At 45.0% G+C, this 144,179-nt stretch overlaps 1 protein-coding gene and 1 non-coding gene across 3 annotated transcripts; both read left to right on the top strand.

Moving 5' to 3' along the window:
• The first annotated feature begins 37,696 nt into the window (after positions 1–37,696).
• Positions 37,697–120,037, top strand: Mfhas1 (multifunctional ROCO family signaling regulator 1). 2 transcript variants are annotated; one of them, XR_009055680.1, is made up of 4 exons: positions 37,697–40,695; positions 104,600–104,726; positions 111,982–112,091; positions 117,403–120,037. XR_009055680.1 is itself a non-coding variant. In XM_057752571.1 (3 exons), the coding sequence occupies exons 1-3, from the start codon at positions 37,710–37,712 to the stop codon at positions 117,434–117,436; spliced, it is 3,147 nt and encodes a 1,048-aa protein (XP_057608554.1). In that variant the 5' UTR covers positions 37,697–37,709; the 3' UTR covers positions 117,437–120,037. The 2 variants fall into 2 exon arrangements, 1 of the variants encoding a protein (XP_057608554.1); XM_057752571.1 differs by lacking the exon at positions 111,982–112,091.
• Positions 120,038–129,523: 9,486 nt separating this feature from the next.
• Positions 129,524–129,706, top strand: LOC130863286 (U2 spliceosomal RNA). The gene has a single exon (XR_009055715.1). It is a non-coding gene; the product is annotated as a U2 spliceosomal RNA (small nuclear RNA).
• Positions 129,707–144,179: the final 14,473 nt, after the last annotated feature.

Here is a 144,179-nt window from a genome sequence, read left to right as displayed (position 1 = left end):
GGAAGATAACTTTCCCGTGGGTTTCTTCTGTGCGGCCCTATCTGGTTTGCTCCTTGGAATCTCCACCATTCAGCAAGCAGATACAGAAACAAACTGGAAGGCCCCTCGGGACAGACTTGCGTGGCCAGTGAACACTTTGGCTTCCGTCCTGTTGACTAGATCTCAGACTGCAGGAGTTGCTTTCTCTTCGGTGTAAGAAAATAGGTGGCAGATGTGAATAAGAGGAAGTTTCATGCTTTGATAGGATCGCACTTTCAGACTGGGTTCAGTTCCTTATGAGTGGGACGGCATAGGAGCTGGAGCAGGGCCAGCCAATCAGATCGAGTATGCCGTCAGGAAGCAAAGAGAGGAGAATGTTGGTGCCCATTTGGTTTTCTCATCAAGTCCATGAGATGGTGTTGCCATGTTTAGAGTGGGTCTCCTCAGTTAAGTCTCTCTACAACACTCTCAGGCATGCACTAAAACATGTCTCACTGATGCCCTGTTGTTTATTAATCCAACCAATTGAGGTCCCCTCCCTTATCCTCACACCAAAACACATCACTTTAAACTGCACTGTTCTACTTCTGACTTCTGAGTCATGACCATCTTATAATGCAAAATGCATCCATTCGAATTTCAACAGTCCCTGTAGTCTTAGATTCTCAACATTGTTTGATAGTTAGAGTTCAGGCTGGGTGTAGTGGTGCATGCCTTTAACGGCAGCACTCAGGAGGCAAAAGCAGGCAGGTCTCTGTGAGTTCAAGGCCAACCTGGTCTGCACAGGGGGATTCAAGACAGCCAGAACTACATAGTAAGACCCTGTCTCAAATGAAAAAAAAATGTTAGCATTCAAAGTCTCTTTTGAGACTCAGAACAAACCATTACCTATAAGCTACCATAACACAAAGGAAAAAACACACATTTCTAACCTATGGTGGCATAGAAGAAACATTCCCATTTCAAAAGGAAGGAGTGGGGAACTGGTGGGGAATGCCTGGACCAAAACAAGACTGAAACACAGCAGGGGAAACATTAAACCTTCCGACTCAGTGTGCAGCATGCTGGCGTCAGCTGTGCTTCAGGGGCCTTGGGTAGTCTCACTCTTCAAGTTCTGCCACTTGCGACACACATAGCTGTCTCTTGGGCCAGCTCCTCTTGGTGCCGACAGCTTTCCTCTGCAAATAACTGAGAGTTCTGCTTAGGTCCAGGATCCCGGAGCCTCCACTGCAACTCAGGCATCGCCTTCACAGCCTTTTTACAATCGCATCTAGATGAGGATAGGGGTTCTCGAGAAAAACAAAACTGATAGACAGAACCTCTACCTATCTATCCATCCATCCATCTATTGCCTATCTATATGAGAGTGGCTTCAGGCTGTGGTCTGGCTAGTCCAGCAATGCTGCCTCTTGGTGGAGAGTCTAAGAATCCAGTAGTTGTTCAGTCCATGAGGCTGGATGTCTCGGCTGGTCTTCAGTATATTTAGAATCCCGAAGAAGCAGGCTCTAACCCCAGTGAAGAAATGCCTTTGTAGTAGACTAGATGAACTTGCCAATAAGAGTGAGGACAAGCATGTAAAAAGCAAAATCTTCCTTCTTCCAGGTCCCTTTACATAGGCTGGCATGAAAGATGTGGCCAGATTTAAGACGGGGCTTCCCGTCTCGAATGAGCCAATCAAGAAAAGTTCCTCACAGGTATGCCCTGCAGCTAGGGGTTTAGTTTGCCCGCCCCCCATCACAGTTTTCATGGCCTCTGTGCTCATGGTAGATGAATCTGGAAAATTCCTTCTCTAATTCATTGTACTTTAGCCCCATTATTAGTTCAGGTTTCCTGTTCTCATACGACTTTGTACTTTTATAAATTAGAGCCTTCATTGCATGGAGCTTTTCCCCTGGAGTACATATTCAATTGGAAGTGTCTGTAACAAAAGATGGATCAACAGGAGAAACGTTTGCAAATGTAAACAACTTTATACAACATGAGAGCCTTCATAAGGAAATGAAAACTTTAAGAAATGAAGAAATGAATGTGCTTACATTTTTTTTTACAATGCAAAGTTTGATTGAAAGGTAGCTCGCATGGCAATTTGTGATATGAGAAAGGAGGCATGACCTAAAGAAGATAAACTAGAGGGGTGGGATTTAACAAGGCTTGTTGGTTCAAATTCTTCTCAGAGTGTTCAGAGCTAAATATGTTCATTTCCTCTGAGAACAAGAGGGTACCTCTGAAGTGAGTTATACAATCTGCTTCAAGGAGAACAGTGAGTGTAAGTTAGATTGGCATTCCTGCTTCTGCCATTTTTCAGATTTCTTCAGCTTAAAATATTTTTGGGCTATCCTGAGCTCCACATGCAGACACTTGAGCACTTTGCATCGAAAGAGCCCAGATCCTAGAACGTGAGGAAAACAGAAAAGAGTAACAGACACCACCACCTCTGGCCTTTAAGCCAGTCCACTTAGATCCCTGTGTGTCTTGGGACGTGATTAACCCAGTAGCAGAAATGGGAGCCTCCACCCAGAAGGTAAGGAGACTCCAGAGGCAGGGAATAAGAAATGCTGGTAGGTTTCATAATCTGCTATTGTCCGTGCACGTTGTAGATATTTATTAAAGAAAGTAGGTGTGCAGATTTCCTCATCCAAAACACTAGGCCTTAGGCTGGATCTTGGTGGTGGAGCTTGTGTTTGACATGTCTAAGGCTCCAGAATCCAATCTCCAGCACATGAAGGAGAAGAAATGAAAGAAGAGGAGGAGGAAGAGCCTAAATATATAGTTAATATTCTGATACTATAGATTTGAATCTATTGTCTCTCTTGCTAATACAGACTTCTGGGTTTTTTGCTAGAGAATGTCTCTAACAAGCAAACTTATTGTGCCTTGTGACCCAGATTTATCCAATCTTTCAAGCAAGAATATATAGGCTAGATGTGTAGCTCAGTGGTATATTGCTTATATAATATGCATGAGACCCTGGGCTCAGTGTTCAGTACTACACAGGAAAATTATACACATATGTGTACATAGATTCCTTGATTTTTGGAAAATGGTTATTCAATTAATATTCTTCGTTTTTGAAGATTGCAATAACTAAATGTACTCCAGATCCTCAGATTGCTATTATCAATCACACTTCATGTTTGCAACTGGGCTCCCATTAGCCCGGGGAAAGAATGTTCAAGAAACTTGCTATGTGAAATTGAAATTGTGTTCCCAACCCACCATCTTGTGTTCTGGCCAAACCTGTTCAGTGATGTTTTCTACCTTTTGCTAACAGCTGGGCTGGGTGATGATAGCAGAGAGGAAGCAGGGGGGTGGGGGTGGGTGTGGGGGGAGGGTTGGAGATAAACAGAAGAGGGGGCATCCAGGAGTGGGAATAGAATGGTGTGCTTTGTTCTCTCCTCCTACCTCCTCAGGCCATCTTAACCCTGTTAAATCTGGAAACACAAAGCTCATGACAATGCACCAATTCAATAGGCATTTGTTTATTTAGGCTTAGCATGTTCTGGTTGCTGTGCAAAGCCTGTTCCACCGAACCAGAGTGTTGAGCTGTGGAAGCCATTGAAGTATCATTTAGTAAACAATATATAACGAATATTGGAACAACTATTGACTTGCTTTAAAATGAGAATCCTATTACACACACACACACACACACACACACACACCTGAGAAAGAGTTCACAGGACAGTGTGCATGTACACAGCATAGCATAATATGACCCCTAGCTTTGACTATCTGTGTGTGGTGTGTATGTGTATGATATGTGTAAATGGGTGTGAAAGCCAGTGGTTGATATCAAGAGTCTTCCTTAATCACTTGCCACCCTATTAGTTTTAATTAGTTCTTTGACAGTTATACAATGTGTTTTTCTTCACCATTTTTTTTTTTTGATACAGTGTCTCTCACTGGCTGTATATCTTGAGAACTCAGCTTGACTGGCTGGCTAGCAGGCTCCAGGGACCTCCTGTCTCAGCCTCCCTAATGACAGTTAGTCCTGGTATTACAGACACGTGGATGCCTGCCCAGCTTCTGAGTGCTGGTGATCAAATTCAAGTCCTTATGCTTGTGTGGCAACCGCTTTACCAAGTGAGCCATCTCTCAAGCCCCGTTTGATTATTTATAAGCCACAAATAACAATAAAAAATAGATACTCAGATGCGCAAAGAAGTTAGCAAGGTTTAGAGCCCAGGAAATTCTAACTTGCACAGGACTGTGCCAAGACTCTGAACTTAATTTTTCATAAAAAAAAAAAAAGACTCCCAAACACTGTTCGGTAGAAAACATGAAACATTCCCTATTAAATGCATGACCTGAATAAGTTATTGGTATGGCATGTGATAAGCATATTTTTCTACCACACTCACAGAAGCCCTGTGTGGTGATCTCTTCCCACATCAACCATCCCTGCCAATCTTGGGTTTTCTATACCTTATCCCCTAGTGACATTCTCCATATTCTATTAATCTCCATGTTGCTTAACCTTTGTCTTCAACTTGATTAGATTGGGAAAGACCTTATCAGCCGGGCAGTTGTGGCGAACACCTTTATTTCCAGCTCTCAGGAGGCAGAGGCAGGCACATCTCTAAGTTTGTGACCAGCTTGGTCTACAAAGCAAGTTCCAAGACAGTCAGGACTATTACACAGAAAAACCCTGTCTTGAAAAAACAAAATCAAAAGACTATCCATGAGACGCCCTGTGGATAGGTCTATGAGGACGTTTCCAGAGAGCATTAGCTGGAGGAAGACTGGCTCGGAATGCAGACAGCACCATTCCACAGACTGGATCTCAGACTTGAATAAAAAGCAGAGAGCTAGAGCCACTGTTTTCCTTTCTCTGGTTCCTGTTCGGCCCAGATGTGAGCAAGCAGCCTGTGCTGCTGTCTCCATGCCATCCATGGCTGGATGGACTCAATGCTCAAACCATTAGTCCAGAAATGTCTTTTCTCCCTCCACTTGGTCCTTGTCAGATATTGGTTACAACCCTGAGAAAAGATGCTAATCTAGTTTCTCTGCTGTCTCTACCCCCCCCCCTTCCTGTTCATTTTCCAGTAAAAAGTTAGAGACCAAGATACTATATACACTTGTTTTTAGAGCAGAGTTTGTCTTTCTCCTTCTTGTTCATCGCTTTCTCCTAGGCCTGTCTAGTCTCAGGTTCTTGGCCACTTTAACAGTTTCAGGTATGGGTTTGATCTCATGGAGTGGGCTTTAAATCCAATCAAAACATGATTTGGTTACTCCCATAATATTTGTGCCGATGTTGTTCTAGGATATCTTGAAGGTAGGTTGCCACTGCAGGACACAACATTTGTAGTTGAGTGATATTGAAGATTACTTTTCTCCTCTGGAAGAAAGTCTGTCTTCCAGTGCCAGGAATGTTAGCCAACAGGGGTAAAACTTCAACTGGACAATGTCCAGAGAGTGAGAGACTTTGATGCACTCAGTCTTCATCAAATGCCCTCCACTCAGGGCTCAGGGATCTATGTGACAGATGAGGTAGAAAGATTGTATGAGCCGGAGGTGATGTATTCCTTCAAGGAAGCTGTCTTCCAGTACTAATGTACATGTGAATTCATAGAGACTGTGGCAACATGAACAGGACCGGCACAGGTTCAAGCCAGATGGGTTCCCAGCACCAAGGGGGGGCTCTCCAATAGAGTGTCACTGAGTGTATCAGCCACAGTCTAGGGCAAGCCCTACGACAAACCATGATTGGTCAACACAAAATGAACTCTGGTATTTTTTTCAGACTTTTTTTTTAATTTATTTATTTATTATGTATGCAATATTCTGTCTGTGTCTATGCCTGCAGGCCAGAAGAGGGCACCAGACCCCATTACAGATAGATTGGATGTGAGCCACCATGTGGTTGCTGGGAATTGAACTCAGGACCTTTGGTAGAGCAGGCAATGCTCTTAACCTCTGAGCCATCTCTCCAGCCCCTTTTTCAGACTTTTTATTTTGCTTGGATTTTTTTGTCTTATTGGTCTTTTTGCCTATTGGATTTTCATTTTTGTTAGTTTTTTTTCTTTTGATCATTGCGTGCTTATTTGTTTTTTGTCTTTATTTTTGAAAGAGAGAGAGAGAGAGAGACAAAGAATATAAAGTTTATTGGGTAAGGAGATTGTTGGCATCTGGGAAGATGAGGTCTGCCGAACGTTCAGTATTTGGCAGGGGTGGGGGATCAAGTGATATTTTGATAAAGATGTAGCGCTATAAGAAACAGTCAGAGAGCCACCACTGCTTCCTATCTGCATTACGTCACTGTTCCAAGATCAGGAAAACTCGTGCCAGACTCGTGTGTCTGTCTGACTGCAGAGCTGAATGATAGACAGCAGAACAAAGCACACGGCAAGGTGCCCGTCCAAAGAGCTATTTCTATTCGTGCTGAGAAATAAGGAAAATTCATCTTCCAGCTTCTAATACTTCCAAGATCTCTCAATGAAATGTTAGAGTAAAATCTATTATACGGTATGTAATTTTTTTTAAAAAAAAATCAGTTATTATAGTGTTTAAAAAGGGACTGAATGTACTTCTAAAGATGCAGGGGGAAAAGAGATAAAATGAAACTAAGAGCAGAAGATTGGAAAAATGATGGGTGAAGATATGCAAATTATAGACGTGAAAGTAGAAAGACGTATGTTCCGGGTCACTCTGTGTCAGCATGCCTGATAGAGAAAGCAGAGCTCAGACTCCGTTGACTCTGACTGCTGCAAGCAGGCCTCCTGCCTCCCAAACACTGTTTCCTTCTACCATGGCAGTCCTCTCCATTCTAAAGGGTCAGCCGACTCTCAAGAATATCAGTCTGTTATTTCTGCACTATTCCCTATTGGTGCTATGGTTTGGATGCTGAATGGCCCCGAAAGACCCAAGCATGAAAGGGTTGGCACGGTGGTTCTCTTGGGAAGTGATGGCCACTTTGAGAGGCAGGGCCTCGTGGAAGGTAAACCTTGGTGACAAGCACTTGGTGGAGGGGACTGTGGGACTCCAGGATCTTCCTCTCCCTTTTGCTCTCTGGCTATTAGAGGAGGATTTTGTTTATCATAATAGGCCACCTTGCTACAGACCCAAAGCAAAAAAGTCTGATTACAGACTAGAACCTCCAAATCCATGGGGCCAAATTACACTTTTCTTTGGAAGTTCCTTATCTTGTATATTTTATTATAGCAATGAGAAGCTAGCACAGTTAGTTTGCCAGGTAGGTCACTGGATGGCAAAACACGTGACCATGGCATTAATTCACTGACTACTGATTTGTTTCATTCTTTCAAGTAAGACTCTGCGAAAGGAAGAGAGAAGACAAATGGACCCAGATCTTACACAGAAACAGACGGTTGTTATTTTAGCAAGAGCAGGCAGATGATGAGTATATATGAGTATGAACTATAATTGTGGTAAATGATACTAAGAAAATAAACACAGTGCACTGATAGGAAAGATTGATAGGTGGCGGTACCCGCCTTTAATCCCAGCACTGGAGAGGTGGGGCAGCTGGGTCTCTGAATTCAAGGCCAGCGTGGTCTACAGAGCAAGTTCCAGGCAAGTTAGAGCACAATGAAGTCCTGTCTTAGACAGAGACAGAGAGACAGACACAGAGAAAGGTTATATTTTGTTTGTGTTTTAACAAATCAAGCTTACCTGAAGATCAGAGTGCAGAGCTAAAATACTAGAGGCCAGCACATACTTTTAATCCCAGCACTTGGGAGACAGAGGCAGCTGGATCTCTCTGAGTTCAAGGCCACCCTGGGCTACAGTAGATTAATTCAGTCTCAAAGAGAAACAGATCCAGGCGGTGGTGACTCACACCTTTAATCTCAGCACTTGGGAGGTGGAGGCAGGAAATGATACAGCCCGTGGAGAGAGGAATATAAAAGTCTGAGGAGACAGGAGCTCATGGCCGTCTGAGCATGCAGTCTGAGGATTCAGGAGAGGTAAAAGGTCTCTCTAGTGCCTGATTGCACTGCATCTCTGATATTTTAGCTTTCACCCCCTAATATTGACTCCAGGTTTTTATTATTAAGGCCAATTAAAATTCAGGCGTATCTCTGTGAGTTCGAGACCAGCCTGGTCTACAAGAGCTAGTTCCAGGACAGGCTCCAAAACCACAGAGAAACCCTGTCTCGAAAAACCAAAAAAAAAAAAAAAAATTCGTGCTACAAAAGGGAATGGCTATGAGGGAGATGTTTACATCTAACGTGCTGGATTACAGCTAATAAAGAGTTATTTTTCACAGATGCAGCTTTGTTTAGAAATGCCTTGCCTTGCTTGAATTACCCAGAACTATCATTCAGGCCTGAAGAGCTGTAGCAAGGGGCAGCTCCAAAGCCTAGCCTGGAGCCGCCATTTCCCTCTCTCAACAACACACTCCAACGTCCTCTGTGTCCTACCTGTCTCTTCCTTCTCCCCACAGTAAAACCTGACTGCTCTTCCTACTGTCTTTATGAGCCATCACAGTGTACACATCAGTGTTCTGACTGATGATGTCAACGGTCCCAAGCATGCAGAGAAGAGGGTTGAGAACCAAGTCTCTATGAATCCATGCTCCAAGGTCAGTCTTGCCCAATGTCTACAGGTGATGATGAAGTGCAGTTGTGTTGGCAAATTTGAAATCGCTGGTGACCACAGAGCTGGGAATTGTACAGCGAATCACCCAGGCAGGTGAGATGATGGTGGAACAGTCAGGTTTGGTGTGCAAATCAAAGATGTGGAAAGTGAAGAGTATTCTGCTCCCATTTTTAGTTCAGTTTTCTTGCTCTGGTGGCTTTGGCTGATGTCACCAACTAGGAGAAGTAGGATAAAGAAATAAATAAGAGAAAAAAAATTGGATTATATTTCTAGAGGCATATTTATATGTACACACATACATACATGCAACAACATGCTTCAAAGACAGACAGACAGACAAATAGAGAGATAGATAGATAGACAGACAGATAGATGATAGATAGATAGATAGATAGATCGATCGATAGATAGATAGATAGATGATAGATAATACATTGAGTTCCCAGAATCACTGGAAAAATCTATAAAAAGTTATATGCCTAAGACCTTCCTCTAGAAATTAGATGGTTTTTGATGGTCTCAGGCATGAATCTGGTTTTAAAGTCTCTAGGTGATACCAAAATTACCCAGAGGGATTTGCCATGGTTCCACTGACTAGCTTCCATTATTTTTTACCCCTAACTTTGCCCCATGGAGTGGGCAGGCTGCCTCCCCAAGCTCATTTAAAGCTCTGGATTTTGTTATCTTTGAGTTTTATACTTTGGTTCCTCTTTCCCAAACATTTACTAGGCATAGGAATTAGCTGGGAACATTGTTAAAAATGCAGATTCTGGGTGTATATCAGAGACTGGGGTGGGGGGTGGAAGGTGGAGAGTTGCACAACAGGTATCAAGTTTCCATTTCTGAATGGTAAAAAAGAGTCCTGGAAAGGGGCTACATTATTATGTGAGCACACTGGATCTACTTATCTGTATACTGAAACATAGCTATTATGGATAGATTCTAAATTGTATGCATTTTATTATGATCTTTTAAAAATGTAGATTCAGTAGGTCTGGGCATAGCCCAGGATTCTACATTTCTTTTAAATGGCCGGGTGATTCTGATGCTGTTGTCCAGGGGACCACTTTGGAAGCCAGGATGGTTAAGATGCGCATGAACATTCTCCATCACCATCTCTGGAACCCTGATCTTAAAAGGTGAGATTGGGTCCAGCCAGGGGTGAGTGAGTCCTCTCTGAGAGCAAAATTTTCTGTTTGCTTTAATTCCAAAGGTGATGCGGGTATATGGATCATTTACAGATGTGTATCACTGCTCCTGAAATTTCACTTCTTGTCCAAGGTTCAAAGTTTTTGTGTGTTCTGCAGCTCTGTAGAGCACAGATCAGTCTACCAGGACTAGAAAAGATCTCTGTTGGAAGAGGGGGTGTACTCCAGGATCTAATCAACCAGGGCTCATTTTGACAGACTGTGGGTTCATGATTGGAGCAGCTGTGATACTATCTACCTCACTAGATCAGGATTCTACAGTCTACACATCTGGCCATACACTTCCCAAGCCCCCTGTCCTGCGATCAAACCATCCCTCATCCTGCACAGGTCAGAACAGCAGCCAGCCAGTCCATGTTTATTCATGGCAAGTCTCTGAAGTCCCAGAGTAGCCCAAAGACACACTAGACTTTAGATCTTATATCTTGAAGATTTACTATTATGTTTGCCCTTTTATGGGTGGAAAAACAGAAGCTTGGCAGAACTGAGTGACTTCCTGAAAGACAGAATAGAGCCTATTGATGACAGAGCCAGAATTTGAAACTAGCTTTGTCTGGGAAGGTTGTCCAGGATCTTCTCACTATGGAGACAATGTTCCAATGGGCTTGGAACCAGGGCCAGCAGTGGACCACTGCCCAGGAACACAGATTAGCATTTAAATTGTGTCAATGATGCCTGGAAGGAGCCCTTCATTTAAAGCACGATTCTTCAGTGCCCACTCTCCCTAGCAAGTCATTCTGCAGAAGGAGTCACATAAAGAATAACTTGTACTAAGGTATAAATGAGGCCTATACTTTCTAAGAAGTAATAGGATTTGTTTAAGAGCAATTCGTTAACTTAAATGAGTTCATGGTTGCTAGAAAGTGTAAGAGAGGACCAACGAGATGACTTGGTGGGTAAGAGCTCTTGTCTCCAAACCTAATCATCTGAGGTCAATTTTCAGGTTTTATGTGGTGGAAGGAGAGAAACAGGAAGAGGAAAGAGGATAAGCTATCCCCTGACTTCTACACACGTGAGCACCTCCTCCCTCATACAACATAAGTCAATTCAATTTTAAAACAATATTAGAAGAAAGGAAGTATGAGAAAAATTCACGGGCTGTGTTATGAGTGCGGACATTTCTTTTTCTTGAGAACTTTTCTTTTAGATTCATTTAGACCCTTAGGAGGGAAAGGGATCGTAGACCACCTGGTCTCCTTTTCCCTTGTTTCCAGATCAGTGATTCTCAACTTTGAGTCATGAGCCCTCCATGAGTCATAACAGTAGCAAAGTGACAGCTATGACGTGGCAACAAGAATAATTCTATGGTTGGAGGTCACCACAACATGGGGAACTGTATCAAGGAGATGCAACATTAGGAAGGTTGAAAACCACTGTTCTAGATGAATTTCCATCAAGCAACTTTAAGTACAAGCATGGTTGGATATAAGTTCCCACAAGAGCTTCATACATCCTTTTATCATCTGCCTTCCTCACTTACCTTGTACTAAAGAGGAATTGGTGATGTGATTATTAACACATACTAGTACAAACATCTACCTATTTATCCAGTCGGCATCAAAACACTTGTTTATTAAATTCTGACTGAATGCTGTGGTCCCAGAGTAGTGAATGAAGTGTGAATAAAGTTAGTACGTAGGTGCGGTGGGAGGTTATTGCTTATTTGCTCTTTGGTTTGCTTGCTCCTTCTGAAATAGTTTCGCCTTTTCTGAAAGTGCTGATAGGGACACTCAGGGGTTAATTCAACTCACAGTCCTGTGCTGATAGTGACCCTCAGGGGTTAATTTAACTTGCATCCTGCTGTGTCCTCATCTCTTTCTCTGCATTAACCCACTGCACTGCCCTCTCCACTTCCTCTCAGAACTTCCAAGGTTGCTGCCTCAGCATCCAGAGGAGGCTCCTCAGGTTTCCTGACAGCTTCCCTGGACCACGAGGTCAGGGTGGTCTGATTGTTGTTTTCCCACCCTGAAGAGAGTATGATGGGATTCACAGCCTGCTTTTTTTTTTTTTTAAACTGTTGATGTGTGAAGAGTGGGGAATCTCTCTCCTTCCACCCAACCGCCAGCAACCGCTCATTCTCACCATCCACACAGAGGTCATAACATTAATGACTGGACTTGGAAGTTCTTTGCCCTGAGAGCTTTACTCAGAGGTGAATTCTCTCAGTCATTTATCCTCTGGTGTCTTACATGGAGGAGAAGGGCCTTTGTTCTCTATGGAGCCATATGAAATCTGGAAAAAGACTTTGGACTCCACTTAAGGCCAACATGAGTTAAGTAAATTGGGTCAGGTCTGGTCATTCAGCTGCTTAGTCGCAAAGTTGAACTGGTAGATCAAATCTTCACTGGGCTTTTCTGTTGTCTGTACTTCCTGCCTTGAAAATGATCTTAACTGGTTTTATATATGCTGACTTGTTAACACCACCGCAATTAGAATTAGTTTCTTAATTCATCTGAATTATGGCCTATCATCATTAACTAGTTGTTTGGGTAAGCTAAGAAGACATTCATCATTTAAACAAGAATGTCTCAATTCTATTTAGAACCATTTATTGCACTTCCAGGAATTCATCTAGAGGAAGCATTTCAAAAGGAAAAAAAATGCTAGTCATGCAGAAATGTTTATAAATAGCTTTATTTAGATAGCAGAAAGCAAGAATGAAGAACAATTTGGCAGTGATTAAACAGGTCTCGATTCAAATAGAATAATACACAATCACTCCGAAAATACATGAGGAGACATTCAAGAAGCAAGCAAGTGAATATTATGCTTCCTAATTGTATGCTATATAGCCTGGGAATTGTTTTTAATGTTACATTATCTCACTTGTTTTCACAACAGCCCTGCAAAATTAAAGCACCTTTCTCCACTTACTGTGTGTCTCGGGTCATTCATGCAATATTCATCACATTGACCACAGTGATTTGAACCACAGGCAAAGTAATCATGGTTGGAAATATAAGTTCCAAGATAGCTGCTCCATTAAAACTAGTGTTTGGCTGTATGCATACATACATATGCCTGTGGGGTTTTTTTCTTGTCAAATTCCTTTAATCCCTGAGTATTTCCAAGATAAGTTATCTTAATCATAGAAGCTATGTCCTTTAACTAAATACTTAGTAAGAATTAAATATCAGAATCTTGGGATTATCTATGGCACACGTTCATTTTGAATTAAATATTAGAATCTTGGGATTCTCTAGGGAATGGGTTCACTTTGAATTAAATATCAGAATCTTGGAATTATCTATGGCATAGGTTCACTATGAATTAAATATCAGAATCCTATGATTCTCTATGGCATGGGTTCACTTTGAATTAAATATCAGAATGCTATGATCATCTACGACATGGGTTCACTTTGCTTTGTGTAGGCTCACAGGCATCATATTAGGGTCTGCATTCCTCTGTGGAGAAGAATACTAGAGGCGGCCAAATAAGTGATTTTGTCATCTGCCCTCCCCACCATGTTACCAGTCCCAACATTGTCTCAGACCCAAAGGATCCTATCCGCACTCTTCTTGGGTGACATTCACTTGGGTAGCCAATAAAGAGTTCCTCTCTAAAAAGCAAGGCCGTGAGCCTCTGGTCAGAGTTTTAGGAGGATTTCAGGACAGTCTCCTGTAGTAGTCAGAGTGATCCAATTGAGGTAGGTGTAATAAGACTCTGAACCTGTCCTCAGAGTCATGTGACAAATCAGCCATCCTCGATATTTTGTTGTTTCTTATTATTCTATTTGAACCTCTATGTCTTTTCTAGAATAAAAGCATTCTGCTATCGGAATGCTGTTTCCAATGTGAATATCTCTAATGCTGGGACCACTGGAGCATAAAGCAGGATCATGTGTCTCCTTGTCAACATAGATGTCTGTGCTCGTGAATGCCGTGCCTCCTCTCTTATAGCACAAGCAACTTCTGCTCAGAGCTGATCTGAAAAGGAATCCCTCTTGGTTACAACTATGAACAGAGGGGCTGACAGCTGGAAATAATATTCAGATATGACTGGATGCCTGAAGATACAGAGTGTGTGTATGTGTGTGTGTGTGTGTGCATGTGTCTTAGCCAGCCAAGTGTGATGGTGCACACTTATAATCCTAGCACTCAGAAAGCTGAGGCAGAAGGATTTTGAGTTTAGGCCAAGCTACAAAACAAGGCCCTGTCTCACAAAATAGAAGACAACACACACGGCGAGGGGGCAGGGAGAGTGGGGTAAGAGGGTGAGGGGGAGACTATCTCAGGTCTTATAGATGGAGAAAACTTTCAAGAATCCCTGTTTAGCCAGGCGGTGGTGGCGCACGCCTTTAATCCCAGCACTTGGGAGGCAGAGGCAGGCGGATCTCTGTGAGTTCAAGACCAGCCTGGTCTACAAGAGCTAGTTCCAGGACAGGCTCCAAAACCACAGAGAAACCCTGTCTCGAAAAACCAAAAAAAAAAAAAAAAAGAAAAAAAAGAATCCCTGTTTAACACTGTTCCAATCAGCTCTCTGTGCTCAAACCCTTTCTTGACTAAGCAAGCTTTATTGGAAAAATAAAAACCAAACAAACAAAAAAAACACCTCTTTTTTTTTTCTTTGAGGAATTCTGGCATTAGTCCCACTGGACAACTCATGCCACTACACAAGAACCGGCCTTCCAGCAGCTCCTTTTGAGACTAAAGAGGAAGCAGGCCAAGGCTAAAAACACTGTTGTACAGCTTTCTGTGCTCTCCTGACTCAGCATGGAGTTCCTCCTGCAGCCTCTCACTACTGACATTTGCATGCGCTTGCTCTGGAAAAAGCCTCAGTTAAGGATGGGAATCACCGATAAACACCCCAAATATCCTGTCTTCAAGTCGACCAACTCACTCTTCACCTCCTGAGATTTCCCCAGCTGTCCATAAGGAAAACTTGCTTGGTAATCCCTAGACCCCCTTCCTTGGTTTCTCTACTCTCTTTTGCTCTCAGTTGCCATAGCCAAATAAACAGTTTGTTTCAACTCAGCCTATCAGGATGTAATTTTAAAGGGTGCTAAAAGGAAACACTGAGTTCCTCCCCTGAAAATGAGTCCTAAAAGTTCCTAAAGCAGGGTTATTGGATGCACACAACCAGAAGGCAAGGAAGTTGGTGGATGAAGCAGCTCAGTGAAACCTGAGGCCTGACCTATAGGAACCATCACAACAGATTGCTCTAATGGACATGGCAAAGTGGAAACAGACATCTGGTCTACCACACTACTAGACTAGACTGCTGAAAGGCACTGCAACATGCCCACAGGATGTTTGGGGACTCAATGAATTTCTTGATTTTTCTATAATTTATATATTTGATTTTCAACCAGAAAAAATTAGACATGTATTTACATATATAAAATGTAGGAATTATGCTTTTAAATAAAATGGTTCTTTTTCATGTAGTATATTTTGTTCAAAATTTCCCCCTCATCAAACTCCTCCTAGATCCTCCCCACCTCCCCACACCAACTCCACACCCTTTCTTTCTCTCTTTCTTTAAAAAACTAACAAAAACAACAATAAGAAAAAAATTAAGAAACACACACAACCCCCAACCCCACAGAAACACAGACACAGAAACCAAAATGTATAAACAAAAGATCATTGTGGTAGTCTGAATGTAATTGGCCCCCTAATTTCAGGGAGAGTGGTATTATTAGGAGGAGTGGCTTTGTTGGCGTGGGTACGGCCTTGTTTGAGGAAGTCTATTACCGTGAGGGTAGGCTTTGAGGTTCCCTTTGCTCAAGATACCGCCCAGTGTCTCAGTCAACTTCCTATTCCCTGTAAGCCAAGACGTAACCAGCACCACATCTGCCTGCCCCACCATGCTCCAGCCATGATGACGAAAATGGTAAGAGAGCCACCCAAATTGTCTCCTCACAGCAACGAAAACCCTAACTAAGACAATCATAAGCTGAATGAGGTTCTGATCTAAGAGGCTTGCTTATGGCCCAATCTTATGAAGTATCTTTTCAATGGAGGTGCCTTCCTCTCTCATGACTCTAGCTTGTGTAAAGGTGTGCTGCGTTTGTTTGTGCTACATTTGTTTAATTACGTAAAGGTGTGTTGCTGTTTGATTTTCTCTGCCTAAGGATTGGTCTAATAAAAAGCTGAACAGCCAATTAAAAGCTAGGCAGTAGAGAAATAGGTGGGGATGGCAGGCAGAGACAATAAATAGGAGGATAAATCTAGGCTCTAGGGAAGAGAGAGAAGAGAATGAGGGAGATAAAGTGGGAAACTCTCAGGACCAACTAGCTGGCCAGACACAAGGTAAGCAGCGAAGTAGGACATACAGAATGAAAGAAAGGAAAAGAAAGATAAAAAGTCCCAAGGCAAAAAGTGTAGATGAAAAGAAACAGGTTAAATTAATGTATAAGACCTAGCAAGAAACAAGCATACGTTGAACATTCATAACTAATAAGAAGTCTCTGGGTCATGGTTCGAGAGTTGGTTGGTGGCCCAAAAGAAAGCCTGCTACATGTTTTATAGAAACTGAGCCAAAATTATAAACAAGCACACTGTATTTTTCTCTTCCAAGTCTTTCAGTGCAGTGCATGCTGGGTGGAGAACACTGACTCTCCTTTCTTATCTCTCCTTCTCCATGGGTAACAGAATTATCCAATGATACTTGGCAGTACCAGGGTTTTTCTTTTAGGCCACCAACAAGCTTCCAAATCCTGAGATGGAGATTTATTGTTAGTTTTGAGTGCTTGCCTTAGTTTAGGAACATTTCCGACTAGCTCTTTTAACTTAAATTATTGTTTTTCTTCTTCTATGTTTTGCCTATGGGATTTTTACCTTTTTTCTTTCTTTCTATCTTATTTTCACTGCTTCTCTATGTCTAGCTGGTAGGTATCTGCCTGAATTCTTGTCTTGGGTGAGTCCCTCACTCTCTCCCGTTTCCCTCATTCTTTTCTTCTCTCTTCTCTTGAGCCTAGGCTTCTCCTCCTATTTATTCTCTGTCTGCCAGCCCCTTTCTCTGCCCAGCTATGGGTCATTCAGTTCTTTATTAGACCAATCAGGTGCCTTGGGCAGGCAAGATGGAACAAATACAACACATTTTCATAATTAAATAAATGCAGCATAAACAAAAGAAACACCTTTACAGTTAAAAATAATATTCTGCAGCATAAACAAACGTAACATATCTCTGCCTTGCTAAAATAATAATCTACAATACCTGGCATACGCCATACAGAATCATGTTTTTGAGAAAACATGGAGTAACTGCAGTTGGTAAATCTGCCTTCTACCCATTAACAATAATTTTCACATTGTTAGCATAAGTCCTAGAATTTACCACTTAGATAAACGGATAGTGGAGGGGGAGAGCCAGGCGTCTCACTGGGAATGAGGGAAAGAACCTAGCATGGTGGAGGTAGACATGGAAGAATGGGCCTCATGTCTATGAATGTATGTTGGCTTAATATAAACGTGAAAAGCTACAGATAGAAATACTATTTGAGATGTGTATGACTTTGTGAACACAGTGTTCCTTTTCCACTTTACTCCGGAGCGAGGACACTCAGCAGCAACATCCATAGATAGCAAGCATGCTTCACTTCTGGGACTCTCCTCAGGAAGGGACGGGGGGATCCTAGGAGAAATGGCTGATTTTAGAACTGGGGTAGCTAATATATGTGAAGAGGGTGGATAAAGCATCATATAGAAGGAGAGACAAAAGAAGGCTGCCCCTGCTTTCCAACCCTGGGTACATAAGAAAGTTTGTCAAAAAGCCAAAAGACTGTAAACTGAAGAAGTGATGGATTACAATTCAATGTATTAAAAAAACTTTGAGTCCATACTATTATAAGTAAATGACTAAATGAGTAGGAATTTTAAATAATTTATATAAATACCCTGCCTCAAGGAGGCATGCATAGCTCCTTGCAACTTAAGTGTGGGCTATAAAGTGACTTCCCTCCCAATCGTGCAGAATAGAAATTGTGGGGACAGAAATTTGACAAGCACTTCCTCAGCCAAGTGACCAGAGGTCATTGAACAGTGACCGGTCCTGTGGATGCTAGGTAACCTTGCTAAGATGTGAAAACAATGGCATCTTGCTTCTGGAGGCTTCCTTACAGGAATACTAAGTAAATGAAGTCTAATGAGAGAAACACTCGGCAGATCCCACGGAGGGACTTCCTTTAAGATGCCGTAAAATGGTTAACTCCCTCAGAAAGAAACCAAGCCTATAGCTAGACGTGGTGGCAATGTCTGTAACTCTAACACCTGATGACTGGGCCTGAAGGAGTATTGGTTCAATGGCAGCCTGGGCTCCAATGTGATGTTCTTTATAAAGGACAAGAAAAGAAAAAGTAAGAAAGAAAGAAGTATCTGTCACAGTTGGAAGGATCCCAAGGACACACGGTGACTATACGTGTCTGCAATGGTACTGCTGCATGCATTGTTGGGGACAAAGAAGCTTTAGAAAGAAAGGGTTTGCTTCCGTTCAGTTTGAGGTACAGTCAATCATGGTGAGTTACGTCACAGTGGGAGAGTTAAGTCAGCAGGAGTTACATCAGCTGGAGCATAGACAGCTGAACCCATTTCCTGGCAGTCAAGAAGCAGAGAGAGATGAGTACTGGGCTCAGCTCACTCTCTCTTTTGTATGTAGTTCAAGACCTCACCCAGGGAGTGGTGCTGTATTTAGGGTTGGATCTTCTCACCCTATTTAACCTAGACTAGAAACTCCCTCACACAGATGCCTAGAGATTTGTTTCCATGATGATTCTAAGTCTCATCAAATTGACAATCAAGATTACCCCCCCCCCCCACTGAAGGGATTCCAGAACAGATAAAATCCAGTAAGCACAATGAGCTTTGCCAATCATGGTGCATGGTGATTGATGTAGTATCACGTCATTCTGTTCACTATAGTGTAGGCGCCATGCTGAGGTAAGATACGAACATAGCAGAAATTGGATATGGGATATATGGAGACTTCGTATTGTACTTGTGATTTTCTGTAAATGTAAAATAACTCTAAATAAGCTTTGATTTTTATTTTTCATTATTATTAATTATTATTGATTATTGGTGGCAGTGGTGGTAGTATGTGTATATGTGTGTGCATGTGTGTGTGTGCAGGGGGGTCACAGCACAGCTTTCAACAGTTGGTTCTTTCCTTCCAACATGGTGGCTGGGGCTTGAACTTGGGTTATCAGGCCATGAAGGAAGCAAGCATTTTTACCCCAAGTCATCTCACTGCCCCACCTCAAATAAGCTTTAGTTTTTAAAGCTAGACTGTAGCAAGCTTTCTTGTTGGGCTATATTTGAATTGCCAGCCCCCAAATAGCAGCACAGAGACCTCTTACTAATTATGAGAGCTTGACTATTAGCTTAGGCTTATTCCACTAGTTCTTATAACTTAATCTGTTTTATTAATCTACATTCTGCCATGTGGCTTGGTTACCTCTCTTCAGTATGGCACGTCTGCTCTGTACAGCCCTGGGTCTCCTGGCAAAATATGTAAGCCTAGATTCCTCCTCCTCTTCCTCTCTCTCCTCAGAAATACCATCTATCCTCTCCTGCCTAGCTATTGGCCATTCAGCTCTTTATGAAACCAATCACAGTGACGCATCTTCACACAGTGCAAACAAGTGTTCCACAACACTAAACATATGAGCCATATCTAGCACACTGAAAGCATCCCCTCCATGAGTGACGATGACCTGAAGTTCTGTGTCTTTGGTAGAATTCCCCAGTCGCCGAGAACAAAGGACTTTCGCTGCCCTGGGTGTCTACACAGTGGGCTGGCATTTTGTAAACCTCTTCAAATCCCCCTGTTGTGTGACTTTCACTCTTGAGAGAGAATATAGGATGTATTTGTAGAAAGAAAGCAAATGGAATTTTATACAACCGTCTCCACTCGGGAACGTATATAGGTGAAGACATCAGAGAGTGAGACCGACAGAGGCACCAAGTTAAAGTAGAGACTCACTTCCCAGATGACAATAGCAATGATTCCTGGCTGACTGATTAGTCACACGCCTACTCTAATGGTGATTGCAAAAGCCAAACTGTCTTTATGGGCAACACCCAACCAGCCAGACTAAACAGGAGGAATTGACGGAGTGCTTAACTGGGGGTGCTGAGTGATGGCACCAGTCTGATGGCTTCTGAGAGCCTACATCAAATACAAGCCCACAGCCTGCAGCCAAGCAGGTGAAAGGATGCCCCAAAATGACATAAGCAATCTAGGGGTAAAAAAGGAGGGAGGTCCGTAGCCAGAAGGACAGTGGGGACCGGAGAGTCCAAGAGGATCAATGGTTGAGTCACTGGGTGTGGCGGTTTTTAGCCTTAACTCTTAGAGAAGTGACTTCATATGCTTCCTCTTTCTTTGGTATTTGTTTGTGTATTTGTGGTGTGTGTATATGTGCGTACACACGTGTAGAAGTCACATGACAACTTGCGGGCCTTGGTTGTCTTCTTCTGCCATGGTGGTTTCTGGGGACTGAACTGAGGCCGTCACTTAAGAGTAAGTGCCTTTACCTTCTATGCCATCTCGTCAATCCAGTGTAAGTTTTCTTTCCTTCTTGCTGATTTGTTTTTTAAGTCTACATTTGTATCTCGTTTTCCATGTTATCTGGGTTACTGGTCACAGTTCGGGAAGCCAATCAGATGTGAGAAGTGTCTAGGAAACCGAGTCATTTACGGTGGCACTCTTCACAGGAGAGTGGGGCACTGTTGAATGACCCATGCGGAGCTGTGTTGCTCTGCGGCATCCTGGATGGTGAGGGTCAGGATAGGTAGAACTCTCGGGCATGAATTGTCATGTTCATTCATCAATGAAAGTGATTGCTTATGAAATCACATCTCTGAAATAAATGTAGACATCCTTGTGTGTTGTTTGGATTTGTCTTTGAGACAATTTATGTAATACGGATAAGCACTTTTATCCTTTTTTTTTTGGCACAATCATGTCAAAATTTTGACTAATAAGAAAAGCATTTCACATTCTTATAACTTGCTACCTTTTAAAAGTATATCACTCACTTTATCCTGCGTGCTGTCTGTCACCTTGACATCCTTTGCCTTGCTTAGCCCAACTTAGCTTGTACCTTAACTTCTAAAAGAGCTATTCTGGTGTTATTCCTTACACCATGCAGGAATATTACTGATGCTATTGAAACAGTTTAAAGCATATAGAATTACAGAGAAATCTTGCAGCCATTCTACCCTGGCCTGCTGCTTTTACCTCTTTCATGGACTCCAATCCCAGGTACTGAGTTGGGGGACACAATAACTGTCCCATGTTTCTGATGACCTTTATCTTGGTTGTACATCACAAGCCTCACCCCCCCCCCCCCGAGATCAAGTGAATGCTCATCTCTGCGGATGGTCTCCAGGACTCACTTGGTGAAGTAACCAGAGGACTCCATACCACAGCTGAAGTTTGGAGCCACAGTCCCTAATAACAGAGAATTCCTGTTGAAAGCATGGCCTTCCCAGTAATGTTTGGAAGTCTACAAATAAAACAGGACTTTGAATGTATCTTTTATAGGTACAGCACAAAGGTTCCCCTAGTTATGCAATAGGACAGAGTCGTATAATCTGTTTTTTTTTTTTTTAATTAAATGAAGGCTCAGTATAAATGATGCCAACTGGCAAATGACTTGAAGACCACATATTCCTGTTGAGGCAGTAACTTTGGGGCGGATCTGATTCACACTGAAGACTTCACTCTTGAAAGAGCATTTACAACGACCCGGTCACCTGCTGTTTACAGCCAGTTTTTCCCCTGTGAGACTGTTAAGTTTGTAGATTTCCAAGTAAGTTGTAACCAGCAGAAGGAAGGGCTAATTTACTTCAAGGAGTCATTGCTAAAGGTGAACCTTCTCCTCGTTTCTCTGTTTATATTTAGTCACCTCACCTGGCTCAGTTTGATCCTGTCATTCCTCACACCAGATATTTCACTAAGAACTGGTAAGAGACAGAGCCCTTAAAAATATGCCACATCAAGGCACATTTAGTTATTGTTCCTGATCATCTCATGATTTCTCTCTTGCTCTCTCCTTTTACCTCCCTCCCCCATCTCCCTTCTCTTTCTCTCTTTATCCCCCCCCCCTTCCTTCTTTTCTAAACAGTGGACTGTGTTTAAGGCAGGGACTCATGTACCCTAGGTCGGCCAGGAACTGGCTGAGGCTGAGGATCACCTTGAACTCCCAGTCTTCCTGATTTTACCACTGCAGTGGTCTGAGTACCACTGTCCTGATTTAGAAGGTGCAGGATGGAACCCAGGGCTTTTGGTATGCTATACTGGCACACTAGCCATTGAGCTACAGCCGGTAATTTTTTAAAACCACTTTTTTTTTTAACAGTTTCTTTTTTGAGACAGGGTTCTCATATGTCCAGGCTAGCCTTAGACTCCTCACATACTTAAGAATGACATTGAGGGGCTGGAGAGTTGCCTCCACGGTTAAGAGCACAGGCAGTTCTTCCGGAGGCCTCAGGTTCAATTCCCAGTAACCCCATGGCGGCTCACAACTGTCTATTCCAGGGGATACAATACCCTTACACAGACACACATGCAGGCAAAACATCAATGCATCAATACATAAATCTTTTTTTTTTTTAATGACATTGAACTTCAGATCCTCCTACTGCTGCCTCCTGAGTGCTGGGATTATAGGCACGTGCTATCACACCAGGTGTGTATCAGATGCTGACTGTAAACCCGGGGATTCCTGCCTGCTCGTCCATTAGGTGTACACTACTAACTGAGCTACAGTTCCCACCCTATTTAGTTGTGCTGAAATGTGAAACTCCGTGGCAGTAAGTCCATTGATTCTGCTGTGCAAACATTGCTTGCTACTATCCATCCCTAGAACTTATCTTTCGTTCTCTCACACTGAGTCTCTGCACCGTTAAACATTAACTCCCAGCCTACCTTCTTCTCCTGGAACACGATACCCACTGCTATGCTGTGTGTACAAGCCTGGTAACTCTCAGTATTTCATATATAGGAACCATCCCAGCAATGGTGCTCTTAGGACTGGCTTATTTCACTTGGCATGACATTTCCAAGGCTTATCCTTGCTGTACCAGGTTTTGGAATACTTTATCTTTCTTTTAGCTTGCCAGATAGGCTCTTGTGAAATAACGTGGGCGAGGCTTGACCTCACTCTGTAACACAAGCAGGCCTTGAACTTGGGATCCTCCTGATTCCGCCTCCCGAGTGCTAGGATTGCTGGTATGGGCCACCACCATGCCCAGGTCAGAGTGTCCTTTTACACACGCAGTATTTCCTTGTTTAGTACCCTGCTGTGTTCATCCCATTATTTCATATTGTCTGTAGTTGTGTTATTTCAGTCTTCATTTGCGGATTCCCCGAATTCTCTAGGGGCAAAGATGCAGGCAAAGCCTGTGGCACGATACTGTCCAAGAGCCAAAGAGCTGTGCAAGCCCAGATCCCAGCACTGAAACTCAGCTCTTTATAAGATGTTGAACAGAAGCGCTGTGACAAGCACTGCTCTTTCTTCTTGTTTGTTTGTTTGTCTCCGGCAATGGGAGCCACACATTCTGAGCAAACATTGTGCTGCTGAGCCACGGCCTCAATCCACTTCTCCTGTTTCTTTTGACCTCTTGGCCTGCTTGACTTCATTTTCATTTATTTTGTGTCATTCCTGCTAAGTTGCTCAGGCAACCAGCCTTGAACTCACTCTGTAGTCCAGCAGGGTTTGAGTCTGTGCTCCTCCTGCCTCAACCTCCCTAGCAGATGGGTTTATCAGCCTGCGACACCAACCTTGCCTTAAGATATACCATGTAAAAGTTATTTATTTTAACTGCATGAATGTTCTGCCTTCCTGGGCATGCCTAGTGCCCTTGGAGGCTAGAGTGGGCATTGGAGCCCCTGGGGCTGGAATTATACGTAAGTGTGAGCCGTCACATGGGTGCTGAGAACCACTCCTCGGTCCCCTGGAATAGCATCCCATGCTCCCACACACTGAACTATCTCTCCGGCCCAACATGGACCACTTTAAAGCAAAAATAAACAGCTCTCCACAGTTGCAGGGCTAGGCTGTTTGGTTTTGTGGGTGTGGTATCTCTCTCTCTTATACCTCGTGGCCGAGTATTGAGCAGGAGAGGGACAGGCTCTTGCTCATCAAGGCTGGCCAGGAAACAGGAACCAATACACTGACTCAGCTGCTAGGCACAGACAGTGTCTGAGTATGCGCTCCCAGGCATCATTTCTCAATCCATCTTAGTCAACACCTAGAGCAACTCCATGCTGTGTGCTCACACTAGCGAATCCTTCCTGACTCCTCTCTTGAAAGCACCTTACGGGTACATGTCTGGCAGATGCGCGTAAATAGGTATTTTGCATTATTGATATTAAGCAGGCAGGGGTAATCTGACCACTCGGAATGCATTACGGTCAGGTCACTTACTTACGTAGAGGCTTGCATCTTAGAAGTATGTTTTCTCTGACTCCTCCCGCATCTTTCCAGTCTACTCTTTGGTTTGTTCGAGACAAGGTTTATCTATGTCTCCCTGACTGGCCTAGAACTTGCTATGTAGACTAGGCTGTCCTTTGCCTCCTGAGTGCTAGGATGACAGACGTTCGCCATCATGCCTACCTCTGGTCTACTTTAAAAATAACGGACCAAGATCAGCATCAGAATATTATGCTGCCAACACAAAATATAGTTATCTAATTCAGTGGTTCTCAACCTGTGGCTCACAACACCTTTGAGGGTCGCATATCAAATATCCTACATGTCAGATTCACAGCAAAATTCCAGTTATAAAATAGCAACAAAATAATTTTATCATTGGGGGAGTCAGCACAACACGAGGAACTGCACTAAAGGGTTGAATTTGAAGCATTGGGAAGGTTGAGAACCACTGGTCTAATTATTTTTAAAATATACTGTGTGTGATGGGCGCCGGTGGCACACTCCTTTAATTCCAGTACTCAGGAGGCAGAGGCAGGCAGATTTCTGGGAGTTTGCAGCCATTCTGGTCTACAAAGTGAGTTCCAGGACAGCCAGAGCTGTTACACAGAGAAACTCTGTCTCAAACAACAACAACAACAACAACAACAAAACCCCAAAAAACCAAAAAAGTATTAAATACAAAATTCAAATATGACTAATTTCACACTATTGCAAAATTCCTTTCATTGACATATAAGTGGTCTATTTCAGTAATTTGGAGTTTTATTATTTCTCTGGCTGTTGTGGGTGCAGATAGAAACCACTTTCACAGAAGGCCCTTGGAGCTACAGAAGGAAACATAGTTTTCACATCACCCTGGAGTCCAGCCAGCTGTACCCTCCTGACATATTTACAAACCTCAAACATGATATAGAATAAAATTCTCTAATCAGGTAAAAATGGCATTCAAAATACGCAAGCGTGGAGCATCATGCAACAGTGATGTCAGATGGGATTTAAAGGTTGAGGAATTCCATGATCCCTAGTCTCTTGGGTTCGTAAATGGAGAAGCCAATAAAAGCCCTGGATCTCTTCCCTAAAAATATGGTGTGTCATTCTGCTTATCGTTTTTTCTGTCTATGTGTTCTCTGACACGCACTGTCTGGCTTCATGTTAAGAATCTCATGTCATGCCAGGCGGTGGTGGCGCATGCCTTTAATCCCAGCAATTGGGAGGCAGAGGCAGGCGGATCTCTGGGAGTTCGAGGCCAGCCTGGTCTACAAGAGCTAGTTCCGGGACAGGCACCAAAGCTACAGAGAAACCCTGTCTCAACAAACAAACAAACAAACAGAAAAACAAACAAACAAACAAACAAAAAAAAGAATCTGATGTCAGGAGATGTTCGCCAAAGGACATGTGCTCACAGCTAGGTAGGATTGACGAACACAGCATGCTTACCCATAATGCAGTGCACTCTCGCCACAAAAATGAGAATTATGAGAGGTAATCGGCACCATCTAACTCTCCTACCAAGTCTATGTATTTCAAGATATCGTGCTGGCCATGATAAGTACATGTAATTTTATGGTTAAGCTTTACAAGAAAATCAATTGATTTTTAAACAGATGCGGATGTCATTTAACTCCTTCCTTTACCGCGGTTGGAACTGGGAGGCATGGCGTCTGGAGGATGGCGTGCTAGAGTAAGGCAGGGTGGAGAGTTCACCACAGGACAAAGTAATCGTTAATATCAGTTATGAAACTTCTTCTGTGTATTAGTGGGGTTATTTTTGTTGCCGTTTTTTAAATTGTTGGGGCTGAAGCCAGGACCTCACACGTGTAAGACAAGAACTGTCCCATCTGCTCTCTGTTCCTTACCCTGGTTATGAAACTTCTAACCAGATTTCACTTAACTTCAGTGGATTGATGTGAGAGGCCCCCTCCACCAAATGTGCATGGCCCCTCCGCTTCAGATAGAGCCTCATATGCTCACATACAGGGTCCTTTGCTAACACGTGTCTAGTAACTTCGGCAAGCCTTTAAGCACTGTTTTCTGTTCAAACACCAGACACAGGTATGATGGAGTATGCTATGGGCCCCTAGCCCCAAACCCAGGTCTCCCTACCTGCTGTGACACTTGACCACGATGCCTGCCCACGGCTCCAAGACACAGCTCAACAGAGCACCGTGGAGATGCTGGAGAGACCTGGAATCTCTTAAATAGCCTTGCCGAAGCAGACACAGGGCCAAAGTGTCTGGCAGGATTAACATTAAGCAAACGCAGCATTTGGAAGACTTCATCATCTGTTTCCTTTTATTTTTTTCTCTTCCAGCTAGAATTCAGAGTTCTGGAAATGTTTTGTATTATAATCCTAAGCAACTGGATTCCTGACATTGTTGAAATGTATTTTAAAAACCCCCCAATTTTATGAGTCGCAGCAATTAGCTTGGATAAACTGCACATGCTGGTGAAGGGCCATGTTAAGGCCAAGAGGAAGCTTCGATTGATATTCCAGGAAGAGAGAGATTTCCCTGTGAACACATTTGCTCTCCAACGACCGCAAATACAGAAATGTATCATCACACGGAACAAGAGATTTTAGTGACTACCGAAAACATATGTGTTACTGTACATATTTCTTAAAAATTAAAAATAAATCTTATTTTATGTGCTTGAGTGTTTTGCCTGTATGTCTGTGTACCACATTCATGAGGTTCCTGCAGGAAGCTAGGAGAAGGCATCTGATATGCCCTAGAACTGGAGTGATGCAGTTGTGAGCTGCCAACAGGGTGCTGAGAATTCAACCCAGGTGACCTGGAGAAGCAGTCACTGCTCTTAACCACTGAGCCATCTCTCCAGACTCATATGTGTTTCTTTTAGGACATAACTTATTCTGATGATGAAGATAGTGCCTAGTACAGAAATTGTAAAGTACAGGAAGGAAAAAAACAAAATTGACATAATTCCAATAAGCAGAAATAAAAGTGACATTTGATGCATGCATTTCCAGGCTTCTTTCTCTGACTACTCATATATAGTATAATTGCTCATGTTCCCATTTTAGATAAAATATGATCATGTGTTATATGAAAACTGCATCTTGATATTTTCGTTTTTTTTTCTTTTTCTTTTTCTTTTTCGAGACATGGTTTCTCTGTGGTTTTGGAGCCTGTCCTGGAACTAGCTCTTGTAGACCAGGCTGGTCTCGAACTCACAGAGATCCGCCTGCCTCTGCCTCCCAAGTGCTGGGATTAAAGGCGTGCGCCACCACCGCCCGGCTTTTTTTTTTTGTTTTTTGTTGTTTTTTTTGTTTTTTGCATCTTGATATTTTCAACACATGTTACAGGATAGATTTTTTTAAGTTATTAAATTTTCCTAGAAATCCTTTTTGTTTTTAATGTGATGCTGGGAATGAAATCCAGGGATTTATGCCTGCTAGGCTTGTGTTCTCCACTGGCTGATTCTACAGAGGAGCCCTCTGCAAAACAGCTCTATCAGGGTTCCACGCTGATGTCTATTTAACCCTTACTCTGCTGTTAGCAGTCGGGGTGTCTTCATTTTTCTTCAAAGAATGCTGCTGTGCATAGGTCCTTGAATACATCTCTCTTTTTAAGATTCTTTTCAGTTTTTTGGTATCTATTACTAATATTTTCTATGTGGCTATGTTAACTTGTACTCCCATGTACAATATATGAATGTGTCCCCCTTGCCTATTTTCTTATGAACATTGGGTGTTTGAAAATTGATGGCAATTTAGTAGACTAAATATGGCTTCCGCTAGGGTTTGATATGTCCCCAGTAGGTTTCTGTGATAAGAGATATCCTGTAATGAATTTGAGTTTCATTGTGGTCATAAAAAGGCTTGATGGATCTTTAGGAGCTTGATCTTACGTGAGGTCATCATCATTACCATATATGTATCGGTGCTTTGTCTGTATATATGTTGGTGTACCATGTGTGCAGTGCCTGCTAGTGTTAGAAGAGCGTGTCAGATCCCCTAAAACTGGAGCTGCCATGTGGTTTTTAGTGGCAACTCCAATGAAGATTTATAATGACAAAGAGCAAGCTGAGCAGTAAAATACAAAATGGAAATTTTGAGAAGAAAAGAGCATCAGGTAGTGGAATAGAGCTATATTCTGTGTTCAAGGAGACAAAGAGATTAAGAAATCAAATACAGGGAGTGGTGACCTCAGAGCAAGATCCCACCCAGCTAAGTTTCCAACTTGTGAAAAGGTGCTAAAGGGAAGTTTAGAGCCAGTTGTGGTGGGGCACAACAGAACTTTTAAGACAGAGGCTGACAGATCTCTGAGTTTGAGGCCAGTTTGGTCTACAGAGCAGGTTTCAGGACAGCCAAGCTCAGACAGTGAATGACAGAAAGCTGGTGAAGATGTGATTGCATAAGGGGGCCATGTTCCAGCCCAGGTAAGCAGCAGAAGTTGGCAGCTTCGGCCACATGGTTCTGGCTTTAGGGTTAAGGATGGAAGAAATGTGTTTTGGAATTTGCTTCCCTACCTAAATAAGGCTGCTGTGGAGACCTATTAGGTCATTACGTGAAGCTGTCAAGTTGAAGCCTAGATTGCCTTGGAGAACTCAATATGTTAAAGACGACAGAGCTGGGATACCTGCCAAGGAGAGCTGCTAACAGGGAGTGGAACCTGTCCAAGAGAAAGACGTATGTTTCAGTCAACAGACTTGAACAAAGTTGGAACTCTGAAGAGCATTTTGACATCAGACACGGAACTGTAGAGTTTGGAATTTGCCCAGTTTTCGGTCTTACTTTGGTTCAGTATTTCCTCTTTATGCTCCCCTCCCTGTGTTTGGAATGGTAATGTATATACTGTGCCACTATATGTTGGAGGTATGTGATTTGCTTTCTTCTTTTGATTTTTACAGGAGGATTGCAGTTAAAATATTATCATGCATCTCAGAAGGATCTTGGGACTTTGAAACAAGTTTGAAACTGTAGACTATGGGGACTTTTGAAATAAGACTGAATAATTTTTTTTCATTGATAAGTCTATAAGCCTTTGAGGGTCAGGGAGTGGAATGTGGTGGTTTGGGAAGAAAAAAGGGCCCCCAAAGGGAGTGGCACCATTAGGAGGTGTGGTCTTGTTGGAGAAAGTATGTCATCATGAGGGTGGGCTTTGATGCCTCTTTTTGCTCAAGCTTCCCTCAGTGTGGCTGCCAATTGACATCCTGTTGCCTGCAAGATGTAGGACTCTCAGCTCCAGCACCATGTCTGCCTGCCATGATGATAATGGACTGAACCTCTGAAAACCGTAAGCCATCCACCCTTGATTCAATGTTTTCTTTATAAGAGTTGTCACTGTCATGGTTCTATCAGCTCTGCTTCTCTACAGAACCCTGACAAATATAAGTGTGGACTACACTACAAGAGGCCAGAGTTACAGTCCCAGTACCCACTTCAGCTTTGTCTCAAGCCACCTACCTGTAGCTTTCAGTAGGTGATCAGATGCTCTCTTCTAGCCTCTGCAGGCATCTTCAGCCATGTGTGCACTCACCAACACACACGCACAAACACACACACATGCGCGCACGCATACACACACAATTAAAATAAGTCTGTTTTTTCTTTTCTTTGTTTTCCTTTTTGTTTTTCAAGAGAGGGTTTCTCTGTAGAACAGTCCTGGCTGTCCTGGAACTCACTCTATAGACCAGGCTGGCCTTGAACCTACAAAGATCCACCTGCCTCTGCCTCCCTAGTGCTGGGATTAAAGGCGTGTGCCACCACCAACCAGCTAAAACAAGTCTTAAAAATTAGAATAACAAGGTTCAAAAAGGAGGGCTTACTATTACAAATGTGAGATCCATTTATAAGTTAGGTATGTTACTCTTTTTTGGGATATGTTTGGAAAAACTGTGCCTGTTGAAGTAACATCTTAAAGCATCCATCTGACTCACTGTCAGCAAATCTCATACCATTTCAGACATGTCACTAAATCCATAAGAGAGCTGTGTAGGGTTCGTGTGCCACACACATACCGCCCTTGGAGGGAGTAAGTGGAAGCTAAAGCCAGACTGGCTTCTCTGGCTGGGGGATCACTGTGAGGTCTGCCGAGAGTCATGCTCACCGTGGGGACAGAGGGGTGCCTGTGTAAAGCCTGCTGTGGAGAATTCCCCATCCCACCTTTAGCCCCTGGCACAAAGCAGGCTCAGCGTTTCTCCTGCATTATTTCCATCCCCCCTCCTCCACATACTTCACCAGAAAGCGCCAAGTGAACCATAGCCAGCCTCGTTTGCCACAGCTACTCCACGAGTGTTCAGGAGACTGGGACTGGAACTGGTGGGTAGTCAGTAAATGCGGTGGTGGTGGTGAGGAGACGCACTTACACAGCCCCAGAGAAAGTTCTGGAATTTCAGGTGACAATGTGATAAATCCTCTGGCCTCCAGGGAAATCAGCTAGCCCCTGCCAAATATCCTTAGCTGAAGGTACTGTCAACAGACGCCAAAAGTACATCATTGTTTGTTTTCTCCGTGGGGAGCCTCTGTGTTCCCTCTTGACCAGAAAACAGAAAGAAAGCCAATGTTCAGTCTAATGCTGCCCATTCCAAGATAAATTTGTTTTCTGTAGACCCAGGGAAAGAACAAACAGTAGACATATTGGCGCAATTTGCCTTTGCCCTCTGGAGAAGCTGGCATCTCGAACCCATTGTTTATGCTCCCTGTTTGCAGACAGGTGATGAGGCCCAGGCTACTTCCCCGGTGCTGATGGGAACTGGCTTGCATTTAAACCAGATGGCACGTCCAAGGCAGATTGATTACGTTTGGAGGGAAGAAAGGGCGAGATTTAAACACACACACACACACACACAAAGATGTCTGATCTTTGCTTTTAATCTTGGCTTGATCAATTAGTGCTTGAAAAATATCCTTAGCAAAATATAGAACAGGAACTGCCTTTTAATTGAGATGCAGTTCTATAGACACTCATCTGTGTAAAACAAATCAAATAACAGCTAGCAGAGACCGCATATGCTTTCCTTGTAGTTATGGTACCGAATGCCAAGTTCTGACCTGGGGCTTGGGGAAACTTTTGGTTTAAGGGATTTCTGCCTGCCTAGAGTGATGTACTTCTAAGTTATCTGTAAGAGCCCAGTACAGTGGCCCCTGGAGCCAATGCTAGCTCTCCTCTGCCCCTGGTCTTACGACTCTTCGACTTCAAACACAGCAATAGCTCTCAGGGACTCAGACTGGTCACATCCATCTCCCCAACCTCTCAACCAAAGGGACCAGCTATGTGAGTATTGCACCCCACCCTCTTTGAGCCTTGATTCTACCGTTTCATGTCTTTGCATTCATTTCTGGGGTAATATGAAGAGCTACTACTCAGGGAGGTTGTGAAAATTAGATGAAATATAGCGTAAAGAGCACATAGCACCATGCCTTGCAGACGTTGAAATTCTTGTGTGTGTGTGTGTATGTGTGTGCAAGTGTGCATGCATGTGTGCATGTATGTGTATACAATTGCATTCACATACCCGTATAGGGCAAGAATGGTAGAAAAACATTAATCGTCTGAGGACATTGAAATTCTTAATATACCTCAGCTCCTATAACTGGCGGTTACTCTGGGATGTTGCAGTTACTGGGGCTCGATGACATCAACCAACTTTGCCTTCATTTGTAGCATGAAATGAGGACCACAGTGTTGGTGGAGACTGCTCGTTTGTTCCTGGCCGCTCCGACCCCAATAATCACACATAAATTATATTAATTACAACACTGTTTGTCCAATAGTTTAGGCGTATTCCTGGCTAACTCTTACATCTTAAATCAACCCATTTCTATTAATCTGTGAATCACCACGAGGCTATGGCCTACTGGGAAGGTTCTATCTGGTGGCTGGTGTCTTTCTTCTCTGGCAGCCACATGGTGTCTCCTTGACCCTGCCCACTCTCTCTCTCTATTTTTTCCAACCTGGCTATATTCTGTTAAGCCATTGGCCGAAGCAACTTCTTTAATAGCCAATGGTATTTACAGCATACAGAGGGGACTCCACATCACCACAGTGGACATTTCTACTCAAGCTGTCTGTCGTACCTTGAAGACTCCTGGCTTCATCAGGGACAGTGGGCCAGGGCCCCATGTTTCTCCTCTCTTGTAATTTTAGACATAGCCAGCATTTTGTAACACTGCTCCTTCCTATCTGGCTTAAGACAGCACAGATAAAATCACCTCCATGATTTTGAATAAACCATCTCCTTTTTAATCTGGCTTTACAGAAATGGAGGCCATCCAAGGGAGAAGGAACAGGTAAAGGGCCATCATTTTTAAAGGTTCTAAGCTTGCTCCAAAGAGACATAGTAGTCAACCTTCCCAGACTCTGAGGGAGAGTTCTGATGTGGGATATCCTTCTGTGTTGCTTTTATTGGTTGATGAACAAAGCTGTTTCAGCCAATGACTTAGCAGTAAATCCAGGTGGGAAATTCGAACACACAGAGAGAAAGAAGGCAGAGTCAGGAAGATGCCGTGTAGCTATGGAAGAAGGACGTCACAACCTCATGGTGATACACAAATGAATAGAAAGGGGGTTAATTTCAGTTGTAAGAGCTAGCTAGAAATACGCCTAGGCCACCAGCCAAACAGTGTTGTAATTAATGTAGTTCCTGTGGGATTGTTTGGATCTGGGCAGCTGGGGGAAACAAACCCGCAACCTGTTTACTGAGCTCAAGGTCACCTTCCTGTGAAGTGTGGTAACCCAGTCCTGATTGACATTAGCTCTGCTGGGTCCATTGATTACTGAATTTCCTTTTAAGACCAGACAGGTCCTTTCTATACTCCAATGTTAGTCAGAACCAGAGCTAGTCACAACCTCCGGCCATGAGGATTTTTACTTTGAAGCTCCAAAGCTGCCGAATGAATGAAATCAGCACTATTCTGAGAGCCTAACACAGCTGGATGAAGAGAAGGAGCTGAGTTTCTGGGACACAGTGTTTTCTGGAACTCTGAAAGCATAAAAGAAGAGCAAAAGGAAAAAAAAAAAAAGCTCCTTTTAAAGAGCCAGTAGGTGAAGAAGCTGTACTCAGTTCCCGGGGCTGCCTGGTTCTGAGCCCAGACTGTCTCTCATTGTGGGAACCCCATAGTATTGTGTGAACTGGAACATTAAGTCGCTGCAACAAAAAGGTGAATTGCTACTGACCAAATTAAAATTCCATGGTGGAGTATGCTTAACTGATCTTTAGAATCATGCTTCTTAATCCAGATAAAATAATGTAAACAGAAAAAGGTCAGGTGGCAAGTTCTCTCCTAAAAAAACTGTCATTAAATCAGGGAATCCCGGTCAGTTGTCCCTGTATCTTCAGTCCTTCGGTAGCATGTACTCCAATTGCAAACTTGATTCCTGGGAGGAAATAATTAATGCTGATAGGGTTCTTTTCTTTTTTCTTTTAAAGAAATCCAAACTGTAATATAACACTAAACACCCTACAGATCAAGAAAGAAGCCAGTGTCCAAAGGAAGTTTCCCATGTCAAAAATGGGTCATCGCAGGAAAGGACAGGGTGTCGTGACCTTTGAGAGATGAAGCTTGATGACGTGCTGGAGATGGGGCTAGTGGAGAGGACCAAGTCGACAAGGATGGCAATTAGACTTCAGACTGGGTGTGAGTCCGACCAAGAGGGAAATCTGTCAAGACGGAGGAGACTTAACTACGCTGAAGATGGACCGAAGTACAAACATGAGAACGCTCAACTGGAGTTTGTGACTGGTCTTAGTTAGGGATAAAAACATGCTATGTAAATGGAGACCTTTACCTGGGATACCCAGGATGCTCCTGGCACCTTAAGGCACATTTTGACAGCCTAGCTCAAGACATTGCCTTACACACACACACAAACACACACACACTTTCTGACATTGCCTTTCATACACACACACTCTTTCCACCCCTGAAGAGACTGGATGCTCCAAACTCTAGGCCAAGGCTTCATGCACGGGATGTCATTGTACTCACAGGGCAGCTGCTCCAGGGCTAACAGTGTCAGAGGCAGAGAGACAGTTAAATAAAAAGGCCTACACTTGGAAGGTTTTAGAACATTCATGAATTGGATCCATAATGTCAAGCGTCCAAAGCAAGAGAACTTCTGAGTCTTCCTTTGTCAAGTAGACGTTTGTGTTAGGAAAAAGGAGCAAGAAGAGGCTTGCTATTGCAGGATGTGGAGGTAGCTCTATAGGCCCATATCCATGTGCTACTTCGAGAGAGAGAGAGAGAGAGAGAGAGAGAGAGAGAGAGAGAGAGAGAGAGAGAGAGAGAGAGATTGAGAGGGATTTTGAGGGCACAGTCCTAAGGACCCAGCTTCCTCTAATAAGGTGTCATTTCAAAATGTTTCGGCCACCCCTCAATAGTGCCAGGCTAGAAACTAAACTTTTAGTACGGGGGCCTTTGGGGACATCCAAGACCGAAACTACAGCACCCCCATTTATGTTGGAGGCTGTCAACACCTGACATTTAAGTTCTTTCATACTTAAAATGTTCTAGAAGCTGGAGGGGGCTTGTCCCCTTGGCACATCAGAAAATTAACCACTTGGAATTGGAGCATGGGCTCAGTAGACCTGCGTGGGTGTCCATGTAGAAGTTATATAGAACAGAATTCCCCCCTCCCTCCTCCCTCTGTCCCTCCCTTTTCCTTCCCTCACTCTCTCTTTCTGTTATCTAAAATATTCTTTCTCCTGATTTACCATTTTAGTTTTCAGTAGACTGGCTTTCAAAGAACTCCCTTCTCTTCTTTATTTGAAGCAACATTGTAGCCAAAGTTGGCTTCACACTTTAAATCGTCTTGGTTTAGGCCCTTAAGTTGCTGGAGCGACAGGCTTGCACTTCGGCACATAGCTTCAGGGAACTCTGGAACAGGCTTCTCCCAAACTTCCTCAGTATTGACTTTGCTCCAGGAAGATACTTTATCTCACATGCCTGCCAGACACCCTGGGCTCCTACTCTCGTGGTGGTGGTGGGGTGTGGGTTAGGGGCAGTGGGAGAGCCTTTCTAGCCAAGGGGATCTTGAAACACTTTGCAAGCAGAGAATAGTTCCTTGCAGGCAGACTCACTCAGCCCATTTATACCAGGCTTGGGAGGGGCGCAGATAAAGGCTGACTGGCTGGACCCCATTCAGATCTCTCTATGAGCTAAACAGATTATCTAAAGATGAAGGGAGAAGAGTTTTCTGAAGATCCTTATAATGGAAGGGCACTAATTTTTTGATGACAACTGTTTAGTAAGGGCTTTCTAGATGCAATCTAAAGCACTTTAGGACCAAGGTGGAGCTATTTAAGATGCAGTAGGGCACCGAGGTCTTGCCTGGGTTTCCTCCTCAGGCAGAACTTCAGCTTATTCCATTTGTTAAAAGTGGAAGATTCAGAGCTGACACTCAAGAACAGAGTTGGCCAGGGTGTGCTCAACCACCCCACCCGTGCAGTCAGCAAACCTCCCGATATTTACTGGCAGATTAGAGATTGCTTAATGTCTTTGAGGCCCTTCCTATCTCCGTGAAAAACCAAAGGGTTAGCCTTCATGATTTAGAACACACACACACACACACACACACACACACACACACCACCTCCAAGAGAATCCTGGAGTCCTTGAGTGTTTAATTTCTCAGGAAGTCCTTCAGGGTGAATGCAGATAAATATGGACAACTAAATTACTGATTTTGCCTGAGGTATCCAAGACTAACCCTGGGAGCGTTCTTACTACAGGATGCTCGTCCAGGACTTGGAGTCATCAATAGGGTGAATGTTCTGTCTGTTTCTCTCTTTGAAGAAACAAATGCACTGAACATGGATGGCCCCGAATGTCTACAAGTGTGCAGTAAAGCTAGAGTATGGTAAGCAGTGAATTTAATCAGTTTAATTTGAATCCCAGAGGGTGAGAACTATTTGATTACTTAAAAACTCCCTTGTATTTATTCGTCGAGAATTTTATACATGGATATAATGAGTATTAATCATAGCTAGTTTTCCCATTCAACTCCCTCTACCCCCCTCGTTTCCCTCCTAACTTCGTGTTTTTCTTTTCCTCTCTCACTCTCCCTTTCTTTGCGTTCTTGCTTTCTAGAATCGTATCGAGTCCAAATAGCTGCCCTTATTTCAAGGTGTGGGGCTAACTGCTAGAGCCTTAGTGACCTATCAGTGTCTGCGCCCTCAATGAAAGTGACTGTCTTTTTCAACCAGTCCTTAATCGCCAATGGTTCCTTAGATAAGGTGACGAGCCAACTGGGAACAGGGTTTCAAGGCTTTGATAAATTCGGAGGAGATTTTTTTAGTATGGATATGCTACTAGACTAGCTCCATTCAATGGAAATAAACCCAAGCTGAACACAGCGAAAATAAGCCTTATGCCACCATTTTCTTGACTCTCCAGAGCAACACGAATGTCGGATTTAAGATGTAGCATGTTTCATGAGGTTGTGACGCTAAATGGGATAGCCCAGATAAGACATTACAGAGGTGCTGGCTCAAACGAGGGGCGCTGGAAACTAGGCTTTAGTTGACCTAGTACACATGAGCCCCAATAACTACTTACCAAATGGATTAGAGGTTGTCTATTCTCACCTATCTGCCTTTGGTTTAACCACATTCTCGTTCTAAGCTCCTTTGACACCGGGCCCTTGCATTCTGCCTGTTCCGCAAAGGTGTGAATGAAGGGTGCAGGGAAGGGAAAGTGAGTAAGAATGAGTAAGGAAGCCGGCTAACTCCTACGCTTTAGGAATGAATAAGAAATCCTTAGAGACCCACAGCCAACAAAGAACCCGATGCAGGGGAACCCAACCCAGAGACCCCAGAGTCCCACACAGCCTTGAGGGTCGCGTACGGTGAGCCTCACAGAGGGACAAGGTCCACACCACTAACCCCACCAAGCCCGGCGCCCCCAAGCCTCTCAGTTTGCGCTCCCTTTGCAACTCCCGCCCCCGGGGCGGTGCCGGGAACCAGCAGCGCCTCCGCCGGTCACGTGGGGGCCGCTCCACCGGGCGGCGCTGTAGCTTTCCAATCGCGCCCTCCCAGCGCCGGGGACGCGGCGCGGCGCTCGCGCTCCCGCCCGAGCCGCGGGGAAACGGAGACAAGGAGACGCCGCTGCCCCGGCGCGTCCCGGCCCTGCGCCCGCAGCATGCCGGCAGCGGAGCCGAGCGCTGACCTCCTCCTGCTGCTAGCGGAGGCGACGCCGCCGGCCTCCGGGCCGCCGCTGCGAGGGTAGCGGGGCTGGAGTCGGCTACCCAGACACAGCGAAGCGGCCGGAGCTGGAAGAGGAGCAGGCATCCTCCGCGGCGCGGCGGGCGGCGGCCCTGCTGCCCGGCGCGCCCATGGCCCGGGAGCACGGAGAATGCGAGCCGCGCTACGCGGCCGCAGCCCAGCTCCGCGCCGCTTGCCCGGAGCCCCCCAGAGCTGCCCGCGTCGCCGCCGCTCCCCAGCTGCCGGCACCCGATTGCTGGCTGCGCTAGGACCCACGGCCGCCGGCCGCGCAGGGGTGGTGGCTCGGGAGCAGCGGGAGCGCGAGGGCCCTGGCGCCGGCTGGGGTGCAGCGCGGCATGCAGCTGCGGGCTCCGGTGCCGGCGTGAGGGTTGTCGGCGCGGGGCCCCGCCATGGCTGGCAAGGACAGTGGCAACCTGAAGACGGTGAGACTGTGGCGGGACGCCGCCCTGCGCGCCAGGAAGCTGCGGAGCAACCTGCGCCAGCTCACGCTCAGCTGCCCGGGGGCCGGAGGCGACGCACTCGACTCCCCAGACGCCCCCCAGCTGGTGCTGCCGGCCAACATCGGGGACATTGAGGTGCTGAACCTGGGGAACAACGGCCTGGAGGATGTGCCTGAAGGTCTGGGGTCGGCTGTGGGCAGCCTTCGCGTCTTGGTGTTGCGCAGGAACCGCTTTGCCCGGCTGCCCCCTGCGGTGGCGGAGCTAGGCCATCACCTTACGGAGCTGGACGTGAGCCACAACCGGCTGACAGTCCTGGGTGCCGAGGTGGTGAGCGCCCTAAGGGAGCTGCGCAAGCTCAACTTGAGCCACAACCAGCTGCCAGCTCTGCCTGCCCAGCTGGGTGCCCTCGCCCACCTGGAGGAGCTGGATGTCAGCTTCAACCGGCTAGCACATCTGCCAGATTCCTTCTCCAGCCTCAACCACCTGCGCACCCTCGACGTGGACCACAACCAACTCACCGCCTTTCCCAGGCAGCTGTTGCAGCTGACTGCCTTGGAGGAGCTGGACGTATCTAGCAACCGGCTGCGAGGCCTACCTGAGGATATCAGTGCCCTGCGTGCCCTCAAGATTCTCTGGCTTAGTGGGGCCGAGCTTGGCACCCTGCCCAGCGGCTTCTGCGAGCTGGCCAGTTTAGAAAGCCTCATGTTAGACAACAACGGGCTGCAGGCTCTGCCCCCCGAATTCAGCCGCCTGCAAAGACTCAAGATGCTCAACCTCTCTTCCAACCTCTTTGAGGAGTTTCCTGCTGCGCTGCTGCCCCTGGCTGGTCTGGAGGAGCTCTATCTTAGTCGCAACCAGCTCACCTCAGTGCCATCCCTTATCGCCGGGCTGGGCCGGCTTCTCACCCTGTGGCTGGATAATAACCGCATCCGCTACTTGCCAGACTCCATCGTGGAGCTGACCGGCCTGGAGGAGCTGGTGCTTCAGGGCAACCAGATCGCTGTTCTGCCTGACAACTTTGGCCAGCTCTCCAGGGTAGGCTTGTGGAAAATCAAGGACAACCCACTGATTCAGCCCCCTTACGAAGTCTGCATGAAGGGGATCCCTTACATCGCAGCCTACCAGAAGGAACTGGCTCATTCCCAGCCAGCTGTGCAGCCCCGCCTCAAGCTGCTCCTAATGGGCCATAAGGCTGCAGGGAAGACCCTGCTCCGGCATTGCCTCACCGAGGACAAAGTGGAGGGAGATCAAGGAGGAGGGGACAAGGAGAAGAGCTACCTACTCTTCCCTCCCCTTGGGAGCAAGGGCATCGAGGTGACCAGCTGGACTGCGGATGCTTCCCGGGGCCTGCGGTTCATTGTGTATGACTTAGCCGGTGATGAAAGCTACGAGGTGATACAGCCCTTCTTCCTCTCCCCAGGAGCCCTGTATGTGCTGGTGGTCAACTTGGCCACCTATGAACCTCGCTGCTTTCCTACTGCTGTGGGCACCTTCTTGCACCGGGTGGGGGCCCGGGTGCCTCACGCTGTGGTGTGCATTGTGGGCACCCACGCGGACCTGTGCGGGGAACGGGAGCTTGAGGAAAAGTGTCTGGACATTCACCGCCAGATCGCTCTACAGGAGAAGCACGATGCAGAGGGCCTAAGCCATCTAGCCAAGGTGGTGGACGAGGCCCTGGCTCGGGACTTCGAGCTGCGCTCTGCCAGCCCCCATGCCGCCTACTACGGTGTTTCAGACAAGAACCTTCGGAGGCGCAAGGCCCATTTTCAGTACCTACTTAACCACCGGCTGCAGATCCTCTCCCCCGTGTTGCCTGTTAACTGCAGGGACCCCCACCAATTGCAACGCCTTCGCGACAAGCTGCTCTCTGTCGCTGAGCACCGAGAGATCTTCCCCAACTTACACAGAGTCCTGCCTCGATCCTGGCAGGTGCTCGAGGAACTGCACTTCCAGCCACCTCAGGCACAGCGACTGTGGCTAAGCTGGTGGGACTCGGCCCGCCTGGGTCTGCAGGCGGGTCTGACAGAGGACCGGCTGCAGAGTGCCCTTTCCTATCTGCACGAGAGCGGCAAGCTACTCTATTTCGAAGATAGCCCGGCCCTCAAGGAGCACGTCTTCCACAACCTCACCCGCCTCATAGACATCCTCAATGTCTTTTTCCAGAGGGATGCTTCTTTGCTGCTGCATAAGCTGCTCCTGGGGACCAGTGGAGAGGGCGAGGGGGAGGGGGAGAGTTTCCCCACCATAGCAGTGCCCACCTCGGGTCAGGACCCACTCCGGGCCACCCAGCTTCATCATTATGTGGAAGGGTTTCTGCTGCATGGGCTCCTGCCAGCCCATGTCATCCGGTTGCTGCTTAAGCCTCATGTCCAGGCCCAGCAGGACTTGCAGCTCCTCCTGGAGCTGTTGGAGAAGATGGGACTCTGTTACTGCCTCAATAAACCCAAAGGCAAGCCTTTGAACGGCTCCACAGCTTGGTACAAGTTCCCATGCTACGTGCAGAACGAGGTGCCCCACGCAGAGGCCTGGATCAACGGGACCAACCTAGCTGGGCAGTCTTTTGTGGCCGAACAGTTACAGATCGAATATAGTTTCCCCTTTACCTTTCCACCTGGATTGTTTGCACGCTACAGTGTCCAGATCAACAGCCACGTGGTGCACAGGTCGGATGGGAAGTTTCAGATCTTTGCATATCGAGGGAAAGTCCCTGTGGTGGTGAGCTACAGACCCGCCAAGGGGGTCCTGCAGCCGGACACCCTGTCCATTGCTAGCCACGCATCGTTACCAAATATATGGACCGCATGGCAAGCCATCACCCCTCTGGTAGAGGAACTGAATGTCCTACTTCAGGAATGGCCTGGACTGCACTACACTGTGCACATCCTCTGTTCTAAGTGCCTTAAGAGAGGGTCCCCCAATCCACACGCTTTCCCAGGTAGGTGGAGGGGGTGTTGGGGTTCACTGGTGGTTCGCGTTACATCGCGGGTTTGGAGACATTTGTTTCTCATGTGGGGGGATGCTTCTGTAGCCTCCTAGGCTCTTCCAGGTGGATCCAGAGTGGCTGTGACAATCGCCAAGGCAACGTGAAACGCAGCGGCAAGAGTCATTTTCTTCTAACAGGGAGACTCATACCGCCCAACTTAAAACATCTCCAAGTCTCGTTTATTATTCTTTGAAAGTCAGCCACAGTTTGTAGCGGGAAATCCCAGGTGACGGGCTCAGAAGCTGGGATGAGGGTGGCATTAGCCCTGTGCTGAGCCTGGGTTCTCACAGCCATTAGACACATGTTGTCGCAGGGAGGAGCCTGAGTCTGTATTGGTGGTCATAGTCTTTTGTTTAAAGTCCTGATGTAGCCTACAAGTCAGAGTGAGGGCAGGCGTTTCTTGAGACATCTGAAGAATGTTCTGTAACCGTGGTGAGTGATGGCTGTGTGGTCTGTTAATGCATGCTTGCCTCTGGAGAGTACAGACTTGACCAGCTCAGGACAGAGCGGGCTCACTCTGAGGGGGATTTCCTCCACTATTTCCTGGTGATATTTGAGTTTCATTGACATTGTCAGATATGTTTCTCTGGTGGATGGGACTTTCCAATGGTGGTTCATAAGTAATGAAAGGGAAAATGAGAAAACCCATGGGTCTCCTAGGAGGTGTTTCCCAAGTCAATTTTTTTTTTGTCTCTGTCTTTTGTCTTTTTCTTTTGTAAGCAGTTATAGGCAAGTGAGAGAATTTGAGGACTGGTTGTTTGAGATTTAAAAGAAAAAAAAATCCTCATTTTTGAAAGTGCAGCTTTAAAGGTGCAGCAACGCTGAACAGAGGGTATGGATTGTGTCCACCTGCCCCACCCTCATGTATGCATAGCCTCCCGGTCCTCATCCATCATCCTGTGCGCAGGAGCAGTCCAGTCCTTCATCCCACCACTAGAGCGAATCCTTGTCTGGGTATTTATTCCTGTGGGTTTGGGCAAATCTGTCATGAATGACACACGCCCATCATGGTAGTGTTATCCAGGGTAGTTTCCTGGGCAACTGTCCTGGAAACTCCTGGTCTGCATTGCCTGGGATTTTCCTTTTCTTTTCCTGATTAATGTGGCTCAACTCTTTAGCTAGGAACTGTTTCCTCATCGTTTGTAGTTCTGTGACAGCTGATTTGGTCCATAGTGTCACAAGCATCCTTAGCACAGATCCTGTGACAATAGTACCACTCAACCTTCCTCACCTTGGTCCCCACCACCCAGGGTAGGCTGAGGGGTGACTGAATGCCACTGATCTTTGTCTTGGCGAGAGTGCCAACAAGAACGCGGCTGGCAATAGTATCAGGGAGGCACGGGACACCAATATTTCCGAAGGGAAAGCCTTTCCGTTGCCCTAGATCTAGGTTTAATTCTTCAGCTTGAAAAGAGCCACCTTATCGGGTTACCAGCCAATGGAGCCAGCCATCCTGTAGGATTATCTGGCATCTTGTCACAGGCCCCGACTCGGTGGATGCCTTGGTGTATTGTATATTTGCCATTGTCTTTTATTCATGGAAGCCAAACACTTTCTTTTTCATGTTGATGGGTTACACAGAGTGGTTGGGCACACTACTCACAGCCTACTCCACTGAAGAAGCCCTCTGGGACTAGTTCCTGCTCCACGCAGAGGCCGGGTGTGAATTAAACTGACGTCATGCGCGACAAAGGGAAGGACATAGTTGAACATGGACCAATCTGGGCTGAGGAATTCTGTCAGTGAAACAGTGAGGCTAGCAGATTTTTTTACCCTCACTTCTGCTCTTAAATTTTCACCTTCATCTATTGCATAAAGGAGCCGGCAGTGAGATGGGAAAACAATAAGTAGGGGGTGGGGCTTGTGTCTCCATTTGCCGTTCAAATGAGGCACACCTGGTTGGCAATCCGGGTTATAAGGATTTTTCAAGTTGAGAAAGGAAAAGAGAAAAATTGTAAGAACGCATATCTATATTAAGAAATAGGGCGTTAGTTGTTTTTTATAACACGTATGGAATATTTCTGACTGAAATGTTATAATTTGTTTTCGCTTGTATTTTTCCCCCCAAAAGTAGCAGAGAGATCAGAATATTGGGAAAACTGACAATATTGGTTTTCTTTACATTGTGACAGCAGCAGCAACAACAAAAGAACAGGATTTTTTTCCTGTCATATTTTTTTCTGTGATTCTCAACACTAATTAGTAATTGCCATAATTTTTAAAGATCTGGTAAGAACCAAAAATAATGAGATCTAGAATGTCACATGGGAGAAATGACAACATTTGATGTCCAGTTATTAAAGGACACGCCCATAGGCGATGGGAACATATTTCAGCTTAGGAGAAGCTTTGAATCTGCGTGTAGCTTTCTGTCTTTCTATGAAGTCTTTTTATGTCTTTCCTTTTGGGGGACAGGAAATTGGTGACTTAATTTTACATTTAAAATATCAAGTTTTCTTGTAAATTCACGATTTTACATACAATGGTTTAAAAACTGATTTTTTAAAGGTCTTTTGCTTTTGTCTACTCTGGGACATCGAGTGCCAATTCCCGTGTTGCTTGGGACCATTCAACAGAAGCAGTCCCAACAGAAAGCAGTAGTACCTTTGAAAATGTTCTTATATGGAAAACTCTCCTGGCCCTGCCCAGTTGCATTTTCTGTTGAGAGCTACTTAGCTGGCTGGATGATGCTGGACTGGATTCCTCTGGCTTTAATTTTGGAGATTCTTAGCTAGCAACCATGGGTTTAAAATTTCTCACAGAGAAGATCAATCACACTGCCAAAGGGATGACAGGTGTGTTTCATTGAAGACAATATCACTGTGAGAATCTAATGCTTTCTCTGGGTGCCGACTCCTGCCTGTCCCACAACCCTCTTCTGTTTCTGCCCCATAGTTGGTCCCATACTCTTGTTCCCAGAGCGCACTGCTCTTTCTGTGGGGTGTTTGTTCATTTTTCGTTCCCTTCGCCTGTGTCATTTAGACCAGAATGGTGGGCCCTCTGAGGCTGGCCGACCTGATGGACTAAGTGGCTAGAACTCTGGCCTGCAGCAGGATCGCAGTGGATTGATAGCATTTCCGCTATCGAATGCCCGCGGTGTGCTTTTAAGTTGGAAGAGTATGTCTTTGTCTAACTGATTTTGAATATAAGTTTTCACTTCTATTCAATTATTCACCCTCCAAGTTATGAAGTGTAATTTTTTTTCCTTTGAGACAGGGTTTCTCTGTAACTTTGGAGCCTGTCCTGGAACTAGTTCTTGTTGACCAGGCTGGCTTCGAACTCACAGAGATCCGCCTGCCTCTGCCTCCCAAGTGCTGGGATTAAAGGTGTGCGCCACCATCGCCCGACTTGAAGTGTAATTTTTAACAATAAGGAGAAAGTAATCCAGTAAGCTTAATTAATTGTGTGGTTTTCTTGAATTCTGGCTGCATTCATTCACACAGAGCCTGTCCGTATCTCACAGGTGTCCTTTGCTCCTTCATTTTCTACACCTAGTGTGAACCTGTCTGACTGTGTGTGCCCATGTGACAGTGTACCTGTCTGACTGTGTGTGCCCATGTGACAGTGTACCTGTCTGACTGTGTGTGCCCATGTGACAGTGTAGGGCTGGAGAGATGGCTCAGCCGTTAAAGGCTAGGCTCACAACCAAAAATATAAAGAGTTCGGTTCCCATGTGACAGTGTACCTGTCTGACTGTGTGTGCCCATGTGACAGTGTACCTGTCTGACTGTGTGTGCCCATGTGACAGCGTATCTGTCTGACTGTGTGTGCCCATATGACAGTGTATCTGTCTGACTGTGTGTGCCCATATGACAGTGTATCTGTCTGACTCTGTGTGCCCATATGACAGTGTATCTGCCTGCCTGTGTGTACCCATGTGTACAAAGTATGCCTGTCTGACTGTGGATGTTTGTCTTATTGTGTGTGCCTGTCTGACAGTGTGTATCTGTCTAACTGTATGTACCCATCTGGCTGTGTGTGCTTGTCCGACTGTGTGTGCCCACATGACAGTGTGTGTCCGTATGACAGTGTGTGTCCGTATGACAGTGTGTGTCTGTATGACAGACAGTGTGTGTCTGCCTGACTATGTGTAACTATGTAACTGTGTGCCCATCTGGATGTGTGTGCTTGTCTGACTGTGTGTGCCCGTATGACAGTGTGTGTTTGCCTGACTGTGTGTGCCCATATGACAGTGTGTGTCTATATGACAGTGTGTGCCTGGTTGACAGTGTTTGCCTATTCTAAAGTGCCCATAGGATGTTGTATGTCTGTCTGGTAGTGTGTGCCCATCTGACAGTGTCTGTTTGTCTGGCTCCATGTACCTGTCTGACCGTTTGTGCCTATCTGATTGTTGTATGTCCTCATCTCTGTGTGCCTGTCTAACAGTGTGTGCTTGTCTGACTGTGTGTGGGTCTGAGTGTATATGCCTGTCTGATGGTACATGCCTGAGGATGGTGCATGCCTGTGGTCTGCCGCTTAGCGTAGTTGTCCTGTCCCAGGAGTGGCTGTGTACACTATAATACCTCTTTGATTAGATTGTTCACTTGCTTCCTGTACGTGGAGACCTGCCCCAGGCTTTGTGGTCTCCGGAAGCCTCTCAGGTGTCCCTCGATGACTGGCGCTTTAGAAAAAGAATCCCTTTGTTGCGCTGTCAAGTTCCCAGGTTGTACCCGATGGCGAGTCTGCCCTGCCCTGCCCCCCCCCCCCACTCAGCTGTCCCAGCTCTCCTGCTGGGTTTGGACAGCGCTTGCCCCTGAATGAGCCCTTCATTGTGACTACTGGAGCGAAGCAAAGTTCTTGCCTTATTATATCTAACTCTTACAATGACTGGAATCTGAGCATGACCTAGTTGCTTGGATTGAATTAATTATTGTGTTGTAACTTCACGAAGGTTCTTCAATATCTTTTTAGTTTAACTTTATTAATAATTGATGCCCCTGGGTCTTTATTTTCCTAAACAGGCCTCTTTGAACTCAGCAGGACTTTGCTCCAAATAAAAAGAAAGACTGGAGAGGTTTTAGTAGGGCTCAAATTATTGTAAGATTTAGGTGTTTCAGTTCTAGGGTGGACTCTCAAGGCTGTCCCTGCTCAGCTACTTGAGAACTTCCCAGAGAGAGACTCTTTGTTTGTAACACAGTTTTCTTTCTAGTTTGTAGCACACTGCCTCCTGTTCCCCTTGTTCCCTTGAACCTGGCCTGGTTTAGCTCTTCCTTAAGTCACTTCATCTCATATCGAATACACTAATGGGGTACACTCAGGGATGTTTGGGGGGGGGGCTAAGGGAGGATCTAGAATAGTAGTGCTCTCCCTGCGGTTGGGAAGAAGTGCCAGTGTTTGCCCATTACGGGGAGGGCCAATTCTGGAGTGGATGTTGCTGGAGGTTTTCCCCGTCTTGCTCCTCAGCTCTTTTCTCCACTGCTGCACCTTTCTCAGAGACCCAGCAGCCATCCTTAGCTTTTGTTTGAGATGAAAAACCAGAGCAAGTGCTGGTCCAGTCTTTGCTCTCTCCTGTCACTTGCAGTTCCCGTGCCCTCATACCTGGTCTCTGTGGCAGGACACCAGGATGGTCTGTTTTTGGCAGGCACCCTCAGCCAGGTTTCAGGTCCCTCAGACTCTGTCTTCCTGATGTAAAACCAGTTGCTGAGTCTTGCGGGTGTCAGTTTGTCTTTCTCTGGGGGTTGATGGCCTTTCCTTCAGAGGACATGTATTCTCTAGTCTTTACTGGCATTAATGAAACTGGCCTTCTTGTTCTCAGAATGATTGATAGGGACCTCAGACACCTGCAGAATGCATGCAGCCAACTCATAGATCTAGAGACATCCACCCCCTTCTGAAGAATGGTACTGTGTCCCAGAGACCTTTGTCTTTTTTGCCTTCTGATGTTTCGTGTATTGGCAGTCATCTGGGTGGTACTGGAATGACCGAGCAGGTGGGAGGGTCTCCACGGACCTGGTTTCTGAGAGCTCAAGACATGATGTTATCTCAGTGATTCTAGCAAGTGGGTTTTGGGTTGTTCCTAGTGTTCTTTATCTGCAAGTGAATACGTTGAAGTTTTCTGCATGATTTTTCTAGTGTGTTTGTCTGTTTTAAATCTTGTGTATAAACTCTACACTTCCAGAAATGGGTGCATGGGTAAGGGGTAGATGATTAGGATACCCAGTTGAGTAGAATGTGGGAGCCAGCCGCCGAAAGCCTTTTGTGACCTGATCTCACATTATTTCTCCTTTAATCACTGGCTACCCTAAATAAAGCAGATGGTCTCACAGGTTTTCCTCCTCCGATCGACTCATACCTTCCCCTTAACCTCGGCTCTATCAGGAGGAAGCGATTGATGCTGGGAATACGAAGCCATGACTGGTGGAGGTGGAATGGGTACAGGAAGGCGGCTTTCTGCAGCTGCTTTACCCTCTCCCAGGTGATGTTGCCCCGCATTCAGCCTCCTGACTGGAGACCAGGGAAGCCCCTGGAGGAGTGACTGTCTGCGGTATAGACAACCCCCTGTGTACTGCATTCTTGGCAGCCACACCCATAACAGTTCCCAGATACCCTTGCCAACAGGGCTGACTTATTTGTAGAGAATGAGAAGGAAAATTTTGGAGTTATTTTTGTTTTGGGCAGTAAGTGCTCAAAAACATGTCTTACTTATTTTTTTATTTTTTATTTTTTTTTCTTCAGTGTAATGTCCTAGCTAGATACTGGGTCTTGTTATTTTTCTACCAAAGGTAGAGAATACAAATACTGCAGTGGGGTGCAGTGTTTAGGGTGGTCAGAGGAGCCAGGCAGCTTTGTTGGATGCTAAGAGCCTGGAGACTCTCCTTGCTTGCTTCTGGAAAGTTCCTGCTGCTCCAAACCTTAGCCTTGGGCACCCAAGCTATCCCAGCTGTCTCTTTTTCTCATACAATTTGTACAGAGGCACTTGGTAGCAGAGCATGTTTTGGGGTGGGGTGGTTTCGTGAGTCACATGCTTGGTGTGGCTGCCCTTGCTGTTATTTGCTTTGTGTGCCTTCTCCCTTCCGTCCTCCTCCTCTCTCTTCCTCCTCCTCTCCCTCCTCCTCTTCTCTCTCCTCCTCTTCTCCCTCCTCCTCTCTCTTTTCCTCCTCTCACTCTTCTTCCCTCCCTCCTCCTCCTCTCTCTTCTCTTCTCCCTCCTCCTCTCCCTCCTCCTCTCCTTCCTCCTCCTCTCCCCCCTTCTCCTCTCCTTCATCCTCTCCCTCCTCTCCTCTTCCTCCTCCTTTCCCTCCTCCTCTTCTCCCTTCTCCTCCTCTCCTTCCTCCTCTCCCTCCTCTTCCCCCTATCTCCTCTTCCTCCTACCCTTTTTTTCCCCATCTCCTCTCTTCCCTTCCTTCTCCTCTTCCTCCTTTCCCCCTCCTTCCTCCTCCCCCCTCTTCTCTCCTCTTTCCCCCTCCCCCTTCCCTTCTTTTCCTCTCTTCTCCCTTCTCCTCCTTTCCTTTTTTCTTCCTCCCAAAGTTAAATTTATCAAATGAAAGATCAACCATTTTAAATCTGAATAATTCCCTGGTATTTCCTACCTTCACAGAGCTTTGGAAGCATGACCTCTGAGCCAAGTGCTTGCGTAGGCAAGGAGCACTGAGGCAGGTCTTGGCCTCCTTCCTGGGATGAAATGTCTGGGAAGTCTCCCTCCTGGCTCCAGGTGATAACTCTTTGCAGGGCATGGCTTAGAATAAAGGTTTGGGTGCTTCCCGCGGTTCCCCATTGACTGGACATCTCTCACATGGCCATGTTGGGATCCTCTTGTTAGGGTTGGTGAGGCTGCCTAGGCCCTTGGGTCTGTCTGTGGTAGGCAGACTTTACTGTATATGTGTGTGTTTTTGGGAATTTTTAAGCGATAGATACCCAGAGTGCTTGGTCCTTAGGTCATAGGTAGATAACGTAGGTAAGGGCTGGGAATCTCTCAATATTAGGATATTACATACAAGACAAGTCATTAGCTTGATTCGGCCATCAATTGCTTTTGAATGCTTGCTGTACACAGACATTTAAGCTGAACTGGAGTTTTAGGAGAATAAAATACGATGCATGACCGTGGCCATAGAGAGCTGGGGTGGGATCTTAATGTGATGATTGAGCCTTCAGCGATGGAATCTGACCATACAGAGAAGAAATCATTGTGTGCTTGTGAGATGGCTTAACTTTTGGTTTTTCTAGGAAAATAAAAATCCGTTCATTTAGAATGAAGCCAACTCTCAGTTTGAATTTCTCAGAGGGAGAAGAGTGGACAGAGAGGAATGCCCACATCTCTCATTTTAATTGACTTGGATTTTAAATCATTTGTTGTGGTAACTCTCAGGCAGAGCCCGAGAGGATGCTGAAACCAGCATCATCACTGAGTCTTTCTAAAACTTTCCAGAGCTATTTTCTTGGTCATCTATTAGCTCCTGGTTTGGAAGGATCAAGGTCACCGGTCATTTCCGAGGGCCAAAGACCATGAGTGCTGACTCTGAAGACAGCGCACATTAAAGTGGGTGTGGTCGCATCCCTGACTGCTACTTAAAGGTTTCTTTGTTGAGGGAGGCTTTGCTGAGCTGTCTTCCTGTTATTAGCCTATTAAATGTTGAGGGAATCAAAGAGTTAAACATCTCAGATCCTCCCTGCTCCCAAGGTGAGTCATGTGCTTATTGACATGGTGTTGGAACCACGTGCTGATGAATGAGGGGCCGTAGCACAACCCTTTATCCCTCCCTTGCGAGTTAAGAGGGAGCCTAAGGGTGGTTGTGGAGGTGTTAGAGAGATGGCTCAGTGGGTAGCATGTGGACCTGGCTTAGGGTCGCTGGGACCCATGTAAAAAGCTGCTTGTCTTGGCGTGCAGCTGCAATCCCAGCATGCAGAGGTAGAGACAAGAGGGTCCCTGGGATTTGATGGCCTGCTCCTCTTGCTGAATTGACCTCTGGCCTCCACATACACATAAATACACTTCCACACACACACACCTACACACACTAAAAGTTTTTTTAAAGGTAATGGGGAGTGATAATGTCAAACCAGAAAGATGCTTTGACTTCTCAGCTGGGTTGTTGTTTTAATGGTCTCAACTTCCGTGCCATGCAGGTGATCTATTGTGTGTGTCATCGCGACTGTCTTTATAAAGGAGATGGCTGGGGGACACCATGAGACTGAGTGTATGCTGACTTTACAGCCTGCTCAGAGACTTCAACTGGCTGAGCTCATTCAGATCCCTGGTAACCTTATGAGATAGGGACCATTGTTGCCCTCCTTTTCCGCCGGAGATGAGCTTGAGGGGGTGAATTCCTAGTAAGAATGCTCTGGCTTCGCACCAGCCTTCTCTTTACCCCTCAGAGAGGTTTAGCTCCTTAGCAGGCGGTTTGCAGTGAATGTCTTTCATATCGCTAATAGCTGGGCCTGCAGGTAGTGTGGTTCAGCAGAGGTCATGGTCAGGGGTGTCAGCCACAGGGAAAGTATGGTGCCTGCAAGACTGCTCTGCAGCTGAGAGTTAAAGAGAGTTTCCAGGTGACCACGGGAGGAAGATAGTGGGTCTTGGTATGTGAAGGGCACTGATAGGTTAAGTGGGTATGGCATGGATTGTGTGCCCTACGTGTTTGGTATTGAGTTATGATGAGGAGGGAACTTTATTTAAATGACATTTCTGGACCCATCAGCTTTGGGAGCGACCCCTGCTGGCCTTTGAATGAGAGCTTTGAAGCACTGGTCCAGCATAGCCTTTGCCATGGACAGAGAGAGCTCTGCTGTGCCCTGGAAAAATTTGTGGCTGGGACCGTAGGAAGATAGGTAGCCTCAGATGACCTTTAGGGGATGCTGTCTAAATGTGACACTGGCCACTTTCTCCAGGTCAGAGTACAGGGAAGAAAGGACCGTTGATTTTTCTCACAGTGGATAGTTGCATGCCTTGGTAATCCATAGGACAGTATGTGAGAACATTGATTTTCCTCGCTGTAAATCTTACCATAGCAGTCCCTGAGAAAGGTAAATTTGGATCTAACACATCTCCGCTCACTTTATGTGTTGCTTATGAAAATACTTCTTTACTTAACCTTGCTTCCCAAAGCCCTTTTTGATGCCTACTGTTCACGTGGATATAACTGACTTCAGGAAGACAGGCTTTCTTGCTTTGATCTCTTTGTCATTGTTTGAGTTTGTCCTTACCTCTGAGTTCATCCAAATGAACTGCATTGCACTTCGACTGAAATGCATGGAAGCACAAGATGTTTAAAAATATCCTTTGTATTTTTTTTTTTCTGCTTTGACTTGGAACAAAAAATGTATGTTGCTTTTTAAAAGTGAAGCTTTCTGAGCTGGTAAGATGGCTTAGTGGTGTGGGCACTTGCCATGCAAGCCAGATGACCTGAGTTCAATCCCTGGAACCCAATCAAAGGCGAAAGGAGAGAGTAAACTCCACAAGCTCATCCTCTGATCTTTCTATTTGTGCTTTTGCACCTTATAGATGCTACACATACACTATACACACTATACATACTATATACATCTACTATACATGTGTGCACGCACAAACATGCGTAACATGCATGCCATAATAATAAAGTTTTATTAATTTAAAAGGGAAAGTTTTTTTAAGAGAATAAAATTAAAGCATGCTAATACAGTGGTTGGAGGTGGAAGGCTGGACACCCTTCTATTTCTGCACCTGTCAGAGATGTGACTTTGGGAATCACAGTAGTTTTTGTCCTGTGGGCTGGTCCCAAGGGGTGAGGTAATGCATGGATGTTGCTCAGAGAACTGTCTCACATATGACCAGAACATCAGAGATTTCAACCACTACTGGACTGCCATTTCTTCAGAAGATCCCGAACTTTCAGACGTGCCTTTGAAAATTGGATAAGCCTGTGGGTAAAATCCTTCTTTTTTCATAGTGGGAGTGTGGCACACTGCGGTCTTTTACAAACTGACTTGCCCCATACTGTAACATATAAATGTGGACGAAGGGAAAAGATATCACTCATAACTGAAATGTACTTGTCTCTCCCAGGCCTTCCTTTAAACGTAGGTTCTTAAAATATGTACTTAGCTCATACATATTATACAATCATGTATAAATGATTCAAGTATTGATCCAAACAAGAAACAAAACTAATGTCCGTTACATTTCCAGGGATTTCTGCTTGCACAATAATTGTGAGCTCTTACATAATAGCGAGCAAGGCGATTTTAGCTGTTTATTTAATCGTGTTGCCCTGGCTCAGCCATTTGGACTCCTGCGTTTTATTGTTATAATTCTGTATAGACCTCTTTCCTCTTTTTATTCCTTTTCTGATTTCATTTGTTTGTTGAGCTTTTTTTTTTTTTTGTCTAGGATGATCTCAAATTTGTAGCAACCCCCCTGCCTCGACCTTCTGAGGATTGCAGCCATGAGCTACCACACCTTGTTTGGTGCATTTCTTTCTAAAACTTGTTTTTGTTTTCATTTTTTTTTCTATTTGGGCCATGAACTTTTATTATCATTCATTGGCTTTACAGATAAAAGAACCTAACAGAAGGGTGTGAAAACTGAATCTGTGGTTGTGGTTGTCCCTGTAATTTACACACAGGATCAATACTGTCCCCACATAGGGGGCAGCAGCTACCAGATGCCCTCTGCAGACAGCCCTGGACACACTTGGAGCTGCAGCATTCCTGCAGGAGGGCACCTGGTCTTAGCTGCAGCTGCAGGAGCTGGAGCAGGAGCAGGAACTGCCAGTGGCGTGTGTTATAGCAGCTGGGTCTATTTGCAGTGCGAGCGAGTCAAGGTCCAAAGGAACCAACAAAAATTGGCCATGCTTTTGGAAGGCATGCTATGAGAGCATGGCCTTTTCCGAGGGAGGATTGTTGAGGGGTAGGCAGAGAATTTCATGGTCTCAGAACATGTTTACACTACTTCCCTCTTACCTGCCAGAGCCCTTAGACGGGCTTCCTCTCGACTGTCCATCACCTTAACATTACACTGAGATTTAATGGAAAGCAGCTCCTCATGAGGACTCAGTTCTGATTAGTGAGGATGTTCCCTTTGTATGCATGTTGCCTAATTATGGTGCCACTTTTCTGAGTTTTCAGATAATATCTTTTGGCATCATCTTATTGCCTTTCGGCTTTAAAAAATTATCACACACAGTGTTTTATCCGTTTAGATTAACTCTTCATGTAGTTTTGCTGTCGTTAAGTTTTCTTTTTGCCTTTTTAATTATTTTTAGATTTTTTTTTGTTTTAACTTTACACACACACACACACACACACCCTCCACAATTCACTTCTTAGAGAACTTAAAAAAAAAAAATCCATAACATCATAGCGGAGAGAGAACAGAAGAAATCACGCAACGGTTCAAACAATAAGAAAGTAACAGCTGCTTATAGAAAGTAAATTCAATAGTAGAAGCCCCGCCCCATCATCAGCCTCGCGTCTTTTCTTATCCGTAAGATATTCTTTCAGGATAACCTGGAAGAGGTTGTGCATGCTCGCCTTGCACCTTGCATTTGGTCACGATGTACATTTTAGGGGCTGGAGAGAAGGCTCAGGAGGAAAGAATATGTACCACTCTCCCAGAAGCCCTGAGTTCAACTCCTAGTACCCACATTAGATGGATTACAACCATGTATGACTCCAACTCTGGGTGGGTCTGACATCTCTGGTTCTTGGGGCACCTGAGCTGAAGTACACATACCAACACACATACCCTGTTAAACCATGTATTTTGGCAATGCTTGCCATCATGGCAGTGTGAAAACAAGCACACACGGATACACATTGCATATATGTCTATGACACATTGCATATTCTGGCCCCTTCTGTCTGTGCTGTGTAGAGAGCGCATAATGACAGACCTGTGATCTCTTCCGAGCTGTTTTTCTAGATTTTTAAGCTGGGAAGTTTTCTCCCTTTTAGAGGTTTAAACAATGAGCTTCTTTAAAAAACCTTTTGAGTTTACCAGACACCCTTTGTGCTCAGGACACTCTGGAGATGCACTTAGTCAGAATGGTGGGACAGGAAAGAGCCTTGGGAATTAGGAGAGCTCAGCATTGTGATTTCAAAGGAGATGACGTTTCTAGCTGGCTTTGTGTTGCATGCTAGGACGCTGTTGCTTTGAGTGTAATTATGCTTTTTACAGCTTAATTCAGCCGTTATTGTGTGGTGCAGTATTTAGACGTAGACATAATTACAAATCTCGCCTGTTTATAAATAAGAAGATCACCAATCACAATAGAACTGTGGCAGTAAGCATAATGCCTGGCCCGTGTAAGAAATCAATGGAAAGTAATTGGTCATGAACCATGTCCCACTGACTCAAAACACTGCCCCTGCCTCACTGCTGGGGGCAGGGTGGTGAGTCTGTCCCCTGCCTGGCCTCTGGAGGGACACACCATAGCATCCTCTAGACCCATGCTTGGTATGATGTCTGTAGAACCAGCACTGGATGTCGGGTTCTCATAGCAAGTGGGGGTATACATTTTAAGAGGTTATCCACATGGTTTGCTTTTTTTTTCCTGTGCATAATGAATAAGGAATGGGTCTAACGTAGTGCAGCTCAGGCCCTGGCCAAACAGGACAGAGTTAAACTCCTGTGTTTCAAAGATCCTTGCTGGCGCAGTTCACTGGAAGCCAGCAATGTCAGAGTCGGCTTCTTCCAGCATGGGTTTCACCATATGTTCTCTAAAAATCTTCCTCCTCACCCCAAGAGCCCAAAATCAAGGCAGACAGTGTGGAGGGGAAGAGTGGCTCACATTTTCTGTGAACATTTACTAAAAAAAATATATATATTCACTGGGACTGGCAAAGCTGAGGTGACTTTGATTCAAATATTGCTCATGAATTGAACGCGAAGTACTAAAAAAGAAATGTGAATTTTCCAATAGACTTTGGCGTCAAAACTGGCTCCCCTGTCTGCTCAGAGCTGGGCTGTTTTGTGCTCGGGGGTACAGGAACAAAAAAAAAGACCTTTAAAGCCCTCCGTTGCAATTCATCTGTCCCTGTCCCTGACACGGCTGGTCCCCAGATGGCTCCGGAGTGGCACAGCCCTGGTTCTCTCCCTCTCTTGGGCGAAGCAGGTGTTCTTTTCAATTTATTTCTTATCTAAAGCCCCTGCATTTCCACAGATACAAGCAGGCCGCCCTCTGCTTCTCCCGAGGTACGATGTTGCATCCTTTCCTCTTGGTGTAAGGAAAAGCCAGTGCACTGGTTTGCTAGTTGGTCATTTCAGGACCGTGGCAGGGGGCTGTGGCTCTGCTTCAGCCTATCCAGCTTAGCATTGCTAGCCACAGTCCATTCGCCTCCCCGGCCCCATCATTGTGGATACAGCTGAGCCTTGTCTGGAGAACATACTACAGAATTCACACTTAGCCAAAAAACGAGGGTTGATTGTATCTTGTTGATTACCAGAGTCTTCCAAATTCTCTTGCCTAGTCAAAAAAAAAAAAAAAAGAAAATGAAAACAAAGGAAAAAATAAGCAAGCCCCAAAACAAAAACAGAAGCAAACAAAACAAAAACAAAAAAAACAACAAAAAAAACCCGAAACAGCAGCAGCAGCAGCAACAATAACAATGTAAAACCCCAGACAAAACAGTTTCTAGGACCAGAAAAATTGTTGCACCTGCAGCCTCAGGTGTTCCGTGAGCAGGAAGCTTCCGGGTCGGGGTGGGGGGACTCAAATCACCCATCTTTTACCGTCCATAAACCTCCTGATTTACAGGGCCCTTTGTGATGCAAGACACGCTTACTCATGGGGGAATCTCCATTGAGATCATAGCGCACCGGAAACCAGAGAGGAAGGATGGGGAGTTAGAATGGTGTCCATTGTTTGTCAGAGAAGAATCCCATCCTTTGACCATGGACAAATATTTGCCTTTGAAGAATCTGGTGTGTCGGTGGCTTTGTTCATAGCCCTGCACAAACACATGCTCTCTCACCTCCTAGGGTGCTGAGGCGTGAGCTCTGTGGATTTCATGCTTGGAGCCAGGCTGCATGCTATCTTTGCTATGAATTGATTTCTGCCTCTTCCCTGTCTGGGGCTCGCCCCTCCTCCGACCCAGCTCATTTCTGTAAAGGCCCTGACTTGTCTCAAGGAGTCCACACGGTTTCCTATCCAAGTCGACACAGAACAAGTGTCTCTCTTGCTGCAGTCAGAGATTAGAATTGCCATACAGCTTTCTCGCTTTCAGCTAAATCAGCAGCAGAGAAAGAGCCCTTGCTTCTGTTTTGTTTACATGAAGTTCAAGGCCGTGGGCTGATACCTCTAGGAAGCTCCTTTGCATTGGAAAACCTCAGCTTCATCCGAAAACAGGAAAGAAAATTCTCAGTTCCTAAGCATTTGTCCCTATATCACCATCTCCTTAGAGGTTGTGAGGACTAAGTAAATGAATAAGCATTCAGTCCCTAATACAGTTTCTGTGATACGGTGAACTCTGGATAAATGCAGACTGTGGTTGCCATGATCTTTGTTCACAGGGGCCTGAGGAACACTGATGCCTGAGAGGGCTAAACACCTCGGGCATACTGTGCGGCAGAAGTGAGGCTGTCCCCCAGAGCCTACCATCTCTGCTATTTCTGAGTAGTTCTTCAGGGGAAAAGAATAGCTTCCACCTTTCCAAAGTGAGGATTCCTTTAATGGAAAGGGAACTGACCTATGAGACATTCATACGATTGTTTTCAACAGAGAGACTGTACTATGAATGCGAGCGAGGGCTCCCCAATGACTAGGCCCAGGGTAGGTCATGGGGCATCAGAGGAGAGTAAAGATGGAGAGGAGGAAGAAGAGCAGGTAGTAAACAGCCACAGGGCTCTGCAGTCAATTCCAAGGGCAGAGGCCTTCTGAAACACGGGAGCCAAGTGCGTGGGGCAGGAAAAGGTTTCCAGAAGACGCATGCCCATAGATGTTCATAGAGTCTAGTGGGGAGATTAAAGGTGGTAGACACTGGAGCACAAGTATTCTCTGATCAACACCCATTGAATGCAAATGTGGTGTGTGTGTATTTTATTTGTGTGGCTAGAAGAGAACTCTAGTGTTAAATTCTGTGTTTTGCCCCTGTGAGGCAGAGGGGCAGTATTGAAGGGCCATCTGGAACTGCTGGGTTTGCGTGTCATAGGCACTATCATGGCAGAGGATGGAAGATACCTTAGAGTGTGGTATGAGAATGAAATCCAGCGGCCACTTGAACTCATTCAGATGTAATGAATGAAAAGGCCCCAGAGCATGCTTGGGGACCAAGGAGCCAGAGTCTGGGATGCTATGGAGGCAGACCTAGGTTCTTCCTCTGGTCCTGGCTCCCTCCCTAGGCGTCACTCTCCTTAACTGTCCTGTCCATGACCGAACCCTTTGATTTGAGTGGACGGTTCAGGATGCCCTTTAAGCGCCAGGAGACGGAAACTGGAGCATTTATTTTAAAGACAGAAAAAGCAGAAGTGATTTGATGACATTGGTCTCAATAGGACTGCTGGCCTGATTGGTTTATTTAGGGTTATTAGCCTCCCCGTCTCTGATGGATAACACATAAACTCCAGGAGATTTATGATCTTATGTTTGTAAGCTGCGCCGTTTCTCAAAATTGGCAGGGTCCTCTGGAAATAAGAGACTTTATAAATAGCATCTGGTAACTTTTCTCCGATTTAAAATATGGAAAGGCTACATGATGTCGATGGCGGCTCTCTTAGCGTCATGAATTATGTATGCTGCAAACCGTGGCATTCTCTATGGCGGCCCGTAACCAATCTTCTTTTGTTCTAGTTCATTCTCAGCGGTGGTGCCTGTGAAAGGGGAGGTCAGATTAAGTGCGTTGAAGGGGTCCATTTGGGGTAGGACCATCAGGTTTGCTGTCTAAGTCGCTGCGTTGTTTTTGTTTGTGTTTTGTTTTTTTCCATCGTCAGATTTGGAGCGGCTGGGAGGAGGGAACCGTGTGCTGCTCACAGCTGTGGGTTGGGCTAATGATGGAGTTTCGAGCTGGCATGCTCCTCGGTTCACAGCCCCTTAGAAGCTGCTCCCCCTCCTCTGTGTCCTAACCAACCTCTTTACACTGCTTGCAAAACCACGCTGGTTTGTAACCATTTTCTCACTTAGGAAGTGAAACAAATGGGGAGCAAATGATCAGGACTGTGTCTGTGATCTTTTCTCACGGCAAATTTTCTCTAGTCACTGGATGAGATTAGATAGGATTTCCAAATGTAAAGTGCGCGACCAGTGTGCCTCTCTCTGTTTTATTCTTTCTTTGCTTCACAAAGGGAACGGAGTGAGTCACAGAAGGCAGTGTTGAGGTTCCCCACATGAAAGTGACCATGGCTGTAAGTTGAAGCCACTTGTGATGATGCTTACCTCTTCCTTCAGGGGAAGCTGCCACACAGCTGCCCGATGCAGGTGTCCTCTGTAATTAATTGGAAAGAGCCCCACCTGTGCATCTCATCTTGGGTGTGTTGCTGTCATATCGTCTGTAAAATGGTCTAAATCAAAGATCCAAGTTGTTGAAAGTGGCCTCTAATTGCGAAGAGCCCACAACCTGTGGGCCGCTTCTGTTTAGAAGGGTAGGTCTGTCTAGCAAGGACTGTCTCCAAGGCATTTGTCAAAGAGATGCTGTCATCATTCGACACCAGTTTAAAGTTCTGCTGTTCCCTCTAAAGGATTCGTTTTGGGTGTTTGGTTCCTATTGGATTTAAAAAATCTTGGGAAGAATAATTTAGTTTATTGATTAATGAAGCAGCATTCTGCTCCTATAATATAGGAAATGGGATCAGATGCAGGGTTTTCATGGGCAGATGGTGACTCTCACGATATCGATTCTTTCAGGCCTGTGTTCATTCAGCTAGAGTTGGCGGTGGCCTTCCACCCACAGGCCATCAGCAGGTCCATCTTTGGAACCTGCCCTCAAGGACTTGGGCTCAGGATGAGCAAGGCTATAGCACAATGTAAGAGGTCTGTAGACAAAATGCCAAGAGATTTCAGATGAACAGGAATCCTTCCAATTGAGGGGGCCTGAGAAACCATTGTTCTGTTGGTTACTGGTGGAAGAGAAATATGGGAATAAATGTTTTTTCTTCTACATAAACCATCAGGTCCCCGGGTTTTTAACTTGTCATAAACACTTTTCAGTCGTTACTATTTTTGAATCACCATGAGCTCATCCTAACCTTTGTATTACCTTTGATATCCTGGGATTAAATTAATAATAAAGAAGTAGAAGCATTGATTACTGAAAATGGGTTTCTAAGGGAAGCCCTGTAAGGAGGTGAGTGTATGGGTCCTTTTATTTTTACAGCCTATCAGGAATGCTTATTGTCGCTATCCTAGCATTTGCTCAAAAGCGCTCTTTTGTGAGTGTGAGATTGTATTCTTCTGCTATAAAAATGTAGCAGAATGTGGAGATGGAAAAGCATTTAGTTGGTCTCTGTATACTAATTATGCGATTTTAATGCTGTGGGTTTTGTTTAGTTGTGCTCTCTTTTGGACCAGTCTTGAAGTACTCAATTCATTTGCTCTGTCCTCTTGTTTTTTCAACCCAAAGTCATACTTTTTCTCTGTCCGCATTACATTAGTAGAAGAGGACACAGCTGAGCTATACACTGAAACCAGACCATACCAGTTCACCTCTTTTTCTGTGTTATCTTTTCCATTTATGTTATTTACAAATGATGACATTATGCCTTACAAATTGTCTTGTATATCTGTCTCTATAGATGTCTATCTGGCCCAATCCTCTATACAAACTATCTTATACATCTGTAGATGTATATCCCCATCCTCTATACAAACTGTCTTGTATCTCTAAAGACATGGGCAACTACAGTTTCTTGATCCCTGAACTCATATTATAACTATTTTCAAACTGCCCCAGGTAATTGTTTGTAAGTCGAGAGAGATCCAAGTAGCGATAGAACATTCTCCCTCCACCCCCGCCCCGATGTTATGGTGAGCAAGGCACTCACTTCTGTGTGAAGACATAGGAGCCAGAGGAAAGGGGGTTCAGTGGCCATTTGGTATCACAGACCCCCTTCCCCGGGTTTAGGACTACTTCTTGCTAGGTAGCCATCCATCACTTTCAACCCCCATTTCAGTTGTTCTAGAACAACAGTCACCATTAGAATGGGACAGGCACAGGACCTGCGGTAGGACTGACACCCAGGAGACTGTGACCATGGGCCGGTGGTAAAGGACATTGAACCTCATAGATTCCCTGGGTCCCCTTTTCTATATTCATATTGCTTGAAGAAAAAGAACAATAACATTACTTTAGCTACAAATAAACCTTCCCCAAATTGCCCTATTAGACCTCAAGGAGCCAGATTTAGATTTTTTTTTATCATCACCGTCTTTTTCAGGTTGGCTGGCTGGGTGATTTTTCCCACAGCTCTTCTGTGCGGACAGCCAACTGGCAGCCTGGATAAGGCGGGTGGGGACCTCTGTTCTGAGGTAGGAATAAACCCTGCCCTAGTTTTTTCACTCTTCCTGAGTCAAATAATAGAACTCCAATTGTTTTATATAAGCAGCCTGCTGATGTTTTGGCCTATGAAAATTAAAATTTCCCTAGATACTTAATATGAGATTTGGGAACACAAAGTAGGCAGACGAAATGGCCAGCCAGTCTAAGAGTAGCAGCTTAATTTTCCGAATAATTGCTAGATATTTCTGGGACACCTCAGGCTGCCCCCCCCTTGAATAGTTGAGGGCTTGGCAGGAACCTGATACAGTAGTATACCTGGTTCATTTTCTAAAACTAAGGGTTTCCAGAGAGAACTAATGTCTCATGTCATCAGTGTGACTCTTCTTAGGGTCTTCCTGGGTGGCTTCTCAGGGGGTCCCATTCCATCTGAGTCAGGACAACCCTAGCCTTCATTCTCTCTATCCCCGGAACCCGTGGCTACCTATCCATTTTTGTCATATCCCAGCATTCCCAACCTCCGTCTTTTAAGTTTATTATCTTAAACTGAGTGGTTCTCTATGTTCCTAACCTCTCTTTTTATAATTTTTTTTTTTGCTTAGATGGAATCCTACTTGATTTGTTTAGAAACTGGATATCCTTTTGAATATCTCACATGTGAGTCCTACATAAAATTGTAAGAGACCTCAGGCGATGTTTTAGTTTTGCGAACATGTCGGTGCTGTAACTATATATGGCAACATCTCCTCTCAGCCTGTCCATCTGTCTGTCATCTACCCTTTCTTCCCTCTCTCTCTAAAGTCTTGTGTTAGTTACCTTTCTAGCTGCTGGGACAAAACACCTGACGGAAACAACTTAAAGGGAGAAGCATGAACCTGCCAGTCACGTTGGGTCAGCACACACACAGCGCCAGGAAGGAATGCCTGCCCCTCGTGAGCTACTTCCTTTAGCTAGGTACCAACTTCCTCTCTCCCAACCACCCAGCCAAGGACCGTGCATTTGACAACAGAAACCTATGGGAGACAGTTTATATTCCAATTTTGGCCAGCATGTAGGTGAGCTTGCACTAGTGACCGTCAAGCGATCCAAGCTCAAGGCCCTCAGTCCTGAGATGCAGCTGTTGCACGGTAAGTTTCAAAACTGTCCTGTAGGTAGCTAAACACTGATATAAAATATTTGAGTATTTTAGGACAAAGAAAGTTTTAGAAGTTGCTGTGGTGGTTTGAACGAGAATTGCTCCCATGGGTTCATATATTTGAATACTTGGTCTCTGGAGAGTGGAAATGTTTGAAAGGATTAGAAGGATTAGGAGGTGTGGCCTTATTGGAGTAGGTGTGGCCTTGTTAGAGCAAGTTTGTTACTGGGGGGTAGGCTTTGAGGTTTCAAAAGTCTACATCAGGCCCAGTCTCCTCCCTCCCCAACCCCCCCCTCTGTCTCTGTGTGTATCTCTCTGTGGATCAGGATGGAGAACTCTCAGCTACTTCTCCAGCACCAGGTCTGCCCGAGTGCTGCCATGCTCCCCATCATGATGACAATGGACTGAATCTCTGAAACTGTAAGCAAGCTCCCAATTAAATACTTTCTTTTATAAGAATTGTCTTGGTCATGACATCTTCACAGCAATAGAGCAGTGACTAAGACAGTGGCCAATGAAGAGTTGGAGTCAGGGAGAAGGATATCTTACTGCTTGGTGAGCTGAGAAGTGGGCCACTGTGTTGGCCATGAGCTGTTCCAGTTGGTTTTGAGTTGGAAAGACTTTGTTTATTCATTTCATTGCCTACAGGCAAAGGTGACTCGAGTGAGGTCTAGACTCTGAACTGCTCCAACATGGTCTAGCTTAAGGACCAGCATATTGGGGCAGCGATTCTCTAAGGCAGGTCAGAAATAAATACGTGTTTCTCTTATGGCCAAAACAGAGATTAGAAACCTTTCAGTAATATTATATAGAAAAATTCCAAAACTAGAAACCAAGTATTGAGGGGGCCATGATTGTAGTAAGAAGGGAAACGTTGTGGCAACCATATGAGTCATGGTGAGTGGGAGAAGAAAAAAGAAATTTGTGCTAAAAATATAGGTGATGTCAGCTGGCTAGGAATTCTTTGTGCCTCATGTAAGCAAGAGATTGGTGTGTGTAGAAGGAGCCTCTGGGAACATAAAAAGAACAAGAGAAGATAGAGATGGAAGCCATATTGAATACACCTTCACTGAGAGTGAATTGGCCCCTGGAAACCAGTCTATAGTCAGCAAGTGATTTAAAAACAAGAGCTCTAAGTTGGAGACCTCAATTCCAGTTTCTACTACTTGGTTGAAGCTATAGTTACCAAGACAGTATGATACTAAATATAGATAGATAGGCCTGAAATATGTAGCCCATTGATTTTGGATAAAGTTATGAGTATTGTATGAGAATGGGCATTTTCAATCAATGAGGCTAAGGCAGACAACTGTATTCATAAAAAAATTAACCTTGTCCCATAGCAAATACATAGTATTAATTTCAAATGGATTACAAATCTAAAATATCCAAAATTATGAACCTTCCTAAGAATATATATGAGAAACATTTGTGTACAGGCAAAAACTTATTATTGTGATTTTTAAAAGAAAAAAAACAGACCTCAGTTTTTAACAATTGTTTGAGGTTTACAGCAAAATGTATTTAAAGGTACAGCAATTTTGTTTATGCTCAAATGTTCCCAAACATACAGCCTTCAGGTTGAACCTGCTACTATAACAGACCTCTACTAAAAAGGTCACTGTCACCTTGAGTTCATAGTTCATGCTAGGCATCCCTCTAGGTGTGTTTCCTACATATAGTTGAAAAACGTACAATGCCATCGATCTACCCTGTTTACAGAATGGTTTTCCTGCCCCAGAAATCCTGTGTACTCAGTCCGTGCTTCCTGCCTAACAGCAACACTGGTTTTTAAATGTAGCGGCTATCTAAGAAAAAATGTGGTTATCAAAATTAAAAACTTTTGACTCTTAAACAAACTGTTAAGAAAATGAACAGGCAAGATACAGTTAGAGGGGGTATGCTTGCAAAACACTTACCTGGTAGAAAAAAAGAAAGGAAGAAAGGAAGGAAGAAAAACAGAGAGAGAGAGGGAGGGAGGGAGGAGAGAGAGCCAGTGCGCCAGAGAACTACAGCCCTTAAAAAGTGCCAAATAGATTTGAAGAGTCTTGGCCCTAACCCTAATGTGGTGTAGTATTGGGAAGCGGGTGTGTAAGAAGGTGCCCTTGCGAGTCATTAGGGAAATGTAAACCTAGGAGGCGCCACTCCATACCCTTGCCCTGGCTGAGATGCTTATGAAATGTCAGGAAGGTGTATAAACGGGACTTCCACCTCGTAATGTTCGGAATGGAAAACAGTGTAGACACCGTTTGAAAATCTGTTAGTGTCCCACAAAGTCATTCAACACAAACTGCATTCAGCACGTAGCCCAGGAATTCATTCCTTATTGTTTCCTCAAGGGAAATAAAAGCCTGTGTTTAAAGGCGACTTACGTAGATATTCCTACAAGATTTGTTAGTTTGTTGTTGTTGCTTAATAATCATACACCAGAAATGGCATCCTTTTTGCATGGTGAGAAACTGTGGCCGTGTAGCTGTGAAAAGCAGACAGTACGGAGACAGAGCTCGGATGCATCTCAGACCCATAATCCTCCGTGGCAGAAGCACACACGGAAAATGATGCAAAGCTGTCATAATGATGGAAGGCACTTCGGGGACCGATGACATAGGAAGGTGTCATAATTTAAAACACGGCAGAGATGACATCACGTGACTGGGCTCACATGGAGGGTTTTTTTTTGTGGGGAGAGAGAATGGGAAAGGGGGAAGGGGAGGGGGGAGACTGGCCTCTGGAGACAGAAGCCACAGAATTGGGGAAAGACAGGCAGACAGAGAACAGGCAGGGCCCACCTTTTAAAGGGAGTGTAGCGCATGCGCACAGAGACCAAGTAGCCAGGCCCCTGAGCAGGCCAGAATACTGCCTGAGTACTGGCAAGCGCATCCTGCCAGGAGACAGTCCGGCATAATGCCTGAATGCTAACATCCCTCCCTTTCTGTTTACTATTAAGAAGGTGAGGAGTTAAAGGGGAGAGCATGTCGGAGAGGGATGAGGGCGCAGGAGTACAGGGACCTTTGGGGGGGTACATGGATATACTACATATCATGATTGTGTTAGAAACTGCAAGACGAAATATGTTTATCAAAACTCCTCAAATTCAAAAGCTAAAAATTATTGAATTTTATTACATATACATTATACCTTATTCAAGTTAATTTAAAAGTTGTGGTCTGGTTAACATAATTTCCTTAGGTATTCTGACGTGCCCCCACCCCCAACAGTCACTTGGCCTATGTCTCAGGCTATATGTAAAGATTCCTATGTAAAGATTTTCCAAATGGAATATTGTTATGAGAGCCACACTGATGTCTAAGATTGTGTGGCTGTGTTCTCCTAGGTTGAAGCAAATGGAACCACTGATCCCATTACTCTTCCAAAAAATTGTTCGACTTTTATTTATGATTATTGTGTCCTGGAGACACACATACTACAGAGGCTCTGTGGAGGTCAGACATTCCTCTCCTTTTCCCCTCACTGCTCTCAGATGGTCAGCCATGCAGGGCAAAGCCTCATTGCCTCCTGAGCCACCTCACTGCTCACTACCTCCCAGACTGCTGACCAAGTATACAGCCAGTTTGACCCACAAAAGCAGAAAGTCCAGGATTTTTGTTTGCTTTTTAATGCATTGCAATGACTTGGCAAAATGATCACACCTCACGACTGTAGTGATTGTGAAATTTTAGAGTACTTTTAATTGTGTGTGTGTGCGCGTGCACACATGCGTGTACAAGTGTCTGCATGTACTGCAGAGACAAAGGGGAGGGTGTTGAATCCCCTGGCGCTAGAGTTATATGTGGTTGTAAGCTGCTTAATGTGGGTCCTGAGGACCAAACTCAGGTCCTTTGCAAGAATATTTTTAGCCCAATTTAGTGCATGTGTGCTGGGTTTTTTGTTTCAATTGTGTATTTTATTTTGCTTCATTACATTTTAATTGACTTCAGTATATTTTACAAGATGCACATGCATGTGCATGTACACACAGTTGTCCACACATAGGTATCTTTCAGGGCATTCTACTTGGAATCCACTTGATTGGCATAAAGATGAATTAGATATTGTCCCACTCCCAAACTTAGATGATTAAGTTAAAAGACATGTATAGAGCTTTGTCATTATTAATAAGCTATTATGAAATATAGTTCTCAGTCATTGCGTGTTTGTTATCCTTACGAGAATTGTTTGGGCTTCAGACTGAAGCAATTAGCAGTTCTGGATTTGCATGCATACGTCTGCACAAACATGTATGCACATGAGCCTGAAGAAATGGAAGGAAGATTGATGATTCAGTTTGCATGAAAATTAAAACAGTCTGCCAAGAGCAAGCTTTGCTCTAAGCTTTCCAGAGAAGTCTGTGTGGTTTGTCATTACTTAGAGGGTGACCTCACCCTGGCTCCTCCTTTAGTTACTGTTGAACACATTGAGCATTAGTCCTGTGAGATGGTTTGGGATGACTTCACGGTATTTCATTTGGAGGGAAAATGACCTGGGGAAACTGGCTGTCACTTCATTCTAGCACCTTATTTGCCATGGTGAGGGCACAGACTACCCTCAACTTCACACGAAGAGCCCCGGAAATGATGGGAAGCACACTCTAGGGAGTTCAGTTTGATGCCATGTTTTCATAGATTGCTGATAGGGATCCATGCAGCAAAATGGAAATGCATGAAATGCACCCTTTTTCCTCCCCAATGGTGGCGTATGCTCTTCTCTTTTTCTAATAACCGTGTATAGGACTGAGGACGCAGGTGGTGATTATTCTCTGTGTACATCACAGCAGGCCCAGCAGTCAGGTGACACTGTCCACACGTGGTACTCAGCAGCCTGTTGTCTTTGGATATGGGCCACAGAAGAGAGTGTACCCAGGAAACGATGCTGTGCCAGTGAGATTGGTTTCCATGCTTGCTCTGGCTGCTTCAAGGACTCCTGGGTCTGTCTGCCTGTGGGTTCTCTCTGACAGTGCCTTGTTCTGGATTAAGGTTTGTACTCTGGGAAGGAGCAGCTGTACCTAAATTAGTTACTTTGAGAGGTATTTTCTTTCAGAGGGGGCCACTTTGAGGCGGACTTTGGTGCTTGTTAAATGTGGCTTCTGATCCTATAATCTTGACCTAAGGCAGTGGATCTCAACCTTCCTAGTGCTGTGCCCCTTTAATACAGTTCCTCACGTTATTGTAGTGACTCCAACCATAAAGTTATTTTTTCTTGCTACTTCTTAACTGTAATTTTATTACTGTTATGAATTTTCATGTAAATATCTGTGTTTTCCAGTGTTCTTAGGCAACCCATGTGAAAGGGTTGTTTGAACCCCCACCCCCCAAGAAGCCATGACCCACAGATTGAGACCTGCTGAGGCATATAATATTGGGGGAAATTATTTAATCTCCTTGAGTTGTTGCTTTTTTATTTGAAAATAGGGATAGACTGCTTAGAATTATAATGGGTTTCACCACTCGTACCACAAAAAGAAACAAAATTAAGTAAGGGTTAGTGGTATACCTCAGAGGTACTGTGAAGCCCTTGGTTTGATCCTAGCCCTGCCCAACCCAAACCAAAACAATTGTCAGTCAAAACCAGAATATTATTTAAAGCTTATCACTTTATTAAATTGATTTTTTGGTGTATAGTTATGAATTTTAACTCATACTTAGATTCCTATAGCCATTACCACATTTGGAGTACAGAACGATCTTTTATATTAAAGAAATCCCTCCCTGTTGTCCCTCTGCCGTCCTATGATCTGTCTCTGTCTTATACTTACTCAACAAGAGGCTTGAGGTACAGATTATTCTTAGTTTATAGTACATGTTACACAAAACCTTTCTTAGTAAATTAAAACACATATATTATAAATAAAAATATGTAAAACATACAAATATATCTGAATATATATTTCTATATCTGACAGGAGGGAGATGGCAGTATGTGCCTTTGGTTTTCTTTCCTCTCCTTTGCCCAGAGAAACTGGCACAGTCCTGTACCTCCTTGGAGAAGTTGAAGCTGCAGAAAGTCTGGTTCTATTCTCTCCCTTTATATAGTTATATAGTTTTTTTTTTCTAATAAAATCACACATAGTCATGAAATTCAGCAAAACTATTTTGGGACTGGGCCTCGGTAGCTCAGTGACAGAGTGCTTGCCTAGCCTACACAAGGCTCTGGGTTCCTGGGTTCAATATCCAGTATCGTGGGAAAAATACAACAAGTCTAACAATAAAAACACACACACTCCTTAGTGCCATACTTCTCTTCAGCCCCAAGTAATGTTGTAAAACATGCAGAATATTACAAAATAGTAAAATTTGTGTGCAGTTTTGTTTTACCTTTTGAGGCAAAAACTATTTTTGATATAGTTGCATTTTTTTCTGTTGGGTAGACCTAGTTTGTGACTGTAGACTCCATCACGGTTGTCCCTTTTAGCTTTCATAATTGGATGTGCTGTCTAATTAATTAGATTTTCTTATATTTAATAGCATTTTAAACATTAAATTTAGATGCTCTTTCACTTAATAGAATGATGAAAGGGTCATAAAAAGTATATAATTAGTAATTTTGTATATTTAGATTTTAATAATACAAGGACTCCCAAGCTCATTTTCTTGGTTTTAAAAAGCCAGAATCTATTTCCTAGTGCTAGTAAAGGAGTAAATAAAATCATTCGTGTAAAAGTGCGTAAGGCAATGTTTGTCATACAGCATTTGAAGCATTTCCTTCCTTCATTTCCAGTTTCTTTCTTTTTATTTTATGTGTATAGTATTTTGTCTGCCCATATGTCTGTCCACCTCTTATATGTCTGGTACCCACAGAGACACGAAGAGGGCAGATGCCCCTGCATCTGGAGTGATGGACAGCTGTCCATGTGAGTGCTGGGGATTGAACCTGGATCCTCTGGGAGAGCAACCAGTGCCCTAACTGCTGAGCCATCTCTCTAGCCACCCTTCCTGGTGTCTTCACTGCTTGCCCCTCTTTCCATCCTCCCACCCCTCTGTTGTGTTCAAACACTGGATGGCTGTCGCTTCGAAATAGACCACAGGCACCAGATTTGCGGATCCCTCATACCCTTTTGCCCTTGAGTTGGAGCATTTTCTTGTGTGTTTCTTGGGTAGCCAGGTCACCCAGGTCTTCTTCACAGTGACCTCTGGAAAATAAGTCCTGGTGGGTGGGGATAGCCATGTGTGCCTGTGTCAGCCAGCAGGGGCTAGTCAGCAGGCGGAGCTTATACTTAAATAAAGCTTGCTTTAAGGTGTAGCTACTTGAAACATGAATTTCTAAAAGCTGCTTTCTGTTTTTCCCATCTATCTATAATTGCACGAATGTTATGGTGAGGTGAACTTGTAGCATTTGTTTAAACACATTCTCTCGCTAAAGTGTTGGTGAATGGAAGAAGAAAATTAAGGCAAGAGGATGTTGTTAGTGAATGGAGATCTGCTTCGAGTTGTTTTTCAGGGGAGCATGTGAGCCTTTAACTTCCTGTTCTGCAATTGTTTGCCAGCTCCTGAAAATACTGCTTTGCAGTACAATACGGTCTGATAAATTAGCCTAGACAACCAAATAGGTTTTCATGTTTAAGTAGCAACTCTACATTTAGATTTGGAGAGGCGTTTAATTGTACCTAAATCTCATTTTTTTTGTTTGTTTGTTCAGTTGTTTTTTTGTTTTTTGTTTTTTGGTTTTTTTTTTTGTTTTTTTTTTTTTTTTTGAAACAAGAGACTTTCTTTGTAGTCTTAGAATTCACAAGATAGCCCAAACTTACCTCTACCTCCTGGCAATCCTTCTGCCTCAACCTCCTGAGTAGTGCTGGGATTACAAGAGTAAGTCATCATGGTCTCTTTTTCTTAAGTATTACTGTTACATATATATGCATATATAAATATATATTGAGCGTGTATATATAATATATATATATATAAATACAATATGCCAAGTCTCTTTAGTATTTTTGAATGTATATGTTTTTAAGGATGACCACTTGGAACTGGATAACAAATTAGGAGCTGATTCTTGAGGACAGTTAATCCTTCTTGTCTCAGGTTGTTAATTGCCTGTGTTTAGGGTAGGATCCCATGAGATTTCCCTCTTCTGAGTTAGCATGTCTAGTTAGTTGCATTGTCCTTGCTCAAGTCTTGTTTAGGCAGCCGCATTACTGATCTTTAATGGGTGTTAGCATCCCTGTCATTTCTAGGGGACATAAACTCAAAGCATACTTCCTGGGCTTTGATGTTTCTTCTGCCTTGACACAAGATCTCACTATGTAGCCCCGGAATTCTGGAACCCACTACATAGACTTGGCTAGCCTAGAACTCACAGAGAACCGGGAACTAAAGCCATACTTGGCTTTAAGTAACTGTTAAATTTACCTTTACCAACCAATAGAGCTAATAATTTATAAATGCTAACCAGTTTCCGAGCCTGCATCTTTCACTACAACCAAGTGTTTACATTTTGACTTTTAGCTTTGGTTGCTTTAAATCTAAACAAGACAAAACGGTTCAAGGAAAAATGTCTTCCTGGGAGAGGGGTGGTACTGGGTGTCAGGGTTGCTGACCATGACAATTTCAGAGTGGAGAGGCTTACGTTGCTCATTTCCTTTATCTTTCTGGAAGGTTTCAACCATCCTGAGAAAAGGCCAGCAGCCTCTCTGAAGAACTAGTTGCTCTCTGTCTCAGAGGATTTCAAGGAAAAGTACATTTTCTCAAAATGGAATTTTCCCTGGGTCGCACCAGGCAATGAGGGCTTTTGAGCTGTGAGGTCTCCCAAGACTTGGTTGCCCTTGCTAGAAAGTAAAGCTATCTCCTCTTATCAGTCTGTTGTTTCGGCAAAAGGCTTCACTTGACACAGAAGCATAGCTTCCTTGGGGCACAGTGAAGCCGCCGCCTGGGCTTCTCATTCCTAGATTGCAGTCAATGCCTGACTCGGGCCGAATAACAAGGAGACTGCGAAGAAGTAAATGGAGCCGGGCAAAGACCTTTACGATATAACCCTGCCTCCTCCTTCCTTACAGGCACGAAAACACATGCACACACACGCACACCTGCATGTCTGTGCTGGCAAAGGAATGGGAGTCAGTGAACTGTGGACCCATAAGGTTAATCACTGTAAAAAGCTCCGTGCCTTCCCCGTGCTGTTGGGAGGAAGGGTGAATTCAGCCACTTAGTAATTAAGAGGAAATAAGTATCACGGTGGTTGGAGTTGGGAGTAAATCTCTCTCCCACCTTCAGCCTGGGGGGTGGGGAGAGCATGCTGATTATCTGATTCAGCGGTCTCCTAAGCCAATATTACAGGAAGCTGCTTGGCCCTGCTTGGGGAGAACCCAGCTCTGGACAGTCCTCCCTTTGTGCTCAGCAGCCTCCTGCCTGCTGGTGCCTTCCGAATGGGCACGCTCTGCTTTTGTTTGCTTTGAAAAGGAAAGGACTCATGTAAAGACCAAAAGTTTGGTCCTTTCTCTGTCGAATAACTGAGTGATTGTTTAAATCTTTGGCGCGCCGGGAAGCTACCCTTCAGCTTGTGCAGCGTTCTGATATTCCCACTCAGGTTAAATGGTGACGTGATATTGATGTCCCCATGAGTCCCTTTTGCTGTCAGACAGTGGCCTCTGTATTAATGGTTTTTCCTTTTACTGGATTGGGGGACTCTTTTTTTCTTTAAATCTTTATTTTGAAGCCTAATTGGCTTATACATTGTAAAATAGAAAGGAGTCGCTCCTTCAAAATGGCTAACGTGGGTCAGCTGCGTGTGAGTTAAGGTCACTCTCCTTTCTCTGAAGACCAGTGGGGTTGCTCTTATGGTAAATGTTGTAGACATTTCTGTAGGGTACACGTGGCAGTTTCTGATCCTTTGGTGACATGGCACTTGTGGACTGAGCAGCAGCAGCAGAGTGGATGAGAAGCCATCTTATAGATTGATTTTGAAGACAGAGTTAATGAACCTGTCGCTGTCTTGGTTCTGGGTCAGGTAAGAAATTAAGAAAATGATAAGACAAACCCTAAAGAAAGAGTTGACGGTTTGGGGCCTGAGCAAGCAGGGTGATGAAATTGCCTTTATCAGCCTGTGTTCTAGGGAGGAGCAGGCCGAGAGCAGAACATCCGAAATTAAGTGTGACACCTGCTTGGTTTTCGATGGAGGAGCTATGAAAAGCTGCTCTTTTCTAAGTCATCTTACTGTGTTTCCATGGAGATAAGCGTGCTTCTGTTTGTAGTTCCCGGGGTGGCACTAAACTTAAGACATGGAATTTTTAAGTCAAGGAAAGAAAAACTCAGGGACGAGACCAGAAGAGGCAGCGAGGAGAATGTTTTCCCAGGGCCTGGTGGATGGAAGAGCACTTTCGAGAACCTGTGCATGCCTGCGTGAGCTCACTCCTACACAGGCTCACAGATGGGGCAACGACTGAGCATGCTCCCTGGTATAGAGGTGGCTAACCAGAGCACTGTGTGCTAGTATCGATGTCACTAAACAGGAGTCTGGGTTTTGTTCTTCTTAATAGATCACTCAGCCATCATTTTATCAATATTGATTATTCACTGGGAGGGCTCTTTAAAAAGCTTTCTAATTTTGTTTTGCATTCTGGGAATTAAATCCAGAATCGCATGCATGGTAAATACACAGTCTATGATTGGTGTGAAATGCTAGCCCTTAAGTTTTAATTTTTTTTTTTTTTTTTTTTGTGGAACTATTTCTGACAGTGTGTTTATGATGAGAGAGAGTGTGAGTATGGCCCAGGTGTATGTGAAACTGCCTGTGAAGGTGTAGGTGTGTGTGCGTGTGTGTGTTGTGTGTGTGTGTTGTGTGTGTTGTGTAGGAGCACACAGTGGGAAAGCAGGGGATAAGGTTGAGTCTTCTACTCTGTCACTACCTGTTTTATTCTCAAATGACAGGATCTCTCACTGAAACTGGAATCGGGCTGCCAGCCAGCAAGCTCCAGCAATCCTCTTATCTTTGACCCGCACAGGACTGGGGCAACAGGCAGGTGTGTAGCCATGCCAAGCTTGTTATGTGGATGTTAGGGATTCAAGCTCAGGTCCTCGTGGCTTGTACGGCAAACACTTCTACCCACTGAGACATCTCCCTAGTTCCTGGTTTTGTTGTTATTGTTGTTGTTTGTTTTTGTTTTGTTTTTAAAGTAAAAAACCCTTTTTATTCTTTGTGGCTTTCACATTATACGTCTGGATCTCATTCATCTCCCTGTCCCTTTGTGTCCACCCTCCTCCCTTGCCACCTCCCATGGAAATAAAATAAAATAAAATTTAAGAGAGAAGAGGAAAAAAGAAAGAAAAACAGGAAGAAAAGTCTCATCGTGGAAGCTATACTGTGACACAGTGAGTCACTCAGTCCATATATCTTTACCTGTAAGTGTTCATTGCAAAGAGTCCATTGTCTGGTTTGAGGCCTCTGTTCTCTGCTCTACCATCAATACCGAGCCCTCACTGGGACTCCTCTTGGCTATCCTGTTATTGCCTTGTGTTATGGACGTCCTACAGCTTTGGTTCTGCAGAACCAGCCCCTTCGTATGCTCCAACAAATCTTAGAGGGGTGGATTTTGTGGTAAAACAACTCACAGTCCTGGTTGTGGGCCTGGGTGGTTCCAGGGTTGGTCAGTCTGCCAGCTCTCCCCAATTCTTAGCACCAAGGTGAGCTCTCCAGCATTGCCCTGGCTAGTTTGCCCTATGTAGCAAGGGGCAGGGCTCTTTCTTCTGCTTCTATGCCCTCAGGACTGGCTCTCCCATACCTGCACCAGCTCTACCATGCTGTCCAGGTAAGGTGCAGGGCCTGCTTTCCTGAGTGCTGCATCTGGTGAGGGGCACAGACAGCCCTTAGGACCTCAGAGCCAGCTCTCCAACCTGCTGCAGGTGGCAAGGTGTGTGTGGAAGGGGCTGGGGGTGGGCATCTGTCTCTTGCTCAGGCCACTGTATAGTAGATGAGGGGCAGAGCCAGGTTCCCCTACTCTGGTCTTCAGGGCTGGCTCACCTGTGCCCCTGTCAACATTACCAGCTCTTCTGTGCTGCCCAGATGAGGTGTCATGTGCAGGGCCTGTTCTCCCGAGTGCTGCAGCTGGCGAGGGGTGGGGTCAGCTCTTCCCCACCCCTTCCCGCATGGGGTTAGGGATGAGGAGGGGAGGTTGTCTTTCTCCACATGGCAGATGAGCTGGCAGAAGACCAGCTCTCCCACTCTCGTGCCCACAGGGCCAGCTCTGTTGTGCTGCCCAGGTGAGGTGTAGGCCACTCTGTGTAGCCCTGGCTGTCCTGGAACTCTGGAACTCACTCTCTATATATATACAGACTGGTCTCAAACTCAGAGATCCGTCTGCCTCTGCCTCCCGGGTGCTGGGATTAAAGGTGTGCGCCCCCACCCTCCCCCTTAAAGTACTTTTTAAGAACTCTACTTGGTCTTTTTCTTTTCAGTTGACAGAAGGCCAGTCACACCCTTAAGGGGAATGGACATCTTTGTATTCAAGTATACCTTGGTCCATTTTATCTGGTCTTGTAGGTTCCCTCTTGGTGTAATTAAAATGAATTCTCCTCTTTCTTCCTGATATTTTTTCTTGCTCTTGTTCACGTTTTCATCTCAAATTGGCTTTGTTGTGCATGTCATCTTTAAGCATCCCTTTAAAATATACCAGTAACCTAAATGCCCGGCGTTAGTACCTAAACTTGCTTCTTGGCCAATGGCTGTGGAGCAGCAGCCTTAGTGCCAGGTGCAGTGGAAGGGGTTCAGGCTGCCTCAGTGATGAATAGAGAGGAGTGGTCTTGCACCTCAGAAGTGGAGAATCTGGGGCTTCAAGGGTGGAAGGATCCAGTGTAAGGCATCTCGAGTAGTATGAACATCTAGTGTAGTATGAACTTGAGGGCATGTGATAGAGGGTCGAAGCATAGAGGGGGTGGGCAATGTGGAGAAGATCAGAGAAGGAGGCACCCAAAGCATACGTCTGTGTTTTTACAAACACCTCAGCTTTGGGTGTAGGCCTGCCTCCTCAGACACACACACACACATGCACGCGCACCCACCCACACACACACACACACACACACACACACACACACACACACACACACAGATTATCTCGTTCCAGATCTCAGATAAGATGTGAACACAAAGTCGGGCTAATTTTAAACAATGATGGGAGTGGCGTCTGTGCCAGTACATATTTTATTTGCATTTTGTAAAGGAAACCACTGAAGTGTGAACAGAAGTGTATTTTGAAGAAGAGCACATTGTTTCCTATAACGACATTGAAACTGTCTGCTGAAACATCTGTGAGGTTTTTTTTTCTTTTTTTTAAAATTTTCCTTCTGGTTTTAAGAGAAATAGTGATAATAGAGCAGTGGCTATTTGATTTAGGGTCAGACAGTTTGAGGCAAGATTCTGGGGCTTCTCCTGGCTGATTTCTTCCATCTCTTTGGATACCAAGACTGAGACTGAGATCCCCTGTCAGCATTCCCAGAAAAGTCTATAAAAAGACAGATGCTGCAGGGGTAGCGGCTCTGTGTCCCTGTCATTCAGCATGAGTGACACCCGTGCAGTTGGAACCCCAGAGAAGAGCAGAATACAGACTACTTCTATTAAGTAGACCTTACCACTGCCTAGGAAATGGCAGAAATAGCTTTCTGCTCGTTGCCTTTTACCTCTTTAGGCAGGCAGTTCTGCTTCAGAGATTATGAAAACGGATAGTTCCTGACTTCTTTCTCCCTGACCGTAGTGTGACAGTTAAATTTAGTAGATCTCATCTAAGGCTGGGAATGTCTGCATAAGGGAGCTGAGGCTTCAGGAGCGGGCACAGGGGAAGGTGGCAGAGGAGCAGCCTCTGCCCTGCCCGTCCGCTGCCTCCATCCTGCTGGCACCTGCCACCCTAGACTCATTCACGCTCTGTGCAGTTCTCTCTTTGGAGTGGGAACCTCTCTCCCCTGCTTTCTTCTCTCGTTCTTTGATGCACATCAAACCGCTGCTTTCTTGTTTGTTCTTTCATTAGTCAAAGCTGCTAAGTTGTTAGAGGTACAAGTGAGGAAGTGGAGAGATGATGGGGAAGGTGGGCATATGCACCTGCATGCCCCAGAGCACTGGGTGAGAAGGACGGTCGGCCGTGCAGTGCCCTCGCGTGGCTTAGGGATGGGTTACGTGGTGAAGTGGTTACCGAGCTTGGTGAGTGCTTCTCCGTCTTTACTGTGCTGGGAGAGGGAGGGAAGCTGGGCAGATGGTTCAGTGGATACGATTGCTTGCAGTACACACATGAGGACCTGAGTTCGTATCATGTTAAAGAAAATATATAAAAACAGCTAGGGGTGCTTGCATGTACCTGTGACTTCAGCTTGTGGAGGCTGGAGCTGCAAGTATTGCTGGAGTTTGCTAGCTGCCAGCCTAGCTCCACGTTCAGTGAGAGACCTGTCACAAAGGAATGACCCAAAGAGAGGCAGAGCAGGGCACTTGGCACCCTTCTTTAGTCTTTGCATGTATGCAGGCATGTATACCTGCACTTCAGTGTGCATGTGTGCACCACCCATATATACTACAAACACACATGTACACACACACACACACACACAAAAAAAAACTGCAAAAAAATTCTCAAAACTTTTACCCTGCGCACCTAGTGCCCTCAGATTGGGAGTCCCCAATCAAGGGGTCAGGACCAGGGCTACCATCCCTGGTCTGTGTTTCTGAGCAGCTCCAGGTGAAACAGCTTCTCCGCCTGTGGTGCAAGCATTTAGCAGGATTAACGTCTGCCTCCAAGTCACTTTGAAGCTATGATTCACTGTTCGCAGAGGAAGTGATAGTATCTAAAATTAGGTTCTGCAATTGTAGCCACTCCAGAAGCCAGGGTGGAGTGTGCTTCCCCTTTGGGGGCTTCCCTTGAAGACCTGCACCGGGCAGTCCTGTGGCTCAGGCCGGGTCATCGCAGAGGAAGAACCTCTTTGTACTCTGCCACACGGTTTTGCTCTAGAGGCAGACCTAGTTATTTTTAGCCTCATGCCTTGCTGAGACTGGGGCGAGGTTTATTTCTAGTACTGGTACAGAACACACATCCTTTTTTAAAAGATGCACAAAACCTCACATGGAGTTGCCAAAATAGGATGGCATATTTTATAAAAAATATGAAGTAGCAGAGGGAGTGGCTTGCTCTGGGTAAGTGCGGTAAGGCTGGCTTTTGTCTTGTTCCGTACGGTAGGGAATCCAGAGTGCTGTGGCATGAATGGGGTTTTGCGGGGGCTGTGAAGTGAGGTCTTCTTCCTAGGACGTTTCTGCAGCTTGGAGGAGCTCTCTAGAGCCCTTTGGGCCTTGGCCTTGGCATTTCTGGATGAACAGCTCGCAGCTTGACTGCCTGACAAGGTACTGCCAGTTCCCAAGGCCTCTTCTGCTCGGTGTGCTTGCTTCAGGACAGAGTGGGGCATTTGTCTGTGATGAGTACATTCCTACGTACGAGAAAAAGCAGTAAGTGCAGCCCCACATTAGTTACTGCTTTCCCTTGTCAGTGTGCTGTTGGGGCTGGAGTCCAGATACAAATGTGTGCTAAGCATGTGCTCTATCAATGTCTAGATACACATGTGCTAAGCATGTGCTCTATCAATGTCTAGATACACATGTGCTAAGCATGTGCTCTATCAATGTCTAGATACACATGTGCTAAGCATGTGCTCTATCAATGTCTAGATACACATGTGCTAAGCATGTGCTCTGCCACTGTCCAGATACACACACATGCTAAGCATGTGCTCTGCCACTGTCCAGATATACACACATGCTAAGCATGTGCTCTGCCACTGTCCAGATACACACACATGCTAAGCATGTGCTCTGCCACTGTCCAGATACACACACATGCTAAGCATGTGCTCTGCCACTATTCAGATACACATGTGCTAAGCATGTGCTCTGCCACTGTCCATGTACACATGCACGCTAAGCATGTGCTCTGCACTGTCCAGATACACACGCGTGCTAAACATGTGCTCTACCAGTGTTCAGATACACATGTGCTAAGCATGTACTGTCTAGATACACATGTGTGCTGAGCATGTGTTCTGTCACTGAGCGGCCCAATTTCCCTTTAGTATTTTCAACACATACGTGCTGAGAGATGTTGCACATTTAGCTCGATGGTCTTTAGTAAAGAAATTTTTCTGTGTAGTTGCTCTTCTTGTATTGCTTTCTAGTTATCTGGGGTTAAATGAAGACATTTAAAATGTCACATGCAGTGGAGCTTCTTAATATCTGAGTGTGTGTGTGTGTGTGTATTAATTACAGATTGGGCTGGTTTTTTTCAAATGGAGATGTTTGTACATTTGAACATAGTCTTTGGAATCCAGACAATCTTGGACAGGGCTTTCAGGCAGCTAAAGGCACAGTAGAAGCACTGTGGGCAGAATAGGATGCTAAGTACCAATGGCATCTGATTTTCTGACGGATACCACGTTCCCTAACGGAGTATCTAAAAAGACTGTGTTTGTAAGAATTGAGTGTCTCACTGTGCTTGTGTCTAGGGTGTCTTTGGAGCTGGTGTCATCACCAGGCCCACGAGTGGCTGGTGAAGTCATGGCTGCCAGAGTCGTCATGTTCAGAGTGGCATGGGCAGATGTTTATCTTATTGCATCCCCCGAGTCTTGTTGGTGAAGGGGCTTAAATATGTTGTGACGGGCAACAGACGTTTGAGAGTGTTAAGCTACGCCATGTATAACATTTGTATTTTTCTTTTATTCCTGTACTGTGGCCAAGAGAAAATGAATCAGACACTAGCAAGGCTAAGGAGAGTTTTTCATTCTTTATCGTGCTCATTTTAAGCCGACATCAAAGTTACCCAGCCGTTACTCATCTGGGAGAGGCCAGATGTAGGCATTATCACTACCACGTCTTTATTAACGCTAAGTGAGATGTTCTTTGTTTCTTACGAATGACTAGATTCCGTGAGGTGGTTGCTACTCCTTGGGCTTTTGGTGGAAGGACATGATGGGAGTCCTCCATTGATATTAATAACCAAGCATGGATAAAGTGATTCAAACCAAGCTCAGTAAGCATCAGTGGCACTGCCTTTGGCAGGACTTGGATTTGCACAGTCTGTTCCTGCATCCTCACCAGAGTGCCACTTGGGACACGAACTGGCAGTCATGCGAGTCTGCGGCAAGTGGTTAACTCGCCTGAAGGGACTCGGTTCCTAATCTGTGGAGTCTGGACTCACACGAGGGTGTCTGCTTTCTCCCTAGCAAAGGGTCCTTCCTGGTCCCCTTGTTGTGGCAGTGTGGCCTGTGTCTGTGACAGCTTTGACCTGTACATCACTTTGCAAGTCAACAGTGCCTTACGCAAGTCCCACTTGCTACCCAACAAATAACACCTGCAAATCCCTGATCTTGGGGGCCTTCGAGAGGAAACAGGATTATTTTTTCTCCATTAATTTTTGCATCTAAGCCTTTCAGTATATCCCTACATTTTTTTTTTGTTCTCTATCTTTTATTCTCTATCTTAAATTTGAGGAGAAAATCTGCAGTACTTAGTTTTTAAAACATATGGTTCCTATGGGAAATGGGTTTGTTGGTATTGGACTTAATTTTTGCATTTATTTATTTGTTTTGTATGTTGGGGGAGCTCGTGTCAGTGTGTGTGTGTGTCTGTGTGTGTGTGAGAGAGAGAGAGAGTGAGAGAGAGAGAGACAGACAGACAGACAGACAGACAGACAGACAGAGACAGAGGCGGGGAGAACATGTCGGGTGCCAGTTCTCTCTGGGGTTTGAACTAAGCTTGTTGGGCTTAGTGTCAGGGGCCTTTACTCTCACAGCCATCCATCTTGCTAGCCCAAGGTATCATACATTTTAGTGTTCTAGTTTGTCAATACTAATCTCATTTCTTAATAGCATTTGCCTAGAGCATCTGGAGCCATGGCTCAGTGGTAGAGTGCTGGTCTAGTGTGCTTAAGGCTCTAGGTTTGATTCCTGGGACTGAAAAGACCAGCGGCAAAACAACAGTGTCTGTCTGGTACAAGACATCCTTATCTAAATTCATAAATGGCTTCATCGTTTCCAAAGTGGTTATACCATTCCATTCCTGCCAACAATGTATAAAATTCTAACTGGTCACATATTTGCCAATACTTCCTATTGTTGTCTTGCTTGGTAGTGTAACTGCTCTAGGAGACCTTTTCAGTGTGATTTCAGATGAATTTCTCTGACCACCGACAAGAGCCTGGGTTTGGTTGTTGGTTATGTGGTATGTCTGTATGAAAGGTCTGTTTCCATCTTTCACTCATGCTAGAGCTGGGTTGTTTCTTATTATTACAGCTTTTTAAAAGTACACACACACACAGATCTTTTTCAAGATGTAAGTTTTCTGCCAGATTTGTATGTTAAAATGTTTCCCCCAGTTGGTAGTTCACCTTCTTATTTTATTTAAAATAAATTTCAATTGTCTTTTTTGATATATATATATATATATGTATATTCTTATATACCAAAAAAGACGATATTTGTAATGATTGTAATTTGTCGTGTATTTATAGTAATGTAAATATATAATAAAACATATGTTGATATATTAAATAATGTGAAATACAATAATTTCTTGTCATCTAACTAAAATACAGAATATATTTATGATCTATAAATATAAATGCTCTTACAAAATAATAATATAATATATAGATATGTGACATTTTATATATAAAGTAACTTATATAAATATGGTCCTATATATTTCTATGTGTACATATATAGAAATATATACTATATTATATTTTATTTCTGTGTTACATAAAATATGTTTATAACGTTATAGAGAATTATTCATCGTGTGTGTGTGTGTGTGTGTGTGTGTGTGTGCATGTGAGCATGCAAGTGCTTGCAGAAGGCAGAAGCAGGCAGTGGCTCCCTCAGGGCCGAGTTGCAGCATTTGTGCGGTAACTGATAAGGTTCTGAGGGCCTGAGCGCCAATCCTCTGGTAGAATAATGAGTGCTCAGCACTGAGCCTTTCTTAGCCCCCTCTTCACTTTTTAAACTTTTTTGAAGAACAAAAGTTTAAAATTTTAGTTTATTTTTTTTCCCCCTTAGTGAATAGTCTTTCTGTCTTACTTCAGGTCTAAGCTTTTCACTTGAGTATTCTAGAAGTTTTATATTTAGGTTTAGGATCTATTTCAAGGTGATTCAAAGTCATTTTGTGTCTGTGATGCGGCATCAAGTTTTGGGGTTTGGCTTTATTCTGTATGTTTCAGCCATGTTTTGAAAAAAACAGGCTTTACCTTTTGAATTACCTAAACCCTGTCATCAAAAATCAACCAACCATGTTTGTGTTTGTGTCTTTCCTAGTTCTGTTTGGTCTCTTTCGATTTGTATGTCTGTCTAAGTTTCCCTCATTTCTGGAACTTCACAGTCAATTTCTGAAGTCAGGTAGTATTCCAGAGAGAGCATTTTTTGTTTTGTTTTGTTTTTGTTTTTTCGAGACAGGGTTTCTCTGTGGTTTTGGAGCCTGTCCTGGAACTAGCTCTTGTAGACCAAGCTGGCCTTGAACTCACAGAGATCCCTGCCTCTGCTTCCTGAGTGCTGGGATTAAAGGCGTGTGCCACCTCTGCCCTGCAAGAGAGCATATTTTAATTTTGATCCTTTAGCCAAATGTTTTCAAAAGTATTTCTGCTTCTCAAAATAGAAGTATCGTCCTTGTAGGATGCCATAGTGTGGACTGTCCTGTGCTCCCCTCGGAGCCCCAACCTCTAAGGTGACTGTGTGGGGGGATGTCCTGTAAAGAGGTGAGCACAGTTGAATGAGGTCATGCGGGTGCACCCTGATCTGGTGGGGACAGTGTCCTTAAAGAGCAGAAACGAGAAAGTTACTGCAGCTTCTCTTCTATATGCAGCTCAGCAGGAAGGAGGCCATCTGGACTTTCCAGCCCCCTACTGTGCCGAAACAAGGGTCTGTTGTTCAAGCTACCTAGCCTACAAAATTTTGTCACAGCAGCTCAGTGTGTCTGAGTCATACATGGTAAGCCACCTTTAAAGGCATGGCAAGTGTACTGAGACCTTAGGACATGAGATCTTGCTACAGGACCACAGGTTCTCCAGTTCCCTTGCCTTTGCCATGAGAAGATTCTCTTGCAGTGCTCTGGGATGGTCACTACTAATGTCTATGGACACCTCACAACTTGTAGTATCTGATGAACCATGTTTTTGTTAGTCTTTGCTGTCAGTGTAACAGCCTAGGTTGTCAGAGAGGCCTGGGGGCGTGTCTGTGGGGGATTGGCTTGGCTTGATTGTTAATGGATATAGGAGGGCCCAGCCCACTATGGGCAGGATTCTCTAGGCTGGTGGTGCTGAGCTATATTAGGAAACTAGTTGATCATAGATTATAATCCAGTCAGCCACCAGCACCTTCTATGGTCTCTGCTGTGCATCCTTGGTTGTGAAGCGACTTCCTTGCTCAGAGGTCATGCTCTGTGGAATAACAAGCAGGCCTGCTTTGGAGTTCCTGCCTTGACTTCCCTCTGCAAAGGCTCGTGACCGGGAATTACAAACTGAATAAAGCCTTTTCTTCCCTAAGTTGCTTTTCATTAGTGTATTTTGTTGTTGTTGTGAGTTTTTTGTTTGTTTGTTTTTGTTGTTGTTGTTTGAGACAGGGTCTGATTGTCCTGAAACTCATTCTGTAGACCAGACTGGCCTTGAATTCAGAGTGGTTTGGGATTGCCTCTGCCTCCTGAGTGCTGGGATTAGAAGCTTGCGCAATCTGTCTTGTTTGTATATTTTTATCACGGCAACAGAAATGAAACTAGATCAAACCATAAATCACTTTTGCTTTGATTCAGGCTTTTAAGTAGTTGACTAAAACAATACCGGAAAAATGCAGAAACAGCGGCCGATGATTATCAGTTTGTACTGTTCAGAGGCTTCCGGGGAGTCCTGATTCAGATGCAGGCTGTCCAGTTCGTTGTGGATATTTTCATGGCTGTTCCTCTCTTCAGACTTTGACTTGATCTTTCTGATGTGTTATTCTGCATACACCTGGTCCTTGATTGGTTAAGTTTTCAAAACCAAAGGCATCAAGCCACGTTTCCTTCCTATTTGTGGAAAGATCTCAAGGCTGAAGAGATGTGGAACCCTTTTACTATCTGTCCATGAAGAGGGGGTCCCAGGACCAGCCACTCAGCATCCCCTGGATGTATGTGAGAAGTGCAGACTGCATGGGACGGATTCACAATGTTGAATGAAAAAGCTGACTCATGCTTTATAGCATGCATGTTAAAAAACAGAATTTAGAAGCTGGTATGTCAGTGTAGAAGATAGTAGCTATGAAAAGAAAAACGTACTGTCAAAGTCCGAAAATGTCCTTGTGTAACCCAACACTATGTACAATGAAAAAAATAGAATGGAACAATTAAGAAAGAAAGGAAGCCTAAAGGGGGTGTATTTTCCTTGTGATAGGATGTCCACATCTGCAGTGCAGGGTTGGAACGGGGTCTCCTTTGAACAGAGTTAGCATGGAGCAGGTGTTCTCAACCTTCCCAATGCTGCTATTCTTTACTACAGTTCTTCATGTTGTGGTGATCCCCAAGCATAAAATTATTTTGTTGCTACTTTATAACTATAATTTTGCTACTGTTGTGAATCATAACATAAATATCCGTGTTTTCCAATGGTCTTAGGCAACCCCTGTGAAAGGGTTATTCAACCCCAGGGGCTCACGACCCATAGAGTCTCTTCTGTATTGTCCCTGACTTGCATGCTGTTTTTTTCTCCTCTGCAGCATGGATTTTGTGGGCCTAGTCCTCCTGGCTACAAGGCGGTTACACTCTACCAGACCTCACATCTGTACTTCCACGAAAGAAAGGGGCATAAGGGGGGAAAATTAACGAGATGGGCATGTCTCATAGCCTAGAAAAGTATTGAGAAGCCCCCAGCCTCCTTGTACCGATATAGCATTGACTAGAATTACCCCCGTGGCTTCCCAGACCTGCAAGGGACTCTATGAAAGCAAAGGTTTTCATTAGGTGTGTGTTCTGTCTTCACACACAGTCCAGGATTCAGTAAGTGTGGAAGAGGATGAGAGGGGTTGCTAGGCAGGCAGGAGAGGCACGGGATGCAAACAGCCTCACGGCTGTGTCCATTGACGCTGTCTCTGGAATGTACCTGAGAAATGGATCAGCCGTTACCTCTGCAGAATGGCCGCCAGTCGAGAGGAAGACAGACAATTAATTTTCACTTTATATTGTTCTTTTCCACTAAGATTGTTCTTTTAAACAATGGGTATGTTAACTTTAAAGGAAGGAAGTTGACATCAGTCCATGGCCAGAATCCGTGGGGGGCAGCTGTCCAGTCCGTCTGGTATTCTGAACTGGGTCATGGATGGTGTGTTTTAGCTTCAGCTGTCCAATCAGAGGTTGCCTTAAGTGCTGCTGTTGTTCTCTCTATGCTAGATCTGCCTCCAGCTAAGTGCACAATCCCAGGGAATGTCCACAACCCAAACACTTCCTTAATCTGTATGCTGGGTTCCTTTGTGGCCCCTCCAGATGCCCGTGTTGAAGATGTGGCCCCAGTTCTGAAGACTGTGGTTGCTTTTGGAGAGGGGGAGATCTTTGAGGAAGTAATGAAGGCTAGGATCTCCCTTCATCCAGCAAGACTCCCCATAAAACCAGAGATGAGCTCTGCTATACACAGAGGACACCTTCCCTCTCTCCTAGACACAGAGAAAGACCCATGAGATGCTGTTTCCCAACTAGCCAGAAAGGCTTGCAGAATCCAGCTCTGCCAAGCATCCGTCCAAGTGAGATGCCAAACATCCCAAGCATTCATTCCAATGAGACACTAAACATGCGTTAAGCCCTGCAGCCTGTGGACTAACACAACAGCCCGGCACGGAAACTTAGGCTTTTGCCCTTCCTGCGTTAGTGAGGGTAGTTGGTTCTTCATGCTCTTTTCTGCTTTGTGGTCTGTTGTTTGGGAAAATGGGGATGGGCATGAGAATAGGACATGGCCCAGCAGGGGTTGACCACTGCTGTACCACCGACCATCTCCAATCCAGGAGGGTAGTGCTATGTTTCCCTGGCTCTCTGGGACAGCATGGATGCGCACTAACCCTGGCTGCCACCTCTCCTCCCTTCCCTGGTGTACACAGGGAGTCTAGCCTATGTAACACTGACTTGTGGGTGAGGAGCAGGAAAGCAAGCAAGCTTTCTCCAGGGCCTTGAAGCTGAGTCCTGGTTTTCTGGTTTCTCTAGCCTGCCGACCTGTGGTCTGATGCTGAGTACTGGTTCCCTGGTTCCTCTAGCCTGCCCACCTGTGGTCTGATCCATTCGTTTTCCTAGCTTCAGAAAGCACAGGTCCTCTCCTAGGTCCTTGTCTGGCTTCTGGATGTTAAGTCTGTTCTGATCAGAGATGCTGCTTCTGTTAAAGATGGTATGTATCTCTGCAGTGGGTGAGTTACCTGGATCTTAACTGGACCTTGGTGTGTGTTAGACAGGTAATCAGTCACTGAGCCACAACCCCTGTTCCCCAGAGTCACCTTAGAACACATACTGTCCGGAGGCACCTTGTGCTTTCCCCTACCTGTTCTCCTTCCCTCGAAACCAAAGGTTTTCCGCATGCTAACAAGTACTCTTCCGCCAAGCTATATTCCCAGGTCTTTTCTGTCTCTGGGTATATGACAGAGTTACACAGTATAGTCTCGGACTCACTATGTGTCCCACGCTAGTCTCAAACTTGCAGTCCTCCTGCTTTAGCCCCCAAAGTAGCTGCAAGTACATGGGTATTCTGATGAAGCAGAAAGATGTTTGTGTGTGCATGCGTGTGTATGGTGTAAGTGTGTGAGTGTGATATGCGTGTGCATGCGTGCATGTGTGTGTGTGTTGCAAAGTACTAAAGCCCTTCAAACCCTCATTCCAGCACTCTGGTTTGAGCTGGTCCCCAGTCAGGGCCAGAAGACCCTGCCATAGCCTGCAGTACTCTAAATTAAAGGAGACTAATAAGGGGCTAATACGGGCCTTGCAGGGGCATCCTGTGTACTGAGGGTAGTCAACCAGGATCACGTGCCTGGTGAGGATAACTAAAGATGCTGGACAGGATTGCATGCCCAGCAAGGCAAACTAAAGGGACAAAGTGTGGAATTTGAGCAGCTAGCTTCTTCAAGGAGGTAGCCTTTTTCTTCAGCTTGCCTGCTGTTTCCTGACTTCCCCCAAGGAAGTGGGGCTGGAGCGAGGATAGGGGCATCCTGGCTAGTCAGGAGTCAGAACAGAGCAGCACTTCTGTAAATGTTTAGGTCTGGCTCAGAGGTGTGGAGCGGTGAGCTCCTGTTCTGCTCAGTGGGGAATGGAAGGAAGGTCCTTATACAGAAGAGCTCATACCCGTGATCCCAACACTGAGTAGGTCGAGGCAGTGTGGGAGCAAACAAACAAACACAGTAATTTCATTCAAGTGAAAACTTAAATGTCACCTTTTCCTGGAAGGAATAGGTATGGCTTGCTGTTGTTTGTGTCCCTCTGGGGGACCTTGACTGTGATGGAGAGCAATGACCTGCCTTCTGTGTGAGCACTCAGCATACACGATAAGCATCATGGGGTTGAACTCATGTGCTAAGGTGGTAGACTTCCCAGCTGTTCTTTTTCTTTTTCTTTTTCACCTGGCCATAGCCACTGTGGGTCTGCTTGAAATGTCACAAGTTGCCCTTCTTGGGAAGCTGAAAGGCAAAGGGTGCTGGTAGAGACAGTGAAATGGCAGGCAGGTGACTCACAGGAGCCAAGGATACTTTTGTTTGCTCAGTTTCAGAGGTTGCTCTACTTCAGGCTGAGTTTGCCAGGATTTGAACTTGAGACACCTAGAAAATCAAGTAGCAAATGTATCTGCACAATATTTTAAGACATCACTGACTACTAAAGTTAAATGACCCTCGAGATAAATCAGTTCAGTCTCTTCCTTTAGAGCTAACACTGAGGCCCCAGGTGCATGGTTTGCCAGAGAGGAGTTAGTTGCAAACCAGTACCAGAGCCCAGTGCTGAAGCCCAACTTCTGCCCTTTCTGTCTTTGTCTCGAATGCCTACCAGGCTCACTCACCAGGATTCCCTGGGTAGAAAAAAAGTTCAGCTTAAAGCCAATGTTTCAAGAGTTTTTTGTAGTAATTTTTTTAGAGCCACTAATAACTTGCAAATAATAACAGCTATCAAGAAAGGCATACTCTCTCTGTAAAAGCTGCCTTTAACTGGTGTGGTCTAGTCAGAGCAGATGGGCTAGCCTGAGGTAGGAAATCTCCAGAGTCTAGGGACAGGAAAACACACAGATTTTCGTGGGGGCTGTCCCATGTCCCATGCTTCTGTCCAGCTCCTCTTCCCTGTGTACCTCATCCCAGGTCCAGCGTCTGTCTCCAGTGCCCTCAGGTTGTGGGCACAGCCTGTCTTATTTGAGTCCTCGGTCTCCCTTCCCCCATCCCTGGCCTCTCACTGCGTTGGAGACCCTGTCCCCAGTTCACTTCTGGCTTCATCTGGGCCACTTGTCCCATTTTAAGATTGGCCAGTGTTCCCATCTTGGTCCTCAGCCCCCGCCTTGGTTCACTGACTCCCTCTTGGGCCCACTGTTTCTGTCTGAGCCCAGTGTGTCCTTATCTCAGCCCTGCCACACACACACACACACACACACACACACACACACACACACACACTCCATCTGAGCAGTGGCCCGTCTCCATTTCAGTCTCCTGTCCCCTACCCACAGATGAGTGCACGGTCTCCATCTAAGTCGCCAGACTTGCTGTGTCCTCTGCCTCTGAGTCTCCTGCTGCGAGCATGGCCGAATTGCAGCACTGTCTCTGTTGCTCCCTGAGGACGTGTTCTCTTTCTGTCTTGTCCCCAGACAGCTCTCTGCAGCCACACTGGATCGGAACACCTCCTCCTGCCTCTTTACTTCGGTCACCCCACCCACCCCCAAATTAATTCTGCCTCTCACTCCAGTTTCTTGCTCTGCTGCAGCTTTTCTCGTATCCTGCCTGTGGCTGCCACTGTGGTCTGCTAGAGCTGTGCAGCCAGGGAAACTGGGAACTCCTGCTAGACACTTGCCTTTGTTAATCCCATCCGGTCTCTGCAACAACCCCATGAGCTCTGCGTTGGAGATGCAGAAACTCGGGATAGAGCCGTCAAACTCATTGCCAGGGACTCACTGACAGAACGTAGTAGATCTGGGAGCCGCTCTCCGCTGATGGTAGTGCCCTGTCTGTTGATGCAAGGGTTATCTGAGGCTCGTCAGTTCCTATTCCAGCAGTTACCCTTATCTGTAGGCCACTTGTCCCATTTCAACTGTCCTTCCAAGACCTCCGGTGCCCCTAATACTTTTCTGAGGGTGCCACTTTGCAGTGTGGCTGCAAGAAGCCAGAGAAGCCGGAGGTCATCTGTGCTGCCCATGCTTGGGTGCCTGCTTTGTATCCACATTCTTGTGCCTTGGGCCCCCTGTAGAGTTGGCACCCGCCTCTTGAAAAGCACCAGAGCCTTTCAACAGTCAATATGATAACAGAACTCGCTGCTAAGGGACTAAACGGTCAGGAACACAGCGGGGATTCCCTGGTGGAGGGGTAATTCCTATCCCAGGAAGAACAGACAGTGGCTTTTTTTTTTTATGATATTCAAACAGTGCACAGTATAAAACTTAGCAACTGCTTCTTTGTGGAATTTCCCATTTGACATTTTGGACTGCAAGTAGAAGGAAGATAAACGGGAAGTGCCTGAAGCCAAGCGCGACAGTACTGTGAGAACCGAGTGTCTTTGGCATCTAGGTGATTTCTAAGAAATTTGAGTCAGGAAATTGCCTCCCACTCATTAATGGACTTCTCGGGCTTGGGTGTGGGAAGGGGCTTCTATGCTGTAGTTCAGTACCCCATAGACACATCTGAGGAAGTTTTAAACCATTGCTGCTGTCTAGCAAGGTTTTTAAAAGCTGTGCCCCTCTCATTAAACAAATAAATGTGGGGCTCTGACATAATTGAACAGTGGGTGACTCATTTGTATTCCCCAAACCCCTAGCATCCAGAGAGACTTAAAACTGCCCTGAAGCCCGAAATTCTGTCTGGGAGGTGAGCGTTTCTACGCCAGCCTTCTTGCCTAGATATACTTGTATTCTGCGAATCTGCCCTGCTGAAATCTAAGAACCAAGAAATGCAGAGTGGAAATAGGCTTAGCGTAAACACTCTTCCATTTCCCCCACCCCTCCTTATTAAGATTCTCGGATCTGCTGCCAGGTGGCCTTAGAGGCATCTGTAAGCTTCTACAGAGGCTGCTAATCCCCTCCACCCCCACCCCGAGATCATTCTGTATCCATCTGGCATCTGCTCCTGCACACCCAAGGGATGGGCAGGGAGTGGCTGCTGGGCCTGCAGACCCCTGGCAGGTGGAGAGTGTGTCTGTGTTACAGTGGCCAGCTACTGTCCCTGCTCTGATGCCCTGACTGACTCTGCCAGCTTCGAGAGGTAGGAGAGAAGGGAAGGACAATGAAACCATAAGCTTCTGAGTTTTTCTCTACCACCAGTGCTATCTTGTCTTAATCAAATGTGTAGTTTGGGTTGGCAGAGTCATCCAGAGTCATTTGGGCTGTTCAACTTCATGATGCAAACAGCTCTGCAACTTTTGCCTGGAATCACATCCATGCTTGGCCAGAACCATCATTTACGAGTCCGGCCAGAGGCTAGGGGATGACCAAGGGACCACTGATGTAGTCCCATCCTAAGAGAAGGGGCAGAACCCAAAGAGAGCCTGTGGAGAACCTTAGGGTTGTCCTGACGACATGAGGATTCAGATCCATGGAGATGGGAGGCTGATGTTTAGGAAATGGGGAGACTCATGTATGTCCAGTTGTTTGTGTGAATGGCTGGAGTGTGCATTCAGATTAGGTGATGGAGGCTCTCAATCACAAGTATACTTCTCTGATGGCAGTGTGTGTCAAGGAAACGAACAACAGTTGGAGCTATACCCCTGGTAAGAGTGTATGAGGAAGAGAAGAAATCAATGAAATACCGCTGTGGATGAAACAATGAAGAAGAGTAAGGAAGGACATACACATTAGGCAAATTTAGGAAGCAGAGGAAAAGGAAAAGTTAAAAAAAAAAAAAACCCTGCCTATATTAACTTATGTATTTAAGCTAGCATATATGAACAAACCTTCATGGTAAAACATTTAAAAGATAAGCAATGAGGCTGGAGAGATGGCTCAGCAGCTAAGAACTGGCTGCTATCCCAGAGGACCTGGGTTCGATTCCTAACACCCACGTAGTGGCTCACAACTGCCAGTAACTCCAGTTCCAGGGAATCCAGTGCCCTTTTCTGGCCTCTGTGAACACGGGACAGGAGTGTGATGCACAGACATTCACGTAGGCAGAACACCCATACCATAATATGAAATAACAATATTAATAGATAAAACATAAGACAAATCGTTTATATCAGTTCCTTTGACACTTTTATGACCGTCATACCTGACGGAAGCAGGCTGAAGGAGAAAAGGTGGACTTTCGCTCCTGTCTTAGAGAGTTCAACCTGTTATCCTGGGCGGGCATGACGTAGCAGCCCGGTTTATGATGCTGGAACACAAGGGAGAGCTATTTGTGCCACAGTCAACCAGGAAGCCAAGAAAGAATAAGACAGGAACCGGGGCAGGTATAAGTTTCAAAGGTCCACTCCTCAATGACTCCGCAAAGCCAGGCTTACCTACTAAAGGTTCCTCAACCTCCCTCGGAGCCTCTTGCTAGAGAACAAACATTGAAAATGTGAGGGGTAGGGGGACATATCAGAATCCAACCATAACACTGTTCTAGGGAGGACCCAGAAGTCTATGAAACTCATTCAGTTGTTGATTTAAACAAATTTCTTTCTCGTTTGTTTGGTGATTTTGAGACAGGGGTCTCACTGTGTAGTTCTGCTGTCCTGGAACTCACTCTGTAGACTAAGCTGGCCTTGAACTCACAGAGGTCTGCCTACCTCTCCTCTTAGGATTAAAGGCGTGTGCTCCGATGCCCAGCGAGATTATTTCGTTTTATTTTTAGTAGTACAAAGCTATAAAAAGTACAAAAAGCCTGATGAGAAAATGAACACCATTATTGCATCTCTCCATGCCTCTCATCATTCCTCCTCCTGGAACTGACTGGCTCTGGGCATGAGTACACGGGTACACACACACACACAAGTGCGCACTTACACACACGTGTGTGCTCATTTGTACGGGGGAGGGGAAGGATAGAGTGTCAAATGGTGGCATAGTATAAACAATGTCTGTATCCTATTTGGAAGTTACAGGGAGAACTCTTCAGTCCTTTCTCAGTTGGCTGCCTGATGTTGCCTATGACAAGTGGTTTTATCTAACCAGCCTTCTGCTCCTGATGCAGCTATCGGTCCTCAGTTGTTGGCTCAGAACTCAGTCCTTCAGTGAACCCTCCGAACTTTGCCTACAGCTTTTGTGGGTAGACCCCCAAAGCCAATATCCTGAAGTAGAATTGCTGAAGGCCTTCTATGGAGGAAGTACACATATCCTTCCCTCGGGAAAGTAGGAAAGAGGGAGACCGTCAGAGAATGGAGCTGCTTTTGAGGTAGAACGGGATCCATTGGTAGACAAAGAGATTTTTAGAGAAGTTAAGTGGGAACCTTGAATGAAGTCCTTGCAATGATGACTGTGTTTCCAGAAGTTACTTTTACTGAAACTTGGGTTTTTATTTACATTTTAGTTAAACAAAAAAGGAAGGAAGGAAGGAAGGAAGGAAGGAAGGAAGGAAGGAAGGAAGGAAGGGAGGAAGGAAGGAAACATTTATCAAGCCACTGTTCTGTGCCTGGTCTAGGATTAGATTGGTGCGAATTGTCATCATTTAAAATTCCTTTAGCATTCCTATAAGATATACATTAGATATTTCTATAAACAGTTAACCATTAAGAAAAATGAGGTTCAGGGAACTCAGTCAGCTTTTCAACAGACAGACAAACACACACACACAGACAGAGAACAAATGAAAAATTTCTGTACATTTTGCATTATGAAAAAAATCTGAAGATTCATTGAGCATTGAAGTAGGTATAAGATCACTTTCCACTAACATTGTCACGTGACTCTCTGTGGCTTCGTATCTCAGAAGTCCCTCTCAATAGGTTTGTGCGGTATGCAGAAGAGGCTTGTTGTTAGATAATATGAAATACTTATAGCCATAAAGGGGCTACATTCTTAAAAATTACTCGTCCACTGACTGTAAAGCAGAATATATAGCCCTGAGACAGCCTTGGCTCTGGTTGGGCTTCCAGGCTAGTCCACAAAGTCCACAGTATCCTGAAAGATGCTGGTGGCCATAATTCCTTCATGCCCTCAGTCCCCAGCAGAGTGCAAGGTGGGAGTGGAGACATGCAGGATGCAGCCCGGGCAATCAGGACAGATGCACTCTCCTGTCTGTGCACAGGAGCTTGTGGGTGCCAAAGCTGCCAGGACTCAGGGCTGGGACTTAAGGTACCAGGCAGTAGATGCCCTACTTCAGTGGCATTATTCAAGGCCTGCGGAAAGGGAGTGGGACTGAGAGAACAGGACCAGTTACTATTTTGAAGATCAAGTGTGTATGGATGAAGGCCTGTGCGTTTTCATCCCAAGCAGCTTCGTTAGACTATTTGGTAGCGTTAGACAGATATGGTCAAGCTCCCCTTACAGAGCTTAGATGGAATTTGGTACAATTTTTCAGCTTAAGAAACCAAGTGCTTTTGTTTTATTATTATTGTTGCTTTCGAGCTAAGAAAAATCTCCCCATAGACGATAGAAAGTATTAAGGCAATTATTCATTTTTCAGTTCAGTTTTTCAAAAATTAGAGCTGATGGAGAGAAAACAGTGCCCGTTTGAATTAATTCTGTGTGTCTGCCACTAACTCCTCATGGGCTTTGATCTGAACGGAGCTACTGTCCTCCCACACAGCCCAGTCTCCCGGATGTTTGGTAGAATAGTGTTGGGTCAGCTCCAGTTGTGGTTCATGTTCAAGTTCTACTGCCTGATAAAAGGCAGGGTGTCAAGAAGAAAGGAGAGGAGGGAGCAGTCAGGCTTCCTGTGTCCAGCTGATTCGAGCTGTTTACCCTAAACACCAGCGCTTCCATGTTTGCCCATAGCCGCAGTCATTCGATACATGCCCATATTGCTGCTTTCCCTCTAGAACTTAGAGCCGTTAGCTAGCTTTTACTCTTTGGGCCTACAGCATTTAACAGCCAGTGGCAAATGCTTGTGTCCCTCAGTTGTTAGATGCTTGGTTGTTAATATTAGATCCACTTAGGTGACTGTACAGCTCTGACTTGGGTTTGGTCCAGCCAGGCATCCTTTTATAACCATCACGGTGGCTCCTAAGTGCCATAGCCATAAATAGATTCCAGGAGAAACGGCATTGCTGCCTTCTCACAAATGCAGTTTAGGAGATGCACCAGCTCCACAGTGTGGAACGTGTCGGGAAGAACAGACACAATGCGTTCTTCCTGTTGTCAAGCAGTTTGCTGGTCTTGAAGACGGATGGCTGCCGTATTCTGAATATTGTCCTCCCAAGTCTCTATGTCTGGATCTAGGAACCACTGCTATGATATTGAAAAGCAGAGTCATTCAGAAATGGTTAAGTCACATATGGCTCCACCCTCACGGTTGGAATGAGTTTGCTTATTAAAAAACTTGAGCAAGCTACACCACGCTTCCACCCCCACCGCCGCCCCTTCAGTCATGGTAGGATATAGCAACATGGGACAGAGAGCTTTCACCTGATGGAGTTCTGACTGAGAGGTGGCCTTTCAGGATGGCATCCTAATCTCTGATGGCCTCCATACTCTCTCCAGACCTGAGTGTTTTCATGGCGGTCTCCTAGTTTGATCCCTGTGGGTTTGGGCTTCAGTTTGGATGTCCACTGCCTCTGTTTGCTGCTTGAGACACACCTGAGAAATAAAGAGCCAGCACTCACGAGACTGAAGCAGGAGGATCAGTAGTTCGAGGCCAGCCTGGGCTCCATGGTGAACTACCCAGAAAGAGAACTCTTGTTTGCAGTTGCAGCTCTCAGCTGTCGAGGCTAAGGAGCTTAAGGAGCATGGGGATATGTCCCTTCTCAGCCTGTTCACACGCGTGGGTGGCATTCCTACGCAACTAGAGAAGTGGAGCTGGGTCAAGGCTCCATCTGGCCTTGAAGCCCTGTGTCTCACTCCAGGCCTTTGGTTTTTCTGTCTTCCAACCCCTTAAGAAACACCCCCACTCTTTCTCTCCAAGCCCCAGTTTTCATTTCTCTTCTTTCAGTTTCTCTCTGGGGGAGAGGGGAATGAAGCTGCAGAAATCCCTCTGCTTCCTTGTTAGGAGACAAGATGTGAATGCACATTTCTGGAGAGCTCCCAGTTCCCCCCCACCCCCACTTCATGTTGCAAAACCAGAGGATGCTGATAAGGCCTACAGACCAGCGGTTCAGATTGCAAGCCATAAAACCTCCTTTTACTTTCCTCTGGAAACTGACGCTGGAGAGGGAACCTTCCAGTGTGGACTCCTCTGTGCTGGCTGCATCAAAGTCTCAGAGCCTGGAATCTTTGCCCAGAAGTAGGTGACAGGCCATGCAAATGAAGAGTCACCTTTGAAAGCTCTTCAGCCCAGCTGAGCAGGCTTTTTATGATCTTGTTGAGTGTGAAGTGGGGAGGGCTGGGAAAGGGGAGGGAGTAGGATCTGCTCCCCTTCCCCCCTCCCCAGCCCCTCAGCACACTTTGATCTGCACTGTTTGTCTAATCCTCAGCCAAGTGCGCTGGAACTTTAGCCAGAGCAGGAGAAAGAGAAATAGTGTTCCTTTCTTGGGTGGGTTTGTATTTATATAAACCCTTAGTCCTGAAAAAACGAGCCAAGTGGCAGGCACACGCTCGGAGGGAAGGTGCATGGGATCCAGTGGGATGGTGGGGAAGGCAAGGGCCCTCTCTCTGCTCCTCTGCCCCAGGGCGAACTGGGGTCAGATTGTGTCTGGCGCTTTCAGGGGCCTAGAAGGAGACCAGGGTGGTGTGTCCTCTGCTTCTTCTAAGGACGCCTAGGGGCAGGGCTTCTGCAGACAGCAGAGGCGGAGCTAGCAACTTGGTCAGTCAACTTTGGTACATTGCTATTGTGTGTGCAGGCTTCCTGTTGTGGATAGTTAAATACATACATGAATGAGCAGCCCCCTCTACACCATAGAAAGCATGTCGGAGAAGCCTTAGGTGGCCTCTGATGTCAGTCCCCTGTTGATTTACTCGCCTGAGGTTTTTTTTTTTTTTTTTTTTTTGAACAGCTCTTTTCTGTCTCGGGTAGAGGGAGTTTGTCGCTTATGTTTGCTCTTGATTGTTTAAGATTTTTCTCACATCCCTTCTGGCCAGCTTCATAGTTCCCCTGGCTCTGCTTTCTCTAGGATATAAGGAGACTTTTAGCCCCTCTAGAGCAGTGGTTCCCAACTGTCCTAATGCTGCGACCCTTTAATACAGTTCCTCGGGTTGTAGTGACTCCTCAACCATAAAATTATCCTTGTTGCTGCTTCATAACTATGAATTTGCTGTTGTTATGAATCATTGTAAATATCTGATATATATGATATCTAATATGTGACCCCTGTGAAAAGGTCGTTCCACCCCCCAAAGGGTCATGGTCCACAGAGAATCACTACTTTAGAGAATTCTCTTGTAGAATCTAAAGCAAAGGGTCTTGTTCCTCACCAACCTTCATTATTTGTATAGTGTCTGAGCTAGTCTGGGACTGGAGGAGATGCTGAGGATAGTTGTTAAAAGAATTTGGACCGAAAATGGCCTTTTACTTTCTTGCTGGTTTCTCTTTTGAACCCAAAGCAAAGCCCTTCCACGCAGGTGACACAGCTTCCCATAGCCTCCCTGGATCCTTTCTTTCTCCGGCTCATTCATAAACTCGGAATGAGCCATGTCGAAATGTCTCCTGAGATGTTCATTCTGACGCCAGCAATATTATTTTGTAAGTGTCAGAGCCCCACACGTCCAAGTGGAATCTTCCTGAAGTCCCCACCTGTGTCTTATCTCTAGGAAGCCTGAGCATGCTCAGATGTGGCGCTTCACTCTAGGTCCAAGTGCCAGAGGAAAGGGAAGTTCATGTCGACAGCGCAGTGAAGCCGTGAGGACTGGGAATGAAAGATCGCAAATAGCAAAGGGGGCTGGCTTTATGAAAAGGGCTAAGTTTGTGCTGTGAGAAGGGGCTAACCTCCTCGGGTGGAGTTTGGAAAGACACTGCTGGTACCTTTGCCCCTCAGTTCTCCTGGGTGAGCGTCTTGCCACGTGTTTTAGGAATGGCTCTGTGATCCAAGGCTAGAGCTCCCCCATTCTGATCTTTCAGAATATTGCATAGATCATTAACATTAGAATATTTACCCTAAATCCTCATAATTATATGTACAGTATCATTAGTACCTCTCTAAAAGGTTATAAGTTAAGGCTGGCAGAATTAGGAGTGGTCTTAGATAAGATCTTTAACTTCACCTGCTGTTTTATTATCATCAGAGATAGAAAACAGATTTGTAGCCAGGCATCATGGCTCACACCGCTAACACTAGCACTTGAAAGGCTGAGCTAAGAGGACCACTGTGAATCTAGGCCCGGTCGGGCTACTTAGGGCTTTTCTTTCAGCCTGGGTGATGGTGTAAGACCGTGCCTCAAAAGAAATTTTTTCTGTTTTCTTTAATTATGAGAAAAAGGCTTTCTTTTTCCTTCCTTCCTTCCTTCCTTCCTTCCTTCCTTCCTTCTTTCCTTTCTTTTTCCCTCCCTCCCTCCTCTTTCTTTCTCTCTTTCTTTCTTCCTTTCTTCCTTTCTTTCTTCCTTTCTTCCTTTCTCCTTCCTTCCTTCTTTCCTTCTTTCCTTCTTTCCTTCTTTCCTTCTTTCCTTCTTTCCTTCTTTCCTTCTTTCCTTCTTTCCTTCTTTCCTTCTTTCCTTCTTTCCTTCTTTCCTTCTTTCCTTCTTTCTTTCTTTCTTTCTTTCTTTCTTTCTTTCTTTCTTTCTTTCTTTCTTTCTTTCTTTCTTTCTTTCATAGAGTCATTTCTATACCCAGCTGTGGTTTGGAGAACACCTAGCACCAAACAATCATGAGTTGATCTCCCTGCCACCGAGCTAGGGAGGGGCTTTGACTCCTGATATACTGTCACAGGACGGTGATCCAGAAAATGTCACGTAGACAGTGGCACTGCTAGTGACAAATCCACCTGACTACAAGGTGACCACTACCGTCCTGCTTTCACTCAGGAACATGGAGTTAGGGTCATATGTGTGCCCTGTGTGTAAGGGTAGAGTACATTCTCTCACACCTGAAGGGAGCGTTCCTTGAGCCCAGGCTAGCCCTGCCTACAGATCTGCCTCCTGCCAGCTCTTTCCTGTTTGCCTTGGCTTCCTTCATACATTAGCCCCAGATAAAAGTCTGTAAAGGGACCCCTTTGCAGTGGATTTGAACCTTTCTTAAGTCACCCCTTGATAGTCCCGGGTGATGACCCCCCAGGGACTCTCATGGACCAAATGGAATTCTTCTTTGATTGATGTACTTGAGATATTTAGTGTCCCTTTCTCCTTTCTCTCAAAAGGGAGAAAGCCTTGTGTAATTAACAGGCACTTGTTAGGGAACGCAGAGCTTGTTTGCCTGGATGGTACACCTGCTACCAAGGGCCACTGAAAGGTGGAGATTGTTGCTTGTACCCGAGGAGATTGTACAGCAAGACCAACGGGGTGGGGATGCTGTGTGAGTCACCCAAGAGTCACCTGTCAGCACTTCGGAGCACGTTTGGAAGCAGTTGGAAGTTCGTTGCTTCCTGATGATCAGAGCATAAACACTCGCGGAAGATAGGACCACTCAGAGCATAAACACCCACTGGAGATAGATAGGACCACTCAGAGCATAAACACCCACTGAAGGTAGATAGGACCATTCAGAATCAAAGCAGACACGAGCGGTGAACAAACAGATGGAGGTAGCAACTTCTTCCCCCTTGTAAAGTCGACTAGAGCTCAGGGATTCGTGATGAAATCAAGCCATCATTTTAGAAGAGGACGATGATTTTGTTTTGTGGTTGCTGCTGTTGTGGGTTGATTGGCATTTGCATCTATCTGTCTATCTATCTGTCTATCAAAGACAACTTACCTGTGATTTTATCGGCACCAGTGGTCAATTCCAGCCTGCTAGTTGGTTAACTGAACGTGGACTGTTCTGACCCGGTTAATGCAGGGGCCAAAATTCACAGTCCGGGGAGCTGTACCTCATACTGTCTGGTGAAGTCAGCATCTCAGCCTCCTGGAGGGCCACCCTCACTGCCAAGTTTCTTCCCCCTGAATATTCTTCTTCGGTTTTTAATGTTCTCTTGTGATCCTCGCCTTGACTGTTAAGACCTATGTGTAGATAATGTTTATTTCTACTGAGCTGGACTCTGTAAAGTCTGTCTCCTATTTTTTCATTCATTCACTCAGTCTCTTCTTTTATGGTCTGGATGTTTGTTTTCTCCCTGGATATCATCTGTGTGAATTTTATAAGTTCTTTGTTTTGCATGATATTTATACCTGGTATCTTTAGCCTAGATCCAGTTATTTGTCTTGAACAACCATTTTGACGTTCAACACAATGGCTTACGTTGTTGGTATGATAACTTTTTAGTGTTTTTACATAATATGCCCATTTGTGGAGCGATCTGATGGGGTGGGGGTGGGGCTCATTTCAATGATCAGCTGTTGATTTTTTTTTTTAATGTCCTAGTAGGACATGGTGTTCTGTTCTTTAACTGAGGGAAACACAGTTAAGAGTCGCCTGTCATTCTCCTGGCACAAATCTTGAGCCTGAGTAATGAGGCAGTTCTCCACAGCCTGAGGAACACGGGAGGCTGCATAGTGGCCTCAGTAGACACCAGGATGTGCTCAGGAGGCTTCTCTTCCATGTCCTCGCTGATGACCACAAGTGCACACTTCCCCCAGAAGGAAAGACCATCACTTAAAGCCAAGTGTCAAAGAAGTGAACGATTAAGACCACTTAGCCCCCAAGGACCTATTTACTCTGAATTCATGTTAGACAAAGCTTCAATGTTTACATGGAAACACCATCCTCATAACCTTTATACTCTATATACACTAAATGTCTTATAGTGGCATTTCCTTGTTGTAGGATATTTGAGGGTGTGAACACACTTCTTCATATTATAAATAGAGCAATCCTATTGTTTTTTTGTCAGAAATAAAGGCAGGCTGTATTTATTTGTTCGTCAAGTGTGTGTAGTACATGAGTGTGGGGTGCGTGCGTGTGTGTGTGTGTGTGTGTGTGTGTGTGTGTGTGTGTGTGTGTGAAGATACCTACAGATATCAAAAGGGATGTGTCAGATCCCCTGGATCTGGAGTTACAGAATGTGTGTGTATGTGCGCATGTGTGTGTGTGCATGCATGTGTGTATGCCTCTGTGTGTGTGTGTGTGTGTGTGTGTGTGTGAATATACCTACAGATATCAAAAGGGATGTGTCAGATCCCCTGGATCTGGAGTTCCAGCCTTGTAGAGCTGCCTGGGTGGGTGCTGGGACCCAGACTCTGTTCCTCTGACAGAGCAGGAAGATTTCTTAGCAAACAGTTGGGTAATCTCTCCAGCCCCATGAGAAAGTTTTAGAAATGCAATTATACCAGACTCATGTAATTTCTCCTTAATTTGTTGCTCTAATGTCCTCCGTAAACTTACCTTTGTCACAGTGCCTGCCCTCTCTGGGAATTATTGTTTTCGCTTACTTTGCTGTGGATGGCAGATGTATAATAAAATCAAATGTTTTCATTTGGGTTTTTTTAGTTTCTGGCAAGGCAAAGTTTTGCATGTGATAACTGGAGGTCTACCGGATTGTCTCACCTCTGGCCATCTGGTGCTGACCATGTGCTTATGTGAATTCTTTATAGATTTGGAAGACTAAGCTTCTATAGAATCCTGGCTCAAACTTACCAGATGCCAGATATAGTGTTTGGTGTTTTCCATGTGTTATCTAATTTAATTATCACATTATCCTGTCACGGGACATTCTAATATGGTGTTTAAGAGTTGAATTCGGCAGTTCTTGGTTCAAATTCCACTAATTTCTCTTGTGATCATTGGTGAACATTATATACCCTGTAAGCCTTCCCTTGTATTATGTTTTTATTTTGTGTCTGGCTGACTAGCTGTCCCTACCCCATGTATATGGATGTATGTGTAAGTATGTATATATGTATTATGTATATATGTCTGTATGTGTTTGTGTGTGTATCTCTCAGCGTGTAGAGGTCAGAGGAAGACATGGGGGTCTCTAGGTTCTAGTGTTTGAACTCAGGTCATTAGCTTGGCAAGTGCCTTTACTATCTGAGCCATCTTGTCAACCTAGTTTCCCTTTCTATGTATTGAGAATAACTTTCCCTATCTTACATGGTTGTGAGGACTGAGATAATACATACACACGACATCCAGCATATAGCACACGCTCATTTAATGCCCATTGATCCAGTGGGCATTGTTGTTGTTTTTCTTCCCTGGGTTAGATCAGATTTGTTTTCGGTTCAATATTTATGACAACATTGTGGTATCAAAGTTACAGTTATGACGTAGCAACGAAAATTATTTTATGGTTTGGGAGTCACTGCAACATGAGGAACTGCTGTGTTAAAGGGTCGCAGCATTAGTATGGTTGAGAGCCACTGCCCTGGGCAGGTACCGTGGAAAAGAGCGGTAGGCTCTTTTTGAAGTAGAGCTTTGCTCAGGTTTATAATTTTGGAGTTAAACCCAAGGCCGGGCAGCTTTTGAGTTTGCACAAGGACCGCACATCATGGCAGAGCAAGCACTCACATCTCTAGCCAGGAAGCAGGGAGAAAGGAGAAGATTCGGGGTCCGTAGTTCCTCTGGCATGCATGCAGTGACCCAAGGGTCAACTCAAGACCACAGCTTGAAGACCTGCAGCAACTGACCAGCAGACCTGCCACCCGGGGATCACGTTTGGATCTCCGAGGAGCCCCCAGCCTGTTGCGCTGGGCCTTTTGACTTCTTTTCCTCCACAGTTTGCTAGTATCTCTTGTGAACTCTCTTGCCGCCCAGGAGCAGGACTCAGTGCTTTGTGATTCACCATGAAATGAAAACTCAGGGTTAGAAATTGGGGTCAACCTGAAGATCCGAAAAGTGAAACAGCCAGCCACTGGCTCTTACCTGGACCTCAGTGTGAAATGGCGATCCTGCCTCCCAGAATCTCAGGAGGAGATTGCATTTGAGAGCTGTCTTTCCTGTCTTATATTCCTCTCTAGGGCTGGGATTAAAGGCGTGCACCACTGGTCATTAAAAGCATGCACCACCTGATTTCTATGGCAACTAGTGTGGCTACTGGGATTAAAGGTGCATGTCTTTGTGGCTACTGAGAGTAAAGGTTTGTGTCATTGTGGCTACTGGGTTGAAAGGTGTGTGTTACCATAACCTGGTTTGTAAGGCTGACCAGTGGGACTGCTTTACTCTCAGATCTTCAGGCGGTCTTTATTTATTAAAATACAGTTGAAATGCCACTACAGCTTTGTGCCTCTGTCTTCCTTTGGGTGCCAGGCTCCCGCTCTCACAGGCCTGCCTTGAGGCGGGGACCCCCATCTTCTGCAGTCTTTAAACCCATCAGGTGGCTGCTCCACCAAACGGTGCACATCTTAAGCTCTAAGTTGTATTCAAGCTAAGGGCATTTAGATCCGTTGCTTTCCTCAATAACATACGTATTTCTGACCATTCGTCGAATTTCTGCTAAGGTAAGGTTTCTTAGAATAGATCACTCATCAGAATACTGTTACTCTACAATGGATTATTGCTGGTGTGGGTGTACTTGAAATGATGATCTATTTGTGTGTTCATTTTGTTATCTTTTATCATCAAGCCGATTTTTCGCGTGTACCGTCTTCCACGTGTATCCATCCACTATTCTTTACTGTGACGGAACACCTGAGGCAAGCTAGCTGTGTAGAGAAATGCGTTTCTTTAGTTCATGGTTTTGGAGGCAGAAAGTTCAAACTTCATGACACTGGTTCTGGCGAGGGTCCTCTTTGATCGCCTCGTCTCACGGCAGATGACCATAGCAGAAGCCTGTGGGGAAAGACAGATTGCACCAAACATTAGGGACAGGGAAGGAGTCCTTCCATTTTCTAAGCACATGGTGGCGATTAACCTAAGATTTTTCTTGTCTCCATCTCCTTCAGAATCTTAACATGTGGGGCAAACCTTCAACACATGGTCCTTGAGGGATAAACCACACCCACAACACAACCAGACGTGGCCTAAATCAAACCATCTACCTGACTCTGTCAAGAGGGCAGAGAGGCTGCTGGTATTTTAGAAGTTGGTAACCAAGGCTTAAAAATCTGCAGTTTATATCCAGTTCTGTCTTGTAAAAAAAAAAAAAAAAAAAAAAAAACTAGCCTCATGCTCACCAAAGACTACAGCGTCTTCAACAATAAAACAGCTGTCTGTGGCTGGTGCCAGGGATCCGTGCAGGGGATAGGGCTTGGCACCTGCAGTCGCTATCTGGGTATACAGACAGTCCAGAACAGATGGAGCTGAGGCCCGCATGGCATGGCAGTCAATCAGCGGTGGATTCCCAAGGGGAAAACAGAGAATCCCGAGCTGTACTCGGGCTCCTGGGTGATCTTAGTATTCTAATTAAAAATACCAACGAGGAGCCAGGAGAGGGCTGGCCAGGACCAGCTGAAAGCGCTGTGTGAAGGAGGCCCTGGTGGTTCTGTGAGTCACTGTAGGCTGCCTCGATGGCCCAGATGCACAGCTCTTAGCAACTCTGTTAGAACTCAGACATCTGGCTTAGCCACGGATGCTAGACTGGATGGCTTCCAGGTGTCAGCGAGCTCTGACTTGCTCTTACTCCATCCCTTGTGTTGCTTTGACACCACTGACTGTTGCCATTTGTAGCTGGCATCTTTGTGTTTAATCATTCCCTAGCTGGCATTGGAGGACACACAGTTCTGACACGCAGGTGTTTCCCAGACCAGCGGATGGTACTAGATTGACATTTGCAATACTTTTTATATTTGCGGGGATTTGGTGAATGGACTAGTGACCATTCTTAGTGTGCAAAGCCACAGAAAAATGGTCCATTTGGGGAATTAATGCACCTCTAAAAGTATAAACATGGCAGTGCCTAAATTCATTTTAAAACAGTGATATTAATAAGCAGTTCCTCCAGGAAAGATGCACCCTGGTTGGGGAAGCAGAGCCTGCCTTGGGGAGGAACTGGAGGTGTAGCAGAGGGTTTCCAAGCCCAGGTCCCCATGCCTGTCACTAGTTCACCCCTGCTGCTGGGTCCATCTTATAACATCCCTGAGCAGTAATGTGCTGGCTGGTTTTATGTCAACTTGACACAAGCCATAATCATTCCCAAAGAGAGAACTGTTAATCCCGAGTTCCGGTCCCACAATTTTGACTCAAAATTCAAGAAGGCTTTAATTAAATACTGGCCAGGTGGATGGGCTCTAGCTAGGTCCACCTCTGGGTTCCCATAAAATAGCCATGAGTCACATTTTGCAGAAGCTTCAAAACCCATAATTTATTGCATTTCCCATCCGGTCCAATCAGGGGCAAGCATACATCCTGACGTATTTCCTGCCTGTGTACCTCCTGCTTACATCCAATCAGAGGCAAGCATACATACATCCTGATTTATTTCCTGCTCACTTACTTCCTACCTATATGCGATCCAGCGCATCCAATACGGATAGTTCAAACAAACACAGGATAAACAGAAACATATTCTTAACTGTCTCAAGTGCCAACAGAACCCTTAGCCTGCAAGGTACATTTTTCCTGCTTTGGTCTCACAAGAACCTCAACTGGGGAAAATGGCCCTACCAAATTGGCCTCTGGTTAAACCTGTGGTACCTTTTCTTGATTGATATAAATGTGGAGGGCCCAGCTCACTGTGGGCGGGGCTACCTCTGGCCTGGAGGCCCTGCGTTGAACAAGCCAATAAGCAGCATTTCTCCATGGTCTCTGCTTCAGCTCCTGCCTCCAGGTTTCTTCCCCGCTTAAGTTCCTACCCTGACTTCCCAGTAGCAATGGACTGTTACCTGAAACTTGTAAGCTGTACTTAGCCCCTTTCTCCGGACTTGTTTGTGGTCATGGGTTTTATCACAACAATAGAAACCCTAAATGAGGTGGCAGCTTCTTGATTTGAAAAATGCAGGTGAGCCCTCAGTGGGATGTGGTAAAGACTTACGTGATGTTCATACACTTCAGGGTTCTGATTCCATACGGGATGTGCTCCATCATTGTGAGCTCAGCTGACGTGTGTGTGTGTGTGTGTGTGTAGCTGCGCATGCCATGGTGGGTATATGAAGGCGAGGACAACTTTGTGGAATTAGTTCTTTCCTTCCACTTCCCATGTGGGTTCTGAAGATTGAATTCAGGTCATCAGACTTTTGCTGCAAGTACATAACGCACTGAGCCACCTTGCCAATTTAACTGCAGGATTTAAAGCAAAAGTGCCTTCTGTCATTGTATATCAGCATATACTTTGGAGTCTCTAGACTCCAAATGGTCATCAAAACTGATGAATCTCAGTAGGATCTTTCCCCAATTTGGCATGCCTCTTGTGTCCTTGGTTTTAGTTACTTGCTTCTAGGCTTAAGCAGGGCCATCAGGCAAAAAATAAGGACTATCAGGAGCTAGACACTGTTGACTGAGTATTCCAAGCAGAGAAGCCTGGAGGACTGGACCTGAGGATAGGAGGAGGAAGGACAAGGTGCCAGGATTCGAGATCTGCCAGGGGAACGCTAAAAAGGGGAAGTTGCTCTCCTCCTGAAAAGCTAATGATTTCATGGCAGGAAGATGACATACAGGTGTGCCCAGTGTCTGATTTCTCTTAGGTATTGAGTTAATCCATTAAGTTAATCACATGTTTCTACTAGGCAGGCCCTGTTAGTCATGTGATAATACCATGTGCTTTCGACTCAGCACTCAGGAAACCCTCTTGTCAGGGAGGTTGGACTATGGTTCTACTGTTTCCCGTGTTAACACCTTGAGCCTGCCGCCTGCCCAGATCATTTACACAGAACTTTGCTGCAAGCCTGCTAGCGCTGCCGAAACCCCATATGCCCAAATCTCAGTTACGAGCCCTTCACCGGCAGCCCTGCCTGGCTGGCATGAAGATCTCAAGAGTCAGTCGGAAGAGAAAGGTGATCATGGCAGGTGCTTCCTTTGTCTGGAGGTCACACCTTCTCGTGACTGCCTTCATCACATAAGCGCTCTCTCCATGGTGATGTGCTGAGCATCCGGGCAGCTGGCACTGGAACCCTGCAGTCCAGCCATGCTGGCTACATGCTGGTTCTCTGTCTCCCTGTCTATAGGCCATTTACTTCCTCACTACTGGCTTTCTGCCTCCCTTCCTCACCTTGAAAGGGCTGTGTTTCTCTGTGTAAACAAGTCCCACTCTTTTGGACCTGTTTCCTGATGATTATTTTTTCTCTCTCTCTTCTTTGCAGGGGAATTGCTGAGCCAGCCCAGGCCAGAAGGGGTGGCAGAGATCATCTGTCCCAAGAATGGCAGTGAGCGAGTGAATGTGGCCTTGGTTTACCCACCTACACCGACTGTGATCAGCCCCTGTTCCAAGTGAGTCCCCGAGTCCCACCAGCCCCTGCTCCTTGTTGCAGATTCTGGCTCTGTAGCTGTGATAGACCAAAGCCAAATTCAACCATATGTGCATAAACCTTGAAAAATCCAGAGGGCAGGCGCATCTCAAGTGGCAAAATAGAAACTTATTTTTCCTGCTTTTGTGTGATATTTTACTTTGCTGATGAGGTCAGCGTTTTTTTAAAAAAGCTTCTCAGATGTATAATTCATAAACCACAGAGTTTACTCATTGTATTAAAATGTACATATAGTTCATTGGCTTGTAATCTGTTTTCTGGTATGTACAACCAAAAAATATATGCCCCCCCCCAATAGCATTAATGCAGAGCTTTGTTGAGAAGCTGTTAGGGTCCACGTGAGCCTCATTCTTGTCCCAAGTGAGTGCTCTTAACTGTCATTGCAGAATTAAATGGCTTTCACTTCAAAGAACAGCAAGGGGCCATTAAATCAGAAAAGCCTGCAGAAAATCTATAATGATCTGATTTTTGCAGGGGTCTCTCATTCTTTAATCAGTCCCAGAAAAGCAAAGATTGTGGACTGGCCAAAACCTTTCCCCCAAATGGACTGACAGGGAATGCACGTGTACAGATAAATATTCACACAGAATATATGCTGCAGTCTACAGAAGACACATCCTGTTGGCTCGAGGCTTTTACTTGTATGTTTCTGTCATACTAGAAACCAAAGGGGCTGCTTTTAAACCTAGGTGGAACGACTCGAAGTTGGTAAATCAGCAACCACAGACCTTCCTGGATTGAAGCTCGCTGTCTTAGTGACAGTGCCAGTCACTGATTGGCCCAGTGGCCACAGTTGGGCAGCATCCTGGTTTGCTGGTCATAGAGTATGCCTACCCTCCCTACACATGCACACAATGGACAAGGTTTTATAAGGCATTCGAAGGTTTGCTCTTGAGAACCGTGACCTCTCTATCATCCAGTCAATGTAGGTAGAAGGACAAAACCAGGCTTTCCCCACCAGGAACCTGCTATCTGGTCATATGCCAGAGCTCTGTGGTTAGGAGTGTCACCCAGGCAGGGCAGCTTTCCTTCTATCGTGTGCTTCCTGTACAGCCAGGTCTCTGTGATGTTGTAATACATCAGCAGTAGAAGGCAAAGCCCCCATTTCCTCCAAACTGGACAGCCCACTAGGCAAAGCCTTTCCAATAGAGCTGTGCTGGAAACTACCCCAAGCACCTAAGGGAAATTCCTCTCCAATACTAGTTTCAGGGTGCTCTTTTAACGAGAATGCACCCAGCATCATCCATCCCTGATAGGGTTTTGAGGTACTTCTCAGGGACCACAGTGGAATCACACAAGGAGCCCTATTAACTTGCATCTCCCCTGCCCTGAACATATCACAACCCAGGCATTCGCCAGCCTTGCAGTTTCTTTGGGTCTGTGCTTTCTGCTCCTTGCCTTTCAGCTACACTAGGGCAGGGATAAAGAAGTATGATTGAAGCAGCAGGATTCAGGACACAATATATTTCGTATTGATGTAAACCTGCCTGAGCCACTAGAGACACTAATCTCTTGTTTTCACGTGGATCCTTGCTATTTAATAGACAAGATAGATACAGGAGTTGAACTCCCTAGTGGCACAGAGCTGGAGTTATCAGGCCAGGCCCATGGGCAGCTTCGTAGTCTACCACAAAAAGACCCTGTTTACCAACCCGGGAAAACACCATGCTATCGGCCTCTTCTTGACAGTTTATTGAATCTAAATGAACAACCAGCTTTTAGATTTGGGCATCACCGGAACGGCTATTGGCTTAGACCTGTCCAGTTGCTGGAGAGAAACACTCCTGGGGTCTGAAAACCTGTTGACGTAGAAAATATTCGCTGGCTTGGTGGTAAAAGTCTCAGTTCCAGGTGAAGGGCTATTCCTTAACTATGAAAGTTTTGTATCTTTGGCAAGACTGATTTTTTTTTTTTTTTAGTACGGAGACTAGGATAAGTCATTCTCATGACTCTCTGGATAAGAGTCTGTGCCTGTGGAATGAAGTTTGAAGCATCCACACACCCCAGCCATGAGCACTAAACAAGAGCAAATATGCAGGCTAGGCCACGCCCACTGGAGTGTCGGAAGCATGGTAACTGACAGTGTGTCCAAAACCACAGATAGCAGTCAGAGGGGCGGCCACCAAGTCGTGTGGTTTTAACCTAAGCCTGAGGCTTGGTGTCCCAGCACGACCATCAACCCAAGACTGAGCCCTGCCCTTGCAGCTCCAGGCAGTTAACTTAAGTAGCTCACACAACAAGTGATCTCTTCCTCTATAGCAGCCCATAAAATATAGGCAGATGGGCAAGACTGGACTGTCCTCAGCAGGCATATGCATCAGAATGTCCAGAGACAGTAGTCAGATGTGCCTCTCTCAATAGACACTGGAGTCACTGGATCGGTTCTAAAGTATGTTTGTTGGACTTTGTCTCCTTGGTTTCTCTGCCCCTCTAAGGATGACCTCTCAGCCAAGAGACCTTTGCTTTCTCCATTGAACCTTTGCAAAGCCAACCCCAAAGAAGAACCTGGTATACACAACAGTGTTGTCAGCCACTCTTGGCTGGGGTGATATTCTCTTCCTGTCAATAAAGGATAAAGAGTTCCGGAAAGTATGTTCCTTAATATGTTGGGACAACAGGTGCTAACCAGAACAGTCCCGGATACCAGAATAAACCCCTGCCCTCTGTCCTTGACTTCGGTCTTTTAATGCTTTGAAAGAAGTCTCTCCAAGCCTTTATTTGCCCAGTTTCTTCTCTCCTAAGGTATCAGAGACTTGGCATTGAATGGACTGCCTTCAGCCATATGTGCAACAGTGAGGAGTAGAGTTTCTAAGCAGAAAAGAATCAATGGTGGCTGTTTAGTGCTGCCATATGAATCCCATCTTTTCTGTTTCTTAGGAAACTTTCCAGGTGTAAACTTTTAAAAACAACTACAAAAGCCGGGTGTGTGTGTGTGTAGAGAGGACTGCAGTGCCGTTGCGTTAAGAGTGTTAACTGCTCTTGGAGAGGAGCCAAGATCGATTCCCAGCACCCACATGGGATGGCTCATGCCAGCGTGTAACTCCAGCCCCCGGGTCTCCTCTAGCCTCTGCACCCGCACCCACGTACCCACACTCAGACACACACACACACACACACACACACACACACACACACAATTTAAAAAACAACAAAAATTTCCAGGCATTTTTTTTCTCCTATGAAAGAGAGGTGGAAAGTAAGGAGTAAATAATAGGTTTGGGGGTTGAGGGCTCATAGTGAGTCTTTGTTTGAGGGCTCATTCTCCACTCGGCTTACCACTATGACTTGTCTTGGTAGTGGGTGATTGAAGCTTCTCCCAGCATTCCATTGAGAAGAGGTTTCAGAAATGGAGGAGATGCTATTGCTCCCCGTGCCCTTCTTGCTCTGGGGGAGAAATTGGTACTTGGAGACATCTTGTGCACTTTGCTAATCTGCTCAAATGTGAATTATTTCCACGCTTTGGAAGTATGTTGGTGAAGGATCCCTTTACAGTCAAGGAGTCATGATTGTGGTCACATTATGGGATGACCAGGAATCTGATAGCAGAAGTGCTCAAAGACCCAAACAAACAAACAATAACCGTCCTCGACATGGAGTGTGTCAGACAGTTCGAAAGGCCTGATGATGTCTAATTTACACAGTGCTTGATGATTCTCACTGTGTTTTAAGTGGTATGACTGCTCCCCTCCTCGCCACTGTCTTATTTTAAAGCATCCTGGTCACCCTAAGAAGAATCTAGTGCTAACTGCCATAACTTGTGTCTGATCTAATGTGGCACCTCGTTTGTGCAGCCAGTGTCTTTAGTATCATTTTCCAGAATGGTGTTGGTGGCTGATGTGTTGGTGTTAAGCAAATTTTTAAATCTGAAATAAGTTCTCATAATTCCTTTGTTACTGGCACGACTCAGCTCAAACAAAATGTAGTCATTGACTTGCACCATGTATCTCTCCCAGCCCCTTGTTTCCTGGGTGAGGAAGGAGAGGTTAAGTGGCTTGGACAGAGGTGAGGAGCTTCCTTCAGAACTTCCTAGTTGTAGCCTCTTGACAGTTCAACACCCAAGCATGCTATCCCATGGGTGTGAGGAATTGGTGACCACTTGGGGATTGTAACAAAGCCCCACCTCTCTTAGAAACCAGAATCAGAAGGTTCTCAAGTCTTTGTATAAAATGGCACAAGCTGGGCCTGTGGTGCTTGCCTATAGTGCTGACACTCGGGAGGATGTTGAGTTCTAGACCAGCCTGAGCTACATGGTAAGACCCTGTCTTTGAAAACAAATTATCTTATCAATTAAATAAAATGTCATAAAACTTGTATGTACTTTCTGCATACCCTCCTGTATACTTTATATCGCCTCTAGATTACTTTGACACACTAGACGTACTGTGATTGTTCCATCAGATAACGTAGAGACTAATGGTGACGGAAAGTGTATGACCAGTACGGATACACTGGCTCCACGCACCAGTGTTTTCAATCTGCCATTAGTTTCATCTGAGGATGCAGTCTCAAGATGGCGTGGCAGGAGGAGGCTGAGTGGACTTGCGGTGGGAACAGTAGAGAGAAAATAGAAGGTCGATTGCTTTATACTTTGAAAAATATTTACTTTGGATGATTTCATATGGACATATATTTTAATGATCCACCACTCCTTCCCCTAGTTACTTTATGCTCAGATCCATTCACCAGTTCCTCCCAACTTCATGTCCTCGTGTTTATTGTTTGTTTGAAATAATCCACTAAGTCCACTCCGTGCTGCCCATGTAATCATAGGTTTGGAGGCCATCTGCTAGGATTACAGCCTTATAGAAAACTGACTCTCCCCAGAAGCCATGAGCTGTCAGTACCTCCTCAGTTAAGGGTGGAGGATTGAGAACTTATTGGGAATTACCCTACACAGGGGATAACTTTCTTTCCAGAAGCCATAGGATGCCAAAGAAAAAGCCCAGCGGCAGATGAAGGATACCTCCATGGAGTTGTTGGCTGAAGCGCCTTGGTGATACCCCAGAACAATGCGGGTTATTGCCATTTTCTCTTGGTTACTCACCTGAACTCGACGTTATGACCCTACTGCTGAAAATACCATGTCCTTTGATCACAGGATGTGGAAAAATCAAGTTGGTACTATTCAGGAAGCCTCTTCCTGCTGGTTGGTTTTCATCAACTATCTTACCTACCAATAAACTCTGTGAGCTATAGTGAGTGACCAGCACGGCAGAGTAGATTCATGGATGCCATAGAGGCATGACTGTTTGTGGGTAACCAACTCTTATCTGATTAGATTTAAAGCCCACTCCACAGGAGGAAACACATGCCTGCTGCTATAAATCTAGCCAAGAACCTAAGGGTAAGCCTACTACTACTGTTTTGTCAAGGGACCTAGTAGCATGCTGCACTCTAAAGTCTTACTTCTATACCTGGAGGTTGGTATGGCTCTCAGACCTCATCGGAGAAGTATCTTGGTGTGGTAGATGGCAGCTAGTGCCGAAACTCACATCTGGTCAAGATGCAGAGAATAAATGTCTGCTGAGTGCTCTGATACAAATGGGACTTCAATGTTACACTCCTGCCCACCATGCTTAGAGACCCTTGTAGGAAGGGGTCCCAATGATTGTAAGAGCCAGAGATTGGGGGGAACCAGAGCAAAACAAGGTGTTCCAGAGAGAGAGAGTTTTGAAATGCATATCTCAGCTCTGCCCTCCTTTGTCACCTTCTGGACAAGAAAGAGTCCTATGCTCCGTCATCTCCCAACTTCTGCAGCCACCTGCACAAGCTGATCAGCATTCCAGAATCTGTTGCACTTTTGTTTGTGAATCCCTAGCTCTGTGCAGTCTCTTTTCTGGTTGAAACCCTTAATGTTCTAGTCTGCGGGTGTGTGAGCTTCTGGGCAAACGGTAGCTAGCCAGCCACTCTGCGTTTTCAGGTGTCCTGCACCTGAATATGGTTCTCTTTTTCTTTCCGAGGAAATTCTGACCAGTGTCCTCCTCCACTAACCAAACTAACTGTGTGTACTCTGTTATAAACAAACCCCAATTTTCCTGTGAAAACCAGAAAGAATTCAACAGGCTAGCCAAAAAAAACCCAACAAAACCCAAACCATTTACCTCCCAGTATACTGGCATACCACACATGTTCTTTTGTGTGGTTCCTTTAGTGGGCTGATCCTGGAACATGCAGGATGTATGAATGTCTGTTTTTTATTTCTTAATAGTTGACCTTTCTCTTGTGTGTGGTGGTATCATGTCTGTGTGCTCCATCACCTGGGAAGAGGTGGAAGTTCATAGAAAATAAAGAAGTTAGTTCTAAGGGACTGGAGAGATGGCTCAGAGGTAAAGAGCACTGGCTGCTCTTGTAGAGGTCCTGAGTTCAATTTCCAGCAACCACATGGTGGCTCACAACCATCGATAATGAGATCTGGTGCCCTCTTCTGGCATGTAGGCATACATACCGGCAAAACTGTATGCATAATAAATAAATCTTTATTTAAAAAAAGAAAGTTAGTTCTTTCTGACTTAGGCAGATGGTGTGTTACTGGAATTAACAAAAATGTTCTTTGTGGCTTAAAAGTGTTTAGCTAAGCATTTACACTTTCCAGAGTGGATTAACAATAGAGGGCAGAGCTGAGATATGCATTGCAAACTTCAGTTGTTCTGACAAACCTTGCTGATTGCCAGTGTACAGTAGAGTCCACATCTCAGCGAGAGTCCAGTAGATACCAGTTTCTTGCTATTCTAAGTATTCTGAAAAGCAGTGATTGCTTCATTACAGGAAATTCTGCAGTGACATTGTTATGACATAAGGATATTTAAGACCCACTGAAATACCCTTTTATATATACAATTGGGTGAAGACTGTGGCCTGTAGCTCACCAAATAATTAGGCAAGAATTTTAAAGTCTCCCTCGTTTAGTTAATATGGATCTGAAAACATTTTAAGGAGAAATGGAATGATCTGAATTTGGCTTTATCACAATGGACCATATTCATTGACCACAAAATTTTAAACAGAAGTGGGGGGTGGGGGGTTCTGGTATTTACAGTTACGTGTGGAGGTTGCCTGTCTGGAGGCTCTCTGATGATTTGATTTATTTATTTTGTCCTTGGCAAGGAGGGACAAGCCCATGGCCTGGCTGCCTTTCCTGGCTGGGAGGAACTGTATTTCTTGAATTCTGTAGTCTCCCGTCAGCCACATTGATCCTGGAATTCTCCCTCTCTGCTTAGGTATCTCCACACTTTCTTGGACAATTAAGTGGAAAGGATAGTGCTTCTTTCCCTCTGCCACCAGTTTTACTGTACCCAGTCTGTGGCTTTAGGAGCACCAAGTTTTAAGGGTAAGTCTCTGGGAATCACAGAGTCTCTGGAATGGGTACGGCCCTAAGAACCTGGAGCCCATAGGGAGGAAATGGGGTGGTTGGGAATGAAGAGCATCCATAGGGCAGAGAGTCTAAGATACTCGTGTGTAGCCTCACTCATGCTTGGGACAGAGAAGTAGCAAAATGCTTCATTCTTCGCTTGACTTACAATAGTATGATGAGTCAGGAATCTTAGCTCTATGTTGGGGGAAAAAGTGTGTGTGTGTGTGTGTGTGTGTGTGTGTGTGTGTGTGTGTGTGTATGTAATTCCCTTATTGCACAGTCTATAATAACACCAGGAAGATAGCAAGTTGGTTAACACCTAACACCTTATGTAACTTTGTAAAAACAAGGTTTATTTTCTCAAGTTTGTTTGAGCATTGGGGTTCCATTGCACTATCTTGAATCTCCCTTCCTCCCTCTGTCCCTCCCTCCTCTTCCCTTTCTCCTTCCCTCTTTTTCCCTCCCTCCCTCATTTCTCTCTCTTCTCTCTCTCTCTCTCTTTCTCTCTCTCTCTCTCTCTCTCTCTCTCTCTCTCTCTCTCTCTCTCTCTCCCTCTCCCTCTCCCTCTCCCTCTCCCTCTCCCTCTCTCCCTTTCCTTCCTTCTTTCCTTCCTCCCTCCCTCCCTTCCTTTCTGTTAACTTTAGGCAGTCTTGCTGTATATTAGTCTGTAATTTGCCTTCTCCTGCCTATGCCTCCTGAGTGCTTGGATTACCCACATGGACCACCCAGCCTGGCTACTGAGTCTTTGCTGTTTGTTAAGTACTGCAATGTTAGACATCTGTAAAATGTAGATTTCATAGGTACTTATTTCATGAGGGTGTCTCGTGAAACAGGCAATTTCAAACGCAGCATTTGATATAATTACAGATAGCAAATATATGTTCAATAAACACACCTCCTGTTGTTTCTACTAGGAATATATGTACTATACACTGGATGACTTAGACAGTAAAAACAATAAACAAAATGTTTCTATAATGTGGGTATTATGGTAAAAATTTATCCTCTGGCTTATCTAGACACTTATTAATTAAAAGGTCTGCCTGTAAAAGGTTAATGTATATGTTGGTGAGGTAAGTGAGAATATTGGCTTCCCTTCCCCTTTGCCAAGGGAGAACAAATGAAGATTTGTTTATAGGGTGTCTCTGGTGCCTACCCCTGTTCTCATAAAATGGAGGTGTTGGTGTATTGTGCTCTTTCATATTGTAGTCACTAACACCTATAACACTGGTCCACTTAATGATCCTGTAAGGCATATAAAACAGAGACTGCTGTGTCCCACCCAACAGTGCATCCCCCCAGTCCTGGTTACTGAGTGCGTGGGCATTCCACGCGCCTCCAGGCCACCCAAGGCTTCAGTGCTGTTTTCGCAGTGCCGGATGCTCTCATTTCTGTATCTATTTTAAGATGCAGTGTGTTCGCATTCTGAAGGATAATAAGGCCAACGGGCCAGCAGAGAAGGGGGCAAGCCACGCAAGGAAGCATGGGCTTGCTCGTGGGACAGACATAGGAGGAACTATAGGCAACGGCCTTGATTTCCCAGGCAAGGTGGGCATGTAAGTATAGGTTTGGCTGGTGTGGATACAGAGGCTGTTGCTAGTTGTCTGTTGTCAGGCCCTGGACTGATGAGGGCAGGACAGTGAGCCAGACTGGGAAAGCCAATAACAGAAGTGGGTGGGCTCTGAGTTGTGACCTGGCTAGTTTAGGTGTGGAAGACAGCTGGCGGGCAAGTTCATTATGGTCTCTAGGAAATAGATTCCTCCATGGGGGAACCAGTTCCACCAAGATCAAGGCCCTGTACACATATCTCGAAACACAGACAATAAAAGACACAATAATTCATACTATCGCTTCACTTTCAACCTAGAAAACCAAAGATTTCGAACCATCATTTCTTTTTGCATCCAGAGTTGGGACAGGTGCTCCAACCTAGGAGGAGTCTAGTTCTAAGCCCCAACAGAGCCTTCTCAACTCCTCACCTCATGGACCAGCATCCTCTCTGGCAGCCCCTTGAGTGACCTGTGGGCTTCATGGGGAACCAAATCCACTCCCTTCTTCTCCTAGAATGTTCCATCTCTTCATTTCTGTCCCTGGTGATGGTAGAGTTTTGTACCTGTCTGTTCATGCTAGGACCTATATAATCTGTCACCTGTGACCTCCCATCTTATCAGTGTGTCTTGACATGCATGAGCCTTTTTGTTAGCTCTGTGATTTCCTCTGACTCCATATCCGCAAGATTCCTGTCAATGAGACTCGACCTATCAAGTCTTCATGTCCTTCAAACTGGTACTTTTTAAAAAGATTTATTTCTTTTCTTTTATGCATATGTGTGTTTTGCCTACATGTATGTCTATATACCACATGTGTGTCTGGTTCCCTTGAGGGCCAGAAGGTCTTGGATTCCATAGAACTGGAGTTACAAACAGCTGTGAGCCGCGATGTAGGTGACAGTTAATTGAACCAGGGTGTTCTGTCTGGAAGAGCAGCTGGGGCTCTTATCCGCTGAGACATCTCTTTTCAGGCCCCTCTCCAATGTTTATCTTTTAATGTCAGTGCCTACCACATATCTCCCTTTCTAAAAGTCTGAAGTAACTCCTGGTGATTTTAGGCTCAGGTTCAAAGTGCCAGGCATGGCTCAGAAGGCTCTTCACTGTCAATCTCTTTGCTAACTTAAGAGGTAGCCCCTTACTTGAGGAGCAGTTGACCATGGTGGACCCTGGCTAGCTCTCAGTCCTCAGCTAGCTGTCACCTGGCTCCCTTACCAATGAGAGTCTATTGCCCGTGAAGCCAAGGGTGTGTGTGTTCTTTCCAGGGAAGCCATTCTCAACATTTCTAACTCTTAATCAAATATTTTGTCCTGCACTCCTCCTTGATGTTTTTATGCTATTTAATACTATACTATCATAGGAAGGAGCTCACAGTATCTTAACTACTTTTTTTCCCGTAGCCGTTCTCCCATCTTATTCTTTATTTGTGTAGCTCTGTTGAGTGTTTGCACTCCAGTGGGCATTGTGGCAAGTGTAGGGGAAACAAGCTGCCCCTCAGAATCACAGAGTTGGAATCAAAGAAGTAGCCAGACAGAGGCCTGCCAGTGCCAGATTGAAAGAGAAATCTATCTGATGGAAGTTTCTAAACAGCAGGAACCATAGCAGAAAAAAAAAATAGGTAAAGGTTCAGAAAGTGGCATGTGGGGTGGACCTTGAAGGGCTGAGGTGGCTCATTGAGATGAGAAAGTAGTAATGTAGAGAAGGTTGGGAATTTGATGGATGAAAAGTGTGATTGCTATGTCCTGGGTTCTTTTCCCATTGCCATGATACAATACCCTTACCAAAGCATCTTAAGGGAGAAATGGTTTATTGTGACTCATGGTTCAAGAGACAGTTCATCATGAAGGGGAAGTGAATGCAGCAGGATCTCAAAGCAGACAGTCAACAGCATCCAGTCAAAAAAACAGAAAGCTTGGCCAGGCAGGGGTGGTTCATGCTTTTAATCCCATCATCCCACCACTTGGGAGGCAGAAGCAGGAGGATCTGAGTTTGAGGCCAGCCAGGTCTATTAGGGTGAGTTCCAGTACAACCAGAGCTACACAGATAAACCCTGTCTCAAAAAAAAAAAAAAAAAAAGAAAGAAAGAAAGAAAATAAAGAAGGGGAGGGAGGGAGGGAGGGAGGGAGGAAGGAAGGAAGGAAGGAAGGAAGGAAGGAAGGAAGGAAGGAAGGAAGGAAGGAAGGAAGGAAAAAAGGCAGCAAGAGCTACTCAGTTCTCTACTTACCTTGACCAGAATCCCAGCCAGGGAATGGTCCCACCCACAGTGGGCGGGTCCCCCCCCCCCCCTCCAGTCACTGTAAGCAAGATAATCACCTCCAGGCCCTTCTCTCTGGTGATTCTAGATTCTGCCAAGTTGATGTTAACACAGTTAACCATCAGAATGTGGGAAATGTGCCTGCTAACAGTGGAATGTTCCCTGGAGCAGCCTCGGTTAGGTGATCTTGTGTTTCTCAGACTTCCACGTGGCTCGGGGGAGCAGAGAGCAGACACAACTGTCTGCATTTCTGGAAGTTCATTGTGTTCACTGAGGAAAAATAGTTACTGCCCCGTGAACCGAGAGCTGGCGGCCACACCGCTCCCTTAACTGCCCGAGTGAGACCTGGATTTTTATATGGCCGTCCTCTATCTCCAGTTAGATGTACCCTATTCTTACTGGAATTTGAGACAGTTTCAGAACCTTCCCTGCCAGGAGTTTATTACATTACTAGGTTTTTGTACATTTTCTTATGACTGAGAGCCAAAGAAACGTGAAACTCTTCAGGGCCCCAGAGAGCCAACCTCTCTTGTATCCATCAAGCACACTTTCGAATCTTGCTTGTCCTATAACAAAGCTTCGCTATACCATCACCCTTGGGCATCTCACCCAGGACCTGGTGGGATTGGTAAAATATTGAGAAACTGAGCCGCGCTATACTACAAGGAAAAGTACATTCCTGGTAGGTGAGTAATAAGCAGAGGCTTCTGGTTTTGGTGCTATTGATTTGAAGATTGATTAAGCTTATTCTTGTTTGGGCTGGAAGGGCACATTAGCCAGATAGCAAATTACTAGCCTCTGAAATAAAGCAGCATTGAGAGAGATGGAGGCCCGGAGCAGACCATTGTCTTTGTATGCCGTTAAGTGTCATTGGAACACTTAGAAAATCCATGGCACAGCACTGTAGAAGGCAAGAATAAAAGCTGTAGTTTTCTGACCATCCCCTCTCTGTTGTTTTAATCAAATCCACTGTTCAGTTGCCTGAGAATGTAGCAGAACTTTCACCCCATGCTCAAATGGATTTCAGCTGACACCCTCGCTTGTAACACTCTAAATAAAAGCATGCTTAATGGTGGTAGACAGCTATGCTCAGGTAGAGGCATGCATTTCTGAGCCTGGAGGGATTGTTTGTGCTTCCGTGTGTGTTTACTGAGGAAGCAAGTCTGTGTTTAGAGGCTGTGCTTGTTCATTATGAAGCTGGTTCATCTCTAACGTTCCACTCAGGTAAGTGCTCATAGCCATTAACGCCCATCCCCCTTTATGGCTGACAAAAAAAAAAACACACTGTATCACAGACAACATTCGACTAATCTAACTGCTACAGGGATTGCTTGCTTGGTGGGTCATCAGGACATCTCCGTGATCACAGAGAATTCTAGAAGCAGAGCTGGGAACTTGTACAGACTCATTTAAGTCGTCTCTCTCTTTCCTTATAATCGAGACCGCTGTTCTCTCTCTTGTCGCTTTGTCTTCTCGTCCCATCTAGGAAGAACGTTGGTGAAAAGCACAGAAACCAGTGACATTCGTGGCTGTGGAATTTCCATGGAGCAAGCAGAGCATGGGAACTGACTGGGACATCTCTTGCCCCTGGTGAGCCCGCCAAGCTCCCAAGCGCCTTTGGGGCCCAGGGTGAAACCATGCACCAGGTGCTTGCAGAGGACCCTTGGAGGGGCTAGAGGGTGCTGGGAAGATGGGGCAAACATGGAGCAAATGTTTCACAACCTGAACCTCAGAACTGTGATCCTCCAAGGAGAGCGCTACTTGAAGAAAAGAAGAAAAAATGTTGAATGGCTTCTCAGGGATTTTGTTTTCCGTGTACACATAAGCCATAGTTCCAGTCCGGGTGGCAGTATTTCGAGCACTCAGATTTCAGTTCTGTTCAATGTGAAGGAGGGACCGACTGACGTTCATTGCTGTTCCGTCACTAGTGTAAAATATGTATATGTTAATCTTTATTTTTATAATATGCAAATGCATTTAAATTTATACAGTTTGGACGCCTCTAGCATTAGTTAACACTGGGTGCAATATTCTGCATGAGAACTGTGCCAAGATGGGGCTGATGTCTTCTTTTAGTGTTAGACTTTTTGTTCTCTCATCAATCATCCTTTATCCAGAACGGGAAAGCTACCCTCTTACGGTTAGTTCATGGATGGATGCAGTGTTGCTTCCTAGAGCTCTCTAGTGATCCCCAGGCACATCCAACCCACTGGGACAGAGTCCCCTCCCATCTTTTCATCACGCGCCAATACCTGTTCGTCAGTGGGCGTGGTGTTAAAGATGGTTAATTTTCTCTCCCTACACATCCCCACTGCCGAGGCAGAGGGAGGCATTCCTAGGGGCCAAATGGGGTGGAGGATCCATGAAAACCTGACTCTTGGAGCAACTTGAGATAATCTGAGGTCAGTTCTCAATCTCTCAACGTTTCTGTTCTGCACCCTTCCCCGCCCCCACCTCCCCACCCTCTCACCCCCGCTGGAACAGTGTGCATGATTTAGCCAAGCCTTGTGTGAGTCCACCTCTGCCCGCGGACCTCCCGGTAGGAGCTTGCTTTCACAGAACTCTGTCTCTCATTGGCTGTTTATTCATTCAGAGCCTCGTGGAGGACATCCACTGCCAAAATCTAGTAAAGCCCTTGTTTTGAAGTCTCCGGGAGGTAAACACTTAAAAACAAACCCCACAAATCACTCTCTCGTGTCCTCCTACTTGGGGCCAAGCAGCATATGCCACAGCAGTGACACCACATTCTCTGAATAACGGAAAGGTTTCTGTTTACATCCGCAGCCTCCGTGTGTTGACAGGGAGCATGTAAAACCAACTTCCCCGCAAGAAAAGCAAGTCAGCTGGTCCTACTCTCTCCCTTGTTTATAAAGTATCGCCTCTTGGAATGCTATAGCACATGCAGTCACCATGAATCTTTAAGGGAAGTGCAAGCAGGCAGCTACACTGTGAGAAATTACCAGTTTGTGAAGAATCGTTGACTTCCCCCGCCCCCCTCCCCAGCCCGTTCCGCAAAGGCAATTTCTTGGAAATCAGAATTGAATGGGAATCTTCTTTTTTTGTGTTTTGAATACTTGACTTTGACAAGTCTAAGATTTCCTTTTCCTTTTAGAACACAGTCGAAGAACGAATCAGAATTTGGTTGATTATTTTTGTCACAGTTCTCATGTGTGCGTGCGTGCGTGTGTGTGTGTGTGTGTGTGAAGTGTAAACCGAAGGGTTATCATTCTGTTGCTTTACGGAACACAGAAATTTGAGCGATAGATTCGTTTGTTTTTGTTTTTTTAATTGGCACCAGTCAGTTCTGACACCGTCAAATCAAGAAACTTTGACCAGTCTTATAATGTCACGTATGACTTTGGGTTTACTCCCCAGAGGGCCATGTTAAATAAAACTAAGGCTCCTTGGGGAAGCCCACCCTGCAATTGGTTGTTGTTTTCATAAACGCAGACGCCCATGTTCTGAATATCTGCTACTTTTTTTGACAAATGATGTTTGTGTTGTCATCTGAACCCTAGAGAAGCGGTGTAGATGAGGGAACCTTGGTTGTCACGTGTGTGTGGCCAGGGTGGACATGGTCAGAGGGTCATGTGCCTGAAAAAGCTCCAGCAAAGCCTGAGAACCATCCTCAGTTGTGGGGGGAAGGTTGGAGAAACAGAAACCACTCCACTAAAAGGAATTCCAGGAAATTCTGTTTCCTCGTTTCAACACCTGGCAAGACTCGGCGGCCAGCAGCTGAGAGGCCTTTCACTAAGCACAAGAGGCATGGTTCTACCTGAGGAGCCCCTTGCCTGTCAAATGCTCTCCAAGTCTGTTATGGTTTCTATTCCTACAACTATATTGGTAGCAAAACCACTTCCCGGGATTGTAAAAGTGCTGCCAGAATAAATGTTTTCCCCCTTCTAAGGAAAAAAAAACAAAAAACAAAAAAAACCCAGACAGTGCTCATATTTGACATGTGCACTGAACTCTTTTGAATGAATAAAGAGGAAGGGCTTGATGTGATTCCAATGGAGTGTGTCTTTTCATGCTGAAGTCTGTGGATCGTGGTTGTGGTTTCCCTGTTCATTGTCCTGACAGGGCAGAAATTAAAAAAAAAAAAATCAATAAAAATACAATGAAATGTTAAAGCCATGGCAGCTCCAGAGTTTATTTCCGGGTTGGGTTGGTGTTTGTTTCAATTTTATTGGTTAAAGAGAATAACAGCTTTCTATTGTGAGCTCCAGTTTGAGCGATGGGGAGCGGGGCTGGCTGTTTTTGTCTATTTGGGGCTTGGATTCCCAGAGGCAAAAAACTGAAAGAGCCACTATTTTAAATTTGTTGCATTCTGTTTATTGATTTGGGAATGTGTGTGGGCATGTGCTTGCCACAGCACACATGTGGAAGTCAAAGGGAACCCTCGGAGGGATGGCTTACTCCGTCTACCAGCTAGGTCACAGAGATCAAACTCAGGTGGGCAGCCTTGGTGCCCGGTGCCTTTGCCCACTGAGCCTTCCCTCTGGCCCAAGAGTCCCTTAAAACTCTGCCTCTGGAACATTGGTTCTGTCTTTTGGGACTGGAGCCTGCTTCCAGAACCTTGCACCCGCCAGGCAAGTGCTCTGCTACTCAACCACATCCCAAGCCCAGCACCATCTGTCCGCTAAGTCAGATTCTTTTATACCGTGAACCATTATGCTTCTAAACTGGAGCTTATTGATGTGAGATTGGTTCAAAAGTTCCCATCCCCCAATCTTCCTTTTTAAGGCTCGTCACAGGAAGCATAGCTTGTAAATACTGTCTAGGATCACCCTGGAAGGTTGGAAGGTTGGAATTACAGGCCCCTTAGGGCCTGTCCAGAAACAGCACCCCCCCCCCATTTGTTTGCTTGCTTGTTTTAAAGTAGATAAAAAAGTAATAGAAAAATGCATGAAAACTAGACAAGTCCCAAGCTGCGTGCACAGACGTAGGCACAGGACCAGCTCGGACCAGAATGCTGAAAAAAAGTTTCTGAGATTTTCTAAAAACCAAAAAGGAAGGTGAGGCTATTGGGTACCCTGGTTTAAATATTATCTCTCTAGTGAAATATTTGAAACCACCCGAGGTGGAAACAAGAGGCCTGCTTCCGGTAGAATGGCTCGCCCTTACAGCTGAGCCCAGGTAAGTTCTGACAGCCATCCCTACCGCGGCCTGCCTGCTTCTGCTCACGAGAGCAGAGTTTGAACATATGTCAACGCTTGCGCCTGGATTTTATTGAGACACTTTGAGTTCTTTAAGCTTGCTCAGCAAGTCACACAGCAAAGGAGGTGTCAGTGGTAACAATGAGAAATGTGTTAGTCCTCGCGGTTATGGGTCCCTCCAGGGACTGTCTCCTCACTTCAGCGAGAGCTTTCTGAAGTAGGCAGCAACTTCACAGGACTCCAAATCCATACTACCTATCACATGCAAGGAGACAATGTCTGCTGAATCCCAGTGCCAAGGGTCCCTGTGCCCATTCCTGCTGATGTCACCCAGTGTTACCACTCGGTGTGGTAGGGATGAGGGAATCTATTGTGTGGGAAGGGACTGTGTGTGCATGTGTGGCTGGGGTGGACGTGGGGGTAAAAAGGGCCTTTAGGAAGCAAATGAAATTATCTGGGTTAGCATGAGAAACTACACCTGCTGGTAGAACCTCATTTAACCACGTGTAAACTCTTTCGGGAAGGAAATAGCTTTTGTTTGTATATACAAACATTCGTTTTCAGTGAAATGAAGATCATTCTAAACACTGAGCCCGAAAAGCCTGGAGCTGGCAGAGAACACCCCAAGACCAAGTTCTCGGCACAAACATTTATTTAACCCAGAGGAACAAAGGGCGAGGAATAAGGGACAAAGACAGGAGACAGAGGAAGAGAAAGGAGGGAAAAGGAACAGGGGGAGGGGTTGCCCCCAGGGACAAAGGACTGCCCTTGGGAAGAGAGGAAACAGGTGGTCCACAGCCAACTGTTTATAAAGGGAGAAAAGGAAGCCCCCTGTTAGGATGAGGTGTTTAATTTTGAGTAGACTTCAGTACTTTGATAACTGGACCTTGGTCATCAGCCTCAGGAGGAGGAAGTGGCCAAATAAGGGAAAATACCTTGCTGACAACTTTAGGAACGTAACCTAGTGGTTTCTGGCAAGGCAGAGGGAATGGGGGTGAAGGCCATGTCTATCAGAGCTGTGATTGCCATGCTCAGGCTGTTCCATCCCTTCAGAACCCTTCTTTTCCAAACTGGTCCTTGGAACATCTGATTTCCTCATTGCTAACACATGCTCCACCATGGGCTCCATCCAAGATCCAGACACTTTAAGACATGTTGTGTTAAAGCAAATGAGTCTTTGCTGCGGGATTCTGAGAACCTTCTAGATACTAATACAAAGCATAATAGTATACTTTCTAGACCAGAGTGTGCATTTGAGTGTGGGAGGAAGCGTTCTAAAATGGTGTGTGGGCATGACCTGTACCAGCCAACAATATCTAGGGGAATGATATTACTAGATTGAATATGAGTTAGAAAAGGGGTTTATTAGATTAATTTATACAGCAGGATCTAGGTAGTCCAAATGTCTGTCTGCACACTAGAGAGACAGAGAACCAGGCTGCTGGCTAGCCTGCAGAGTTTGATGTGTTCTCAGTCCCACTCTGGCGCTGAAGGCTGGATTCCTGGAGAATTGCTGGCCTCTGGTTCACATTCAGAACGCAGAAGAACCCAGATTATGGTGTCAGGGAAGGATAAACACACCAGGATGAAGCCACAGCAGGCAAGAAAGTGGCACAGCGTTCTTTTGTTTATTTTGTTTGTTCTTTGTGTCTTTCACATCATGCATCTCCATCACGTTCATTTCGCCATCCCTCTGGATCCCACCCTCTGCCCTTGCATCCTCCCCCCAAAAAATAACATCAAGTAAAACTTAAGAGAAAAAAGGGGAAAGAAAGAGAAGGAAAGCAGCTTGTCATGAAAGCTGTGGTGTGCTGTGCTGTGTCACCGCGAGTCACACAGTAAACCCTTTTATTCATCTCTCTTTACGTGCAAGAGTTCATTGCAAAGAGTCATTGCTCTGGTTCGAGGCTCCTGGTTTCGGCTACACTCTCGATGCTGGGCCCTCACTGGACCTCCTCTTGGCTATCCTGCCGTTGCCCTGTGTTGTGGAGATCCTGCAGCTTTGGGGCTGCAGGACCAGTCCCTTCACAGCGACACAGATCTTTGTTGGAACCTCTTGGTATCAGTGCTGCCAAAAGAAGGTAACCACTGTGGGAGGGGGTGTGCATTCCCTCAATTAACTTCTCATCAAAATGGCCTCATAGACCCAACCAGAGGGGTGTCTCTGTTGATTGTGAATCTGATTAAGTGGACAAAACGAACCATCCCATATCCCCAAGACCAGTGTTTCTAAAGTGTGGCAGACTTTAATCTGAATGGGTTGGGATGTAGTCACTTCTCTCTCTCATATGTGTGTGTGAAAGAGATGGGACAGCTAGGAAGTTGGTCTCCAAGATGCCGCTCAGTCCTGCCTCTGCCATCTATTATGATGTGCCCCAGTTCCCTTGTATAAAAAGCAAAAGGAACTGTCTATGCCACATAGTTATTGAGGTTATGCAATGAGATGCTATATGTAAAGTACTACAGTAAATGCTAGTCTTACTCCCTCGCACACACAGTTCGCTATCGCTGCGTAGGAAATAGGCCCCTAGTGCAGCACCCCTCACAGTACCTAACTAGAATTTTTGGCAAGATTTGTTTCCTTTATAATGGCTAATTAGCTATTTGTGCTAATGATAAAATGGTTTTGTTTAAAAATAGTGCATTCGAAGATATACTCTATGTTGGTGCCAAGGGTAGAACCTAGGTCCTCATCCATGCTAAGCACGTATTCTGCCACTGGCCTGTACCCAGAAACACTGTAGTATAAACCAGAAAGAAAAAGTTATGTGAATGAGTGCAGGTAATACACAAGAATTGGGAAAATACTTGGAACGATTTCCAAAGCTGTGTAACTGCTGTGTGCTCGTGTGGATAATACAAGAACAGAGTGGGGAACCACATTTGTCCTGGGTTAGCCCAGCTCACAGAAAGTCCAAGCAGTTTGTCTCCTTGTGTCTAAGGAACTCCAAAAGCTTTTAGAGATATTTCTTGTAGCTTAAAATTTCCAACAGAGGCGGGCTGTGGTGGTACACACCTTTAATCCCAGCACTCGGGAGGCAGAGGCAGGCGGATCTCTGTGAGTTCGAGGCCAGCCTGATCTACAAGAGCTAGTTCCAGGACAGGCTCCAAAACTACAGAGAAACCCTGTCCCAGAAAAAAGATTTCCAAGAGAAAAATTCACTAGAAGAACATTCCAGAAGTATATTGTAAAATTCCTTTCCTAAATTAAAATTTTAAGGTGTGTTAAGCATCTTGACATCCTGTTTTTGTATAGTCAAAGATACCGCCACTCTGAAAATGGGAGATGTTTGTTTGATTTGTGGAAGCTAACATTTCTTAAGGAAGATGCCCTAAGTATGTCCTTTGTCTCTGAGAGTTTTGCTGAAGTGAGAAACTGAACTCACACAATAGACTCATTAGAAAAAAAAAAAAACTTACTAATTGATTTCGTGAGATGGAACAGCACAAATTGCTTGACTTTATTTTATGCTCAGTGGTTGAGAAATCACAGGAGGGAATTACGTGCTTGCAGGCCCTCGTGCACGCATGGATGCAGGCCTCTGTGCCTGTGTGCGTTCCCGGACTGTGTGGTACCCTAGGAATTGACAATGCATTGCCTTGTGCCTCTCCCACCGACAGCTGAGCTAGACTTCCCAGATGGCAGGGGACATTCTTGCCAGCACATTAGGGTGACGAGGAAAACCTGTTTTCAAAGACAAAAAGCAAAAACAGCTACTTGGAATCTTCAGAAAATTTTCCCAAGGACATGGGGCATCTGGAGAAACATTTGTTCCAGAAAATGTAGGTTAGGTCTCCTTCCTAGCCCCATGGTTTGCATCCGTGGATTCAGCAGTGAAGCCTGTAAGAGAAATCGAGGATAGTGAATTTGCGTAAGCTCATTTCTCATCATTACTCTCTAAATGATGCAGTGTAGCCGCTGTTTATACCGTGTGTACATAGCATCAGGTATGAGTAATCTAGAGGTGATTTCAAGCCTGTGGGAGGAGGCGGGCAGGTTATACGCAACTACTGAGCTTTTTTACCTAAGGCCTGTCCAAGTGAGTGTGCTTAAGCAATCATGGATTTGATATACAAGGGGAACTCTGAAATTCTTCTCCACGATAATGAAGGATCTGCGTACTAAATATTGATAAGAATGATCAGTGTTGACAGCATTTGAGAATACTGTCACCTCCTTTACCATGCCTGTCCCTTAGCTCCAAGCTCCCGAACCACATGCTCCCACCCCATTTATCATTGGATTCTGGAAGGTTGGGAAATTGACTTGTGACTTTGTCTCTCTTTTCTCCTACTTTGGGCCAAGAATAAAAATCTTCTACAATGTTCCATTGCTGTTGTTTGTTTTGTTCCCATCACTCTAAGAGAAGGAAAAAGGACCCAGTTTGGGGATAAGAACTGGTAACTAATAGGTTAATTTATTGATTTTTAATTTTTCTCCAAAGAAAAGACCTGGACAGGTAGCTTCACTAATATCTATCAGACATTAAAAGAACTATGTGCTGACTTGTTTATGGCAACTTGACAGAAGCTAGAGTTGTCTGGAAGGAAGGAACCTCCGTTGAAAAGATACCTCCATTAACTCGGGCTGCAAGGCATTTTGTTATTAGTGGTTGATGGGGCCGGGTCCAGTCCATTGTGAGTGGTGCTATCTCTGGGCTGGTAGCCCTGGGTTCTGTAAGAAAGCAGGTTGAGCAAGCCATGAGGAGCAAGCCAGGAAGCAACACTTCCCATGGCCTTCCCCTGGCCTCTGCATCAGCTTCTGTCTCCAGGTTTCTTCCCCGTCTGAGTTCTTGTCCTGACTTCCCTCAATGATGAACAGTGCTGCGGAAGTGTAAGCCACATAAACCCTTTCCTTCCCCAGTTGCTTTGGTCATGGTGTCTTTGTCATTAAACGAAGGCAAATTATTATAACCCTTAATTTCTTCCAAACTGCTGTGTTGGAAAACAACAACAACAAAACAAACAAAATAAACAAAGACCCCACAAACTGTATTTCTCATTACACAAAGATCAACAGAGATTTCCACGGCCTCCAAGTGCCCAGGATCATTCTTCCCATGCAGAAGCTGCAATCACTTCTGCGGACTATCTACCAGCTATCAGCCCATTCGGCTCACTCCAACCACTTTCGACCTGGCCATCACCAGACCCCACAGATTAGGACTCACTTTCCAAAACTGGCACCACCTCAGATGCCATCACCAGCCCCAGGTAGTTTTTCTTGTACTTCTAAGTTAGGGCTCCAAGTGCCGGCACCTCCGAGAGCCAACTCCTCTACTAATGGACTGCCAAACTGTCCCTTCCTTTATCTTCAGCCAAAATTGTATGGCATGAGCTGAGCATGCCCAGTGGCATTCCTGTCCACCATTTTAACCTTCCATTTTTTTTCATGCAATCTATTTTTAGCATATTCTTTCGCTTCCCCCACCTTTTCCAAGATCAACCCTCCACTCCCTATCCACCCCACTCCATGCTCTTTCTCTCTCTTAAAATAAAAACAGAAACAAAAAACTCTGTATCTATATATCTGCTTTTTGTTAACTAAGTCCTGAACTCGAGGCCTTCCTTCGAATATGGTTGATAGACCAGTATCACCTTTCTCCACTTCCAACAGCCATCAATTATAAATATGTTTTTGGTTAGAGGGTGGGACTCTGTACCCACTTCCTCTTCTCTGTGCTGGACATTTTTCCGGCTTGAATCATGTAGGTTTTGTTCATGCCACCACAACCCCTGTGAGTCTGTATGTGTATCCACCCTGTTGGGTCTGGAAGACACTGTTTCCTTGGAGTCCTCCAGTGGCCTGAGGCACTCACGATCTTTCCACCCCCTCTTCTGCATAATTCTATGAGCCTTGCGAGGAGGACTGTGATAAAGACATCTCATTTAGGGGCGTGCTGAGTGCTTCCAAGTTTCTCACTCCCTGTACACCGTCAGTTGTGGGTCTCTGTGTTAATTACGATCTACTGCATGCAAAAGCTTCTCCAATCAGAGTCGAGCACGGCACTGATCTATGGGTATAGCAATATGTCATTAGTAACATTTTATTGCTATGTTCATTTAGCAGAATAATGGGTTTTCCCCTACGGCACATGACCTATCTAGTCTCAGGTTCTTGGCCTCATTAACAGTGTTGGATATTGGTTCCATCCCATGGAGCAAGCTTTAAATCCAAATTTAAATTGGTTATTCCCATAATGTTTATGCCACTGTTTCACCAGTGGGTATATCTTATGGGTAAGTCACATCTGTAGTTTGAAGTGGGTAAGATCAATGATAACTTTTCTTCTCTGTTAGCATGTACTTGCAAGCACTATGACCGCTAGCCAGTAGTGATGAAGCCTCTAGTTGGGCACCAGCTCGATTTCTCCATGATGACATAAGTCATCAGCAATGGGGTCTCGCCATCAGGTTTTAAAGGGTAACCAGGAGCATTGGCAATAGCTGTAATGTTTGGGGGTTTCTATGGGCTCCCTTTAGCCAATGATTCAACAAGATGTAACACATTTCTGCTACTGGTGATTTCTATTTGATTGGATATAATGTCTAGTTGGTTATTCTCTCCCCTATTAATATGATAACTCCATTTAAATTACTTTTATATATGCACATATTCTTAGGAACCTTTTACAGTAGTTGAAACATGTATTCTATGATCTTGAGCTAAGTGTGCCCATAAATATGCCTGTCTATCTTTTCTTCTTAAGTTAGACCTTAATTTAAACTGAAGACCTTAAAATAAATTGGGCATGCTCAGAAAGGTAACCCACAAGTAAATCACTTCTCCCTATGAATATGTATAGGCTACCTATTAATTACCCCTCCCCCCCATGCTTCCTTATTTCAAGGAAGAGCATTGCTTTAGAAATGACTTTAATAGTTTCCTTATTGCTGCAAGTGACATAGCTTTTGTTAGTATTCAAGCATCTGGACAGGCCTGACCTTGGGGTACACATCCTCAGCTGTAGCCACTAAGAGCACCTCCTGTGTGTATTCATTGTGTTCCCTTTTAAGGGCCCTGCCCACCTCCCATTCCTCCCTCTGTCTCTGTCTCCCTTTGTCTCTCTTCCCTCCCCTCTCCTCTCCTCCCCTCCCCTCCCCTCCCTTCTCCTCTCTTCTCTTCAGCTACTCTTTTCCCCAGAGGCCTGTCTCCCCTCTCTCCTCCCCCCTTTTCCCATTCACTTCCCCCGCCCCCAAAAAAGCCTCCACCTGCACTTTGTCCCACGGCGTCTTTTCTAGCCTACTGCTTTTTCTAAATTACAACATTGGTTCCCTGACTTGGCAAGGCTCTTTTGGTGCTTCCTCCTGCCCAAGGGCAGGTTTGAGGCACGCCCAGATCCTGGAATCCAGTCCTTGTACAATAGACTTGCTTCTTCTGGTCCCTCCATCCCAAATTGGCACCATTAGTGAGCCCCTCCCTTTCCCCTACCTCTGGCTATTTCCTGAGTGAGTATTTGACTTGTCTCTCCAGCGTGGTGTTTTGCCTTTTGGCCTCATTAAGCCCTGGTACCATGCAACCACGGTTCTTTCCGCTCAGAGCCCTTGGCCTCTGCCCTTTGCGAGGACCCATTGGGCAGCCTGTGCCGGTCTCATTCTCGGACCCTTGGGTTCTTCGGCCCCTGCCTCTTGATTGACAGATCACCGGGCAGCTTGTGCGTTTCTCATGATCCTCGATAAAAAGCCATTGGATCTTGTTCTGCCTCACTCATGGGAATAAGCCCAACAAAAATCCGCTATCTGGCACTTTGTATCCTGATATTTTACGGGACCTTTGCAACATTCTGCCAGTGATCCCGATCTCTGTTGCATGCGGCGTGCTTGCTCGGTGGCAGAGCTCACTCAAAGGTAATCATTTCGTGCCCGGACCCTACCCACATGCTCCCTCCTTAACAGATCCTCCCTTTTCCACCTGCAACGAATCTGCTTTCTGATGCACTTGAGGCTTTGCCTTCCATTCAATATTGTCAATAACTGAATCAAAGAAGAGAAACTGTTGCTTGACCCAGTCTTGTACTGCCTAGATTGCCTGGCAGGATCCATTTAGAATGGGATGGTTTTATAACCTCCTGTTAGAACTTGTTTCTCACCAAGTCAGAAAGGTAGAGAGGATGAGGTTGAGAGTTTTCATTGTAGGGAAAAGAAGTCTCTCTCTCTCTCTCTCTCTCTCTCTCTCTCTCTCTCTCTCTCTCTCTCTCTCTCTCTCACACACACACACACATACACATTTATATATGCATATGTATGTATGTATATATATGTACCATATACCATAATATATTGGACATATATACCATAACATCACATTTCCACAGCTCTCCAACTCAAAATTCCTAAAGATTTGGGTGTGACTAGAAAATTGAATTCAACAACGCATACAAGTAGCCTGTATTTGACCAAGCTAAGTTTATCACAGAATACACAGGCAGTTTACATTTGAAATTAGTTCCTATCACATCTCAGCCCCTTGGCAAAGATCAAGTGTAATATCCGTTGTTATTGGTTTAAGATCGGGTACATGCATAGTCTCAGCACAACATATTAAACGGCTTTGGGAAACAGAACAGTGAAATTTCTCAGTTCATTCCACACATTTACCTGGTACTCCCGAGCTCCCCGAGGAATGGCATGGCCTCTTAAAAAACTTTAGAAATCAGTGCATGTATCAGTGGATGTCTTAGTTAGGGTTTCTGTTGCTGTGAAGGGACATCATGACCACAAGTTTTATAAAAGAAGACATTTAATTGGGGCGACCTTACAGTTCAGAGGTTCAATGCATTATCATTATAGTTATTGGCACGCAGGCAGGCATGGTGCTGGATAAGGAGTTCTATATCTTGAACTGCACACAGCAGAAGCAGTCTATGTCCACACTGGTTGTAGCTTGAACATAGGAGAACTCAAAGCCTACCCACACAGTGACACACATCCTCCAACAAAGCCACACCTCCTAATAAACTCACTATGGGGACCATTTTGGCAGGACAGAAACTCCCCTCTACAAAGAGGCAGGCAGATCTCTCATTTTCTTTTAAACTACCACAGTGGGATAAAACAAAAAAACATGATTATCACCGCAAATTTCAAAACCAGTTAATATCCATTTGTGATGTAAAAACAAATGAACATTGACAAATGAGTGCAAGAAACTCGAAAGGGAAGGGAGCCCCCCTCAGTTTGATACACCCATGCATGTGCACATTCACACACACATGCACGTGCATACACACACATACAAACAAGCACACTCATTTGCACACACACACACACACATTAAAGGTTTGTTCTTCCACCCCCTGACACTTGGAGGTGGCTGCTTGAGAGGTGATTAAGTCACTATAGAAGAAGGGACTAAGCCATAAGTGATGCTATGCCTGGATGGGATACTAAGAGATACTTCCTTCTTTTGAGTTGATTTTATCAGGTATTTTGTCATAGCTCTGGGACACTAGCATACCAAATAGCCTGAAACAAGAGCATGGGACAATAACAAATATTATTCCAACAAATAATATGGAACCATAACATGCCAGAAGAGGTACAGTGAGATGGTTAACCTAGAGTTCAGACTAGCTGAACTTCCCCTTACAATCTCAGCTACCACCAGCATGTGGGCAAACTAGTTATTTTGGGGCTTTGTCACATGACCAACCAGTAATTAAACAGAGAGGAAGAAAACACAATAAAATCCTCCAGGTGCAAAACTGTTTACACAACTCTGCTGAGACAAGCTACTGTGATGGCATTGCCAAGGGGTGAGGATGCTGGGGTCAGGAAACAGCAGTTATCTACCTACCTATTTTGCCGAGGGTTGCTTTACGGTCTCATTGGAAAGGAACCTTGCTTTGGCGTCAGCCCTCCTTTCGTAAGGAGCTAGCGAAATGAACCAAATCTCCAACGAGTTTTCTAACCTCCCGAGAGATGAATATGCAAAGAAACAGCCTTGACATTTGGAATGCCCTGGAAATTTCCACTAAGGATGTGCAGGTGTCAGGAGTATAAAGCAAAACGAAAGGTTTTCTGTGTGTCCAAGGCCCCCTTTCAGCCTGCTCTGCTAAGTCTCCGGGGCCCGCAAAGCCCCTTGGACGTGGACTAGGGAGACAGATAATGTGTAACTAGAACGAATGCTGAGCTTGGCAATCAGAGGACCTGGTTAAAGACAGCCTCTCAGGCTCCTGGGATCCCGGGCGCATCTCTGGACCTCCTCGGGCTTTTGTTTGCTTGTGTGTTCTCTGTGATTGTCTTTTCACAGCCTTAACTTGAGTCCACGCCAGTTCATTAGGCTGCTGTCCCAAATCTATGAAATTACTGGAACTGACCCATCAACATGAAGGTCACTTTCTAATTATGCTGACTCACATCCATGCCCCGGCCTGGCTCTCTTCATGACTCACCCTGCATCTGTCGCGTGGTGGCCTGGGGCCACCACAATGTTTTCTCTCGTCCATGCAGTATTCAGGGCACAGCATCTAAGATGGCAGCCTCCTTCTCCTCACAGTCTGCCAGACAGCTAATGGACCAGTCCCTGTGATCTGCAAGGATTTCAGCAAAGTATTATTAATTATTTATTTTGATTTTTTTGAGACAAGGTTTTTCTGTGTAGCTCTGGCTGTCCTGGAACTCAGAGATCCACCTGCTCCTGCCTCCTGAGTTCTGGGATTAAAGGCGTACACCACCATGCCCGGCTTCAGAGTATTATTTTTAACCTCAAGCAAAAAGAAGTAAATGTTTAAGTTCTTAGGGCTGTCTGATAGATTTTCTGTGAAGACACAATGGCTTGTAAATAGAGACATTTTACACAGCCAAAGGAAAACCAGAAATCCCACCTCACCCCAAATGCTCATGTCTTGGGAATCCTCTGCAGTGCTGTTCTCAGAAACCATCGTGTGGAAAAGCCAAGGCTATCACGAGATGGCAAGGCTATCACGAGAGGGGATTCTGAACCCAAACTTCCTGAATGGATTTCCAAGCATATTTGTAGTCTATTATCAGGACTGTAAAATAAACACACTGAGAAAGAATAGCAATTGACTGTGCTCTTGACACCTTATGCGATCCTCTGGACATTCCCACACGGTCCCTTTGAGTTTTTTTTCTCTTTTGCTCTCTCACTCCGAGGCCAGGACCGTACGTGTTGTAGCACTCTGGGATGCAGGAAGGAAGAGTAGCAGTCAAAGGTTGCCCACGTGTCTACCTCTCTCATCAGGTCATCCTCACAGAAAATGTCTCTATCTCAAGAGAGTAGGGAGAGAGTCAAGCCTGTGTATAAAGATAGTTCCCCCAATAATGGAAAATATGATGGAGAAATAATTCCATATCATTTAAACATGTGATGGGAAAGGTCACTAAAACGATGCTTTTCTGGTACACGTTCCAGTATCACACAAGCATTTTCTACTTGTGGACATAAGTGGAAATGAGGCCGGAAGCTTCCTATGTGATATTCTTGACCATCTGAAGACCAAAACCCAGGCGAGCTGAAGCAAGGCAGAATGCTACCAGAGATGACTGGAGATCAGTACAATCAGGGAGCACAGGCTTTACCTTCTGCTTCTTCATGCTTCCTCGGTTTCCCAGCTCACTCACTGAGAGCTTTCTTTAAAAACAAAACACCAAAACCAAAATGCCGGTCCAGTCCCTTGGGTGAACCAATTGCTGCCTCCTGCTCATCATCACCACTTCTTCCTGCAGCCGCAGTGAGGAGTGGACCAGAGCCACAGATTCTCCTTACCACTGTCTGTGAATGTCACAGCCTGGGCAGACAGGTTTAGAGGAAAGTCCCAAGGTGAGCATGCAGGAGCCTTCTGTGTCTATTTTCAAATGACTGTTTTGAGGACACAGTAAGAGACACAGCAAGAGGGTTGGCCGTGCACGAGTCGGGTGCAGCTTTGAGCATGGCTTAAGGTCGAGGAGAGCGGATGGACTGCCCGTGGCTATGTGTGGGGGGAAACGGCAGGTGATGTCACAGTTTTTCTTATGCTGTGAGAACTCCAGACTCTCAGCACTCCTAAGTTTATTCATCTTAAATTGGAGAGCAGGCTTTGAGGCTTGAACTTTAGAGTCATGCCTGTTGTGTGGAAGTTTCTGGAAGTTTGGCTTGTGGAATAACTGAGTATGCTCTCTAAGTTTCACAATAAGAAAAAAATTAACATATAAAAACTATCCAGGAGGGTGGGCCTAAGTGCAGATCAGGAAGCTACAGGGAACAGAATCTAGAGGGAACTCCCCAAGGGTACTTACATTACATGCACAATGAAATTATTGGTAAGGTTATTTCCTTATGGTATCATTCTGTATTTTCTGATTTTTCAAAACTGCATGTATTAAAGACTTTGGTGATAGTGGAAATATATATATATATATATATATAATATATATATATGTATGTATATATATCCTTTGCATTTTCTAATTGCTTCACAATAAAACTAATTCCAATTTCTGCCATAAAAAGCATACAGTTGTCTATAGACACACATGTTTGAATATATGTGAATCTACAAAGATTCTAAAGTGCAGTTCATGCCTCTGCTGGCTCTCCTTTCATTTCTGGGGGAGGAAGGGAATTTTGTTAGTGCTTCTTTGGCTCTGGCTCATCAGGGACCCACATACCTCAGGTCTGATGCTGCCGCAATTGTTTACAGAGCATTTGTTTAAAACTTAGAAGTACACATGCCTTCCCTCATGTACCTCATTCACTCCATTAACAGACATCGAGCGCTAAGCTGTAAGAGTATTGCTAGATACATGTGTGTTTGTCCTGAACAAACTTTCTTGCTGAGATCAAAGACGAATGAACCCACAGCTACAGCAGTTCCTAAAATTTTAGCACACATCAGAAATTGCCTGCAGTGCTTCCTAAGTCGTGGTTGCTGGGCTCCGCGATAAGGGTTCAAAAGAGAGGTGTACAGTGCACTGTGAGCACACAGTCATATGTCTGCCTCAGATAGTGTCAGGGCTGAGCGCTACAGAAGCAGAGATAAAGGGCAGGATAGGAGCTTTGAGGCAGAATTTAAAACCTGTCCGTGCAGTCTTTGAAGCTTCAGTTACTAGTAGCTCTGGGCCACAGCACCACTTCTTTCCCAATCCAGCTACAGTGATGCTCTCTGGGATAGAATTTTCCCCATTCTGTTTTCTACTCTATCCCCTCCTCCCAAATTCTCCAGGCTTCAAAGCAATCAGGAGGGCTCCACCTTCCAAAACGGGCAGGTCCCACTCAAGGTCTGTGTTCGTTAACTTCCTGCTTCTTTAACAAAGATCCCGAGCGGGATCCAAGAAGGACAGATGTTGGTTTTGGATCACATTTTGGAGTTTTCCGTGTGTGACCATTTGGCTTGGCTGCTTTGGCATGAGGTGGACCGGACAGTAGCAGCACATGGTGGAGCCAAACCATTCAACTCAAGGCCAGAGGCGAAGGCGTCACATTGTTCAAGAGCCTTTAACAGCTACCCGAAGATCTCTCAGTAGGCACCACCTCTGACAAGTTCCATCCCAATATTTCTCTGGGGAAGTGACACATGGAGTGTTGGGGACATTCCTAAGCCCAACGACAGCTAACAACAGCAGGACTCAGCACAGTTATAACACCATTAGCTTCACAGAATGTGACCTCACTGCTGCTGAGTCAGACCTCTGGAATGCAATGCTTTTGAGAAAAGAGGCCTCACTAAAAATATCAGCATAGCTAGTTCCTATAGAGACCCCTCAAACGCTGCATGCATGGGTAGGGGAGGGAAGAAAAGGACCCAGAGCTACGAAGTCTCCTGACCTTCGCCAAGGTACAGCAACCCATTAGTGACTCTGTTTAAGGTGCATTCATCTAAGGATCATAAGAAAGAGTGCCTGTTACTTAAAATAGTAAGGCACTTATGAGATGCTTTCTAATTTTTGTTTATTTATTTATTTATGTTTTGAGATGCTTTTATATGAGCGCTCCTAAAGTGATGGCAGAATTCCCTAGGGTGAGTCCAGCTGGACGTAGCCAGACAGAGACTGCATGTTTCATGACCTGCATCCATGAACCTTCTCTTTTGCTACTGAATAACAAAAGGACAGATAATGCCGGAAAACACACAGAACAGATCATTTTGTGGCAGGACATGTATTCCCTCTGCAATTTCATTTTTATATAACTTTGCAGTTCCATTTTGTTTTGGTGGTGCTGAGGATCAACCCTAGAACCTAGCATATGATAAATGGATATTCTGCCTCTGGGCTAAACCATAGCCTGCTGACTCTGTTTTATTTGTTGTTAGGGGTTATAAATACAATAGTTAATAAATCCATAATGGTGAGGATCTATATGTCATAATCTCCTCTCCAACAAATGTGGTGACCCCCAACCACACAGTTATTTTCGTTGCCACTTCATAACTGTAATGTTGCTACTGCTATGGATCATAATGTAAATAGGTTTGCCAAAAGGATCATGATCTATGGGTTGAGAACCAATGTCTAATCGAACAGGCAAGTTCTAGGTTCAGTGAAAGATTCCCATTCCTCAAGAAGTTGATGACCTCTGGCTTCCTTTCATATACATGCACATGTATATGCACACACACGCACACACACACACACACACGAGGGTGCATGCACAGAAAGAGAGACAACAGACTAAAGATTCTACCACTGACCATTTCTGGGAACATGAGCTTTGAAGTAAAGAGAGTCACAGATGTAACTCTCAGACTAAAATCAGAATCCACAAGTGGCGATATTGATAGAAACAAATGAAGAAGCATTGTTGGCGAGGAGTGGCTTGCCAGCTAGTAACTGAGGATGGTGGGACTAGAAATTCTCTTCTGCATAACCACCATTATAACCAGGCGAGCAAGGCTGGGGCTGGGGCTGGCAACCACAGCAGGTGAACTTTTGAAGAGTAAAAGGCCCCTGTGTCTAGTCTGTCCCTGCTGTAGTGTTTAACTACCAAGGGTGAAGTCGCCATTTTTAGAGGAGAACAGATCGACAGGCACCATCTTAAAGAATTAAATTTACACCACCAGATGCAGGCCCTGTCCTTTAACAGGAGGCCCTAACAGAAAGCATGACATCACTCCCGTGATATTCTCACACCGTAGCGTAGCAAGCCGATCACGAGGAAAGCTCAAAATGCTCAACTCTGGTACCAAGTGTTTGATTCGAACTCTTTAAAACGTCAAGCCCAGAATGAAGCATACTAGGTGACTATCTGTTAGGACCAGAATCTGTGAGTGTGTGGAGATGTATGTAGATGAATAGACAGGTACCATAAGTGTGACAGGTTACGTTATGTATGTCCTATAGGGCAAATGCTACAATAGTATTAATGTTGTTTCTGATTTTTGAAAAACTGAATGTAGCTGAGGATAAGTTGGGTCTTGTTTCCAGGAAGGAAGAGGAATTGAGTATGCAATTTGTAGGCGATTGGATCAGAGGAAGTGTGTGTGCGTATATGTGTGTGTGTGTGCGTTTGTGTGTGTGTGTGTGCGTGTTTGTGTGTATGGGAGGGGGTAGGGACAATATAAATGAAATACATTACTGATATTTCGAGTCTACGTCAGTAGCATTATAATTAATCATCAAAACAATTTTTGCAACTTTCTTGTATCTTTGAAATCATTTCAAAGTAAGGGTAGCAATAATGAGAAGAGGAAAAAAAGACTCCCAAAGATGCCTGGTTGCATGTTAGCAAAGATGTTCATTGTGTTTACATCTGAACTATGGCTTGCATGCGACTTAGAAACTACATTCGAAGTCAGTCTTCCTTACGCTTTTATGTTTTGTACCTACTCAGCCATACACGTGAGTTTCGCTCAGCCTATGTCCCTGTCCCTGTCTCTCTTCTGTCATCATACCGCCATGCACAGATAAACCCTGCTGGACTCCAGCAGCTGCGGTGGAGCTAAAATAGTTCCCGATGAGATAGTGACAGTAAGACAGCTGTAGCCTCAAGTGACTTGGAATGTCACATGGCTTGTCCCCAGGTGCTGAGGATACCATGTGACAGGAGGAAATTCTAAAAATGGCTGCATCTGCAGTCTGGTATAGGAGCCCCGAGAGCTCCAGGCCAGAGTGTGAACTTGTGTGTCTGCAAAAGATGTCATTGGAATAAAAAAAAAAAATTAAACTTAGTATTTATTACAGATTGATAGAACACCTCTCTTAATGTTTGGGTACTTTGGGATACCATTCTTTTTCCTCTAATCTGGTTTGCTTGTATGTATGTACACACATGCAGATGTACATGCGTGTGTGTGTTTCTACTTATTTATTTTTCATTTTGTTTTTGAGAGCGAGAGACAGACTCAGCATATGGAGGCCCAAGCTGTCCTTGAACACTGAGTTGAAAGGTGTGTGCAACCATGCTAGCTTTGGTTATAGTTTTAAAAATAAATTCTCAAAGGGCACTTCTCCAATGTTGGCCCGAGATAGCAAAAAGTCAGCCAACATGGCACTGACCTGATAGGGTAATCACGAGCAATGAGTCCTCTCTGGGTGGCAGGGTAAGTGAGAGCACTGTAGTCTGAGCTGGAAGGCTGGGATGAGGAGACGGGCTTGGTAGTCTCTGACACAGCTCATTCCCAGTTTTGCAACGTCTGCACTTGGAATTGATATTAGAGGGTCACTGGTGTTTCTTTTGGTCTCAGACAGAAGAATACTTATGACAGGATTCCAGAAGGCGGTTATTTCCACCCCACCCCAGGTTCATGGGTAGCCCAGGTTGGCCTCAAACTCACTGGCAGCCAAGGATGCCCTTGAGCTCCTGATCCTCTGACGCTAGCCCCTGAAAGTGGAGATTATCAACCTGTACTGCCACGTCTGGTCTATGCTGCTCTGTGGCTAAACCTCAGGGTCCCACGCTTGCCAGGAAAGCTCTCTACCCTGCCAACTGAGCTACATTCCTATCCTGCTTCCTAACTTTCTCCAAAGCTTCTAGAGAATGCTTTTCCAAAACATTAGCAGGCATTTTGGATTTGTCATCAATCAAAATCCACAACGAATGTGTATCAGGCTTTTCATGTGCCAAAGGTGTTTTCTGTGTCACTTTTGTGGTTGTTTGGAAGAAAACGGCCCCCAAAGGGAGGGGCACTATTAGGAGGTGTGGCCTTGGTGGAGGAAGTATGTCACTAAGGAAGCGACTTTTGAGGTCTCTTTTGCTCAAACTTCCCGCAGTGTGACAGTCAGCTGATTTCCTGCTGCCTTCTGGTCAAGAAGTAGCCATGTCTGTCTCTACACTGCCATGCTCCCCATTATAAGGATAATGGACTGAACCTCTGAAACTGTAAACCAGCCACCCCAAGTAAATGCTTTCTTTATAGTGGTCATGGTGTCTCTTCACAGCAATAAAAGCCCTAAGACAACTGTGTTTTTGAAGAGTCCCGTGAGTGAATATGCTAGGTCTTTTTACTTTCTTCCTGTTACTATGAGGGGTCATTTCTTGACTTTATTCCCAGAGGCTGGCAGCATTCTACACTGGGACATATTTTTGATCCCTCATTGGTCAAGTCAGACTTTGAGGTTATATGAACCTAATTTTTGAGCCACTTCCATGACTCAGGCACTTTGAGGCCTGCTTCTATGTTAAATAACGTGCATTTGGAAATAGCCCAACATACTTCCTGATCTTTACAGACTACATTAGGAAATCGAATAAAAGCCTTTGAAATGGAACCTTGGGGATTCCAAGTCTTCTCCCCAAATGGTGAAAAGGAAATATCTGGCAGTGAAAATTTATTATTTTTGTCAATACAATATAGTGAATGTGATGCTATGTTTAGTCTTGATTTACCTGCAGAGAATGAAGGTCAACCATGGTGAGAAATTAAATGTAAAAATCTAACAAGATTATAAATGGATTTACAGACTTCAGAGTGATTCAGATGTGTCTCTGCCGTATGTATGCATCACCATGACTTCAATGTTAGCAGTGCTAAGGACTCCCCTGTCCTCTGGCAGTAAGAATAGCTGGCAGTTACAGCCGGTTCAGGCAACTTCAGAGCATCAAATCACTAAGTCTTTGGAGTAAGCATATAAACTAGGCTCTAGTGCATCCATTTGGCAGTGAAGGGATGGGTGTGAAGGGCCAGGGGCCCACGGTGTGTGGCTGATGAACAGCAGGACTCACAGCCAGACCCTGAACGCTGACTCCAGAGTCCAGACCTCTAGTGATGTGTTTGGCTATGTTTGAGCTATTATCAACAAACTCCGCTGTCCCCCACTGTAACTCATTGGGTGGTCTCCCTCTCATCTCAGACAACCAGCCTCAAAGGAGTGGATTTGTAACATACTGTAAAGTTTCTTCCCATGGACAAATTCAAATTCCCAAGCTGAGAAGAGACACACGCCAGTACCTCCTAGCACGCTATTTTTTTTTTTTCACATAAGCCCAATAAATGGCACAGCTTCAAGAGCATGGGAAATAAAATAAAAGCTAGGAAATGACAAGTCCTTTAATTTAAATATAATTTGATTAATTATATATTATGTAAATGTGATCGCTATAATTTAATATTAATTAAAAAGTTGAATTTCTGGAAATTCACCAATTTGATCTCAAGATACCACTCTATCAGGTAATTCATTTTTCTGGAAGTTTTTTTTTTTTAATGTAAAATTAAATCAAGGGTGAAGCAGAAGCTTTGGATTACAGTCTCTATGGCGTCTAACACTTAACCCAGCCTTCCCATAAGCAAATTTCCAGGGTCACAAAACTGCTAACCTAAGGGGAAGTGAGGCCTGACTTCCACTCCGCAGAGGTTTGCGTTCTGCTCTGCCACCTGGTGGTTGTTATTGGCAACTGTTCCATCTCGCTGAAGCTCCCCTACTCAAGCTTGGGGTTCTTGTTGAGCCGTGGGGTCCTTCTTTGCATTCTATCAGTTTCAGCTACTAATTAGGACTCTTTCAATTCATCGTCCCATATCCTAAGATCTTTAAAAGAAATTCCCACACGTTGGGGAAGAGGGCACTTGAGCGTCACGTGAGCAGTTTTTCAACAAGAGTCTTAAACTCACCTTGCTTCTGTTTAAGAGATTTATAGGCACCTCGCGAGTCAGGATTCTGAACTCTCCACCTTGAGATTCTCTAGTTCCCCGACCGAATAAAACCGTAACCCCAGCTTCTATCCGTCAATCCTACACTTCCGTCTAGACCTATTTTTAAGACAATGAAAACACACATCTACACTGTCAGTTGGAAAAGATTAGGACAATGTTGCTTCTGCTGATCCATATCACAGATCCCTTCTTTAATGCGTTTAAATGCAATCCTTTATCAGAGGCTGACTGCCAATCATTTTCCCATCTGCATTCTTGTGTCTGCTACTTGGTACCCTTTAGTACCACAGACATCTGCCGAGCTCAGCGGTGGCCTGGCTTCCTGGCTGGGTGGTGTAGCCAGAAGATGAAGGCGGAATCAGGGACCTGCACTGGAAAGGCTTGTGGGGTACACGGAGAGGGTAGGGAACACTTCTAACGCTATCCCGGCTCAGAAGGGAACACCTTTGGAAGCATCTGATGAAACAGGATTCTGTGGGTGCTGCTGGTCTGAGCAACTGGTTCTAAGCAGAAGGGTTGGCAGGGCTTTGCGAAGGCCATTAGCTGACCTCCAAGGCATGCGGAAAATTTGGTTAGAAGGAAGCAGTAACGAAGACCCAGGAAAGAAATGATGTCATGGAGGATTTTTGCAGAACCTGGAGAGCACATGGCTGGGAGGTCCGGAAGCAGCTATAAAGAGAAATGACACCAGAAACCAGCATGGGGCCAGATCTTAGATGGCATTACCGTGACAAGAAGTGTGGACTTCATGTATTTAGAAATAAAAGAACAGCCTTTTAAGCCAAGGAGGCAGAAGGCCAGATCTGTGTGAAGTTGTTCACCCAGCTTTGCGAGGTATCTGTGCCAAACCTGGGTAGCTTTTCTGTGATGTATGCCAAACTGTTAGGTTTCTCACACAATGGTGATGAGGACATGGACATTTTTAACAAGAGCTACAGCTTCAGAAGTCACTTCTGCAACACTCTGTCGTTGGTTAAAAGGCAGGGAAAATTATCCCCAAATAAGGAAATAAAAGTCATTAGAAGAAAAAGTTATCCCCAAAAGCCCAATGAGGAAGAGTAAGAGGGGAAAGGACAGGAGGAAGAGGAGGAGAGAGGCTAGGGGAAGGACGGGGGAGGGGAACTTTGAGGAGGCCAGAATAAGATCTGAGGTGTGAGTAGGGTCTAAGGACAGCCCAGGTGACACATCGTCTTCCTTGGATGAGGTCAGCAGGAACAGGGAATTGAGATCTGTGGGAAGATAATTGATGAGGTTGATTGCTGTCGTTTGGGAAGCCAGAAGCCAGCAGAGAGTATTCCCCAGAAGTGATTTAGTGAGACATCACGAAAGGCTCAAATGTTCGCATCACTGATCCAGTACGTCCACTCCCGGACAGGCTTGACAGCGCAATCCCAGATAAGCCTCGTTTGTGTGCAGTGTGTGCACTTCAGTACTGTTCAGTGGAAAATGAGCTAGGAACCGAGATGCTTTGCTTATCCCTGAAAGAATTAATAAATAAATTATCACGCTTGCCAAGAATGTTTAATGGCACAGCTAACCACTTTTTATGGCTGTAATTATGTTAAATTCAAAGCAGAGATGCCACCTTTCACAGCGTATTATTCCAGCGTTATACAAAAACCTCCAGATGCATACATAGAAATTAAGGCAATACATATAAATTACCAACTGTAGCTCTTTCCAAAGGGTGAAGTTATATGTTTATTATCCCTTAGACCTTATCAAGCGCTCCAGTAATCTTATATAATTAATCTATATTGTTCTAATAAAAAGAAATGAATGCAGTAAAAGATAAAGAAGGAAATGACAGCACTTCGGCTTAAGTTATAGAAAACTGGCTAAAACTTTACATTTAAATACAGTTTATTATAAAGTTGTAAATAAAAACATTTTATCATGAAGTAAAATGTCAGGATTAATAAAAATGAGATTGTACCTCTTTTAATTACAAGGTCTAGCATAATAGCTCTGATTCAATTATCAATTCTATTAAATTTCTGGCAGTTAGAACATGATGGAATACCAGGATTAGCTCCATCGAAACAGTTTTTAATAATGCTTTGTAATGAAGTCTCACAGCAGACTTACAGACATGTTCAGTGTTTTAGAGTATTGCTTTCTGAGCTAAATTACTTAGCCGGGTCGATGATTGGAGAGCCTGTGTGAAGTTCATACCAATATGCACTACGTGATTTTAATGAAGTTATATAATCATGCCACGCACGGCTCTCTTTGTTATGGTGCTGCTCACAGCATCTTAGGATATAAAATGAGAGCCGAGTGAAAAGGCCCGTGTCCAGAGGATACAACTAAGGGTGCTTCACATAGTGAGATGTCCCAAATTAGACCCAGAAATAGAACCTGTATTTCCAAGAAGAGCACTGATGTCCTAAGCCATCGTGTGCTTCAGAGATGTGTGTGTGTGTGTGTGTGTGTGTTGCTCGTTATAGGAACAGTTTCCTAGCTTTTCTCCATAGTGGTTCCAGGTTGGCTGGGATGGGGCAGAGTCTAGAAGCCTGCGTAATAAAATGTGAAGTAAGCCGCTTTGCTCCACTTGTGCATGTGGCCCAGGAGACACTGGTTTAGGGAGAGGGATTGTTGCCTGGTGCTGTCAGCATCTTGCTAAATAATGTCAAGAGTGAGTCCTCATCATCTTGTCCTATTGGGAAGAGCCAACAGTCCTGGGGTCTCAAACAGGTTAGTTACCAAACTGGGGTGTGTCCATTAGGTCAAACAGAGGGTTCACAAGGGCTACTTGTCACCTGTTTCTCAAGACCTTCATTATTGAGCCTGGACTTCCTAGTGTGCTATTTCTGATACCTCGCCGCCCTCCACAGAGAGGGCTGCTGTTTTCCACAAATCCTTTGTCTCCCTTTATTCCTCTCCCACCCAACCTATTTGTTGTCCTTCTGGCTAGCGAGCAAAACTTGATATTTGATATTGTTGTCCAGCTGCACTCTGATACCTTGGAGAAAATGCTTTCTCAAAAGTCAGGTTTAAAATAAAAAAAGGAAGTACCACTGTGGTGACTGAGTGGGAACTGAAAAAAACTTTTTATTATTGTTGTATTTTATTATTCAAAACAAATTTTAAATTTAAATATATTCACATTCTTCCTTGCCCCCAAATCCTTCCAGATCATCTCCTCACCCCCACCCACCCAACTTTAAATTATTAAAAAAAAAAAAACCCAAAACCTAGAAAACAAAATACAGTAAAATACAATAACATCCAAGCTTTCCAAGTTGGCCAGCTTATAGGAATGATTTTTTTCTGCGTGCTTTCATTAAACACTTCATTTTGTAAAAGCATAATTGTCTTTGAACTTAAAACTTACTATTTACCAGTTGTTTTATTTTCTGTAAAATCTGTTCTATTTATCTGAGATTTCTTTGTAAATTTGACAATGGGAGTAATTGTTCCATTGTTGTGGGGAGTAAATGTGGTGAGCTTCCTGGCTTACAGGGGGCATGAAATGGAAGCTGGCGTCTACTGTGATTCTTCTCAGCATCATTTCCACGTGGAAATAGTATCTTAATCCTTTAGTGCCCGTTGGGTGAGACATCATTCGGAATGGAAGAGTAGAGCTGAATGAATTAAAGTGATGAACATAAGGGCCTGAAGATCGTGTGGTTCTGGGACTCGGTGTGCGAGGGCATCTCGGGGTTCAGTAAGTGGTATTCTGGAAATGATGCGGCTGTACTACACTGGGTACGTACCCGGAGGACCCTATACTGTACCCCTCCATACCACAGAGACACTTATGTGTCTACATTTATTTGTCACATTATTTATAATATCCAGGAAATAGAATCAGCCTCGCTGTCCACCAGTGGAGCAATGGATGATGAAACTGTTTATCACATGATGGGATATTATTCATATAGAAAGAAAAATAAAAAAAATCAGAAAAAATGGATAGAGCTGGAAATTATTAAATGAGGTGACCCAGTCTCAGAGACACATATTGTATTTTCTCTCACACATATAAATCCTAGGTTTTTGCTGTTGTTTTGTTTTGTTTTTGAATGCAGTGTGTACCACGGTTTCAAAGAAAAGACAATGAATCCAGTCAC

This window comes from Chionomys nivalis, chromosome 20, assembly GCF_950005125.1.
Source record: "Chionomys nivalis chromosome 20, mChiNiv1.1, whole genome shotgun sequence".
NCBI lineage: Eukaryota > Metazoa > Chordata > Mammalia > Rodentia > Cricetidae > Chionomys > Chionomys nivalis.
Note: the sequence above shows the minus strand (reverse complement) of the source record. Positions and strands in the feature narration are given on the sequence as shown.

Coding starts and splice junctions, on each gene's coding strand:
- Mfhas1 (XM_057752571.1), top strand. CDS start 37,710: ATGGCTGGCAAGGACAGTGGCAACCTGAAGACGGTGAGACTGTGGCGG. Junction 40,696..104,599: donor CAATCCACACGCTTTCCCAG/GTAGGTGGAGGG, acceptor TCTTCTTTGCAG/GGGAATTGCTGAGCCAGCCC. Junction 104,727..117,402: donor GTGATCAGCCCCTGTTCCAA/GTGAGTCCCCGA, acceptor CGTCCCATCTAG/GAAGAACGTTGGTGAAAAGC.